Source organism: Melanostigma gelatinosum (genome assembly GCF_949748355.1).
Source record: "Melanostigma gelatinosum genome assembly, chromosome: 16".
NCBI classification, from domain to species: Eukaryota; Metazoa; Chordata; class Actinopteri; order Perciformes; family Zoarcidae; genus Melanostigma; species Melanostigma gelatinosum.
In genome coordinates this window covers 16,649,142-16,790,409 of record NC_136649.1, presented here as the reverse complement: position 1 = coordinate 16,790,409, position 141,268 = coordinate 16,649,142, and the positions used below count along the sequence as shown (strand labels likewise).

General features: G+C 42.7%; 13 protein-coding genes across 15 annotated transcripts; 7 read left to right on the top strand and 6 right to left on the bottom strand.

Annotated features, from left to right (window-relative positions):
* Positions 1-24,209: 24,209 nt before the first annotated feature.
* Positions 24,210-29,427, top strand: cUnh14orf180 (chromosome Un C14orf180 homolog). The gene is made up of 6 exons (XM_079287332.1): positions 24,210-24,453; positions 26,258-26,288; positions 26,401-26,509; positions 27,742-27,905; positions 28,066-28,198; positions 29,183-29,427. The coding sequence occupies exons 1-6, from the start codon at positions 24,311-24,313 to the stop codon at positions 29,386-29,388; spliced, it is 786 nt and encodes a 261-aa protein (XP_079143458.1). The 5' UTR covers positions 24,210-24,310; the 3' UTR covers positions 29,389-29,427.
* A 2,321-nt stretch (positions 29,428-31,748) lies between these two features.
* Positions 31,749-33,059, bottom strand: tmem179ab (transmembrane protein 179a-B). The gene is made up of 4 exons (XM_079287333.1): positions 32,743-33,059; positions 32,199-32,336; positions 32,025-32,103; positions 31,749-31,937 (listed from the first exon to the last, which is right to left on the bottom strand). The coding sequence occupies exons 1-4, from the start codon at positions 33,042-33,044 to the stop codon at positions 31,764-31,766; spliced, it is 693 nt and encodes a 230-aa protein (XP_079143459.1). The 5' UTR covers positions 33,045-33,059; the 3' UTR covers positions 31,749-31,763.
* A 10,729-nt stretch (positions 33,060-43,788) lies between these two features.
* Positions 43,789-45,970, top strand: LOC306790501 (photoreceptor outer segment membrane glycoprotein 2-like; the record flags this gene model as incomplete). Its single annotated transcript, XM_079286824.1, has 3 exons — positions 43,789-44,369; positions 45,163-45,409; positions 45,698-45,970. 3 exons carry the CDS (start codon positions 43,789-43,791, stop codon positions 45,968-45,970), a joined length of 1,101 nt encoding a protein of 366 aa, XP_079142950.1.
* Positions 45,971-46,959: 989 nt separating this feature from the next.
* On the bottom strand, positions 46,960-63,739 carry ubr1 (ubiquitin protein ligase E3 component n-recognin 1; the record flags this gene model as incomplete). The annotated part of the gene is made up of 47 exons (XM_079286376.1): positions 46,960-48,623; positions 48,778-48,879; positions 48,981-49,151; positions 49,233-49,310; positions 49,400-49,456; positions 49,560-49,668; positions 49,751-49,887; positions 50,785-50,869; positions 50,971-51,118; positions 51,849-51,916; positions 52,018-52,114; positions 52,213-52,268; positions 52,357-52,505; positions 52,600-52,699; positions 53,174-53,274; positions 53,362-53,514; positions 53,654-53,753; positions 53,860-54,068; positions 54,186-54,367; positions 54,676-54,756; positions 55,084-55,187; positions 55,299-55,398; positions 55,512-55,666; positions 55,788-55,836; positions 55,928-56,030; positions 56,121-56,173; positions 56,268-56,392; positions 56,484-56,547; positions 56,635-56,733; positions 56,831-56,896; positions 57,018-57,128; positions 57,238-57,290; positions 57,382-57,562; positions 57,681-57,809; positions 57,930-58,029; positions 58,114-58,271; positions 58,354-58,452; positions 58,539-58,627; positions 58,722-58,829; positions 58,964-59,087; positions 59,183-59,245; positions 59,377-59,515; positions 59,606-59,733; positions 60,818-60,928; positions 61,315-61,393; positions 61,900-62,159; positions 63,695-63,739. 47 exons carry the CDS (start codon positions 63,737-63,739, stop codon positions 48,482-48,484), a joined length of 5,220 nt encoding a protein of 1,739 aa, XP_079142502.1. The 3' UTR covers positions 46,960-48,481.
* A 596-nt stretch (positions 63,740-64,335) lies between these two features.
* On the top strand, positions 64,336-68,891 carry atxn3 (ataxin 3). 3 transcript variants are annotated; one of them, XM_079285948.1, is made up of 11 exons: positions 64,336-64,388; positions 64,909-65,073; positions 65,171-65,215; positions 65,311-65,396; positions 65,494-65,560; positions 65,641-65,728; positions 65,808-65,937; positions 66,054-66,217; positions 66,519-66,663; positions 66,856-66,920; positions 67,035-68,891. In XM_079285948.1, exons 1-11 carry the CDS (start codon positions 64,365-64,367, stop codon positions 67,085-67,087), a joined length of 1,032 nt encoding a protein of 343 aa, XP_079142074.1. In that variant the 5' UTR covers positions 64,336-64,364; the 3' UTR covers positions 67,088-68,891. The 3 variants fall into 3 exon arrangements, with proteins under 3 accessions (XP_079142074.1, XP_079142073.1, XP_079142072.1); XM_079285947.1 differs by having other exon boundaries at positions 64,358-64,388; positions 66,573-66,663; XM_079285946.1 differs by having other exon boundaries at positions 64,358-64,388; positions 67,041-68,891.
* A 490-nt stretch (positions 68,892-69,381) lies between these two features.
* On the top strand, positions 69,382-71,062 carry serpina10b (serpin peptidase inhibitor, clade A (alpha-1 antiproteinase, antitrypsin), member 10b; the record flags this gene model as incomplete). The annotated part of the gene is made up of 4 exons (XM_079286438.1): positions 69,382-69,985; positions 70,099-70,372; positions 70,628-70,775; positions 70,871-71,062. The coding sequence occupies 4 exons, from the start codon at positions 69,382-69,384 to the stop codon at positions 71,060-71,062; spliced, it is 1,218 nt and encodes a 405-aa protein (XP_079142564.1).
* Positions 71,063-71,842: 780 nt separating this feature from the next.
* ddx24 (DEAD (Asp-Glu-Ala-Asp) box helicase 24) lies at positions 71,843-76,883 on the top strand. The gene is made up of 8 exons (XM_079287135.1): positions 71,843-73,003; positions 73,092-73,538; positions 73,641-73,794; positions 74,546-75,058; positions 75,519-75,594; positions 75,874-76,062; positions 76,141-76,270; positions 76,367-76,883. Exons 1-8 carry the CDS (start codon positions 72,145-72,147, stop codon positions 76,624-76,626), a joined length of 2,628 nt encoding a protein of 875 aa, XP_079143261.1. The 5' UTR covers positions 71,843-72,144; the 3' UTR covers positions 76,627-76,883.
* Positions 76,884-76,905: 22 nt separating this feature from the next.
* LOC306790692 (ubiquitin thioesterase OTUB2-like) lies at positions 76,906-78,593 on the bottom strand. The gene is made up of 6 exons (XM_079287136.1): positions 78,526-78,593; positions 78,320-78,400; positions 78,088-78,206; positions 77,916-78,000; positions 77,228-77,419; positions 76,906-77,116 (listed from the first exon to the last, which is right to left on the bottom strand). Exons 2-6 carry the CDS (start codon positions 78,398-78,400, stop codon positions 76,910-76,912), a joined length of 684 nt encoding a protein of 227 aa, XP_079143262.1. The 5' UTR covers positions 78,526-78,593; the 3' UTR covers positions 76,906-76,909.
* A 1,389-nt stretch (positions 78,594-79,982) lies between these two features.
* ccdc197 (coiled-coil domain containing 197) lies at positions 79,983-81,983 on the bottom strand (the record flags this gene model as incomplete). Its single annotated transcript, XM_079286146.1, has 9 exons — positions 79,983-80,165; positions 80,255-80,371; positions 80,462-80,572; positions 80,654-80,826; positions 80,954-81,036; positions 81,116-81,273; positions 81,384-81,560; positions 81,730-81,775; positions 81,880-81,983. The coding sequence occupies 9 exons, from the start codon at positions 81,981-81,983 to the stop codon at positions 79,983-79,985; spliced, it is 1,152 nt and encodes a 383-aa protein (XP_079142272.1).
* A 4,428-nt stretch (positions 81,984-86,411) lies between these two features.
* On the top strand, positions 86,412-89,533 carry LOC306790421 (ankyrin repeat and SOCS box protein 2-like; the record flags this gene model as incomplete). Its single annotated transcript, XM_079286675.1, has 8 exons — positions 86,412-86,545; positions 86,888-87,057; positions 87,253-87,408; positions 87,492-87,737; positions 87,822-87,993; positions 88,188-88,791; positions 88,875-89,028; positions 89,177-89,533. The coding sequence occupies 8 exons, from the start codon at positions 86,412-86,414 to the stop codon at positions 89,305-89,307; spliced, it is 1,767 nt and encodes a 588-aa protein (XP_079142801.1). The 3' UTR covers positions 89,308-89,533.
* A 374-nt stretch (positions 89,534-89,907) lies between these two features.
* Positions 89,908-90,684, bottom strand: LOC306790740 (protein FAM181A-like; the record flags this gene model as incomplete). The annotated part of the gene is made up of 1 exon (XM_079287221.1): positions 89,908-90,684. One exon carries the CDS (start codon positions 90,682-90,684, stop codon positions 89,908-89,910), a length of 777 nt encoding a protein of 258 aa, XP_079143347.1.
* A 4,680-nt stretch (positions 90,685-95,364) lies between these two features.
* On the top strand, positions 95,365-105,497 carry prima1 (proline rich membrane anchor 1). Its single transcript, XM_079286745.1, has 4 exons — positions 95,365-95,750; positions 96,623-96,764; positions 99,643-99,775; positions 105,362-105,497. The coding sequence occupies exons 1-4, from the start codon at positions 95,469-95,471 to the stop codon at positions 105,459-105,461; spliced, it is 657 nt and encodes a 218-aa protein (XP_079142871.1). The 5' UTR covers positions 95,365-95,468; the 3' UTR covers positions 105,462-105,497.
* A 4,640-nt stretch (positions 105,498-110,137) lies between these two features.
* On the bottom strand, positions 110,138-140,791 carry unc79 (unc-79 homolog, NALCN channel complex subunit; the record flags this gene model as incomplete). Its single annotated transcript, XM_079285992.1, is given in 52 exon segments — positions 110,138-110,685; positions 110,794-110,835; positions 110,929-111,006; positions 111,157-111,360; positions 111,466-111,649; positions 112,009-112,184; positions 112,313-112,402; positions 112,526-112,603; positions 112,683-112,787; positions 114,025-114,135; positions 114,225-114,293; positions 114,602-114,775; positions 115,174-115,259; positions 115,517-115,629; positions 115,748-115,786; positions 115,914-116,054; positions 116,149-116,251; positions 116,451-116,558; positions 117,056-117,157; positions 118,176-119,426; positions 119,521-119,670; positions 119,929-120,091; positions 120,236-120,418; positions 120,543-120,941; positions 120,943-120,956; positions 121,295-121,363; positions 122,040-122,222; positions 122,359-122,560; positions 122,665-122,846; positions 124,171-124,328; positions 124,445-124,593; positions 124,685-124,764; positions 125,536-125,677; positions 125,764-125,991; positions 126,293-126,508; positions 127,138-127,278; positions 127,953-128,076; positions 128,639-128,829; positions 129,092-129,322; positions 129,443-129,614; positions 129,799-130,028; positions 131,152-131,180; positions 131,533-131,573; positions 131,960-132,048; positions 133,212-133,276; positions 133,384-133,513; positions 134,253-134,308; positions 134,413-134,508; positions 134,689-134,859; positions 135,627-135,940; positions 139,168-139,288; positions 140,770-140,791. Coding segments are annotated over 52 exon segments (8,184 nt in total). The 3' UTR covers positions 110,138-110,496.
* Positions 140,792-141,268: the final 477 nt, after the last annotated feature.

The following is a 141,268-nucleotide window of genomic DNA, read 5'->3' as shown; positions in this document are numbered from 1 at the left end:
CTTTAAACAAGCTTTTAAAGAAAGTATTTTGCTGAATGTTGAGAGACACTTGCTGATCCTTGTTTTCCAGTTAGTAACTCTCAACAGAATCTCATTTGATAACATGCTGAGGTGAGCATTTCATCTTGATTTCATTTCATTGACGGAGGAAAGAAGGAGTCATTTCTGCACTATTAGCCCGGATAAGTCCTCGGGCATCGCGTTGTGCAGTTGACTGCTAAGCGCACAAGACAAGCTTTGATCCCGACGCTGCAGGTCCTTGTCGCCGACTCTCTTTCAGCAACAAGGTCAAATGAAAGAACAAAGAAATTGTAGGCTCATCCTGTTGGATCTTGATCATATCTTTCATCTTTTTGAAATCATGTCTTGGAGGCAGTAACGTATGTTGTGTTTTTGTGCATGTGAAAGGAAATGTGTTTCACCAACTGCTACGCAAGAAAATGAGATCAAAGCAGTGGTTGTAGTTCATTTTCTCTCTTTGTGCACGTGAAGTGTGGCGTCCCTGACCTTATCAGGATGCATTCATTGGTGAACCATTATTGACCTCCCTCTTGGCCCAGACTTTAATCAGCATGATTTCAGTAAGGATCAATAACTTCTTTTCATGTCTCACACTTTGAACTATGTTTTTTTTTTTTTTTTGTTCACAGATCAATACGGTGTGTGATGTGTTGTTCTGCTACCACCTCCCCATCCCCACACCAATGCAAGACCAACAACAGCTCCATGCAGCTTTTACTTGTTCCTGTCAAAATGTTGCATATACAAGTGGTAACAGCTTCTCTTTCTGCTGTTCCCTGTGAAGGTTTTCTTCCAAAGAAAACATATGAAGCACTGGCCAAGGAGATTACAATTGCATAAGGAACATTACCACTGAAATTTCTCTCAATCCATATTCTTCCACAAGGGCATTCCTTCAATGAAAAAGCTGATTCGGATCAATTCAAATCCATTTAAACATAAAACCACGTCTTCAGTATTCCAGATACATTTTGCCTGCAATAGAAGGGCAATGTGGTTTCTATGTAACGCATATCCAAACCCCAGATCAGTGGGGATTGCAGAGCCTTTGTTAGCGCTGAAGCTTTGTTTTCCTCTAGATTTATGATCGTTGTGGGGAGTTGGCAGGAGCTTGTGTGATTACTGCTTACACACTGATTTATACCTCACTTTTAATTATCTGAGGGGGTCTGCAGCTTGCTGATGCCAATATACTCCTTCTTTTGGGACCAGGATGGGGGAAAAGGAGCCGTCTCTGGTTTCCGTCCCACCCATTCTCCCGAAACAGGGATCCTCCGCACTTCTGGCAGCATCCCAGTCCTCCCCTGAGCCGAGCAGACGGATGTCTCTGACATTCATACACAGTGTGGGATCTGAAAGGAGGCTTTATGGAAATATGAAGCTGCTGTCCACTGGACATGTAACTCTCACTAACACTCCCCAACGACCTATAAATTATATGGTTGTGAGACTCGCACAAATCACTTCCCTAAGCCCAGCTTCTCTAGTTACGTTCTACTTTTTTTATTTTTCATGGAGTCCTCTACTGTGAAATTGCAATGGCCAGGTCTCATTTCAGCAACAAGCTACTGATTTTCCCAACTCATTTAATAATCCGTTTTCATACCTGCCGTGCAGGATTTGACAAATCTATTAGCGTCTTTACTGTGCTCTTCATTTTGAAAGCTAATTAGAATGCAACAAGTGAGGTAAAGTCAAACTATTCCCATGATTCATTGCATCGCTGTCATGTCATTTCAACGTCCTGAAAGTTTCGTTTATTGCAGTGAGTGGAAAGACGCCAGGGCCGTTAAACGTTTGGGAACAAGATGTGCATTATGACATTAGATTAAGAAAACCTACAGAGTCATGGTTAAAGATCTGTCTTTAATTTCATTAAATACCCTCCAGATAAAATCCACATGGAAAATTATTATGCAAAGTACTACTTCACACTTGTTGTAGTTGGACCCTTAAGCAAATTAAAGCCTCATTAACTCAGTGATTTAAGTTGTATAATTAATGGGTATTTAAGGATATATTCTGGGCTAAAACGGATAATGCACATGGTGATTCCACTATCATCATCTTTCCATTTTTAATCCCCAAGCACCTCTTTTCTTCACAAATCCATAAAGCTCCAAATCCATAAAAACTGATTTGTGCTATTTTGGCTGAAAAACAAAGGAATTACAAAACCACCGCGTTCAAAGAGCAAACTTACCTGACAGCTGTCCATTTCAGTCTAATTTCTGAAAACACTTCTCACGATAGCCATGCTGAATACTAATCAGCAAACACCACATCATGAAAACGGATTCATGGCGTTCAGAGAAACATATCTGTTATAATCATGAGGATTATAATTGAACAGCCCAAATGCTGCTCACAGAAGGACATGTCTTGGATTTAAGGAGGTTTAATTTCGAGCAGGACGGTTTTGTCTTTCCTAATTATTTTTAATGTTCGTCATTAAGCTGTCCCTTGGGGGGGGGAGTTGATCCAGTCCTCTGTCTGTTTGGACCTCATATCAGCAGCCAGGCCGACTCCTCATTAATCCTCCTATTGTTCCGTAGACCTGCTATGTGCCTTCCCCTCCAATGACCGACACAAGAGCAGCAACAGTGAGAGGGCATTAATGAGCTGGAGTTGAAGAGATACAACAAACAATGTAATGCTTATCATTCCTCTCTGTGCCATTATCCACAATTTAAATGTCTGTGGATCTGAAAGAGCACATGATGAATTAAATATCATAAAACTTTGAATTTCTGACCTCATATATGTCAGGAATAAATTATACAAGAAAAATGTCTCAATGCGTCATGCAGACTGTCATTTGTTTGAAGAAAAAAAAAGTATTTTAGGCTTAGCATTACATTAAAGGATTTGTAAAGATAAATACTTTTTAGGATTTCCCATGTCTGAGAGTCACTTTTCAATACTGCTGCTGTCTGAGCCCTGGGGATATGCAGATGACAGCAGACTGCAGTAAGTCGTGGATCTTCCATCACCACGCGCATCATTCTCATTTCCTTGTATTGTCTCTCCATCCCATTTATTTATTTTTCCTGGTCATTTCCCCTGTCTGTGTCTGTGTCCTCGCTTCTCTTCAAGCCTATTCAAAATTGTATAGCTGAAAATCAATGATGGGCATATCAGCTGATTAGATCAGTGCGCAGGGCTCTGATGTGTGAGCAGGTGTGGCGTCCGGGGGACTCCACTGCAGCTTCTCCACATGGGGGTTGTAATGAGATTAGTGAAGCCTGCAGGACCTCACGCAGGAGATGTGGTTATCTGATTAGAGGAAAAGGACACTGTAACTTTTAGAGGTCTGTGATTGTGAAAACTCCCAACTCCGCCACACTGAAGCTATAAGAAAACACAACCTAAGCAGAAATCTTTGTCATTTTGACCCTGGGTTTACAGTTTCACATCCTGGTGTCCCTTTTCCTCACTGTCCACACCCACGAAGAGAGACTCGGTGTGTGTGGTGAAGGAGGTGGGCATGGGGGGGGATTGGTGGTGTCACATTGATGGATTAGTCCGCTCATTGCTAGCTCCAGCGATTAGGTCAGCGGCCCAAGAGACAGCAACACGTCGTCTGTGAAACGCTGATGCTAGACTTACTTACCGATTAGAAGTCACTGCATCACTGCCAAGTGGCCACTGCCTCAGCGAGCTGCAGTGAATAATACAGCGGTTCCCCTCAGAGAGAAGGGTTATTTGGTCAAATCTGCCCTCTCTGAGGAAGGCCTAAAGCTCACCCGTCCTCTCCGGTCAAAGCCCACATCCTGTAAACACATGCTCGCCTCCTTTCTGTTCTCCCTCTAAGTGAGAAAGTGCACAGTCGCTACAAAGACACACACACACACATATTACCGCTCAGTTCTCGCTTTCACAATAATGCTATTCCCCTCTCCACAGCAGCCCACTTTCATTTGTTCAGTAGTGAATTCTCTGGCTGTTAAACTGAAGGATTGACTGTGGTGCTTGTCAAGCTTTTATCTTTTGCCCTGATTCATTTTCATTTCCACTATGAAAGGGAGGACAGAGCGGCATCCAGCGCCATTATTTTGTCCGAGACAAGCCGATCTCGCTACAGAATCCAAAGACATATCATCTTGTGTGAGTCATCCCATTGTTTCTCAAAGACATTGCAACATTACTGTGCTAAGAGAGATGATTGCAGTGGAATTTTATGGACTATTACAGTGAGAGCGATGGACCTGGTGACCACAAAGTAATAACGTCAATCTGCCCCTCACCAATGGCTTTAACAACACAGAAATGTGATTACAAAGGGAAAACTGTTTATTTATGTGTTATTACCGCTTCAGAAATTGCACCATTTTTTTTCGATATTAACCTCATTCTCTATGAAAGGACTATTTCGCAAGTTAAGTAGCTTGTCTCCTTCCGTTTAAAGGACAGTCATTTTCTGATGGCCCCATGTTCTGTTTTTGCTGTTTCCAGCACAATGATTTCCAGAGATGTCCGGTTGTTTTAATAGGCTCTTTATTATCAGCTAAATCTGTTGCAGTCCCTTCTTCTGTTTCCATAGCATGAAAATGATCAAACCATAGATCAGATTTTATTATTCTGGACATTAAATTCACGTAATTGTGTGAAGAGGATTCGTTTCTCTTCAGAAGTCAAGTCTAGCATCTCTATATCGATGTGTCCATAAATGGTAACTTCACAGTAGCAGACATGAACTCTCCTGGACAGAAAACAAAAGGATGTGAACGAGGTTAACTCCTGCTCTTGTAAAATACTCGGCCATGGAAAGCAGCAGCACCTCAGCACCATAAAGATAAGAAGACAGGTGTTTTCTATGCTCTCCAGCCCATGTGCCACCGTGTTGGATTTTGTCTGACAACACACACACACGGTTCTTTGGGTGGATGCCTTTTACGGCTCACGTCACAGAGAAATACATTCTATTTCACGTGATTGGTGTTGCCTGCCGGGCAGTTATCAGGCTATTGTCACTGTTACATTGGTGGAACTAATGGATCTGATAGAAGTGTGTTTGCTAAGCCCCGTGCATTCGAATACAATACTGTTATGTGTAGGATTATGTGGCTTTGATGTATAGCTGCATGCACTGATCAATGATACAGCTGTTGTAAAAAACAGACAAATAGTTTATAATAAGCTGAAATACCTGGTATGACATGAGCATATGTGATAAAGACTGCCACCTTCCAAGTTTAAAAGAAGTCTGCCCTCTTCAGGCTTGGAAAATATTATACAATTTAAACGTACCATGCTGCACAGCAGATGATCAGATATGTCAGAAAATCCAATTAACCCAACAGGTGTGGCAGGTGCAGTGTTGGGCGTATCTCAGTAGGTGTACTCCCCCACCACCACCCCACTCCCCCTTGTCTTTTTTTTTTCTTTCCTCCAATGCCCTGAAGGAGAATATCTCACTGAACTCACCAGGTAACTTATTTGCAATTAGATTTGTTTTATTTGCCCCATTTCTCCCCAGCAGCATCTGTAGCCAATTACTACCTCAGTAAAAGAGTGTGTGTGTGTGTGTGTGTGTGTGTGTGTGTGTGTGTGTGTGTGTGTGTGTGTGTGTGTGTGTGTGTGGGTGTGTGTGGGTGTGTGTGTGTGGGTGTGTGTGTGTGTGTGTGTCGACACAAAAGAGAATCAAGCAGTGTGTATGTGCAGCAGTGTATCTACAATTTGTGACAATTCCTATCCAGGAACGGGATTCTCTGGGGGACTTCCAGGAAATTACACCTTGCTCTCATATCACTCGATCATCTCCGAGCCTGTTGAGCTTCCCCCCCCCCCCCACCCCACCCCACCCCACCCCCCCGGTGCAACTGACATAGTTACTCCACCAACGTATGGGCACCGAAATGTTACAGCAGCCCAGTTTTTTTTAAAGCCATTTCATTTTTCACTCTTGTGTTGGACTTGCGGTAATGGGCTCCTCTCACTCCACGAGGTCCCATCTGTAATACACATTCAACCCAGGACTCGCTGACCTCAAACAGCGGATGCAATTATGACAGCCTCATGCCCTCCTGAACTGCTTTTAGCCAGGCAGAGCCCGGCGCTGTGCCCCAAATGCACCGTGAAGTTTTCCCTCTCCGATCCCTTCAGGATTGAATTTAAAATATGACATCATTGTAAGCCAGAAGGCAAAAATGAACCCCTTAATGGTTCTCAAATCACAAATACAGCCTCACACATAGAAACCGTACAATACCACCGTGATTTCTTACAAGCATGTGCAGCAAAACTGAAAATGTCTATTCTTTCATTGACAGGCCTCCGCACAGAATTAGAGGAGTTCAGGATTATACACAGACCTCCTCAATCTGTAGTCCAGGGCCACGTAAGGTCTGACAGTGAGCTGTGCGATTCTATACAGAGATCTTTACGCATTACAGTTGGATGGTTTCAGGAGGATGGAAGATGGGGATCAGGAATAAAGTCTTACAGTAGATTGCTCTCCATCGATGGTTTCAGTAAGTGCACTTAGTGCTGAGGTTTCCCTCCTATTGGGTCCATTCTCCTCTGACAAGAATCTAATCAGGCAAGAGGCATGGTGAACCCACAGATGTTGGCTGGTTAGCAGGAAGTGACTAGAAAGATGTATGTCAGGCTTTAGGGATTCCCCACTGCGATGCACCAACATCACAACACAAAGAATAAATCTCGGGAGTGACACTGAACATTGTGCACAAGGTGCTTCCATGCCGACAAATCATGTGTTAAAAGCCGCAGCTCGACCATTCCGAGGATCGGTGCACGGCTTTAAGTAGCTGTTGAAAGGGTTTTTGACAAGAGACTGCATCCAACATCCTGATGTTAAATTCCTTTCTCAAACTCCTGTTGTGTTAAAACCTGAATATTGTTAGCTATAGCACCGTGGCTCAATGGATGGCAATGTCAGTTTGTTATGCAGTCCACATTTACTTTGTCGACTCCGAGTCCTTGTTTTTAATTCTAGTGGACATTTTAAAATGTTTCACGAATTTGTCTGAATTTTAATAATTAATTGGTATAGGTACTTCCATCTTTTGCAATCAAAATACATGTATTGCTTTTGAATATTTCACTCAGCATCATCTACAGTGACTACATTTTAAAACATTTAGAGACAGCATGTACAGTATGCTTGTCTATAAGAAAGGCAGATGTAAACCTGTTTTAAACCCGGACAACAAGGTTAACCTACAACAGTGACTATAACAATACAACATTGTTGATTTTTCTTGAATACAATATGCCAAATTTACAGTAATGCAGTAATTGGAAAGCAGCTGGAAAGGAAAGTATGCCATGCATTGTTAGAAACATAATACCTCATCCACAATCACAAAGAAACGTAAGTTAATGTTTACATTTTTGACGTGAGTTCATGCCTCTTCAGTAGTGCCATAGATAGAGAGTAAGTCTGGACAGGTCTTTTGTTGGTTGTGTCTATTTGCTTTGTGGGTACAACCCTCCCCTCATGATTTGGCAGTGAAGCATTTACATTATTACAGAACGCAGCATGTGTTTGGGATACTTCCTTCAGTAATAAAACCAATATTGCAAGATAATTATCATGGATTTTACAATTTGCCCACTGCATTTCTCCTGGAGGGGAAACTGTCATGCGTTTGCAGATGGATTTTGCTTTTTATGAGCTCACAGTAAAACACTGCCTCACTATCGTAGATGTAATACAATCACCTGGCTTTATAGTCGAGGGAACCTGCAGTAAAAAAATCAACGCATCAGTGGTTGCATACAAATTTAGTGTGCAACATAATGCATATTATACATGATGTACTCATGTTGTTTTATGTTTTGGCTTTATATGTAATTAATGTCCAGATGGGCCCACAGTGTAGCTGCTGCTTTTTCATACAGTTTACTTCTGAGCAGGTCAGCCACATACAGAGCTCTACAGTGTATTCTTCTTCCTGAAGTGGTTATTCATAGTTTCATCTTCAAAATATCCTGTTACCTTGGTTTTTTGTTTGCTGTCAGAACTTGATCAAATATATATATAACTCTGTATCTTATTCTTGAAGATAAAGGCATGTTTGTTTTATTAACTGGAGAGTGACGGGGATGGGAGCGAACGAAGGATCGACATGTCAAGCATGAGCTGCATTGAAACCGAATTCCTCTTACGCATCATGGCTGCAGTCAACTGATTTAAGGGAATGGCTTCCCTTTTTATCATCTAGAATATCCCCATATGACATGTTAAACCAACTACAGGACATTCGTGGCTAATTATTTCAACCTTTATTGCAGACGCAAATCCACTGCCAACTCTTTCCAGCCAGCCCATGTATTTGCCTCAGTTTAATTTACTGCTTGGAAGGTAATTCTGCAGTTTTAGTACATTTTACGTCGGCCTTGTATGACAGAAAAGCACAAGTACATCCTAAGAATCACAGGAGCAGCAGGTTAGTCTCTCCGACTGTCTCTTTGCAGCCTGTCAGAATGAGCCATGGCAGAGCAGGTGGGCTTGTCCCACCACAGAGATGTATGCATCAGGAAGCTGTAAATCCTCCACCGCCTTCCATTTGTTTACGCCTCCTGTTTCCCGCCAAACAAACTACTAGATTTCCCATGAGAGATCCCGACCCACACACGACGTCCTCAGTGGACATGCTTTACGGGCGTCACAGCCAGATGGAAACAGTTAAAACACCATTTTTTTAAAAAGATGTGTTTGTGCGGAGGGGAGAGCAAGGTTTAGATTCAGCTCAATTATTACCACAAAATGAGAGGATGTGCTATAAATCGGCATGCCGATCATGCCTGTCATTCTTTTGAAAAAAGCCCTGATTTATTTCGCAGACGAGCAATTATGCTCAAATTTTATTTGAACCCATCTTCTGATTCATGCATCAAACACTATCAAACCATGTTAATTACATGGTGTAAAGCATACTTTTCATTTTCTTACCTTCGGATCATCTTCAGATTTGTTTTATTTGAATAGAATAATGTCTTTGATGTCAAGCTCATTAAAAAGTGTATTCACACTGAGATTTCCAGCTCTTTCTCTCTTAAAGGAAAACCAAATTATGTCAAACTGCCATCCCAGATGGATTCTGTTAATTAGGTGCACTGCAATGTCAGCGCAAGCTTCCCATTTTATTTTCTCTAACACTGATTTGAGATGGTTTAACCGAGGCGACATCTTGCCTAAACCTTGTGCGAGCGTGTGTGTGTGTGTGTGTGTGTGTGTGTGTGCGCACCTAATATTTGAGTTTTATGTCTCCATGCCAAAATGTTTTATTTACGCGGTGCCTCACAGACGAGTTGACATATTTCACCAGTGAAGGCCGTGACCCTGGTTGTTTATTTCCCATGATGAAATTGTCCAGAGGTTGATGACTCCGTAAATAAACAGTTCATGGAGCAGTAGCTCTTGGCTTCCGGTGACCAATGTAATTCTTAATGTGTAATCATCGTAGGGCAGATGTGGCTATACACGTGTCCTGCATCTTCTCTATTGTAACAATTCAAAGAGACTTATGAACACCACCAGCATCCTCTCAACGTCAGGGACAGCTTTGTCTCAGGGTGTCATTTCTACGGCAAAAAATCCTATTTTGTAAAAGTGCAACACTTCCCCCATCACTTTCACATGTGTTTCATTCCTGTTAGAAATGGTCTCAAATAAAAAAAACTGCCAAAATGAAAAAAAGTATAGAGGGCTTTTGATTTTTTTGTTTTTGTTTTTTTGTGGAAAAATAGTAGAGGGGACCATAGTTAATTATATCATTCTAAAAAAGATACTACAATTGGGAAGCTATCAAAGCTCAGGCAACAAAGGACAATATTCCTTCAACAAGAACAGATTTTCTGGTGTACAATCAGAAGCATTTATTTTGCTTTATTTTGTTAGTTATTTTTTGCTAAAAGATTTAAATACACCCTTAATTTCAGTCTGTTTCCCATCAATTCAACTAAATGCAATTATTGGGTTAGTGCACTCATAAGACCTTTTTATTTGGTAATTATACATTTTCTGTTACAGCCTGCTTATGGGAGGTGTGAAGATGAGCACCATTATAATGTGTTATTGAATATATTTATTCCATATAAATGTAGGCTATGTAAAGAAAGACGTTTGAATTGTATACCGCTTCACTGGTAACTTTGGCTTCTCTTGGTTCTGCACACAACATGGTGGTCTCACATATTAATCCTGACGCTACAAGACAGACAAACATTTCCTTGCAATGGAAGGGACACATCATCGGGGCCTCCCAAACCCAATTACACCCAATAAGCAGACCTGCTCATACAGAATTGGATCTAATTTACTGACAACGAATGGACATCATGTGGCAGGAGTTGTCTGTTAACACCAGAACAGCTGAAACCAGGGCTACAACACAGAAACAGGAAGTCTGGCAACTGCTGCAGCGGCTTTCATTAGTGATTTTTCTTCTTGTTTTTCCTTTTGATTTGGAAAATCTATTTTGTCACAATGACCTCAAACCATTATCTTCTGAAAATGTCGGGTTCAAGAGTGCAATAGCACTGTAGACGATCATTTACTTCCTAAGGTGCATTTAGTAAAATTACTTATTGTAATCCAATCTCATTGTACCGTCATAATTGAGCTATGCATGTTCTATAAGTCCCCATTCAATGTAGTTTTTTACCCGAGCCACCTCACCGTGCTTTGTCAGCACAATTTACTGCTTATAGATCCACTGCATGGACAATCTATAAAGTCCTCCCTCCTCATCACGCCCACGCAGCTGTTAGAAACTGTGTTGCAGAGGGAGAAATTAAAGGGCCAAGCAAACAGGAATCTATAAACATATTATGTCCTGTTGTTAATGGAAATGTCATCAGCAGAAATTCCACAGCTCTATTGAGCGATGAGCCAATTTCCCTTACTCTCTCTAAACCACTCGCATGTAAAACGATTGGAAATTCCCAGGATTAAGTGTGTACAGTAGTACCAGTTCACCGCAAAAATAAAACTACCAAACTTTCCAACCAATTAAATTTAAAAGCCTCTTATCCTGGTTTTAAATGGACCGTAACAAAAAGGAATTTGAGAGTAGAAGTGGGGAGCTTGTCTTGGAGGATAAATAATGACACATAAACATTTACTGTGTGTGGCCGGTCCCTGCGGGTCATTTCCCTTCTCTGCCTTTCCACAATAATCCCCATACCTATTGAGTTATCATCGTGTGTGTGTGTGTGTGTGTGTGTGTGTGTGTGTGTGTGTGTGTGTGTGTGTGTGTGTGTGTGTGTGTGTGTGCCTCTGAAGCCTGAATCAGTGGTTGATTGACCGTGCCGCCGCAGCAGCATCACACAGTCATGGTCATTCTGTGGGTCACTGAATAGGGAAAGAGACAACGCTTGACCTTTAATTTCATCATCGGCATCCCTTCAAACCTGGGTTGAATTCTACGGCTGGTTCAGATGAGTTTTATTGACTGCACAGTGGAGACAGAAGTTCACAACAAGACTGTCGAATTCTCTCTGACCAGAGTCAGTTCTGGCCACGATTATATACAAGATCACAGGAAATAAGCTTAACAAACGGAGAGGGCTGGGCTGAACTCATCTTCTCTGGAAAGAAAAGGGACATTTAAACTGTCTCCCAACATATGTATTCTGTGTTAGTCTCAGAGGGAGGAGGGCGTCTGGGTGGATTTACAAAAGCTTAATACCACTTTGTTTCACCGAGCGAAAGGGCTCTCACGGGGCTGTCCTGTGCTGTATCAAAGGTTTCACTCAATGTCAAATCTTTTCTCAGCACAGAGGTTACTGTTACAGAGAACTGGAAGGAACCACAAAGATAATGTGAAAGAATATTCAGAAAAGTAAAACTAAGTTGTATAATTTCTTCTTCTACACGTGTTCTTTTTGGGGTTTCTTACATGAAGTCATGCAGGGGGAACCAGATCAAATCAAAGCTTTCTCAGCGTTGCATTGAAAAGCAGGAGTTGATATCACAGGGCTGTTTTGCTCGACTAGAATATGCTTCTCTGATAAACAGTAATATCCAACAAAGTACCATTTTACCAGCATGTAATAAGAGCGACGATGAAATGGGCTCTGCAAAGAGCTTCAGTTTATCAGATTAGGAGCATGCAGTCGTCCCTGAGCTGTTTTAGGAAAGCTTTCACAGCAAAGACACATTTTAACAAGATGTTTCAAAGGTAGCAGTTCTATGTTTTGAGCAAAATGCTCAAATAAATAAATCAGTCTTCTGACATGCTCACATTACCAATGCTAGTAGGTACAATATTTCGCATGACATTTGCAAATAAGCACAATACAGGCGGGTAGGAATGTCATTAGCTTTGCAGCTTTGTGCTCATAAACCACCTTGTTGTAGCTGGAGGAAAAGTCTGGGAATTTATTACAAAGTTTCATGGGGGAAATATGAATATGTGTGTGTCAAATTGCTTGGCAATCCATCTAATTGCTGTTGAGACATTTCCCTAAAAACCAACATTTCCAACCTCATGGTGGCGTTTGGAGGAAAAATGAGAGGATCCCATCAGTAGATCCACGCAGCTGGCTTGGTTGAAAATAAAAGAAATGAACTTCAGGGAGCTAATACATTTATGTTTGTGCTGCAAGTGAACATTTTAGAAACAGGAATTTGACTGAAAAATACATTTGATCAGATTGTTGTTCAAGACACACGGGAAACACTCCCATTGCTTTGTTTGCAGTTGCTTTGATGCTTAATTGCAAAACTGTGTCATTATTTGCTCTTATTTTGGAAAACGGCATTAGTGGACTGTTATGAACATGAACAGTTGTCAGTAATGACACGGTAGTGACACACAGCTCTGCTGTTATGTGGTTCTTTGTGGCTCAGTTTAGACTCCTAGTGGTGGAAACTGAAAACAGCCTTCCCTCACAGCTGACTTTCTTTCTTCTCACGTCAGCTGGAGTCACTTGTCTGTCCGGTGACATCTGTTTGTATTCAGCTCATGAATCACTGAGCTTTGGTGTTCTTATGAAGACCTCCTAGATCTCATCATTATTCTTTCCACTCGGACACCTTGAACAGGAGAAAGCAGCCGAATGTAACAAGCTTGATGGATTGGCCCACACCTGCGTGATTGTGCAGGAAGAGGGGGAACACAGGTGAAGGAAAATGATGAAATGATGATCGGCAACAAGGCCGGTGTGGCTGCAGGTGTCTTGTTGACACTATGGCTTTATTGACAGGTGGCATATGCCTATTTGAATTTATCACAGATATTAACCTCGTGACCTATTGCTCATCTAGAAAAACCCTTCGGCTGATGCCAGTTGGCGCTGTGTAGACAAGACATTTACACCCTAAAAGCGTTCCATGAGTGTCGTGTTAGCTGAACTATGCGGCTGACACAGCTGTCTCCGTGGATTGTATTTTTTGCATTAATGTCTCAATTATTTATGATAAATTTCACTCGAATGCTCTAAAATGATTATTGCAGTATGGCCATGCAGTGTGAAAGAGGGTTATGTCGACCCTGCCAGAGATCCTGTGACTGTAAGCATCATGATCTCTGGTGGTGAGTAAGCTGTGTCACTGTTCCGATCTTACACGCTGACATCACGTCTCATACGCATTTAAAGGGTCTGAGACAACAGCAGGAATAGAAGAGAGAAGAATGGAAAGAGAGCATCTGAGGAGAGACGTATTAATAAACGTGATGGTTAAGTGAGGATCAGAGGACGAGTAGGAGTGGGTGACGGTCTCAAACAGACAGCAGTCACAGACAATTTAACAGTAAGAAGTCAATTATATTGTCTCTCAGTTAACCTCCCACACAGAGAAACGAAACCCTGATACAATGAGTACATTTTCTTTTTAATAAGTACATTTTGCTGGTAACTCTTATGTACTTTTACTCCGTATATTCAAGACTGTTGCTTCTACTTTAGGGTGTTTTTTTTACATTGTGGCATTGCTACTTTTCCTTAAAGGAGATGCCGATGCTCATTGTCAGGGCCATACTTGTATTTGGGGTTTATACTAGAACATGTTTACATGCATTAATGTTCAAAAAACAAGATTTTCTCCTTCTGTCAGTCTGAATATACGTGTATTCAACCTCTATCTGAAACGCTTCGTTTTAGTGAACGTCTCTTTAAGCCCCCTCCCGAAAAAAGCCTAATCTGCTCTGATTGATTTACGGTAAAAATATGGCTCATCTTTGCAAAGGTAGTTGTCAAGCTGTGTGTGGAGAAACTCAGATGGGGGGGGGGGTATATTCAAATGAGCCTGCATGTGACATAAGAACAGGAGGCAAATCTGAATGACTTATTGAAATCACGGTTTATGATGTAGGCCACACAAAACTGACTGGGTTGTCTTATTTCACAGTTTGTTGTCTGGTAGGCACTCCACATACCCAAATGTTTTTTTCATGATAAAACCCCTTTAAGTCATATTTCTTCCACCCCTGCTTATATCAGCAGCATCAGCATCGAAATACTGCAATATTCATCTTTTGCTACATATTCTCTTTTTTTTTTATTCTGTTTTGCAACAACCATCTATAAAAAACTGACTGACATTAAAATGTTTTGAGATGAGACTTTTCTTTAAATACAGAGATGCACAGTATTTCACCCTGTTTCACAAAGCTTTGTTGAAAAAGACTCTTTTCCATCCCCAAACTGTCCACTAGGGTGTGCAAGAGTGGCGCAAAAGAAAATGAGCCCAGTAAAGGTGCTGTATGAGGCGTTCCCTTTAATCAACAGTTCCAAATGAATTCATTTTTAACATACTGTGATGAATCATTATAAACCCAGTTAAGAGACTGTTTTCTTTAATAAAGCCTGTGATTCACAGTGTTAGTAATGCTGAGTGTGTAGTATGTGACCCTTTCACAATTAATCAGTAATGAGGATTCAAGTTGTAACGCCCCCAAAGCCGTAATTATACAGGAGCTATGATTCATAATAGAATGTTCTGCTCATAACTGAAGCACTGTTTGTATGAGAGCTGGTCAAAAATAAATCATAAAGAGTGCAAGATGATGTATAGATGTGTCATAATCCTAGCTGGGGGATTTGCATTACTGTTTACCTGAACAGTGTTTGTCAGTAAAAGTCACTGGGTCAGGTAATTGAGTAAAAAGAGACAGATGGCGGCAGCATTTACTGCTGATTACATGGAGGTCATAAACTGCCTTTCAGTAGCTGGTGGTGTCAGGTCCAAGACTATTAAACTGCCAGAGCCTGAATCTTAGGGGGAATGGGGAGTGGAAGGGTTTTAAACAGTTGGCCAAGGCTAGAGACTCGAACATCCAGAGTACAGGCACAGGATATGTATATCCTAGCGAGGATGCAAGGTATCATGTCTTTTTTTTCAACTTTTAGACTCAGAAGACTCAGCTCTGCAGGATCTCTGTGGTGCCTTATATCAAAAAGAGTACTTGATCTTCTTCTCACATCATTGGAGTTGGCGTACTGTCGAGGGACGTAGCTGCTGTCACTCATGCAGAGTAAAATATTCCATACCGGAGGCTTCTAGGCTACAGAAGAATTGCATAGAGTGGCTGCATGTGCACAATGCAGGAAATATAAATAGTATATGCTGATGTAGGGCCATGCGCAGTGTCATGAGATGCCACGAGGACACAAGAGAGGCAATGTTCCTCTGCAAACCTGCTGGACCATGCAAAATGTATTCTATCCAAAATGGTTCATGGAAATCATCGAAGATTAATGACCTCATGGTAAGTCAGAAGAAGAGGAACGCAAATATCCACAGCAAGAGGAGATTTTCAGAACAAAAGAGAATGCCACATTTGATTTTCACCCTCTGATAAAGTTTTGTAGTCATTCACTGGGTGCATACTGCGATATGTTTACACCAGCTGAATATGTACTCATTGCACCGTGTAGATTTATAGTAAACAAAGCATTAAAACAAATTGAATATATTGAGGGTGACTGCGTTGCAACCTGCTGACGATTTATATCTGTTGCTAGGTCACTGTTTCATCCTGCTCACCATTCATTTGCATTAGTCTGCTGTATTGGCTTTCCTGGGATCGGGGGCCGTAGAGAGTGTTTACTGATCACACTGATGTATTTGTCCACCAACTCCGTAAGACAGACAATCAATATTCCAATTACAGGTAGGTTTCCTTTCTTGCGCTGTAGAGGAGCAAACATCAGTCAATATCTTTGTCAAAATGACTGTCAGTACATGTACGGAAAGGTGTTTGGAGCACGGTGTGAATACATGAGCTGCAGCCTTGTGGTGCCACTAAATCAAATTAGTCAATCTTCCAAGAAACTATTTTATATTTACGTGTTAGAAAAGCACAGGGCGGTTGGTCAAATGTAAATCATCACGAGCCAACGTAGAATACTACAGGCACTTCCCAAACAGTATTGAAACACAGTGTGAAATATGCTATAAAATAGCTGAGAATGTGAAGTTGACACATGGTGACAATAGTCAAAAGTGGGCCAAGAGTTACATTAATGCTAACATTTTGAAAGTCTACGACATACGCTATAGACAGTGGACAGCTTTGACATGTTGATCTGCATGATGTATTGTCAATCTGTATGAAAGCAGTAGTGTGTTACATAGTATATACGTAGTTTTACATTTTACATACCCAATAAATGTTCATTTTTAGAAAGTGACATCCGAAAAATAATCCCAAAACCGATTCCCTGACAGTATCTGCTTTAAAGTATAGACGCCTGAATGAACCAATGTATGGACAAACTGTGTACCACCAGTCATTATTTACACATTTACACATTTTGATTTCCTCCTCCTTTTTTGCTGGATGTATTTCATTTAATTTAGTCTTTGGTTTTTGTGTTTGTGTCTGATGCTACATATTAACATCAATACAATTAATACATACATTTAAAAAAAGAGAGTGATTTCCAAAGATTCTGTATCATTGCAGGCTACCTCTCTCAAAGTAACTCGATCTGTACTTAACCGCCCAACATAACGAGCTTCTTGAAATACATGTTGCTATTTTGTTGTGGTGTCAGAAATGATGCGTCGTCACGCTTTTTCAGCTTGAACGGGTCACAATCCTGCCTGGCTGGGTTTCCTGTTGCATGCTTGTTGTCAAATGTTGTTAACATGACGGCGAGATCGTCCCGCGCCGCCTCATCTCAGCTGATGTGCTTCTGTTCAGCTTGACTGGCCTGTAATGAGGAGATGGAGCCCACTCTTTTTCAATTAGGACTGAACACTGAGAGTCAGCCAGTGGCCTTCTAACTCGATCACATCAGAAGCTTTGCTTACTTTCTCGCTGCATTCCACTTCAACTCTATTGACGGCACAGTGAAGTGAACACAATCACCTGTCTGTGTTCCCCGCTACTCCAGTTGGAGAGGGTCAAGCAACCCTGAATCAGCATAATCAAGTCCCCCACACTTCTCAAGGTGCTGTTCGTCCAAAGTTCCCTGAGTCTGACCTGCCAGTGCAAGTTTAATGCTCTCTGGTCCTGGTCCCCCCCCCCCGTCCACTGCCATTCACAACCATTAAAATCCCATCGAGCTTCGCTAGGTGCATCTGACACTAATGGAGACTGACTCTGCCCATTTGCTTTGTGTTTCCCCCATGCATTTCCTCCAGCTACTACGCTTGTGTTCAAGTGGAGCGATGGTGGGGAGGAGTGCTGCTCTCAAAGTCGAGACTCATTCACGATCCTCTGGATCATTCACGGGTCGTGTGATGTGGTCGTATCTCTTCTTCTCCGTTCCCTCTCTCTCTCTCTCTCTCTCTCCAGGCAAAGATTGGCCTCACTTTAATGTTGATTAGCAGAGTGTGAAGGGAAGTGAGCACACATCCAGAGGAAGCACTGCTTGTGAATACATATTTGTTTGGATGGTGAGGAGCGCTTTCCCTGTCTCTCATACAGTACAGTGGATGTTCCTAATGACCCTGTGTTTGGTCAGCTCTCTGGTGTTCTTTAAAGAATGTAGGAAAGCTTGCTTTCTCTGAGGTAATGTGAAACGCCCCTCACACAGCATTTATTGTAGTTGCTGCTTGTTGGCACAAACGTCTTATGCACTTCTCATTTATAAATCATAAGTAGGGCAGTAAGACATAAAAAGGTTCTCTCACACACTCTACTGTATCTATACACATAATGCACTGCTCTGTGAATTCACAGTAGCAGGGGAAATTAGGTCAAGCTGGATGAATGCAAGTCTTAATACAGACTACGTTTAGATATACATCACAGGACATGTGCACACTTGAATTGGTTTAATCATCAACATCTACAGTGTTACAATTTCAAAATGCAAGGACTGAAGAGAGATCCAGTGTGTTAAGCAGAGCTACTGTACATGAGGAAAGCAGGGATTGGTCAAACAGCTCTGCCACTCAAACAGCAAATACTCCCCGACTTCCTCTGTCCTCCTTTCCCGGTGCAGCCTGGGAGGAGGGAGGGGAATGGATCTTTCCTATGCGAGTCGCCGTAGCTCCCTCAGCCTGCTTCTTACCACCTGTCCTTGGCTTCCAGTGCTCAGACGAGACTGAGTGGAAGCTGTGCTGCTCACTCCTCCTGCTGGCTCCTCTCTGTCTGTGTTCATGTGAGCAGCTGCATCTTTCACTCTGTGTGTGGCTGTTTCTTCCTACCTGTGGTGCTTCAGTGGAGGGGCGAAGAGAGGAACGTCGGCTGGTTGAGCTGTGATGGGAGGCAGCGCTGGCTCTGGCTGGGACTGGGGATGCTGAACAGGGGGAGGGAGGGCCTGTTTGAGCTGGGACAGCAGCTCCAGCAGCAGGGGGAGTATCAGGCCGCCCTCCACTGCTTCCTCAGCTGCCTGTTGGGACTGACCCATGTGCAGAGCTTCACCTATTTGCCCAACTGCCTACACCAGGTGAGCCAGATGCCTGAAGACTGGGCACACGCACGCATACACAACATAACATTTCTTTGTCGTTCACCCACATGTTCATTCCATGCATCCACAAAATCTGCTGTGTCATGCATTTGCACAGCTGTGTTGACACAGTTGCATCACTTCTCCTTCAGATCATCATAAAGTGTCACATACCACAGGAGACATGCAACCTTGGTATCTCCAACACCAATTTTACAGCACAGTCAATCATGTGTGGCCGTGTTGACACTGTAAGATAATTTCATTCTGAGTGGGACTGATAGTGTGCCTGCTGCTAAATGAGGTGTCGGACGCATCACTTTCATACAGTAACAGTGTTATTCAACTTGTCACATTGTTAAAAATACTGTAGTATCCAGTCAAAGTCCGTCCCATTGTGTGTGGGCTATGATTTGCTATTTTTCGGGTCACAAAGTCTTAGCGGGTTACATACTGGGGTCCTTTTTCAAAGCTCTCCTACAAAGGCACGGCAACATTCTGTTTAGCAATGCCTGAAGGAATGTCCCTGATGTCCCTGATGTCAAAACAAAGCCTCGACACCAGAACTTTGGAACGTGTGGGACGATGTTGACCCGACCGATGGTGCTGCGAGGAGAGCAGAATTACTTGTTATGACAGCACGTGACATCATGCACGCACACAACCGGGAACTATGTTGGTAGTTGACTATTTCATGATTAACCATGTCCCTTGTCTGTGATTTACAGATTGCAGAACTCTTCATCACTGAAAAGAATTGTATCCTTTACTAACTAAGGGAAAGCTTCACTCCCCATTTCACATCCAGCGCTTTAACTTTCACCGTCCCTTCAAACCTGTAAGAGTTAGCACGCAGGCTAACTATAGCACGAGCATTCTCTTTCTGTGAGGTGAACATGATTGTCTGTGGTTGAGGGGGCGGCAAATTCCATCACAATGAAGGACGCAGACCCTGTCTAGGAAGCAGTGTACACTGAGGGGGATAAGTGGATGTCTGTGGGCGAGTCCACAACACATTTGTCCCACAATGCCATACGTTTACGTGTGTGCAGCTCAGGCTGTGTGTCTCTCTCTTAAGAGGATTTGCACGCCCGTATCTCTGCACAACAGAGTGGAAGAGCACTAATTAACCTGCATCTGCACTGACGAGCCTGCTCATCGCCACGTCACTGCTTCTATAAACTATAGGAGTGTAGGACATAGAGATAATGGAGAGGTGTTACGTTGCAGGATAAATTACCTCTGTGGCTCTTCTCACCGTTACTGAGACACACCAACACTTAACTTGCCAGCTCAGGTTATCTACCTCAGCAAGGCTGTACCCCTTACTGTCCATTTTCCAAAATAGGTCGATTTACTGAGCTTCACTTCATCATTAGCCATCAGTGGGCCACTTCTCAGCATGTAAAGGTATCTACTGGAGAGGGGCGTTTACCATGAAGGGGTTAACACTTTTAATGTGCAAATTACATCTCACATTGTTTAGTAGGTCAGCAGAAGAGAGAGGCAGTTCAAAATATTTTAAAGTGTTTTTGTATTCATAATTTAATCACAAACGTGATATTTTCAATAACATAACACAGTAAGAATTGCATCTGATGGTGCCTTCATGAATAATATCATTGTGTGCGGCGGACAAAAGCATGAGGTTGTTTTCAATAAAATGAGATGAAGAAAGAGTTGCATTGATTTTCGTAGTTCTCATGAGCATCATAGCAGCTGAAGTAGAGATGTTGTGGTTTTTGGTCCTCCAGGGAGGAAGGTGAAGGGTCAATGTGCTCTAACTGGAAGAGGATGTGGGAACTTTGGGGTTTCACACAAATGCTTACGACAACGGAATTGGCTGGGTCTCCTCACATTTATTCTATGGGGTCAAACTACAATCAACAATTGGGAAAGAAAGCTGAATATACATAGTCGAGGCTTGATGTATCGTTATCAGAGCTGGCAGTATCGACAAGTGGCCTTTGGCTGCTGAGTGTTTACTGATACGCGTTTCTTGGAAAGCATGCCGACCCAGACAATTTAACTTTGAACTCCAATAAACAGGGACATGAGATATAAATCCGTGCATATCCTAAATGTACATTCTTAAAGCGGACATGCAGTACATAGCTAGTAGTATTACATAGTCACAGTATAGCGTAACATGTAGTCATATTTGATCACACGATTTGTAATTCTACTGGCTAGAGTTGATGGTGTACTTCATCTCAGGACCCGCAGCAGAGTTGTGCTGCACGTGTGATCAGATGTGCCTTTTTCAAGGTGCCAGTGGTAATGCAAGTTCTTGTCGAGTTTAGAAGTGCAGTTCAGGGGCGATTGTGTGAGTGTGTTTGTTTGGATGTGCGTAGAGTGGGGCACACATTCCCTGGAGAGGATTGTGTGAGGTTGCTGTTGTGTTGTGGTTCAGCCGGGCTAAAAATAGCAGGCAGAAGTAGTAGACTGACCTTTGATGATGGCTGTTGCCTTAATCCTCCCTCCCAGATGGTCCACCACACACTCACCTTATTGCCTGCTGCCAGCTGACTCCCAGCAACTGGGGAAGGTATAATGCATATCTCAAAATGTGTCCAAAACACAAAATCTGTGGTATGCCATAGTAATATTATCACAGGAAATTCAACTTTATTATTAAAGTTGCTAGGTTTTCATGACCGGACCAGCTATGTCATCTTTTATTGTACTCTACAGAAACTTATTCAGATGTACATCCACTAATAGCTTTTCAACATCCAGCCCTCACCAGCCATCATCTTTTCTAGTATCTTGTGGTGCTCATCAGAAGTAGTGTCTTTCATCTTTCCGTTTAATAACTGCCCTTTATTTTAGTTGAGGATCATATGTACATAGGATTTTAACTGCATCGTGTCTCGTTTTTTCTGCTGGATCTGTGTCTCGCCTGTCCTGCAGTTGACAAAATGATGGAAACCAGCTGGTGTGGTTTTCAGTTCCATGCTTAACTGAAAGCGTATTGCCCATCTTTCCAGCCTCATTATAAAAGTTGTAGATATTTAGTTTTATGTGAGATATATTTAAGAATAATTGGCAAATAAAGTGAAAATGGAAATACCTGAAGTATAATTTATGGTGTTGTTCACATTGGTGATCTGGTGTTCAGTAGGGCGTTTAGAACGGCAGGGCTGTGTTTATTTTAAGCATTCTTCTTCCCATTGGTCTGTAAATGCACCTGACAAGCATCAATGGTGTCATTTTACAGTGGGACGGACTCTCAGCAGGAATGCTTCTGACAAAGTGAAGAGGTCTATTTTTAGCATGCTTTTTATGGCGAGTCTTTTCATGGAAACAAAAGTGACATTCAGCTCAATCGAGAGGATTCTGTACAGAACACTAAAGGTACTAAAGTAGGAATATGATTTGATACAATGGGGTGTAATCAGATCAACTACACTGTGTTTTATCCAGCATTTGAAACTTGTTGAAATGCTGAACAAACACCAAAAACTGTGGATAACAGCTGATAAGCAATGACACAGACACCAGCAGTTGAAATCTGTATTTGCAAAACCCAGACCTCAAGATCATCAATCCCCTTTGGATTACTACACAGTCTGTGTGCCTGGTGGGGTTATTCGACAGAGGGGTGGAAAAAAACAAAAAGCAAGGCTGTTTGTGACTTCAACAACTGACTAATCCTGAGACTGATCCTTCACCGATATAAACAGATGAGAAGGCCCTCCAGTTCATCCAGGCTGAGAAAATGTTCTATGAGGTGGCATTGATCGAGCTCACAACTCTTCACGGGAGCACAGGCAAGTACTTCTGACATTAATATATGGAAGAATACTTATATACAGTATGTACTGTACGTATATTATGCAGCCTTGGATATGCCATCTACTTTGACTTTGAATGTCTTTTGTTAATGCTTTATTTTTTGGTAAAATGGAGATAGTGTTCATTTTGTTTCATTCATTTTATTCGAATTAATTACGAAGCTACACCGAGTATTTTAGTCAGTGAAAATCAGATCGGTTGAAAGTGTAAAAATGTGAAACTTGTTAACAGGCAAGTACATGTGTAATTCAGTATATGAGAAGAATATGCATTTTAAAAAACGTATCTATTGTGAATTAATGTCCTTGAGTTCAACTGCACTTCTTTTTAGGACTTTCCTCTGAAAAAACAATTTGAGCTCAACACAGTTAAAGGTGACTACATTACCAGTCTCTAAACATTTTCTCTATTTCCCCTTTAAAAGGAACAAAATCCAAACTTTCCTAACTTTAAGGAAATTATAAAAAAAAAGAATAGACCTGTTAACTGTTTTTAGTTTCTTGACTCGCATCACTGGGAATGGAATCAAATTATATTTGTTATCTAATTTTGAGGCTATTAGCAAAGCACCAGATGCTCTGAAGCTGACAGACTGAGCTTGTAATGGGCAGCTCTCCAAAATGATTTCAGTGTAACCTGCATCTGCAAACTAATTACGACTACACAGTGTTTTCTGTAACACCTGAAACCCCTATTCTGCTAACTGATGAGGCCAATATGAAATGACATCCCATTTTACCCAAGTCCATCTTTGTGTACAATATACCTGGTGGAGCTTGAAGCGGGCATTCACAGCCAGGTTGCTCATTCATCACCTGCTGCTGCTGCTCCAGACGTCTGCCTCTTCCTCTGTGTCTGCTGCTGAGGCAGCAGCGCAGCGTAGCGCAGCGTGGGCACAGTGGAGGAGAACGGGGACAGACGTGGCAGAAGACAAATGGCCACACTTTGCACTTTCTCATTAGGAGAGCTGTGTGTCGCTGTAGAATACCAAAGCCCCTGATTCAGCACTCACTTGGATTGAATGCTGGACTCAAATGTACTCTTGTCAGTATTTCCCCACCGACAGCTCACATAATTGTCGTTTTGTGGTTTTTGTGATGCAAACAAAAGATTCAACCTGTTTAATACATCATTGCAACATACAATGATATATTTGCTCTTGCTAGTGGCATGGATTACAAGTCAAACTAATTACCACCTCCATTATTGTGTGTATGTGTGTGTGTGGTGTGTACAGTACAATCTGTATGTTCGTGGTGTGTACAGTACAATCTGTATGTTTGTGGTGTGTCCAGTACAATCTGTACACACTGTGCACACATCTGTATGTTCGTGGTGTGCCTGCGTGTGTCTCCGTGTCTCAGTGTGGGCGTGGTGACTGTGTTGTTTGACTCCCTTATCCGCTCTCTCCTGCTCTTATCGCTGCTCTCTTGTCTCTAGTCCTCAGTTGGCTCCACTGTGCTGTTCAAGCTTAAAGTCCGCAGCAGTGCCAGGCAGGCTGATATCTAAGATTTGTTTTTTTTGGGCTTTATTTTGTCAAACTCTGTGCAGTGGTAGAGAGGTTAAGAGATCAAAGGACAGTGAGGCAAGAGTGATCGATAGATCGATAGACAGACAGACAGACGAGCCAGAGGAGCGAGTGGTTTGCTGGCGGACTGACTGTGATTCCATGCCCTGTGTTTGTGTAACAGGGCCTCAGGAGGAGGCTACGCTGGGCTCTGCAGTATGGACAACCCCGGAGGAGCTTTCGGAGCAGGCCTCCCAGGCACAGCACCTCGAACGGCTGGCCCAGCTCTGCATCATGAGCAAACAGTAGGTAAAACTGTGTCCAGCAGTAGCTTCTGTTGTGGTGGAATTAATGAGGCGTTACATGTTCTGGGAGTTTAAAGGCTCAGTGGGCTCATCAGGAGTGAGTTTATAGTTTACTTTTATGGTGTGTGTGTGTGTATCTATATATATACTGTATGTGTCTATATATATACTGTATATATACATTCACAGAGCTGAAGTGGCAATGGTGCTGATTCAGTTGTAACAAAGCAAACAATATATTTACATTTCTTTCTGTTATCAGTTTTATTTCAAAAGCACCTGCTCAGAGGAATAAAATTCTCATTTGTTTAAAAAAGCCAAAGCCGGAGTTTTGTTTAATCTCAGACTGAAATAATCTTGAGATAAATAATTTACTACAAGATCACAGAAGTAAATATTTGGCTTGCTGGGGTAAATTTGTGTGAGAGTTTCAAAAGCCCACTTTAAGTAATTCATCACTTTTAGCTTTGCTTTTATAAACTATTTTACAGTTATTTGTCATGTTTATAAATATGTTGGACGTCTGTCATTGAGAAAATGAGAAATATGTGCTTACGGACAAAAGACGTATGCATATCCATGTCCACTTTCACGTACACAGAATTGTCTGGAATGGAAATTTTCCGAACGAGATGAACTCCGGCTTCAAGTCTTTTTAGCTCGAGTTGAATTTCTCTGTAGATATGGAGAAGAGAGACACCACACTCAACGTGAGTGTTGGAGAAGGAACACCTTAACTGGATCTGGTGTCTCCTGTTGCAGGGGTACTTTGTTAGGCCGTAGCATGCACGTATTTTCTGTGCCTCTGTTGTCATTGTTGGGATAAGGCCATTTAACCTGATTGCCGGAGAGGGTGCCAGAGGGTGGAAGGTTTGCTCCACTGAGGGCTGGTCACAGTGCTTTATTCATGCGAGCAGCATGCAGCAGTTCCACTTCAATGAGACGGTACTGATTGTGCTTTGGTTTCTTTCTGGATCTTTTGGGATCTTTTCTTGCAGACTTTCCCTGTGAGGACTATAAATGTGCAAAATGGGGAACAAACACAAATTACCTTTGGTTTCTCGAAGGGGGGGGGGGAGAGTCTTAATGTCTCAAAAGTTCTTACTACCCTAACTTAAGCCTCAGTCGCAGTCTTTCCTTCTATTCGACAGGAGGCTGTAATACTCCCTGAATCTTTCGGCGATGTCGTAACAAGTCCTTTGGACCGGCAAAGGGTTTTTCTGTCTTTGCCGATCAGATGTCCCCTGAAAAGGATGTTCTGAAGCAGAGCAAACTGACACCTGTCCATTACTAATTGAAGGGAAGTGTGGGTTTGGAACAACAAAGCTGACATCTGTCACACTAAACAGAGCTTGCTCTACATTTATAGGCACACGTGAGGGTGATGAATGTCTTTGGCTGACTTTCCAGGGCAGATATGAGCGGAACAGCTGGCAGATTCTCAATGTACCACATGTTCATCTAGCATAGCACTGAGCAAAAGAGCAGTGGAAGGGCACAAGTCAGTAAACCAACCTGTACGCGCCATGCCTTCTGTAATCCACCCTGGAGAACAGGAAAGGGGCAGTCAGTGCTGGCAGAAATAGGTTTCCACTTCCTCCATAATGCGCCTGAGCACCGTGTCTAATCACAGCACACGCATGTTTATATTTCTCAGGCTGCTGAAACCGATACGCTGGCCTGGCAATGCAGCACGGGCCACTACATTAGATTAAGATCAGGTGCTGCTGTTCTTGTCTTGCGTTTAGATGGAAAAATAAAGTATTGTATTTGTTTAACGGTGACATTTTCCTTTTTCTTTCAGACCTCATCTGGCTTTAGAATACAGCGGTAAGGTATGTACATCATTCTCTTTGCTTCTTTTCTGGATTTCTGAACAAATAAAAGTGTTTTTCGGCACTCTTGTGTCAACGTCAAATCTCTGCCCTCTGTTCATTCATCTTTCAGGCTGCAAAGATCCATCAGAGGGCCTTTGGTAACGACCACCCCGTCACTGCCAGAAGCCTGGAGCTTATGGCTACTGTCTATGCTGAGATCGGCAAGACTGAATATTCAGGTAAACCCTCACCAGGGATGATTGACTCAGTGTAGCACAGTAAACACTGCTGTCAGCCTGGCAGTGACCAGCAAACATGGTTGAATATGATTTAACATTTAGTCTGAAGCATGAGGGCGGAGGCCTCGCTGTCTCGTGAGAACATGACGATACCAGAGCAGTGATTTTAATCTGAAGAACGAGTTATCTCCTCTGTGCTTTAGAGACACACAGCACAGCGACGATGTGGTTAAAGCCATTCAGTTACCCTGTAAACCATGTCAAGCAGTGAACATGTTAAATTAATAAACACTTGCAGTCATGTCGGGCAAGAGTGCTTTTATGCAGAGGGAAAAAGAAAAGCAGTTTTGTGACAGTTTGAGGGCTCAGTTGTGTTGTACAGTATGCTTGGCTTGCATTAAGAGGGAGCAACACTCTGAACTCTGAAGACTGCTGCGGTGTAAAAAGCAATATTCACAAACCAGCCTCGTTGTCGAGTCAGCTTTCAGAGGCAGTAGTGCTGAAGTGGGCCGAGTGTACAGCATATAAAGACAGAGATTTACAACACCTCGTTTTTGGTGAAATGGCGAGAAGGTGCTGGGTCAGAGAGTGGTTGTATTTGCTGTTGCGGATCAGAATACTGTCTCTGTGCACCTTTTGCGACCCTTTATTTTGTATTGTGCACAGAAATCCTCTTTGACCCACAGTGAGATGCTTGAACAGAGGCGTGTTTAACTTGTTACAGCGCTCGTCTCTGAGACGCCGTGACTGTAAACTGGGTCAGCCGGTGGACAAACTATTTGTGTGTGTTTGCGAGTTGAATTGGTACGTCAAATGCTGTGTAGCAGCATGTGGTAACATTCAGAGACTGTAACTAACAAAATTGCTAACTACTTCAGGACTTAGGGAACTAAGTCACCATTTAAATGTGTGTGTATATATATAATATATATTATGTGTATAAAATGTATTTAGTTACATCATTTAACTTGGTAACCAGAACTTTTTCCTTTCTTCTTTTACTGCAAACATATTTACAAGTGATATGTGAACTAGATGTTCTTGACTTACTGTTCTTTACTTCGTAAGCAGTACTCTACCTGGCGCTGACAGAGTTAATGCTGGCGTCCTTTTTGAGACACATTTGTCTGTTTAGCTTTGTATGTTGAAGCCTCATTGTCTCTCTCTCTTCAGAGCAGGCTGTGTGAAGCAGCACTAGATCTCTACTCATGTATGGTCATGGTTCTCTCTAGACTCCCTGGGTCAGTGTGTGTCTGCACTGTCCAAACGCTTTACTGCTGCAGAGTCCATCAGAGACACCGTCAACTGTATCCCTCATTCCCACCGGGAGAAACGCTCAGAGGTCCGCCACAGAAAGGACACGCACCACCAACAGGAGGATGCACCGGAAACGAAGGTAGTGTCAACGACACCTGCACTTACCTTTGGCAATGTTACTCTGGATATGAGCAGTGTGTTTGTAGAAGATCTGTGCATTTCAGCTGTTTGTTGGCTGCCTTTGAAATTGATCAGGAGCTTGTTATGGGTATAGTCATCCTCAGCTGTATCTGATGCAGGTAACCAATGGCAAAGTCCCCACCTCCATTCTAAAGAGGCCGAGTCCCAACTACGGGGCAGACACAGAACCCAACCACAGACGGAAAGGCGAACGGAGGGTTCGATTCAGGGAGCCAGAGACCACAGTACATGGTGAGAAAACAGACAAGGAAAGTGTGTCACATGTCCACGTGTCCGGTTACACACATGCGTTTGTGTAACCGTAGAGAACATGCTGACCCAGCTAGTCCAGTGACTTCGTGTCACCCTTATTTTCTGCAGCATGTACATGTTCGCTCTGTTTACAGAAGCCTGAATAAAGGAATGCATTCATACAGTAACAAGATTAATGTCATTTTTATTGTTTATTAAAAAAAAAAAGTGTGCCATCCCAGCTTGCATATGTAGCAGCAGTGTGTGCCCTGCACTTAGCAGTAAAGAGAGAGGACAACATGCATTACAACATCCTGAGATAGCATCGTAAACTAGTGTCCTTTGGGGATTCTGTACTATTTAAAAAAGAATGTAATGCCGTGGGACTTCCAAACAGCAGCAAGTGATTTACTCTTCATAATTAATCATACATGCAAATGAGGCTCCATAGAGTCTGTTCCAGAGAGATAGTCGAGTCTTATGAGGGCTCAGCAGCTGGTTGGTAGCTGCTGTACATCAGAGGTTGGCTCTTGTTGACTGACTGGCCTCTTTTCTGTCGGCTTCACAGACATTCCTTACTGTGACTGTTTAGGTGGTAAGTCTGTCTGAAAGTGTTCCAATTTACTGTATTAATGTGCATGAGAAAATGAAAACACAACGCTTTTTGTTTGTTTTTAAGTCTATTGGCTGTAAATGTGTGGGTTAATTGTTAGGTCAAAGGTGTCACTTTATTGCCTGCCATGCAAGATGGAGCATTTCACTGTCACCCCCTTTTTAACAATGATTGAAACACCAGTTTGTGTGACAAGGCCTCCACTACACTGTGTATATATGTAGTCACATTCAATTTTCCATAACAAACTTGCCTCTTCAGGTCTTTACTTTGTAAGGTCAACAGGAAAGAGAGCTATCTGTGTGACAGTTCAAATGAGCATTTACAAATCAAAAGTGTTCAAATAAAATTGTTTGGTTTTCTGTTCGTAGCCTATGAGACGACACCGTCCCGCCCCCACCTCGCCCTGTTCACCTGCCTCTTCCTGCTGATGTCATTCCTGGGTGTGGCCATGTACTGCACAGACCGGCGGCGCCCACAGCGAGTGTGTGAGGAGCTGGAGGACGCTCTGTCTGTCCACGTGCTGCATATGAAGCAGCTCGTGTGGGGCTGCTGGACATGGCTGACCATGCAGTGACTGAGGCCGACCACAGGTGGAGACACGGAGCCTCCTTTCATTTTTTCACAGCCCTCTTTTTTCCCCCGTCTCTGAAGGAGCCGACAAACACCTCAGCCTTTTGGCAAGGCTCTGTGCACTGTCTGTGGCGTTGAACCCCTCTCGCAGTGAAAAGGGGAAACATGTTTAATCCCAGAAATATGTAGCTTCCATGTCTTTATGTACAAAATGTGCGATGGTGGTGGGCACGCCACTCCTTATTTAAGCTATGACTTTGCACATCTGCAATGCTGATGCTCACATATACCGCTCAGTGAATCACCACAACCATTCGATCTTTCATGTCACCGTCTATTGTGTGTGAGTGACTGTTTCCATGGAATGCAAATATTTAATTTGCTTCAATACATGGTGTGTGTACATCAGATATTACACATAACTGAATGTGTATATATGGTTCAATATAATAAGGACTATCAAAAATATTCAGCCTTGTATAATTGCACATAAATGAATGTAGAGAAGTTTGGAAACGGCTTTGATGGCCACAGTGCACAATGGAGGGGGAGGTGGACGGAAGCACACATGTGGAACAGTTGGATAATTATCCGCGAGATGGAAAACACAGGGCTGCATCACTTCACAGCACCAGGTCGAATGTCTAACAGATGAAAATCACGTCTTTCTTTACAGGCTGTCTGGTCTTCAGCTGATTCCTAGCTCCACTGAGGAGAAAATCTACAGCACAATGTTATGAACGTGGAAGAGAATATGCTCGTACTGAATGAATACTAATGCTTTTGACAGTGTTCCTCTTTATATCCGCTTGAATCCCACAAAATAACCTTGATCCTAAATGTTATTTATTCTTCTATACTGTGTATCTGCATCTACGAAAATATCCAACTGTCAATTATTTTCAATTTTTTTAACTTTTTGTTACCCGTTACATTTCTATTTAGAAACAATAATATTCAGGTTTTAACCGTGATGTAAAATGCTCATCAAGCTTTGGACAAAAATAATATATATCATTTGTATCAAGTTCATTGCCATTAATATGAGGCCAAATTGAAATATGACAGAATCAAACCACACAAATGGATTATAGGAATCAATGGACACATCCCAAAGACCTCTCATGATGAGCAATAACACACATGACATGGTTTCCAGTAAAACACAGTTCTTTATATAACAGGTTTCAGGGAACTCGGAAGGGAATCGTTGGATTGGAGGTTTTGCGTTTGAATGTCAAAGCAATATAAGGCTAATAGCGCCTGTATAGAAGAAACACTCTCTGCTCTGTACTGTCAAACTAAATTGTCATCAGCAATAAAACAATACCCAGTGAACTCACGTCCTGCATAGAAGCTGCATTTCACGGCTGTCCAAACGTTTATGGTCACTTTGTAAGAAGTGCCTTTCTGGAGGGTTTTCTTAGTTCCTACCGTTTTATGATTTCAGTTGTTTTGAATAAAACTGTCGTTCCCTATCAAAGTCAAGGAGCTGACTTGCTTTCTTCGTGTAATCTCTGGCAATAAGTGAGTGTGTGTGATGTATGTAACGGGGAGAGGTGCTAGGTACATTTATGTGCCTACTCACAGTAATACCGTATATTGGTTCGTAGCCTGTAAAGTGTGAAGGAGAAGCCTGAGTTACTATTTGGCACAAATAGGATTTTTTTTTTATTTTTTTATCTCACACAGGTTGCTAAAAGCATTTTTGGACCATCTGCCCTGATACATTATAGCTCTTAACTACAATTTGTCATTTTCATAAAACACTCTTTGTAACTGCTGAGTGTGAATGCACTGCAACAGCCATTATTTGACTTTGCAGCGGCATACAAAGAAGTCTCCCTTCATCAAGAAGAAGTGCACATACCACCAGAAAAACATTTAATGGAGTATAAAACTAAATATCATCCCTTTACATCTAAAAACCCTCACCCTATTCATTTGTCATGCATAATATCCATGCAGAAGTTTCACAAAGATAACATGATCCGTCAGCCAATCTCTGCTTTTGTTAATACTGTTAATAGAAATTGATGAGCAGAGAAAATCTGGGTGCACATTCCCCTTAAATGGTTTTAATACTGTTGGAGCTGAACTATGGTTGTGTGTGTGTTTAAGAGGTTTGCACACAGTGGATGAATAAACTCAATAAAGCAGGATTTTGGAAGGATTAACAACAATTGGGAGATTTTTTTCATTTTGAGGGAAAATCAATTGCCTTTGGAGAACAAATCTCAAACCTGTTTGACTCAATCCATAATCAACGGGAGCAAAAGCTACTTTGATTGTCTACAGAGGCAAACATGGGTGTGTCTCGTGGCAGGCGAGAGGACTGGACGAGTGAGGGCGAGTGTGTGTTTGTGTGTCCTTTGGTTTCTAGAGCAGGCCGATCTTGAGGCCAGAGTTACGTCGTGAGGAGCGGCCGAGCAGAAGGTCCTTCTCGTGGATCAGGCTGTCCAGCAGGTCCTCTTGTCTGTAGTTGTGATAGACCTTCAGGAAGGCCATCACTGCAATCCCAAGCCAAGTGAGCCATGCAGCCCACAGGCCGAACTGAAGGACGGAAGGCAATTATTGTAAATATGACTGAGGTTCAGGATTTTGTTTCACCGTCTTGAACAATATTAACCACGGTCTTACCTGAGCTATAGCAAACTGGTCGTAGAAAGCGGAGTTGTCCAGGCCGAGTTCTAGATCAGTGTCCTGCAGGTCCTCGCAGCTATAATATGACACATAGGCCGGTATGAAGAAACACAACTGGGCTGTCTGATGAAAATGTCAGAAAAGTTGCGCTTGCGTGCTGCTTTCTCTCACCTGCTCGGCATTGTCCCGCCCTCTGTGACGGACTCACACCACATGTTGAAACCCACGCTGACGATGGTGCTGGACAGGAAGACACTGAACACCATGAGGGAGCTGATCAGCAGGTTGAGGAAGGCGTTGAAGATGGAGCTGCAGACAGGTAAAACAGAAAGGATAAAAACGGTGAAATCTCTGCATAATTATGAAATAAATGTGGAGTGTTTAACATATTTAGGCCTATTACACAACATGATTTAATTATCTTTTACTTGAAAATAGTGACACAGGTTGGAAATACTGTCTGTATGCGAGTCACATTATGATTTCGATTTTTCAAAGGCAACACAAGTATCCCCTCCATCTTTGTAATGGAGGACCACAGTGACTCGTTGTTTTAATACCATTCTGTGGTTTGTATCTTCCTAGCATAGCCTCTATAACGCGCGGAATAGCGCGCATATAGGCGCGTGCAGACCGACAGCACATTGACTTTAAGCCGGTGGTGTGCTCAATGAGCTTGTTATGGTGCTGGTAATAGTGGTAAACGCTGACTCACTCGTCGTGTCCTTTGCACAGAAAGAACAGCAGCCTCCATGCCTGCACTGCGGACAGAATGAGGGACGATATCCCGACAAAAGTGATGAAGCTGCAGGAGGACTCGCTTCCCCACTCCTCCACGATGAAACGCTGCTTCGACACCGTGATGTTCTCGTTCTGCCACATACCCCGCGTGAACAGCAGGCATTTCCCCCCGAAGTCCTCCGTGTTTTCTGACAGAGGCACCACGGCGATGAAACCGAATACGAAGGCTAAAAAATAAAGGATGCACTGGGCAAAAATTAAATGATCGAGGGCCATTTTTCTGTCTCCCTCTTCGGCTCTCTGCGTCCTGGAAAAACTGCGGCTGCGCAGTGGAGGCTCAGCATCCGACGTTCTGCTGCAAATGAATGAGCAGCCTCGGGCCTTCAAGGCTCTCCATCTTATCTCCATCCAGGCTGTGGAGGTACATTTGGTTACATTGCTATTTGCTGTCATTGAAAATAAAATGATAAAATAACAATGTATGTATAGGCTACTTGTATTGTTTAAAATAATGTCAGCAGGGACTGTTGGCCCTTGGGCATTTTCACATTATCAAATTTGGCCCTCTTTGAAAAAAGTTTGGACACCCCTGCCTTAGAGGGACAATTCATCTGATACATACAGCATTACATGTTCTGTTTCAGCATGTGCAATCACTTCATTGAAGCTTTAAGATGTTTACAATGAGACATAGTCAAACATTTTACTCATGTTTTGTGCATTATTCAATTCCCCAAATTGCTTGCCATGTTTGCTATTTTTGGAAACCCTTTATTTATAATTTAAAATAAATTTCTGTCGATTTTGACTCAGTTTGGCTTCACAGTGTGAGTTTGTAGAGAGGTTGATGGTTTTGTTAACGTCGACTAGATACTGTGGGTGCAACTCTGTATTCAGAGGGTTCAATGCAGTCTTGCCCTTCTGCACACACCCACATTACACACACACACAAAAGTCAGTGCACTCACAAATTAGAGTAATGGGTTGTTTATACATGGTGCCAGTCCTTAAGGACGGGCAGGTAGCTGTCACAGCCATCTGACACACTTCACTGAGCCCATCTGGTGAGCCGGCCAAGGTGTCTTTCAACCTTCCTCGGCCACCCAGCCTCAGTGCCGCTCACAGTGCCCTCCAGTGGGCAAGGCATCTGCGTACTCAGACAATCCGTGCCTTGATGCAGTCTAAAGATGCAGGATGCTGCAAAATCTTGGGATAAAAAGACCATCTAATACACTAAAATCTAAAATACAGTTTTGATACGGATGTAAAAACTTTCATTTTTAGATGGCAAATGTGAAACAGCAAAGGGAACAGCTCCTTTAAGAGGCTGGCATTGAATCATTTTGTGTCTGAAAATATGAATCGTACAGCCGTTTCCTGGGAAATATCCCATGCACCACAGACAAGTATTTATACGGGAGCTTTCCAAACATCAGGCGGCTATTTGTATCCATCATACCAACTGCAGCATTTTGCATCCTCTCCCTTGCACATGATTTATGTGTCATTTTGCTGCATCGCAGCACTCTGATTTCCATGATGTTATCAGCGCTCAGGTTAGTCATTGTGTGTGTGCTTATGTGCTTGGTTTGCTTGAAAGCATCATTGTTACTTATGTGTCATGCTCCTTGGGCATTTGGTTTGCTTTGGCAGATCTTTCTTATCTGGTGTATGATAAATTGTCCAGATGACTACTTCCTGTCATGAATCACTTTGCAGTTTAGACCTTTCCGTTGATATATTATCACTGGAGTATTGTACTTCTTGCAGTTTTTGAAACATTTTTTCAAATAGAAACAGCAGGGAAAAAAGTAGGACAAAATGAGGAGGGAACCATACTGTATGATGCCATGCTCATGTTGTCTCTGGCTCGACAACATGAGCAGACATCATCAGGAATCAGAGGTGCTGCCACACCTGCAAGGTCACAGGGAAAGGCCTAATAAATCCACAAGGCACTCCTTTCTTACACAAACAGGAGATTACATGCACATCCACACCCACAGAACTCCAAACCACACTTTTAAATAATACAGCATGTGTGGGCTGGTGAATAGGCACCCAGTGGAGACTGAGTACAGAAGTGTGTCAAGCTGAAATATGTGTTAAGTTATTCACCCCCAGAACAAGCCACTGAGGGAGGGAGGGAGGAGGAGAACGCTAACTCAAATGTAGTCCCTTGGCTCTGTGCAAATATGGGGAGCGACGGGCAGCAGAAAGCATTGGGAGGTCATCCATTTTTCATGAGATCCAATGGCAGCAAAGCAAACATCCTTTTTTTCAAGAGATAAAAAAACAGTGAAGAATCTTATGTGCAGAATCATTTTCAAGGACATCACTGCATTTAAAATGTAGTGCATTTATGTTTGAAATGGACCAACATGCATCCTTTTGACCAGACAATACAAATACACAATGCAAGCCCACTTTTTTATATTCTTCTGGAGTTTTAATTGGCGATTTATTCAATAATTTAAGTTTATCAATAATTCCTGAGAAATTCATTATTGAGTGTTTCCGACACGTGGTATGACAGTGGGAGACAAAAGGGTGTGGCAGGACAACATCACCGGGTAGGAGAGGTTTCTGATAGAAGAAGCCGTCAGAACAATCTGACCAGTTGATTGATGAGGAGACGGATAACTTCAAGGTGAAAACTCTATGTTGTGATCAAGCCTGTCGTATGGTCAGTAAATTAATTTGGGTGTGAGTTAATTCTTACAATATTGCTTTCGGTTAATGTATCAAATTCAGATTTTGACTCAAAATATATTTCTAAATCAAAAGAAAAGATGCATCATGTTAAAAGACAGAGAATATATTACATTCAGTTCAGTTCTTCACTGTCCTGTGTCATAGATGTGCTGAATCTTTATGCTCTCTTCCCTCATTTCCCTCTCCTTAATAGTGTTCTTCCACTTCTTATGGCACCTTGGCAACCTGCAGGCTCCTCTTTGTCTGTCTGTAACACAAAACAACAGCAGAAACAGACACAATTAGATCCTCATATCCTGGGCAGTGATGTGGAGGGCCTGATGAAATATCCTGTACCCATTAATCTTTCCCCAGGGGGGCGCAGGAGACTGGAAGCCCTGATTAAATGCTCCTAATAGAGGCCATTCGTCTCCCCTCGAATCTTGAATGTTTCAACATGCAACATCACCCAACAATATACTATGCCCTGCCTCTCTGTGCAAATATTGGTTATTTTCATGAATTTTATTTTGTAATATCTTTTTTTAAGCAAGCGTGATCTTTGTGATTTGCTTCTATGCTTTTTGTTTTCACCATGGTGAATATCTGATTGACAACTCAGCCACAAAAATCATCAGAAACAGTCATGCTTGAGTTATGGAACGAGATCAAAATTTGTAGTTGACAATAACTTTGTTTAATTTCCTGATTTTCTTATCTTTGGTCACTCTGGCGTTAAAAAGATGAGGCCGGTTAGGGATTGTCTTCAACTCATTTTCACACATTAGTCATTAATATCTCTCTATCTGCCAATTAAGCAAATCCTGTTCAGCGTCATTTATGGCCTGGATGGACGATTAGATAACAATAACAGCACTTCTTTCAAAACAAGCCCCTGGAAACACACTCTGAGACTGCAAGTTAATGGATGTAATGCATTGACTTCAAACATCCACTATACATCCCAAATAGATTGGCTGCGATAGACACACACTGCTTGTACAGTGTAGGGTACTCAGGCCTGAAGTATGATCATCATAAATTGACATGGCCTAATCACGTTTCACCTGCCAAGCTCCATATGGTCTCTAATTCTGAACAAAATAATTAGGTGACTGCACCCCAATCAAACAATTATCCAATGAAACCTCAGTAAAACAATTACCTAATCATATCTGTGCAATGATATAATCGTGCTGAGCAGTATAATGTCCAGGTTGATGCCCAACAGTGAAATTAGGCAACATAAAAATGTGACCACATCAGTGTGAGGTGTTGTATTTTTGACAAATGAATAATAGCTACATTCTGGGCTGTTTCATCCACATGTGACTCTGTACTTCAAGACACAAAACAATTGATGCAAATCCCCAGAAAACACTGCCTTCATGTTTGGAAAATGACATAATTGTAGGCGGATCTCTTAAAAGCAAGAGTGCTTATGCTGAAGGACAGGAGAAAGAGGGATGAAGGGTAGTAAAGAGGGCACCTGCTGGGTTGTGATGAAGCAAAATCCCCAGGGACAAGAAATGAGATCATCCAAATAAGAAGAAGCTGTTAAGCTTCTTGACTGGAACAATAGTGACCCCTACTGGCCCGACTGGCTTTTTATCTCCTTGTGTTGAATGTTGCACAGCTCACCAGTTGTAATGATCTATTGCTGGAAACATCACTGGCAATAGAAACGAGGAAACAGCCTGACACTATCTTTTTAAAATTGTATGCAACATTGCTCCACTGTTGTGTCTTTAACCCTTGTCCCAGTCACAAGGTTGGGACATCGGTGTGGGGCAATAGGCCGTAGATCCCAAAGGCCCAGTAGTGATCAGTACAATTCAGCAGATGGAGGGAGGTCTGCTTGCACTGGTAGACAGTACACCCCCCCCCCCCCCCGCCCATAGAAAGTGTGGGGGAGGGGGTAGAAGGGGTTGTTCTACGGATGACTGACTGCAGCAAGGTTAACGGAACCAATCACTGATACTTTACTTCCTCGACAGTCTCCTTTCTCCGAGCAGCCAAGACCCCCCGCCGTTGGTACATGTGCCGGTGTCCTGCACCCTGCAGTGAACAGCAGCACCTCTGACATACGTTTATGTCCAGCCCTAATACAAACACAATTTATTCATCCTTAGACCCGTGCTAGCAATGACATAAATTGCGTTTCCAATTAGAATATTACTAATGACCTTTTGCAATCTTTTGGGAGCTCTAAATGTCAACGGGTAGCACACATTTCAGTATCTTTAAGAACCAGGGTACATGGTTGCATAGGTTTGAATATGGTTTGTTATGTATGGTATCATTTTTGTTATTTTTCAAATATAAACTCGAATAACTATCATGGTTCTATGCCTCCAGTCAAATTGCAGTTTTCATCCATGTCCGTCTAAAATGTAATACTTTTATCCTATTGGACTTTAGTTCTCATATACAGCAAATTAATTGTTGAGTTATGGCCCAAAATATGTTTTGCCAGACGACAAATTTTCTGCCAAATTTGAAGAAATTCTATCAAGACGTGACTGAGATATCATGTTCGTGAGACTGGGACAGACATGAGGTCTCAGTAACCTTAACCCTTGACCACCAAAATGTTCTCAGTGTATCCTTTAGTCCAAGTGGATGTTTGTGCCAAATTTGAAGAAATCCCTTCAAGGCGTTCCTGAAGTATCTACTTCACGAGAATGGGATGGATGTGAGGTCACAGTGGCGTAGAGCTTTGACCTAAAACCACCAAAGTCTAATCAGTTCATCTTTGAGTCCAGTTGGACATGTTTGCCAAATTTGAAGACATTCCCTCCAGGCGTTCCTGATGTTGCATTGACGTGAGTGTATTGGATGTAGGGACGGACGGACAACGCAAAATTATGTCATTCGATAATATGACGTGAAAAAAAATTTCAAAAAATGTCCATAGTATAGTATGCCCTATAAAAATGTCATGAGTACAGTATATCATATAAGTCAGAGTATGCAATGCAATAAAAAAAAGTCATGGTACAGTATGAGAAAAAAACATGTCATAGTGTAGTATGCCATAAAAATATGATGAAAACGTCTTAGTATACTATGCCATTAAAAAAATCATCGTATAGTATGTCATAAAAAAGTCATAGTATATTATGCCATCCAAATGCCAGTAAAATGTATTTTTGTTGTATTTATGATGTTAATACGTTTCATAAAATGTAATTAAAAAAACAATTTCGAAAAAAGTGTCATGAAAAAAGACAGTGTAGTATTTTGTGAAAAAAGTCATAACATTGTTGTAAAAATGTCATATGATGGAAGGAAATACGACAACCTAAAAACATTTCCGCCGGCGCGGACGCATAAAAACATCAAAGGCTTCACCTGATGTGATAGTTGCTCCTGGCTCTAGCAGGTAGAAGGCCAGCGGAAGCTCTGCAGGTTTCCAGGTCCTGTTTCCACCATCCGTTCATTTTGCAATGATCCAGCAAGGTAGAGGAGCTCTCAGCACAATGTTCAGGAGCTCTCAGCACAATGGTCATCCATCTTTAATCGGGCTTTGGGGGAGTTTTCATTGGTGGTGCCAGAAGGAGCAGAGGTGGTAATGATGCTGCAGGTTAGGCTAGGGGTCAGAGAGCTACCAGAGATCTCAAGCTGTGTGGGAAAAATAGAGCTGCACACTGTGGTGAGAAGGGATATGTCCTGCTGACCATTCCCTGCTGAGACCGTTGAGCGACTGGCAGCAGGATCCTCTGACAGAGGGCTCTGGTAAAGGTCAGTCGGATGGTCCTGAGCGGTTTCAGACGGGGCACAGGAGAGGCTGAAACTGAAAATATGTGAGGCGATGCAGTCTGATTGTTCTTCTTGGTTGAGTGACAATGCAGAGCTCCTCAGATCAGTGACATCTGGGGGACCGTGAGTGATTTCTTCTCTTTTACAGCAGGCCAATTTCTCTGCAGAAAGCACCAGCTCTACCACAATGTCTTTGTTCAAGTTGCCGACAACAATAGGGTCTGTGGCGCCATCTAGTGTCAAGGTGTCAACGGATGAAGGGGTCCTGCTCTCTTCTTCTACCTCCTCCTCTTCCCCACTTTGGTTCTCTCCATCAGTGAGGACAGAGGAGATCCTCTGCAGAGTCAATGTACGTTCATACACATACGGATGGTCCTGTCCGTTTTCTCGCTCTGTTGTTCTGGCCACACCACCTCACTGGAATAAAGAACACAGAGATATGTTGAGTTCTTTGGGATACTGAACATATATGAACATAATTCAATCTCTGTTGTATGTGCTTTGTTTATAGGTGTGCATGTGTGGATGTAGGCTATCTGTAGGCTATATGTCTTTCATGTACCACATGTGGTGGTGCAGAATGTGTTTATGTGAGGCTCTGTACAGACTGCAGAAATCAATATACTTGAAAAAGGACGATTAAGAATGTATCTGTTGTCCACATGCCATCTACAAACGCAGTACCTTATCTTAGGATGTGGCTTTCTCACTTCTATCACAGCCGGGCTGACTAGCGGAACCAGTTCCTCCGGGGACACTGTGTTGTCTCTGTAGGCCTGATACAGTTTGGCAGACAGCGGGCAGGGTGGTCTTCCTGCTGAGGGTTAAATATTACACATTTTAATTTGTTCTGATACCATCTGATATCAATCTGCCTCACCTTTCTTAATCAGTGGCAACTGTGACCTTGTAGTCCCATTTTCGATGTCTCCATCCTGAACAAGAGTAATTTCACAGCTCAGTATGTTTGGTGCATATGTTTTTGCTGTATTACAAGACATTCACTTACATTGTATCCTACAGGGATGCACTTTAACGCCTCTGCACACAGACCAAATCCATTACAAGTCACGAGGAAGTGCACGACCATGTTGTCACTTTCTGCGTGGCTCCTCTTCAGCAGAGCCCAGGCTTCAGATACACAGCTGGAGACCAGAGACATCGTCAACGACACACAATAAGACAATTAGCGATGATTTAACACATGACAAGCCAGCCATTAGTGTCCCAGAGTGTACCTGTTTTGAAGTAGCACATCTGTACAGAGCTTAGCATCCTCAATGCTCTCTATTGCGGGTCTGGTCCAGTGGAGGTACCTTAACGCCAACTGAGGCTGCTTCCTTGTTCGCAAACAGTGGATGATGCAACGATGCTGCCAGGAGAGACAGGGAGCAGCAGCCCTGGGGCTCAGCAACAACTCCATGGAGGCCTGGGTAGGATGTGACATGACAAAGAGCAGCATTGAAAGGTTTCCGAACATCCATGGCTTAAAAAAAACCTATTTGTTGTTGTCAAGAAATAAACTGGCAATTGTTTCATCGTTCATGAAAGCATGAAAGAGAAGTACACTGTAAATTCATCACTGAGTGGCAGTGGAGCGTTATTCAATCATCAATCATACGCGCTATACTCAAGTGGCCAATTAGTGTCACCTGCAGACCCTTATGGCTGCTGAAACAAGGAAACTAATGTAATCAACAGGCTGGTGAACCGGCTCTTGAGTCGCACTCGTCAGGTTGCACGTGCTCATTTGAATGACTTCAAAGTCAGCAGCTGTCACTCACTTTAGTGTATAAAATAAAGTTTGCTTCTTGGTTATTTACCTTGATGTGTCCGTGATCGAGCATCCACAAGGCCCTGATTTGTTGGGAAAAGCTGGAAGAAATAGTAAAAGTGTGGCAGAAAGACCGGAGGAGGTCATCTTTGCACTGCAGGACGTTCGCCATATCCAGGACAAAGTACATGAGCTGTGATACATATAGGTTAAGAACTAATAACCTGAATCACATATACAGTATGTATCTAGAACAAAGCACAATAGAAGAAAAAGGGATGTACAGTGTGTTCCACAGAACGTGGGCAGAAGTCCCATGATGCCCCACCACTGAACCAGCCGCCCCAGCCAGATGTGTTGCTTTAGGGCCCTGTGCTCTCGGTTCCAGCAGCCACGTCTGTCTGAGGAGCCGAATGCATCCCTGCAGACCACACATGGGACCCCCATCCCTAAAAAAAGAAAGAAAGTTGGAATTCTATCAATTTGTAGTTGACATGTCAAACAGTTAGGACAACAAGGGTTGTGACAAATATCAACCAAACCATCATGCTGTTTAGGTTGTGTGCATTCGGTGTACCGTGCCAGAGGTGGGCTGAACACAAGCTGCCTTCTTGCCCACTGGGCCAGGATGAGCAAGTTCCTCAGTCTCTGCAGCAGCAGAAAGAGCTACGATCCAGAAACATCCACAGGCCCTGGCAGCAGCTGAAACCTGGGAGAAGAAACAATAAATAATGTAAGAAAACAATCCTGAGTGTGTGCTTTGGAATTAAACATTTAAACATAATTGGTAAAGGAACATGTTCTTACAGTGTTAATAACTCCTTTTTAGTAAACTCTGATGTCCTCTGTACCCAGCAGATGAAAGTCAGGAGGATTTGTTCCACATCAGCCTCCCCTGAAGCAATGTATTCATGGAGATGAGATGTTAATGAAACACACTGAATTAATAAAAGAGGGTTTTTGCAAATCGTGTACAGAATTCTAATTGGATGGTAGTGAAATGCTCCTGATGCACCTTCAGCTGTAAGCTCCCGCAGCCAGCGGATGACGGCTCTTATGTTGTTGCTGGCTAACGCCTCGGACCACTGGCCCTCTGTATCCAGCATGATGCCCTCAGAAAAGGAAGTTCACATGGTGGGATCAAAGGACCGTATCTGAAAAGAAAAACAAACGCTGATACCGATGGTTCATCACAGCAAAATACAGAAAGGTTAATCATGAAAACATCCTTAGTACTGTCAGCGTTTTAACCATAACTCATATGTTCTTGTGTGCTGACATAACTTGTGCACTTATGCCTGGAAAACCTCTCTGACATGTTTCCGTAATTATATTAAATTGTGCATGAACATATTAAATTGTGAATGTGGTAGTTATTATTTTGAGAAGCCTCCATAAAGATTTGTTGGATTCTCAATACTTACGTGGTCTGGTGTTCCGGTAGCTCCGTTACGCTTCACTCTTCAGCACAGCGGTCAGTCTTGTGTGTTCGGTCTGCCTTGTGGATTAGCTGACCGGCCCGGTGGTTACGGTAACGTTCTCTTCTTACACAAGCCAATTTGGTACATGTTAATCCACTAATCTCACTCTCAGTTAACTCTCATTGGCTGATTTGCATTCTGGCTGTGAGTGTACCGTATATTATTGTGTGTGTGTGTTGAAATTAAAATTGCCAAACAGAATAGCTAAGACCAGCAGGGATGACAGGATAGCAGGAAATGGACTTCTTAAATGACAGAGGGAGGAAAAGTACTCGGCTCTCTACAGCGTGAATCTTTCAGGCGTTTTGCACTTTTTGGCCACACCCCAGTCAATCTAATAGCAATTTTTTTTTCTCTCACCATTTTCCAAATGTAGTGTTGCATTGTGGACAAAAAACATACTTGGAAAGTAGAGCGATTTACTGTCAAATATCACTTTCCAGAATGTCCAGATGGATGTCTGTCCTCTTTATTTCCTACCACTATGAAAACACACACAAACACAACGGTCATCAACAATTGCTTTCACAGTGCTGGGACAGTCAGATTTGCGTAGGTGGCAGAAGGTGGGTCCAAATCCCTCTCGGACCCAGAGGGTTGATTAATGATTAAGGGGGATTAGGATGAGGTTCAGGACTTCACTACCAGTCTCACTAATGCTGCCGTGGCTGCCTTCATACTATCCGTGTCACTACAACCACTCGCCTTTCTCAGGAATAAATCTGAGGATGTCTGAAGAAAAACAAACTGAAAATGAGGAAAATAATGCCAGATGTTCAGCGGGAATACTGTCCTTGATAAGGTAGGTGCAGTGCACTTCTTGGATTCCGTTTCATTATGCCAGTTATTTATTACATTTTGTTCTGAGCAGCTTTGTTCAGAGAGACATGCCAGGACAACTCTACCTAAAAGAAGAATGGTTTTTTTAAACCAAATTACATCTTGTTAAACATTTCTCAGTTTGTCTCACATGTAGATTGCTTCCAGTTTGCGTACAACTGATCAAATGACAGTGTTTTCCATTCAAAGAAATTGTGCTGTCGTGTGAGAATATCGATTTTTTCCACTCTCTTTTCATAGGTCTGCTGCATCTACAGTGTAACCATAATGCAGCGTAAACAAGATATCGATCATGACTACCAGGCTAAGCTGCTTATGAGAGGACCTTCAGAGAAGTGTACAACCAATCCCCCTCCCCTTGGTCCCCCACACCCCCTGGAGGATAACCAGTTCCTCTCCCCTGCTCTACCTGTGTCCCACCGTTAATCCCCCTTTAGGCTGAAAAGAAAACCTACAGGAGATTTGCACGATGGCGGTCTTGAGACTGAAGTTCACCAAGAACAAGCGAGACAAGCTGGCTCAGGTGCTGTGGATCCTGAACTGGATCTCAGTGTTGACCGGGATCCTCCTGTTCAGTCTGGGGCTCTTCCTCAAGGTGGAGATCAACAAGCAAGGAGAGCTGATGGCTGAGAGGAACGTCCAGCACGTGCCCAACATGCTGATTTCTGTGGGCCTCATCGCCTGTGCCATAAACTTCCTGGGTGGGAAGATCTGCTACGACTGCGTGGACACCACTAAGTTCTTGCGCTGGAAGCTGATCATGCTACCCTACATAATATGCACCTTCTTCTTCACCTTCTGCATGCTAGTAGGGGCTCTGATGTGTTACAGCATGCGTGGGGAGCTGGAGGAGTCTCTGAACCTGGGGCTGACAGACGCCATCAAGTTCTATAAGGACACAGACACACCAGGACGATGCTTCCTGAAGCGAACGGTGGACATGCTGCAGATGGAGTTCCACTGCTGTGGGAACAATGGCTACAAGGACTGGTTTCAAATACAGTGGATCAGCAACCGTTACCTGGATATGTCCCAAAAAGAAGTGGTGGAGTAAGTGCAAACTACAGAATGAGGACACTGAATTAAGAGTATATTCACACTTAAGATGAAGTGGGAAAAAAAGGACAGTATAAACAAAACCTTCCCCTTAATATCGCAACATATGTGTTGGTATAACTTGTTTCATCCTTGATAACTAAAAGAGGCAAAACATTACAAAGAATATACATATTGTAATATAATTTAAACCATAACCATTAACCACAAATTCAACAATAGGTGTCACAATTAACCCGGGAATTAAAAATTTCCAAATGTATACCAAACAGAACAAAATCATGAATATTGCAGCAATCTCTGTTAGAGAGAATAACATACTAAAAAAACTGGTTGAACTTGAGTATCTTTATTTTAAATGTTCTGTTTTGATGCAGACTCAAGTGAAGGAGGAGCAACTATTGGTGGAGATAAAAACTCACCACTAATATGCATAAGAATCCATGTGTATTATGACCTAACATTAGGTATTTAACTGAAAAATGAAGCCCTGAAACACTGACAAAATTGATGTCATAGTGACCCACCGCACACACTAAAACCATAATTTGTGACAATTACTTTTTTTTAAATTCACATAAAGCATAAAGAAATATACATTTGGGATAAGTACAAGTTATAGGGTACTTCACTGCTCTTCTAAAAAGTCAAATCGCCTCTTTTCAGCTATTTTAACGACAAATCCCCTCCCAAGAAATAATCACAGTCCCAAACAATGACACAAGTCCAATCTTTCACACACGGATGCATAAACACGGACCCTGAGCTTCTTTTTCCTGCTTTCTAGCCGACTGAGGAGTAACGTAGAGGGGAAGTACCTGATGAACGGAGTCCCCTTCAGCTGCTGTAACATCGACTCCCCTCGGCCCTGCATCCAGCAGCAGATCACCAACAACTCCGCTCACTTCAACTACGAGCACCAGACGGAGGCGCTGAACCTGTGGATGAAAGGGTGTCGCCAGGCGCTGCTGGAGTACTACACCGACATCATGCAGTCCATCGGCCTCACGGTCCTCATCATCTGGCTGTTTGAGGTGAGGAGAGACAAGTTGATAACAAACAAATGCCCCAATGGTGAAGTTAAAAATTAATTTGTATTACTTCATACTACATTATTATGACTTCTTTTAAGACATCTTGTTGATAAAATAGTATGGCACACTAGTTTTAATGACATTTTTGTAACCTACCATGTTGTGAAAGTTTTTTGAAGTGGACTCTCCTATTGTCCTGTACTCAGATACACATAAAGTACAAATAAGCTACAAAATGTCATCATTTAGTGTGATGTCAGTAAAACGTACCTGCGCGTCTTGTTTTAGCTGTCGGTGTTGACAGGCGTTCGTTACCTCCAGACCTCTCTGGAGAACGTGCTGAGACAGGGCGACCTCAACTTAGAGTCTGACGGCTGGCTGCTGGAAAACAGCTTTATGGAAACTGCCCGCATCAACCTGAACATCATCAAGTGCCTCGGCAAGGGCAACCAGATAGACACCGGCAACAATGGAGACCCCAACATTAACGTTCCCTCCACCTCTAACGCGCACTACGGGCCGGACAATAGGGAACCGAAGGAGATACCTGAAGCCAGTTGACCTCTCGCCGGCCTCAGTGAACAGCATCCCCGAAAGCCCAAGTAAGGGCCTTTAAAAAAACCTTTTGTTCTTACTTGTCAAGAATAACAAATACCTATACAAAGGTGTTTGTGTGTGGGGAAACTAAGGTATATTGTGGATAATATCACACATTTTCTAGTATGATGGGGTAAGATGAAGATAATGCCTTGTTGACCTTTTACAACCATTGTTGAATCAAATGTTTTCCAGACACACGTTCCTGTTTTGATGATGCAAATATCCAAACACCCACCACACATGTACATCATTTGTACATCTGTACTGTAATCGGTTGTTTACAATTCATATATTGTTGCTTGTGTATCACGGCTTTGCCCAAAACAGTTTCTTACACCAGTCAGTTGCAACACTGGAGTGAAAATTTACTTGAAATGTATTTTTTGTTTGACGGAGACAAATTAGCAATGTGGAACAGAAGTTTAAGACCACGTTCTCTGCACGATGTTCTCAAAGTGTGATAGAAAATGCAGTCAAGAGTTTAAAATGACGATAGCAAGAATGGAGGATATTTTTATTAAATTCCACAAATCTAGATGCAGGGTGCTTTGGCCTCAAGTTAATTATTGCAGTATAAGACCTGGAAGAGCAGGAGCTTTACATTAGTTCTGGGTGTTCAGATTACTTTAAGAAACAAAATAGTATCAATGTGATAAATACGTATGTTAAAGCTTTTACATTAGTTAAAATGTTTAAACACAACCAGACAGGAATCTAATTGATTACTCATAACAAGCCATCAGTACAATGGCTCATGTGCCTCAGCAATGCCACCATGGTCTTATCAAAACACCTCAGCCACCTTCGCTAGGATGACCTGACAAAAATGTGACAATAAACCTTCTGTGCTGGTGATGGTCAGCTTTTAGTTTGTGAAGGACTCAAAACCAGTACATTGCAAACGAGGCTACCGTGTCCGTGTTTCAATGATGATCATATTGGCAGGATGTTGTCTGTGGGTCAAAGGAAGTCTGCTTTTTCTGACTTTCTCTTCAGAACGTACAGCGCATATGGCAGCTGAGAAGTCAAATTACAGCTTAAAATATTTGGGGAAATACAGAAACTTGGAGGTTGCTACATTAAAACGTGTGGGTTGATTTAGTTTAAATTCTCGCTGTGAGACATGGAGTTAAAATGCAGGATCGAACATGTGAAATAAAATAATCCTGCTATCTGTAGGTCACCCGGGGCTCTCACTTGATGGATGACGAAATATTGATGATGGAAAATAGAATATTATTTCATTCTATGGGTAGGCAACGAGGAGTCTTATTCCATTACAATGAAACTAATCTAATCCCATAAGACATTACACTGGACTCTGATGGATAGAGGGCACAGGAGCAGTTCATCTGTATAGAGGCTAGTGTCTTTATTTCTATAGCCTGGAAGTCATGTAGTACTGTCAACACATTACATATTCATACTTTTTCCTGAAAAGGAGTAATAACCGAAAAAGATACGATATAGTACATTTCCCTTTCAAATAGAATATTGAAAGGCTTTTTTGGAAATGTAAATTGAATTTGTGTAAAGTGGATTTACCAGCAGATGGTGAAATATGACTAATCTGTCGAGCAACGGTCCCCTTCATAGATTTTATTCATTATAAACATACAGTGGACATCTGATACTCATAATCACTTTGGCCTAATAGGGTTCATTAGTTACAGGGCATATCATAATGCTATATAGTACGGTAGAGATGTTTTATATAACTCACTCAATGATTCTTTCAGGTCAGTGAGGACTTATAACCATGAATGTCAAAAAGTGGATGAACATGATAGCGTCAAAATGTCTGCGTATCCTAAAAAGTATTTATGAATGAAAGCAGGTTACTGTATACTCTTCACAGAATACCATGTTTGTTTTAATACAACTTTGAAAATAATGTATCTTCTATAAATGTGTTATCCATTACATACGCCTCTATATGTGGCTCCATCGTCTGGAGCGTCTACATAGTTAATGGTAAAAAATCAACAATGTGTGAGATCTTTCTAAATGAATGTAACCCTCCAAAACATCATAATAACTTATGACAAATCATATTTTATAAAACCAAAAGAGAATGCAGAAAATTCACAGCATTACTGAGAGAAATCAAATGTATAAACTGATCACTAAAACATGTTGTTGTGTATCTGATGTTTGTCTATATTTGAATAAGACTCTTTGCAAATAACATTACCGTACTCCAGCAGAAACTCCCGACAGCAGACAATCAAATTAAAACAAGGCGACTTGGTTTTGCTCAATACTCTACCCTCCACTATTCATCTCTTGAGTGGCCCACCTCTCTTGACCCCAGCGGGGGTTTCATCAGGGAGGGATTGGCTGCTCAGGCCTCCTTTGATTGTAGGAGGGTGCTTTGTGTGCGTGTGTGTGTGTCTGCCTAAGGAGCACTGGAGCAGGTTACGCTCTATGGCTGTGCTCTTTACTTCCCGTCCACGACAGCTGGCGCAATCATCACAACATCTGCCACTCAAAGGCAAACATAACGTTGACCACCTCCAGACTGCGGGCGATTTCTTCCAGGATGCAATGCTGCTGCCACAGCTGGTTCAGCTTCCTGTAGCGCTCTGGGCAAAGGTGCAATGGATTGCCCCTTCTACAAATTAAAAAGACAGAAGGCCTGACTCATTCAAGGTTTGTCCAAGAAACACACAATACATAGGATATGAGAAATGTCTACATTTGCAATTCCAGGCAGAAGGTTCTTTTTTTTTCAGTTCAGCAGCTGGAAGAGAAGCTATGATTCTTACCCAAGGTGAGGATCAGTCTCCCCATAATCGTCCAGGTAAGGAGCAGGGTATGTGCTTCCTCGAGTCTTACTGGCCATCAGTACAATTTCACACTCTCTTATCCTGTCAACATGAGAACAAACTTCAGTTATGCAGCACGTTTCAAAACAAGACAACATGCGATTCAAAGTCAAAAAATGCTTTAAGGCCCAGAATTCCCCCACCTGAGGAACATGCCCACTCCAGCCCCACAGGTAGCAGCGTGGGCAGTGCAAGCTCCCACATCTTCTCCATCCAGCTGGCTGAGACAGCAGGAGCTCTGAGAGCACAACATGGCCCCACAAAACAGGCACAAGGTCGGGTGCTTCCGGTCATCATCCGTAGATTTGGGACACCTGAGGAAAAGTAGAGTGGACAAGTGGCGTGAACATCTCGAGCAGACTTTCCACTGAAAGAACTTTAATCTCCCCACTTACTGGAAATGGCTGGCTTGATTGAGGAGAGCGCTGTAATCCTCAGGAAGATCAATCAAACGATTCCGTCTCCTGGGGTATCTGTAGAAAGAGGATATCGATCAATAATTAGGAGCTGATTTATTACAAGATAAAAGTGGGACTGAAGTAATACGAAGGCCAAAGTCTACCTGACGGTCTGACTTTTGCCTTTCAGTGCTTTGGTTACAGCTGGACTCCCACACCACCTAAGGAAGAAAAAGCATAGTCATGAAACTGCCCACCTCACCAGTAAATATGAAAAGACCACCGATCAAATGCTTTGACCGTGCCTCAGTGTTTATCACTTACCTTTTCAGCAGTGGAGTAACAGTGTCTCTGTGCTCCTGGAAGAGCTGGAACACATTGGAGGGCAGTGCCAAGTAGCTGCATAGCGCCTCCATCTGGCCTTGTGAGCCAACTGCAAGAAACCGAAAATGTTTATCTTGAATTCATTAAATCATCATATGTAGTATGTTACAATGATAGAATACTTCACCTACCAGTAGTACTACAGAGCTCCTCTGGAGGATGTACCCCTGTAAGGCAATTAAAGAAGAGAGCGGCGCAGCGCAGGAAAGGTTCAATTCCTCTCTTCACTCTTTCTGCCACAGAGATGCCGGACACATCTGGAATCGGCCTGATGAGCAAACCACAGAACAATCTGTCAAACAAGCTGTTACATTACCGAGTACATCTCTGAGAAGGCAGCATGGAAAACAAGAAGCCTCGACAACAAGCAGTAATGTTTGCCTCTACTGAGAGGACTTACAAACAGGCGAGGTCGATTCCTGTCAAGTTTGATTATGAAGCAGGCTAATAAAAAATAACCCAACTCTGCTCCCAGCACTCGGTGAAAACATCTGCAGACTGTGGTCAAGGAGAACACCGACGGTGGAGCTTCAACCCCAGTGGGACAGCTTTTAGCAATGGCTTCTATATTTAATTGTTGTTTATTTGTCGAGAGCTGCCATTTAAAGTCCAAATCACAAATGTATATTTGGCCATCATTTGGTTTCAGGTCTGATATGAACCTAGGTTTTCAGAAGGGGAGGCCAGGGAAGAGGAACAGTCAGAAACACCTGACAAATCAGAATGGGTGGATAGAAATGCAGATTTCAAACAAAACAAAGCCATGTGCCACCATGCAGCTTACATTACACACACACTCTTTCAGCAGCAGCATGATGACTTAATGGACATTTAACAAGATGAATTCTGAGCTTAGTAGTGTGACCTTTATACAAACATGAAGCTTCCCTCCAATAAGGAAAAGAGAAATCCATCAATGTCTTTTAAATTCCACAATCAAGGCATCAGAACACATGACCTCTTCATCTAGTTAATATTATGTTCATGAGTTTTGAGCTCAAAAGAATTACATATCTACTTGAATGATTGTACTGCCAGAGAATCCAGTCCACACTACACGCAACTGAACTAATCCACAGATGTTATACTTGATATTTTAACCATATAAGCATTCTGCTAATGTATTTCACCTGATAAACAATAGGATGATGAGAAACACTTGTACCTTTCAGTGTGTTGTGACACTGAAGTGTAGAGCTCTGCTGCTGCTTTCGACTCTTCCGTCTCCTCTCCAGCTACTGCAGGAAAATCTAGGTAGGAATGACGCCGTGATTTAATCCTCCTCGATACTGCACAGCTTTCTGCAGTAGTTCAGTCAATGAACCAGAAGGTATGGTGTTGTGGTTCATACCTGTAGAGGAAAGGAGGACCTGCAGCATGTGAGCCATGGTGACCAGATGAAGGATGTGCAGGTGGTTGTAGGCAGAGCTGACAGCAGACGGCTGTAAGTCGACAGCCTCCTCCTGATATAGTGCCGGTATAGACAACACCAAGCCCACCTGACAAAACACGCAACACATACACCATTAACAAACAATAACTATCATAACCACTAATCCTCAACAGTTATATTTAACAGAACGTGTTGAGAGATGAGGACAAGAAGTGTTTATAGTGAATGAATTTGTTAATATTCTGGTGGAACGTTCATATTGGGCTCTTAAATCGTTTATTTTCGGTGCCCTCAGTTCGGATTGGAGTGGGTATGTTTGGTCGAAAGATTTGTGTTTGGTCTCGTAGTGGCGTTTCACATTGGCGCTTTTAATAATGGCCACGGTCTCTGAACATATGAGACAGAGAGGTTTTATAGCGCCAGCAGGAAGAATGAACAAATACGAGTCTGTCCATTCTTTGTTAAAAGCCGTTTTCGAGGTCCACTTTTCTCTTTTTAGAGCACGCCATGTTAACTTGCTTCTCCGACTTACTTACTTCTCTCACTGCGTCTCCCACCTGTCTGCGTAATCTCACTCGACTCACCATGCATTTTGGAATAAACATTACCTGTAGATTGGCTGAGTAGCGTCACGTGATATTATTTACAATGCATGTAATTGGTCAGTGTGTTTCCTGAACGAGTGCCGTAAAGGCCAGAAAAGCTGCGCAGGTTAAAACGGAAGCGCTCCGCCAAAATGTATAATTCTCAATTATACATCTGGGTCCGGATAGGACAGCGTCCGGATCCGGACCGCGGCCCGCATATTGGCGACCCCTGCTTTAGGGGGAACCTACCAGAAGATGGAAGAAGTCCACCTCCAGAAGAGAAGGGGTGTTCTTTCTGCCCATGGCCGGTAGCAACACTGGCGAAAGAAATTGCAGTTATGACCACAAGGCAAATGGACAGCAAGCTGTACAATAATATCCAATAAATAAATGTATGTATTCCTAAATGACCACTTACCCCCCAACATGTCGTTAAAGTGCCTCTGAATGACGGCCTGGGAGCTCTTAATTCTCTGAGCTGCTGAAAACTGAACAATTGCCTTCAGACCTGCAAGCTAAAAAAAGAATCATTTGAATAACTGATGTCTGAGCAAGTCAAACCAAAACAATTACACATTACATGCATTATGTTAACTTTTCATGTTTGTCCTACCTGTCTGTTTTGTAAGGACCCGAAGAGTGACTTGCCCTCTTCCTGCAATATGTTTTCTGTAAAGACATGCAAACATATTTAGAGAATTGCAAAAGCATGACAAGGGGCAGATTGACAGAACAAGCCTCATAACGCTGACTGTACCTATGGCCTGAATAGTGAAGGCACATGTGTTCCAAACCATGAGGGGCACGCGTGGGCACAGCTCATTGGGTGCCGTCTGCATCCCCACCCTGTGAACTGTGGTGGCACAAACAACCAGCATCTCCACCACGCTGTCGGAGAACTTCCTCCTAAAAACAACCAGACGCAGAGAATTCAAACTGCTGTATCATGGGAAACAGAGACCCGAGGAGCAGTGTAGGAGGAGCTGACAGTTCCACTCACGGCTCTTGTACTCCATAGCTCAGAATGGATCTGAAGTCCGTCTGGCCCTCTCCACACAGCCCCGTGTCCCCATCGACACTACTGCTCTCGGTGTTGCAGTCTGCACAAGAGAGAGAAAATCATCATTTATCTCATGTCACACATGTCAACAACGAGGCATTTAATGGTACTCGTTAGTAACTATAGAAGCAAAAGAGCTGATATCACACTGAGGTAAGCCGCTGTCAGCCTCCATACGCTCTCTGCACACAGTCTGTTTTCAAAGACGGTTTGCTGCTAAATAAATCTCTTTCTCTGCAGCTACTTTACAGTAAAAACCTGTCATCAAATAAAGCTAATTATAGCTTTTTATTGTGAAGTAACTGCAGGGTTGAGTTCACATTAAAGGCATACTAAGATATCAAAAAGCATTCACATACGAGTCTGCGAGGTTTGATGATGCTCCGCATCTATATTTGGACATTTTGTGCAGGTTTTCCACTATTTCAGTTAAACAGTTCCTGTGCCACTGCTGTTCACCCAACCAAAGATGTGCAATCATTGTATGAGTATGTAATCGAGTATGTCTTCTTACCATTTTCCTGAGTGACTGACTTGAGTCCTCTAATCCTGGCGGCGAGGATCTGGATCCAGCGAGGCAGGGTCAAATGCTGTCCAATTATCTCTGCATTCTCACTGTATAGAAGGAAAACATATTCACATAACTTCTATACAATTAATGATCCATTGCAGATTGGCCTGAAGACAGTGAACTGGACTTACTAGTTAAACATCAACCTTTCAAACGGGATGAGAGGGACAACAGTGTTGCACAGAGACTTGCACAGGGGACACAAGTACTCTCCATTCTCCAGGTCGATGATCAGCTCAACATGGAGCCGGTTCCTGGTCATATTCTGAACAGCCTCAAAATATCTGAAAAATACAGAGAACACCACCTTAATGGCAAATTACCTGTCAACTGTACCTGCAAGTGGACCACACACACACACACACACACAGGGGGAGAACTGACAGAATAATAGTTAGCAAATGTGTTCTTGTAATAACTCACTTTTGCCAACATGTGGCATGCATGACATGTCCACAGCTGCCAGTGTGGGTTCCAACAGCCAGTTCAGGAGGCATGAAGAGGGGATATAACGTCCCTGTCCCTTTAAGGGATAAATACAATGCACATATGACTCAGATGAGTCCCCCCCCCCCATCAAATTACAGTTGTTAACGATGCAATGGATTGATTCGTGGATGAAGACTGACCATCTGCTCTATTGGTCGGTATCCTCCCTCTGCACTGTGTCAGCACTGTGGACCTCTGGACACACGCAGTCAGTACCATGGCTGCAGCCTGGGCCGCAACCTCCTGTTCTTCCTGGCAAAGAATGCAGGTGAGCACCTCCCTCTCTGCCGGAGAGGACCCTCGGTGGGGCCCGATGGCTACACGCAGCTCCGTGTGCTCCATGGCACAGCTGGAAGAATAAACATAACCCAAACTAGAATTTGTCAAATGAATTTGGCTTGGATTTTTATCGCAAGCCAGCTAAGCACACCCATGGATATGTTGTTTGTTTTTTTTGAATGGTCACCTCTCAGTAGTTGCAACAGGCTCTCCCTGTGTCCCGCTCTCTGGCATGTTGTCATACAGCATCTTGTTTGACTCAATGAAGTTTTTCTGCATTGCAGACATCTGGGCCATAATCTTCTGCCGGTGGAGTTTGGCTGCCTCGGCCTTCCTTTTGCGCTCGGCTTTCTCTTTGTCCTGAGCACTCTGGAATAACAACAAGTCAGACCGTGAAGACACACAATGCAACTAAGTTTTTGTTATTTCCTAAAATTTCATGACGGACAGCTACATTGCTATTCATCAGATCCTTTAAGGAAACCGAATAATTGTATATTTGATACTTTTGTAAATGTATTTATTTTTTGAGACAATGACATGAGGCTCTTTCTTTCTGTTATTTCATCTGCACCCATTCAACTGCCAAAATGGCACAAGCAAAAGTTAAGTAGAGTCAATTATATCAGATAAATGCTCTTTTTTTTTTTTTTATCCATCATTCATGGTTCTTTTACCTCTTCTGGCTTGGTTGTATCCACACTCATGGAGGTCGTTGGACTGGACTTCTCTCTAAGGCACTTGACAATCTCAAACATCTAGCCGAAAAACAGTCATACAAGATAGTGTCGTTAACTGGAAAATAAATGTATCACTCTCACACGCACACACCCCCACACACATCTTCTTTTGTTGTTGTTGATAATGTATTGTTATATATCATATATTGTTAAAATACTTTCCCATCAATATTACATAATCATATCTTATGTAAATTACTTTTGTGTTCTCTATAATAATGTGAAATTTTAATTATACAGGTGAAGGCTTTAAATAAGCCCAGTGGGTTTAAACTAAACTAAAATCAGTCTAGATAAATGATATAAACTGTTATGTGATGCACATTGTATATTTGAATATTCTACCTGTAGAACCCATTTAACCATGTCCTTTTGAGCCTCCAGGGAAGGAACAGTCTTAATCTTGGACAACAGGAGGAAGACTGACTTGCCGTGTTCTGAACCAATTCCTGGAAGAACAGAAGAGACATTTATTTCCCAAAATCAAACCAATTTATAGCTTTGAGAATTATGATAAATAATAAGTAAGCTGTACACAAAACAATGAAGGTTTCACTCACTGCGGGCCTTGAGGCTGAAATCAAAGGCCACTTCCTCCATCGTGCTCTCCTCAAGCTGCGTTTTCTCTTCAAGCAATGCCTGACCCATCAAGTGCAGGGCCTGTGTGGTAAATGCATGCACTTAGTTACCGCAAGGGGTTTGAGTCATGAAAGTCAAAGGCCGAGCAAGGTAGACTCTGTAAAGGAAGCAAAAGAAATAGATGTGTCGTCTACCCTCTGGATCATAGCTTCTGTCCAGTGAGTCGCCCGGTCCTCTGCAGCTCTCTGCAGGGTGTGTCTCAGGATGTGGATGATAATGTCACAGCTGAGCAGACGCACTATGCTGGAGAAAGCTGGGCAGAAGGCCGGGGGCATCGGAGGACGCAGAGCTGAGGGTAAAATAAGAACGCAGGGGGAATGTTAGTCGAGCTGATTCATTAGCAGTTGGAGTACAGATCAGTACATCTTGGAGCTGTGCAGCGGGCTGTGCAGAGCAAAGACATTGATCACCTTTATCATGGCCTTCGTGAGTCCTCCTCTTCTTCTGAGACTCTTCTGCCTGCAAAGAGTAAAACATGAGAATGAAATGAGGAACGTTCAACATAAGCGTGTCACATTAATGGAAAAGTGGTGTTGAGACATTGCATTACCTTGCTGTGCTGTGATCGTGAATAATGGTAGAAGAACGGGTTGAAGTCTACCAGACGCTCTTTTTTTACTCCGTACAGTCCATGCCCGGAAACTCCCGGTTTTCTAAAAACAGAAGTAGAATAAACGGATTAAATTCGCTCTGAAAAGATGATCAAGATAAAACTCAATCGCTCTTTCACAGTATTTACATACTTGAAGGTGGCAACTTTGGTAATAACAGTCTCCAGGCCTGTTTCATGGCTCTCCTACAAAGAAAACATTTTGAACTCGTTTTCCAATGATTATTCCCTCATAAAAGCTAAGAAATGAACTCGTTAATTTAGACCGTGTGTCGCTTACGTTCTCCGGCAGACCCTTGACCAGGCTACTATGAGCCATGGGATCAATGCACAGCAGGTGGATAACCTCCCTCATGGTCACATCCTCTTTGGTCACCTGACTGATACCGGGGACGTAGCGCTCACCTGGAAACACAACACTAGTCAGACACTACAGTATGGTTCCTATTCAACCAACTCAATTCCTAAGCTTGATCAGTAGAATGTGACACTGTACCAATGACGACGATAAGGAGGTACAGCATCTCTTCTGTCAAGCGGTTCCACTGTATCAGTTCATCCTGCAAATTGTGTTGCATTTCATCACTAAGTAGATCATTTAAATGACAACTTTTTTAATTCTGAATGATTATTGGGGTGTTACTTGCCTGGTCTTTGTTTGTACTTCCTTTAAAATAATCAAAGAGCTCAAATCTCAACAAGACCAGCATGAGGAAGTGGTTGGGGTCCATTTTGGAAGCAGCTATCTGTAAACAATTTGTATAGAGAGCCATATATCACCACATTATGTGTATATATATTAACAAATCGCGAAGACTTTCTTTATGTCTGATTGCCACCAACCTGGAGCATGAGAATGTCCTTATCATACATCTCGTCCCTGCATTTTACATCCTGATAGTAGTAGACCTGATCATGTGAAGAAAACAATTAATTTACTTGTCATTTGTTAACAGAGCATAGCACGTAACAAAACAGAGAGCATACAGAAGAAAAACAAAGCCTTGAACAGCCAAATAATGCGGTATACCTGGCTGACCAATGAAATCCCGTTTCTCCGCCACATTTCAGCCGAGACCTGTGCAGCCAGCACCACACAGCGCAGAGGATGCTCTGCCAGGAAGGTGTGGTCAAAGAGCTCCTGCAACAGACAGATAATAACTCTGTAACGCCTGCAGTGGAAGTTAAGACGGCACACACTGAATACTTAAAGCTTAGGAAACATATAGAAGAGTTTTCATGTCACTTACAGGATCATCCAGACGTTCAACTGCCCCCGTTCTGCACAGGAGTACATACAAACCTACGGATCACAACGTACAGAGTAGTAAGTTCACACAGTGACAGAAGAATACCAATAAATCACTAAGCTCCTCAAATATGAGCTCTCCTACCAGCCAGTAGCCTGGAGATGGGCAGATGTATGCTGACTGGCTCGTGAGACACTTTGTAGGGACGGACATGGAGGACGTGCTTCGACATGAAGTAGTTAGTGGGCTCCTTATGGAAGGGCTGGTTATTGCACTGCATCAGGACTCTGTGGCACTCTTCAAATGCCAGCAGCAAGATCTCATCCTGAAGGGGCAAACAAGCAATAATTGAGGGAGGGGGGGGGGGGGGGGAGTTATAGTTATACTCTCTCTGTTTGTGGGAGAACTCCATTGTTTGACAGACAAATTGCATGACAACTCACATCAGAGGAACACCAGTCTTGAAACATAGCAAGAATGTGGCGAAGCTGGATCTGAAGAGAGAAGCCGGCCTCCCACTCTGGCTCTACCGCAATGTGTTGACCAAACTGGCGCTTCACTTCCTCCATTCCCTAATATCAGAAGTCAAAGAAGAAATAAGGTCAGGGTGTCAAGTTACCATAAGCTGACGTAACGGCCCTGGTATTGCACACTACCCAAGAATTAACCAGGGTTGAGAAAATTAAAATGACCTGCATGCATCTGAGAAGCCCAAGAAAGACTTTGAATCCCTCCAAGAACTCTCTCCGCAGCTCTTCAGTCCATATTGAGGGTTTACTGATCAGAATATACCTGAGAGACACAAGTCACACCTTAGATAAAGACACAAAAAGTGAAGAAATAAGAGTTAATTCAAGTTGTTGCCAGTTTACTGACCTGAGGTCGTGGAAGATGATCTGGATGCGTGAGAACTTGTCGGAGTTGTAGCCGAGGAAGAAGAAGCGATTGTTGTTATCCAGATGTTCACGCAGCAATTCCATGACTGTACCGACTATCACTTTAATAACATTGCCCTCTTCGATGAGTTGTCTGGCCTAGAAGAGGAAGAGGAATGTGAGGCCATAGATAGATGTTAAGGCACTGATGTACACGGCTCGAACAACAAACAGCCCTTACCAATGTGGGTACAGTGAATATCTGAACAGACAGAGCAGTGATGGATATGCTCCTCTCATGGTCATCAACAATGAAGTCCTTTTGCAGCTGCGTATAGTACTGAAAACACAAAGATGGAGGATTAGCATTAGTTTAAGCAGGTGAAAGACTTGCAAAAAAATGTAAAACATTCCCTCCTTTTTTACCTTTGTAAACTCAATTGCAAAAAGCCTCTTGAACTCGGTCTCCATTAGCATGCTACAGAAGATCAGTTCGTGTACTATCTTGCGAGCTCCTTGAGGAAATCAGAGAAACACCTTCATGTTAGTGACATTTGGAATCAAGTTGAAATTAAGCGTGTACTGAAAATCAAGCTCAGGCGTACGTGCCTTTGTACATCCTGCCATCGTGCAGCATGAGTCTGCTGATGAGGCACGGCCGGTCTCCGTCTGCATTGGCCTCTAGGGCCACCTGACAGAAGGCCTGTCTGAAGCCCACTGCACAAGACACACACATATAGGTTCCCCAGTCACATGACATGTTTTCTAAAGATGGCACACATGGAAGGTGCACAATCAATAAATAAAGCTAAGTTTGTGTGGTGCAAGTATGGCGACAACAATGGCCGCACCTGAGTAACCGATGACCTTTTGGAACCAGGGGCCGAGGCGCAGAACAAAGGTTTGATGAGCCATGACTGCTGCGTGAAGGATCTCCACGCGTAGTGGCTGCAGGGAAATGTGCTCGGAGTTGGACTGCAACACAGCAGTGAAGTGTTTAGATTTAGAGCTCACTCAACAATTTAAGACTAAACCTTATTCTAAATGTCTGGTATCCCACTGCTGTTTACCCTGATGAGATCTCTTGCTTGCTGACAGGAACGAAGGGTCCCTCTCTTTACTGCCCGCCGACCCTGTGCGACAGTCCACAAAAAAAATCACAAAATAGCATAACCTGCAATGGATATGATGACTGCAATTATGGAATTCAAATCATGACAGTGTTGTAAAGGAAACGTGACAAGCAAACACAGCCATAAAATACCTCTTTGTCAATAAGTGCTGTGTGTGTCTGAGCTTCAGCCTGATCACAGTTAACAGAACGCTGCAGGGTGTAGATCACATGGTCGTACGAGTGGTGCTCATCATTGTACAGTACACAGTAGTATGCGTTGTCTTTTGCCCTGCACAGATAGGTGAATACAATGTCACGGTTAAAATTGTGTCCTTTGCATATGAATTTATGTATATGCATGCGATTAGACGGGCCATACCGGGGCTGGAGCTCCGCTGACAGCTCGAGGTTCTCCTCCCACACCAAGAAATCTGTGGCGTAGTGCAGCAGTATCCGGAACAGCCTTTCAGCGCGGCTATATATGTCTGGCTCCAACACACACTCATCCTGTACAAAATGAGACAAACACACAGGACTCACATTTCTGAGGACACAACTATAACTCTCAGGAAGTCTCTTGCTCCGTAAGGAACATTCTGGAAACACTTTACAGAAACTATTATTTAGTGACACCTAATTTGAACCTGGATTGATCAAAGTGAAAAAGTGTTCCAAGATTAAATGTGTTGCAATCACCTTTACTAATTCCCTATTTCCTGTGTCACCAGCACTAACTCTACGACATGACAAGAAGTGGACTAAATGTTTTCCTGACTATGAGCTTAACAGGCAGCTGACCCTGTGAAGTTTATACATCAAATCCCCCGAGAGCAAACATTCCACATAGCAGCTAAGTATTTCATACAAATGTCTGACATTTAACACACAAACCAAAGATACATTGTGTCGGTGTATGTGTCACACGGCTGTGTGAGAACAAGCACTGGAATCTACCACAATCTAACCAAGAAGAAGTCTGAAACGGCATGATGGCTTTTCATGTTCAGTGTGGAGATGCGTTCATGGTCCTCTGATGCTTGTAAAGCACAGGTTCAGATCTGGTGTCGAAAACACAAAGCAGCAATCCAGACTGGTGCTAGTGACGGCTCTGTTAATAGGAACACCTGCTGTTTACGGAAAGTGCCACAGAGCCGTCAAGCTGTACATCTGCTCAAAGCCCCTGAGCAGGATCTTATCAGAGAAAAGCCCTGATCAGCAAAGAAAGGCCTGACAAACACTTGCTGAGCAGTACAATCAACCACCATGTGTCCAGCTGTAAACTGAATACTGCACAGTTATAAGTAATTGTGGAAATGCTGCTTTCAACCAGTCAGTTCGACAACTGTTTTCCACCAGCTCTTAGTCGCCCTCCCAATCTCTGAAGCTGGTTAAAATGTGTTATATGTTCTCAGTTGCTACAGGTCAACAAACTGCTTTTCTTTCTCATTTCCGGATCCAAAACCACAGCCAAGAGAGCAGCTTCCAGGACTAAGATAGGAAAATAAGCAGTCTGGGGTTCAGTGACATAGAATGGGACAAGTACGCCCCCCACCCTCCAACGTCCCTCTTTCCACTCTATTATGTAACTCACCGTTACCATGGCAGTGGCTGCCCCAGGGTCATGTTTGGAGCAACAGGGGCCGATCTTCCAGGCTTCTACATCCCCACAATCACAGAAGCCCCCGCCTGATGACGCGTGCATCTGGAAACAATGTACATATGGTTTATCACTAATGGAGAGTAATGTGTACACACAACAGTAATCAAGTTGTTCAAGTTGTGGGAGTTTGAACATGAAAGGCCAAAAATAAGGCCAATAATAATGGATGAATTAATCGTAGATTTGAATGGATCTGTTGTGTTTTTCTCCCAAATCTTAAAGGGCACACAGAATAGTCCAAGTTGACATTACAGCTCACTGTGCACAGGAGGGAATCATAGTAACCAGTGAGCCCATTTTGAAATCTCAGAACATAAATCCAATGGAGGACGGATTTTCTATTATTCACAATTATCAAAAGGAGGAAGAAGCTGACAGCGAGCCCTCAAAATCCCCCCAAAAAACATGAAGATTATATTGACACCAACCTTGTAACGATGGCCTTTGTGCACGCTGTCCTGGAAGCAGTCCATGCACAGGACACAAGTGGGATCTATTGCACAATCCCTGCAATACATTGTACATGATTTGTTACCTGGTGTCGCAAATGAAAATAAACATGATCTGAATTATAAAGGAAAGTGTTCTTTAAGTCTGTAGAACATGATGTGTAGGTCAGGGCATCTCTGCAGCACAAGAATATTCACTTACAAATGGTATTTTGACACGTTTTGCCGTAAAACAAAAACTGCTAGAATGCGTTTTTGATTTAAAAAAAATCTCTGCAAAACTAAAACCTATTGAGGCCAAACTATTCCTTAAAAATACCACGTATCCACGTATATATATTGCTGTCTTTGCACTCTGTGGGTTTATACTCGGGGCAGAGTACTGTGGAAATACCATTTGATATCTACATTTCATGCTTCAATGTCAGCAACAACCAAAACAAGTATTCTTTGATGTAGATATTGATATGAATCATCCAGTATTTAAAATGACTTTTAGGAGCAAATACATATCTAGTATTTTATCATAACTACTACTATTAAGACCAGAGGATCTATTCAGACCTGCAGGAGTAGACCGTCTCTCCCTCTTTGAAGACGCGGCCACAGAGCTGGGAGGAGGCGCTGCCCTGCTTGAGCTTCTCCAGACCCTCCTGAGGATCCTCTCCGAACAGGAAGAACTCCAGAGGGTGGAAGAGTCGGCTCTGCATCAGCTCCTCTTCCTCTTGAGGGCTGGACTCCTTCTTCAGGCAGAAGATCTGCGGCACCTGCTCCTTCAGGTAGCGGAACAGCTCCGCCCTGCTGTCTGCAGCCTCCAGCCATTCCTGCAAGGTAACCGATGAGGGCATGACTGTTTTTCAGTGACTCACATCTGTCCCCGCCCAGTGATTCATAACCACATTTATAAGTCACAGTGATACATATTAACTTCAGCAAAGAATCATCTTTAATAATCAATTAAAACTTAAAATCGTTGTTTAAGCGCAATTGAGTAAAATTAAGGAGATGAAATCGTTTGCAATAAAGGCAGAAATATGTTATTTGAATGACTGCTGATGCTCCCATCAAGCAGCGCTTTCAATTAGTTTTGTCTTTAGAAATCGGTAGTGAGGAAACGTGCACCACAACCAGCCTGGCATCAAAGTGGAAAATATTAGGTAAGAAAGAAAATGACCAACCGATTTATAAACAACTTCTCAATAACTTACGTCATCATTCAGGAATTAGTCACCCTACTTCCTCCTGATGTCTGCCAAATTACTGAAGCTCACTTCCACACTTACTGTACCGGCTGGCAGCTGGATGAAAAGCACCATGTACACAGGGTATCGTTTACTGTTGGAATTGTCATACCTAACTAACTAATATTGGTACCATATATAAATATACTATATTATACAGCATAGAGCACAAGTCCAAAAGAGTGGAACTTTGGATGCCATTAATAAAATATTGAATAAATGTCTGGAAGGTGATCTTTGACAATTCATTGTTTTTAGGCCTAAATGAGGAAGCGTGAATGGCACATGGAGGGACTTCTTTACCTATAAAAAGGGTAGAACCAGCAGACCTAGACAATACCTTCTTCTTTGAACCCCCTGAGGAAAGGGTAAACTGAAACATGTAGTAGTTTAACATGATATAAATAGTTTTACAGTACTCAAAGCATGAATTGTCTACCCTAAAGTTGAAACGGGTGGGTGAAACACGCATTCATACTGGCAGCTGTAGTCGCATATGCACATTATACATACCTGGAGGCTAGAGTTACACTAGATATCAAAACGTTTTATAATGCTGGTTCTGCGAGACAAGACACGTGTCACACTGTAAAATACCTAACGTTAACGTAATAATAACATATTTCACTGTCACGCTGCAACAACGTATTGGTCAGTAGCTTACGATTGACAAAACGTTGCAGGCGTTTGAGGTGGGAAAGCAGCCAACAATGGTGTTCAGAGTGTTCAAACTCGTGAAAAACTCATGCTGAAGCGCTATGGACAAAGCGACAATCAAAATACCACAGGTTGGAGATTAAGACACTACGAACAAACACCTCCATGGCATACTTCCCCGACTGTGTTGAGAACTCTTAACGAGTACTGACAACTAAACCAGCTAAACACACTCACTGTTGATAGTCACTAAATATCGTAGCCTCTGCAGGGACATTTTAAACGTTTAACGCTAGGTAGCTAGCACAGGAGCTAACCGCGGATGCTAGCCTGGGAAGTAGATGCCCTTTAACGGCCCGGTCAGACTATTTGTTCATATAAACTAACACATTTTACGACTGCGTTTTGTCCCCGAGTCTCAATAACCACTGAGAGACATGTTCGCTGTGTGAAAATCATACCTTGCTGAGCTCCAGTCCGTCTGGGGATTTCTCACCCTCCGCCATATTCCATTTGCCGTAAAGGAGGAGGTGTCACTAGGAAACTGTTCCACTTGAAATCGAAGCCTTTTGCGACATTATTTGACAGAATACACCCGAAATATGCAGGTGTAGTTAAGCACTCACGAGTCCTCTCATATTTCAGTTTATATGTCAAATAGGAGACTTGTTCTTTTTTTAAATGAACGTTTTTGTCTTTCATTAACAATATGCCTCCGGTCAAAACAAACATTTTGTAAACAAAAATATCTGCCACACTCGCCCTCTTAAGTTATAAGTCTTAAATTGATACATAATTTCACTTGACAATTATTAGGTTACGTTTCGGGTCAATCTATATATTTTGAGTCAAATAAATTATGTCACGGACACATGTTGTAATTAATAAAAATACTTAGTGGATCAGTGTCTCTATGAAGCGACGTGACGTTAGTTGACAGTTGTTCTGTGCCGCACACAGACATTGATTTCAATGACGTCGCTGATATAAATGTATAAAGCAGTTATGATGACGGTGGTCGTATGGGCTCCAGGCCTCTCGGGGGCGCTGCTCGAGACTGTCCTTTCTTTCCGTGGTGATCAATGGAGCGGGGCCAGAGGTCAGAGTTCACTGTTTGACAGAAAGCTGAATATGGAGTCCATATTTCATGAGAAAGTAAGTTAAAACGTTGAAATTAAAACATGAAGCCCGAAGTAATTCGTTGTGTTTTTTTCGGAAAGCTTTGGATATTCTAGCGGCGATGTGTTTACCGGCGCTATCTGGCCGGTGTTGAGAGATGTGTGGTCTTGTTTGTCAGTATTGTTGTCCAGACAGCTAAAGATGCTAACTGCACCTGCTAGTCAGAGATCATGAAGTTTCAGCTTGTAGTAACGACGCAGAAAGCTTTCCAACAGTCGCAACCATGTTATTTTTGTCATGTTAGAAAACGAACTAGCTATCTGGTCTTTATAAACGAGTAACGTTATTAACTGTGTTGTTTGCGTAAGCTAGCTGTATGTAGCTCTACCAGTGTATAACTGTTGGGGACATACCAACTCCATTTTAGTACTTACGTTAGCTATTTCCATGTCCATAAGGCTGACAACGTTGTTAAGAAAACTCTGTCATCGTGCTGTCATGTTAGAATAGTAATATGCGCTGGTGTCTTATCAATGTCTAAACCTTTATTTTTCAGCAAGAGGGCTCTCTTTGCGCCCAACACTGTCTCAACAACCTCCTGCAGGGTGAGTACTTCACTCCTGTGGATCTGTCCTCCATTGCTCATCAGCTCGATGAAGAGGAAAGAATGAGGATGGCTGAAGGCGGTATGGCCAGTGAGGAGTATAGGACCTTCTTACAGGTGAGGAGACATAGAAGTGAATGCTAGTGCAGCAGCCGATTTATTGTCTGTGTATTCAAACAGTCTCTAACTTTATGTTCTGTGAATGTGATTCCAGCAACCATCTGGCAACATGGATGACAGCGGGTTCTTTTCAATACAAGTGAGAGATTCACATTTTCTTGTTGTTAATAACGGATCAATAACCATTATGAGTTAGTGATATAAATTCCCTATTCTGTCATCTAATTCCTCTAGGTAATTAGCAATGCACTGAGAGTGTGGGGTTTGGAGTTGATCCTCTTCAACAGCCGGGAGTACCAGAGCCTGATGATTAATCCAATGTAAAAGACTTTATTGTGTAATATCTTGATCTGTAATCCCATTACTACTCTACAGTTTAAGTTGAAGGTGACCGCTATTCCTACTTTCGTGTTTCAGAAATGAGAAAGCCTTTATTTGCAACTACAAGGAGCACTGGTTTACTATACGGAAACTTGGACAACAGGTATGAGGCACTTGTAAATGAACAATAAACAATGTTAACACAACTTTAAATTACTAAAAATATTTTTATTTTCATTGCAGTGGTTTAATTTGAATTCACTGTTGACTGGACCAGAGTTGATATCAGACACCTATCTAGCACTTTTCCTTGCACAGTTACAACAAGAAGGTATCGTAAGATTGACTTTTGTTATACAACGTTTAGTTGTTGCAAAGTAGAAACCAGGCTAAAAGTGGACTTTGTGCAGGTTATTCCATATTTGTGATCCGAGGAAACCTCCCAGAGTGTGAAGCAGAGCAGATTCTTGGGATCATGAGGGTGCAGCAGCACCAGCGACCAAGGCTTATTGGAGAGGATGAAGCCCAGACAAGTGCAGGGTATGTACTGTATGTGCAGAGAGCACAATATGGAGAAGTATCTTAGTTACAAGTTGCTCAAAATAGGCTTTTTCTGCTTCCTTGCGGCATCTGATTAAGTCTTGTACTGTGAGCAGGAGGTCAGCAGCTCTGAGCCAGTCAGAGGTGGTCTTTGGTGTGGAGGATGAGGTTGTTGATGAAGATGACGAGCTGAAGAAAGCTCTGGCACTCAGCAGACAGGACATAGATGTGGAAGATGAAGAAGCTGATCTTCGCAGGGCCATACAGCTTAGCATGCAAGGTAAATGATGAGTTATCCAAAGGTTTGGAAATATTTTATTGTTTCTTTGTCCAGATGAATTGCAAATCAACGAAACAGTTGATTTTATAAACTCACGATTCTATATGTGTGTGTGTATGTATATATATATATATATATATATATATATATATATATATATATATATAGATTGCACTGTTAATTAGGCCTTTTCCATTGATCATATCAATGATTTCAGTCTTATTTTTGCACATTTTGCCCCTAGGTCACATTACCATTATTATTATTATTATTATTATTATTATTATTATTATTATTATAGGTGCAGTGATGAGCAACAAGTCCTCAGAGTCTGAAATGGGAAATGTGAAATCAGGGAGCCAGGCTGCAGGAGGACAACGAGCCGGCCAGAATGAGGCTCTCACAGCCGAGGAACTGCGGAAGAGGAGACAAGCCTATTTTGATCGGTAGATTTAACAAACTTCTATCAACACCTGTTTATGTAAACATTCTTTTGGTGGTGTTGTTTTTAGGCCATAATATTTCTTGTTGTAATTCATTTATATTGAAGTATTCATGATATTGTGTCAACCCCCTTTTGAGTGAATGGAAAATGAATGCATGGATTCTGATGCAAACCCTCACTGTTGACTCCTCAGGCAGCAGCAACAAGCTCAGCCGAACATTCCTCAACAACCAGACACGAAATCATCAGGTGGCTCAGGTAAGTAGTTTTGATATATTTTTGTGAACGTGTGTGTGTGTGTGTGTATCTATATAATGTACATAGAGTGCAGATTATTATGACTTTGATAAAAAAGCCTCTCCCCTCTTTAAGGATCAGTAAACATTGGCTCTGAAGAGGACCAACAACAAAAGCCCAGCCAGTGAAGGTGTGCAAGGTTTGCCTATGCTGTTTACCACCTGCCAGGATTGGCGACCCAACACGGGGGTAGCTTTGCTCCTTCCTCTAACCTTTTTGCACATGCGAACATAAGGAAAGTCAGAAGGCTGACCCGTTTCCCCTGATTAGTTCGCTGACAGGCTACAGAGAAGAGAACAACGACAAAGAAAAGGCATCAGTTAGTCCAATCTAACTCGGTGAGACACTGACGCTGGGAAAAGAGTGACTACAGAACTCATGATGCAGTTAATCCAAGTTTGCAATTGCCTTTGTACCGTGTCGCCTTCTATTTCTATTGTAAACTGTTCTTTATTCTCGTTTTTTTTCTCTGCAAGAGATAGAAAGGAGTCTTCAGCATACAGGGTGTGTTTACTTGTTCGGGGTGATTACACTGAGATGATTGTTCTGTGAAAGCCATGAGAGGCCAATGTTAGGACCACAGATAAAAGTGTGATGGATAATGACAGAGCCCCCTACCTTTCCATTGGACTTTAGATGTGAATCCAACGCACGCCCCACCAGAACACCAGTGTAGTTTTGGAATCATTTCTTGTATTGAAATATCTTTTAGCCAGCAGCACTAAAAGGTGTGGGTCATTAATTCCTGACTTCATCAATCATTTTACTTGTTGACGATGTGAGTGAACTTCCAAGATATTTAGACAACATATTGTTGCTGTTGTGATTTGGTTATCACCTTAAGTGTATAAGTAGGCATAATGAAATGTGAGATTACACCGCTCATCACTTATTAACACACACACAATATTAAGGGTGTTCTGTCCACTTTTGATGGATGCTGAACAACAGAATTCTATAGAACTATTGGTTGAGTCTAAGATGCGTTTGACTGATGCATATGTTTCATGTCTCGTCCAGAATAAGTTAACATGTAATGGGGAACAAAGGAGCAATCTGTAAACGGCATGAAACTGCAGCTGATAAATAAATGCATAGTTCCTTTTTCCAGCACAGTAAAATCACTTAAAACCAAATAAAAGTCTGACATGTCCAACAGACTTCATCTGTCATCAGTATTTATAAAGAAAAGATTGTTAAAATGATCATTCTCTCTTTTATGTACCGCCACAAACGGTCAATAGGTTTACCCTAAAATACTTATTTTTTTAATTGCACTGATTTGACTGATCCTGTATTCCAAAAACACTTTGAGCGATGTTCTACACAGTGGTTGTGCAGATACATCGATTATTACTGAGGTTGCCTTGGCTTAACGCTATGAAAGCCGTCAGCTGATTGATGATCTTCCAAAATGTCGGTCAAATAGTGAGAATGAATGGCAACTGTTGTTTAACCTCATTATTTGTGTAATTTAAAATCCAAAGATGGAACGGAACATCGCTTTGAGGAGTTTTTCTCTTGGGTTTTTTTATTTCATAAAAGCCAATATCATGTTGCAACACACATCGTTGATCACATCACAGCATTACAACTGTTGAGTTTGTTTACAGTTATTACGTTTTCTGGAACCAATGACGTGCTCAGCATGGATATATCTTGATGCCTCCACAAAAGTATTGGATGTCATGCAAAGTGTTGCTTCTTGTGCTGGATGACTTCCAATAAACTGTCATATTGTTTTCTTTGGTTTGGCTTTGTCTATTTAAAATGCACCTGCGAGAGGGTATAAAATGTTGGTTGTTGGGGTTTTTTCTTTTATCTTCGCATTATTATCACTCACTTCATTCTCACAATAAGTACTCATGTTACCATAGCACGCTCTTTCATTTAATGTATTAGTTCTTGGATTAAAGTGACATTCACTCCTCCTGAAGTTTCTCATGTCTCAGTTTTTGTGTGTCAATGTTTATCTGCAATTATTGACAGTTCCTGTGGCATCGCCTCTGGAAAATAAACTCTGAACGTTCCAAAAACAACTCGGACTTCATTTGGAACAACAGCCGGCGGTGAGTCATGGTTAATATGTAACGCTCAAAGCACACTTGCACTTTGTTTCCCCAAATAATAGATGTAGCTTTCAGAAGTAGACTCCCACTATAGCTGAATGGTACGTATGATAGTTAGTCAATCGTGGAAAATTATATTTAGTCAGAACAATCTATTGCAATTCAAAACTGAATTAAATGAAGTGCTTTTGGTGGTAATAGAAAGGAAACAAAAGTTATTTATGGGATCAGATCTGTTTTCTAATTTTTAGCAGATGGGACATTTATTGTGTCACTGTTCAATTGTGCTTTTTTTTAAATGATCTTTCGACATCTACATGTCTGTTTCAGGTTGTGCAACCAAACCTCAATATATGGTGGTACACAAAATGAAGATGGGATTTATTTTAATTGTAGCCTGCATGGGCTTCCTCACTCCTGTCCACCAAGCGCACATTCCGAGCACCACCATCTCAGATCTTTCCTTAAAAAATATGGACTTTGCCATGAACCTATACAGAAAAATATCCAGCTATCACGACAACAATATCTTTTTCTCACCTCTGAGCATCTCCACCAGCTTTGCTGCTCTTTTAATGGCTTCTGATGGCATCACACACAAGGAAATACTGAAGGGACTCAACCTGGAGCAGCTGGAGCGGGCTGACCAGCCTGAACTTATCCCAACACTCTTTCAACTCCTTCATGAGTACATCACACAGAATGGATCACTGAAACTGGACCACGGCATGGCCCTCTTCACGGGCCAGCAGTTTGTGGTGGAGAAAGTATTTGAAGATCAAATCAAGACATTTTTTGAAGCTGACATCAGAAGTGTAAACTTTGCGGACACAGAAGGGAGTATCAGGTTCATCAATGAGTATATCAAGAACAAGACTCAGGAGAAAGTGACAGACATGATGTCCACCCTGGATCCACTGACCCAACTCATGTTAATCAACACAATTTTCTTCCAGGGTAAGTTGAATCACCCTATAAGGTTGTTATTAACCGTGCTTTGACACCCGTTTGTGTTTCGATCTTCGACCATTAGTGTCACAATTAAACTAACAGTATAATTTCCTCTACAGGATCCTGGCAGAAGCCTTTCAACCCCAATTTTACTGAAAGTGCACCGTTCTACATTGACAACTACAACATTGTGCAAGTACCGATGATGTTTTTAGCGGATAAGTTCTACTCAATGGAGGATGTTGCTCTTGGTGCTAAAGTGTTGAAGCTACCATATGAGGAAGGTGTGTCCATGCTTATCCTCCTACCAAACAAAGGCATGGACTACACTGTAATTGATGATGGTATCACTGCAAAGAAGTTCCTCAGCTGGATCGAAAATCTGCGAAAAATGTAAGTGCATAGAAAGTAATTACGTGGGAAATGTTTTACACTGACCTGAAAAACTCATCTTTCCATAGTTTGTCTACTATTGCATCGTCTGTGTTCTGTTGTATTTGAGCCATGAAGCACTTTGTGACATTTTCTCTAGAAAGGTTTTTCAAAAAGCACTTCAACAAACATGCAAATATATAATATCAAACACCTACAGCAACCGATAACAAGTGAGTCTACTCAACATTGAGGGCCATATCTTTATGTTCACAGCAAACTGGACGTCAAGTTCCCCAAATTCAAGATGGAGGAGTCGTATTCCCTGCAAAATCTTCTACCAGATATGGGCATGGCCAGCATCTTCAGTACTTCAGCCAATTTGACAAAGCTGAGTAAAGAAAAAGGCCTCAAAATGTCAGAGGTTAGTTTTCCATTCCACAATGCTGTAACCGCATACTATTATTCAAACCACTGCAGATGTTAAATTTGTTCTCAATCTCTACTGTAAAATCACAGGTGCTGCACAAGGCAGTGATCGAAGTGGACGAGACAGGAACCATTGCAGCAGCTGCCACAACAACTGGCATTATTGCATATTCCTTACCCAGTACCTTCATTGTCAACAGGCCGTTTTTCTTCTTCATATACCATGAAGCCACAAACTGTCTGCTGTTCATGGGCAGGGTGATTGACCCTACCAAAAACTAGCAGTAGTGACTGGGTTGTTTACTGAGGCTTTTAAATGGCTGTTTTCATGCATCTTAAAGCTTGTGCTGTGCTGTTCTATCATAAAGAATGAACATTCTTGTGCCTTTCTTTTGGATTTAATGAAATCATTTCGGCTCTCGGACTAAGATGTGTGCAAAACACAAACTAAATGAGCAGGGCTGGTGCTGGTGCATGTGAGCGCCATCACCAGGGCACTTTGGCTTTTCGTCTCTTTACATCTGGATATCAACTTTTAAATATGTATTAACATTTAAAAACCTGCAGACTTAGCTAATTATTGGAAAAATCCTTATCCCATGATTTATTTACATTTATAAATGTGTACAGATGATTTACTAACTTTTTATGATGGCTTACTAAAACATGAGAAACATTACCTTTTAATGACTTTATACCTGCAAATGTGACGGCGCGCCAGCAAGACATATTTCACTGGCATTAGTGTTAAAAATTAATAGATGGTTATAAATTATGAATTTAGTCATTACTTACAATGTATAAACCTTTTATGAAAGGCGCCTTATAAGAATGTGTTTACAACACACCCAGTCTTAATAATTTAAACGTGTGAAAGTATTACTTTCTCTGAAATGTATCAACAACTGATTGTATGAATATGATCACTATATCTAGAGACAACACGCTCCTGATCACTTCGCTTCAAATATATCACATGAATAGTTTTTTCTCTCCCACAGAAAACTCTGTAACCGTTTGTTGGACAAATAAAGTTTTTTCAAACCACGTGATCAACACTGTCATGGCTGCGCCCTCATGTCATGCGTGGTTGTCATCATTTGTAACAATATTTTGACATAGAAAAACAACACAGCCAGTCAAGGTAGTACTTTGTGTTCACTGCTTTTACTTATAGTTGTAGTATTGTTGTTTATGGCTTACCGAGCCAATCGGGTCTGACGTTTTTACGGGTATTTGCTACATAGTAGTTGGAGTTCACCTAGCTGCGAGCTAACTTCACACATACCGCCACGCGTTTAACTGCTCCGTCAGAGGGAGGCAATTCAACGTACTCGCGTGACTCGGTATATATTTGTAGGAAAATGAAGATAATGAAGATGAAGCCCAGATACAAGCGCATGTCCTCCGGGCTGATAAAGCCAGCCAAACGGAGCATCCATATGAAAGGCAAATGGAAAGCGTTGGAGCTCGATCCCAGTATCTTCTCCGAGGAGGGACTGGAGGGTCTGGTGTGTTTTGAAGAGCTGACAGATTACCGGTTGGTAGACTCTGAGAAGGCTGCAGCTGAAGTAGCAAATGAATTCAAGAAGGAGAAGAAGAAGAAGAAAACGAAGAAGAGAAAAGCCGGCGAGGGAGAGAAGGTAGCTGTGGAGCGCAAAGAGGGAGAGAAAACAGCTGAACCAGTTCAGAAGAAAGCCAAAAAGAGGAAAAATCAGAAAGTGGTTGCACAGGAATCGGACCAGCCAGATAACACTGCTGAAGAAGTGATAGAGAAGGATGTAGCTGCAGGTGAGGAGGGAGGAGAGGAGGCAAGGCCCGCAGAAGACGCCTGTAAAGATACAGCAATCAGTTCAGAACCTGATGCCCCAAAACTCACAAAGAAGAGTAACAAAAAGAAGAAAAAGAAACCGAAGCGGCGGATAAGAAAAGATAAAAAACAGGAGACAGAACTTCAGGGTCTGGAAATAGAAAAATCCACTCAAGATAAAGTCACAAAGCTTCCCAAAATCAAAAAGCAGATCAAGAACTGGACGAACGCGGCACAATCTGGCCCCGATGACAAAAAAGCAGATGTGAGTGCCTGGAAGGACCTGTTTGTCCCCTCCCCTGTGCTAAAGGCACTGAGCAGTCTTGGATTTAGCGCACCGAGTCCCATACAAGCCCTGACTTTGCCTCCAGCTATCAGGGATCGTATGGATATACTGGGGGCGGCTGAGACAGGTAAGATAAAACACCCTTTGTTTTTGTCCCATAATAGTATGTCCTCATGTGTCCATCAGTGAAGCTAATGTGAGCGCTGTCATTACAGGAAGTGGGAAGACACTGGCTTTTGGTATTCCCATGATCCACGCCATCTTAGAGTGGAAGAAAAGTCCAGAAAAGCCAACTGACGACAACACCGAATCAACCGCAAAGGTTGAGAGTTTGTATTTGCCAGCTGTAGATGAGACCGCGACAGAAGACGAGGAGGACATTGACGCCGAGGGAGAAGAGGGTGAAGGCATCACAGAGCAGGATGAAGGTGACACAGACGAACATGACAGCGAAGATGACGGTGAAGAAAAAGATGACGACCAGAGGCTCGGGTGTGTTAAAGTAATCGAAAATGCAGAGTTTGACTTTGAGCCCACCGCTGAAGCAGGAGACGAACCTGCCGGTGGCGGCAGTCAGCCTCTGCTCGGACTGGTGCTCACTCCCACCAGGGAGCTGGCTGTTCAGGTCAAGCACCACATTGATGCTGTCGCCAAATTTACAGGTAAGTTATTCAAGTTTTATGATGACCAGGGTTTTTTTTTCTTTTTGATAATTAAAACGTAATTATGAATGTCAAGATGCTCAATGTGTTACTCTTGTGTAGACATCAAAACGGCAATATTGGTGGGTGGAATGGCACAACAGAAACAGCGACGGATGCTAAAGCGAAGACCAGAAATCGTTATTGCCACTCCAGGACGTCTGTGGGACTTTATCCAGGAGGGGCATCCACATCTGCAGAATTTGAGACGGCTCAGGTAAGTCACAATTCACACCTCTTTCTTATATGGTTTGGCAATATATTTCAGATGTCAATATTATCTTTATCAAGACATGGCAATTATGTGCAAAATCACAGATAAATAAAATAATAAAGACATCAAATTCATTACAATATACTGTGTCCCACTGTACTGCGTTACAACAGACAAAGGTCATCAGACATAAAACAATTGCAATAATTCAATATAACTTTTAATATTCATTTCTAATTTGTTTATCTGCATTTGGTAGAAGTGTTGAGGCTTTTGTGTGTTCTGTGAGAGGTTTCCATATTGTGTAAAGAGCACTTTGAGTATTTCATTTTCTCAAGATTGATGTGTTTCAGTACAACATATTTAGTTTTAGATAACAATATACTTAATAAATGATCATGTTATCACAATACAACGCCATTGAAAGCCAATAAACTGTAACACTGAATTATCATCGAGCCCTACTTCCTTATTTATTCATCAGATTTTGATCAAAGGCGTTACTGGTTTGGGTTCCTGGAGGGTAGACGGATCTTCATAAATGCTATTTACCCGGTAATGTCCGGTTTACATTTACACTGAAAAAGAAATATGGAATGCGGTTCGAGTTTTATTGGCCGGTAAGGAGGGACCACATTAGCTCATTTTCAAATGTGGGGAACCATATAGGGTGTCACATAAAGATTAAATATAGAGTGGTGTTTTTTGTTCATGCTACTTTTTATTAAGTTCTCTTGGTTGCGTTATTCTGCAGGTGCCTGGTCATTGATGAAGCAGATCGCATGGTAGAGAGAGGCCACTTTGCGGAGCTGGAGAGTCTGCTGGAGATGCTGAACACCGTTCACTTTAATCCCAAGAGGCAGACTTTTGTGTTCTCTGCCACGCTGACCATGGATCGCAGCCTGCCCACCCGCGTTCTGAAGAAGAAGAAGAAGAATCTGGACCAGAGGAGCAAGCTGGAAGCTCTCATGCTCAAAGTGGGGATCAGGTCCAAACCCAAAATCGTTGACCTGACCCGGAAGGAGGCAACTGTGGAGACCCTGACTGAGACCCGAATCCATTGTCAGAAGGAAGAGAAGGACTTCTACCTTTATTACTTCCTGCTCCAGTATCCTGGCCGCACCATGGTATTTGCCAACAGTATAGACTGCATCAAGAGACTGAACTCTCTGCTGGTTATCTTGGACTGTACTCCACTGCCCCTTCATGCCAACATGCACCAGAAGCAACGCCTCAAAAACCTGGAAAGGTTTGCAGAGAGGGATAGGTGAGGTTTGCACACACTTGCACGAGCAGTCTGAAGGGTTTGCCTCAGGTTAGGTTTGTCTTAACTGTCTCAAGTCTTAACTGCAACTAAGGACTTCAGGGTTCCATCTGGTATGCCTAAAAAGTCCAGGGTTATGTTCCCATGACTTGTTCCATCGTTTAATCATAATGCATATTTACAGAATATGCTCTGTAGTTTGCACTCCTCAAAGTGGAAGGTGGAGAAACAACTCGAGTGCGCTTTGAATAGTCTGTACATGTGGTTGTGCTGCTGCCATCTTTCCCCAGTTTTTGAAATAAGCTCCGTCTTTAAAGTGATACTTACATACCGGTAGTTACTGTTAATCATTATCTAGCATCTCTTCAGTGTCACTTCCCTAAACATGTAGTCAACTCAACACTTCACCATTCTCTCATTACTGAATTGACACTTATACACAATGTCAAAATGTCATTCCCAGTTGTGTTCTGCTGACTACTGATGTGGCAGCTAGAGGACTGGATATCCCGAATGTTGAGCATGTCATTCACTACCAGGTAAGCTTTGTCCACGACATTTATCATTTCAGAAAGCCATTTGCTTATGTTTAACTGACATGAGTATCGTCCTGTATATACAAGGTACTAATATACTGTAACACCAACCACTATGAGCCTTGGTGCAGGAATTTCTTTACTGTCGAGTTCAATTTTGGTTACAGTTGTTTGGTTTTACATGTTTGATTTTAAATAATACAGCTGCATAGCTCTGTTAGCTGAAATATTGTATTAGAGGCTGTTCTAATATGTTCAATCATGTCGTCCTGTGAACATCAGGTTCCCAGGACGTCTGAGACGTACGTCCATCGCAGTGGCAGAACAGCGAGAGCCACCAAAGAGGGTCTGAGTTTGCTGCTGATCGGCCCCGACGACGTGATGAACTTCAAAAAGATCTACAGGGCTCTGGGGAAGGACGAGGACCTTCCCATGTTCCCCATAGAGAGCAAATGCATGGATGCCATCAAGGTGAGATCCAGCATTAGATCAAGCCTTTATGTGACATTAAAGAGATCATATCTGATTGTTGAGTGCGTTTCGCCACAGGAGCGGGTGAACTTGGCCAGACAGATCGAGAAGATCGAGTTCCACAACAGCAAGGAGAAGCAGCACAACTCCTGGTTCAGACAGGCAGCAGAGGCCATGGAGGTGGACCTGGATGATGATCTTTTAATGGGTGAGACCAACATAACACAACATGTTCGCACACCAGGTTCCCTTTATTTAAAAATGTTAAAATACAGACAACTGAATATACCATCTATGTCCACAGGCAGGGGAAAGGATGAAGACGATGACAGAGAGCAGCAGAGGGCGGTAAAGGGGATGAAGAAGCATTTGAAGCATCTGATCTCCCAGCCGGTATTCAACAATGGGAATAGGACCAAGTTCCCCACTCAAATGGGAAAGCTGTCCGTTCCTCACATGCCTGTACCCGGGAGGGGCAATGCCCTCACCAGGGTTTCATTACAGGAGAAGAAACAGAAGTTAAAGAAAGGTGTTGCACAACAGCAGAAGAAAGAGCAGCGGTGAAATGTTAAAGGAATGTGTATTTAGAGAGGCCATCTTTGACACGGTTTATGTAATTGTTGATCTATGTAAATGGTTTTACATGAATTCATTTCAATTTGTTTAAATACTTATTGCACAATGTGCAAAAAAACCAAAAAAATGTATTTCCAAATGTTGTTGAATCGCTGTACACTGCAAGACTTTATAAAAATCTGTTTTCATAAGTGTCTTAAAGCCCAGTACGGATTTTTATTCCACCAAAGTCAATATTCCTGAGTTGAGCCGAGTCCTCGTGGGTCTCTGGTCAGTGTTGAGGTCGCGGGTAGAGAATGTTATAGTGTGACGTTTGGTAGAGGAGGTGCAGGGAGGGTTCGGCACCTTCTGGAATGACGTGGTGAGCCAACTGCTGTTCATCGCCCTCCATAGAGACGATGTGGATGCCGATATCCAGGGCCTGTGACAGAGCTAAGATGTCCACGTGATCACACTCCATCGCCATGGTCTCCACCTCCTGAATGAAGAGAGCGAAGACATTACCAAACCTGGCAGTTATATCTCCTTGATTAAAACCTCGGAGCTACTATTTGTTTTCACTAGATGGCAGCGGCACTTTGTTACAAACTTGGTGACAGTAGACTAGTAGATTTGGGGCCTCCACAAAGTTGCAGAAGAACTCCGCCTGGTTTTGCAGGTGCGCTGAAGTGAGCAGCCGCAGATACTGCACCACGCTGTCGGACGTCATCTGCTCATTGAAGAGCCTGAGCAGTGTGTCTTCCTGCTCGTCAGCCTGGCACTGCTCCACTACGTTAACAACCTGCACGAGAACGAGGTATTTACACGCATTGGGTTAAGCTAGTTCTACAAGTGTGCCTCCAATTCTTTTATTTTAATTCCCTGAGATCCATTAGCAGTTCCAATGATGAACTGATGGATGCGTATCCAAAGAACTTCACGATGTCAACAAGTACAATTGGTTTTGACCTGCACTACTTTTACCAAATTAGTCATTACGTGTATAACAGAACCTTCATAGGTAAGGTGACATGTTGCCAGAAGATGGCTTGTGAATGGAATTTAGTTCTGCAGCTGACTCGGGTGTCAGAGATTGACGTCACCATAAAAACATGCCCGAACTAGTAATCTGATTGTATTACTGCTTCTGTAATTTCTGAAGGGTTCGTTCCCAACAATAAATTCCCCTTGTTGCTCACTTGAATGAAGACTTATTTTCTTTTCCAGGCGTATTCAAACTTGGGCTGTACTAACCTTGTACATGATGGTAAGTCTGTAAAAAGAAATGCATTATTTACTGTGTTCAGGTGGTGTTTGAAGGACCTCTCATCAAATCCCGCAGAAGACAAGTCTTCATCGGTTTGAACAATTTTCTCCTTAAACCTGAAAGTCAAACCAATAAGATGTCACCACCTTAAATTTGAGGTGACTTCCGTTTTTTGAGAAATGGCTGTAATGACGTTAACGGACCTCTGCAAAGCCCTGGCATTGTGCAGCACTGACTCCAAGTGTGCGAAGCAGAGGGCTCTGTAGAAGCAGTTTCCATCTCCGCGCACTTGTCTGACGGTGGAAAACTGACCGCTTAAATCCTAACAAAGGACAATAGGTGTGATTATTATGCGACAGTTTGAAGCCTTTAAAAGGGGCGACTGCGCACCTGAAGTAGCCTCTATACGAACCCCACCCCAACTGAATGTCCTACTTTGTATTTGGCACCCGGCGTTTGCTCTGGGAACAGCGAAGAGATGTCCTCTCGGCATGAGACGAGGCTGCCTGCCTCCATCTGTCGAGAAACAAACGGCTTTACCATTTAGTGACCAAACAGCAGTTTTAGGGGTCGACTACCAGCACGACATCCCTTTGTATTTCAACAACATGGAAACAATGTTCGAGAGAAAACGTAATTACAGTGTAGCAAGAATCTGTGCGTCAAAGCTGTGTGTCAAAACATTGTTGCAATCGTATTTCCATTTTCTGGAAACCGGATGTTTGCAGATACCACGTGCTCGTGTTAAAGGGACAGTACAGTGTTTGAGTCAGACCTTCGTAGGAGACTTCATGCAACCGAAAAATGGCAACCCACTATTAACCTCTGCTGCTACAAGTAGAAAGCCTATGTTCAAGATCGTACTTTAGTAAAAGTAGGAGTATAATCAGCATTTATTTTTTCAAATGCTCAAGGTAAAGGTAACGTTACTGCATCACGATCTATGTGATCGATGTCAACCCTGATTTTAATAACTTTATCTGGCCTACAATAACGCCTATTTCTCTGTAGAAACGTTTTGAATCTCTGACGTAACAAGTAGCCTAATTATGGCGGTCACAACATTGTAGTGGAGTAAAAGGTTTAATATGTACCTCTTAAGTGAAGTAGTAGCATAAAATGGAAATACTCAAGTAAAGTACAAGTACGGTATTTAAAAATGATCCTTATATCCTTATATGCTCCTTGGGTAAACATACTCACAGCCTAACAACCCAGATTATTACTGAACATGTGTTGCTACTTTAACCGCATTACCCGGAGGAGTGGCATTGCAACCTGTGATCACTGTCTGCACTAAAGGGCTTTATGAAAACCTGTAGGGCAGGCAGTGTCTGACAACATGGAGCAGGCCAGATTCAGGAATTTGCTTTGCTGCAAATGTTTGGCGTGTTGAGCAAAAACACAAACTATGTGGAACAGAAAATGTAAATGATTGCAGCATTTGTTCCTCGATGATGTGTAGGATTTATAACAGGAAAGTCAGATTCTCTCTGCTGAAATATATTATTTAGTAAAATAACAGGATTTAATCATAGAAAATACAGAATATCACAAAGAATAATTTATTCTACGTAATTTCAAATACTCATTAAATCACAGATCTTTTCTCTGTCGTTTGTATAATCTAAATGTGATAGAAATTGCATACGTACCATTGCATAGGCCGTTTTGATGGGTACTAATTGTTACTTCTTGTCTGACAGCATCATTTGATTGTAAACACATTTTATTTTAAAATGCAACAATGATTACATTCCAAAGACATTTTCTAAATCGTTATGAAATGTTAAATGCAAAACGTGGTGCATCGCATTTTTCACTAAGAGTTTTGAACACTGAAACTCTGTTACACAAACCCCAAAAATCAAACCACTTTTAGATGATGAGAAAAATATCTTAACACAAGGTTTGCTCATATGCTTTTCCCAGAGTTTTAATTTCCATGCATCTCCATTCCTCATCAGCGGACGTAGTTGTCATACTTGTCATGTTGTACTTGTTCTTGTCAAACTACTGCTTCAAAATGAATGTTCACACTCAACAAACTTAGATTACTGGAAGCAGTGACACCATGTTCAATTGTTAAAGTTCCCCATCAACTCATTGTCTCACTCTTTCTACTGACTTTACTTGAACTTTTAATTTGTGTTTTACTGCCGATGCCTTTCATTGACCCCCTCTCTCTTTTGTCGGTCGGAGCTGTCCTACTCGTCATGGCAGAAGACTCCATCAGTCTCCTCGCTCTCCTCTCCGTGTCCGCCTTGTCCAGGATGTACTCCTGAAATCGTACTCTTTGTTCGTTAAAAAGTAGGTAAAGTAACGTTTATTACTACCATATAACAAGCGACTATTTTCTGAAGATATTACCTTCACCATGTCCATCATTGTCAGTATGTTCATGTTTTCCAGAGGTCCATATGTTGATAGATAACACTGCTCTGCAAGATTGTTGATTGCCATAATCAAACGACCCACTTCTTCAACCTGAGTGACAATGGCACATTTAAAAACATTTCTATCCCCAACTCCAATCTGCAAACTAGTCCTTTCCAATTTAGAATCTGGAAAGCATACCTTCTGTCTGTTCAGGCCTTGTTTCATCAGCAGGTCAACCTCTGCCTGCTTGTTTTTCTCTTTGAGGGTTTCTAACTCACTCTGGAGTTCAGACAGTTCCTTATTGGCCATCTACAACACACATGCAAACTCCAATAGGTCGTTCATTCAAGCATTGACAATTGAATGTGTGTGTGTGTGTGTGTGTCTGACCATTGTTTTAATACTGTGCTCCTGCTTCATGATCAGCAGTTGTTGCTGGCCCTGCTCCACCTCCTCCTCCAGACGCCACAAACGCTGCAGCAGCTGCCGGTGGGTGATGGACAGGATCTCGTGGCGCCGAATGAAGGGCGTCACCAAAGATTCAGCCCCATGATCAAGGTAAGCTGAAAGACATTGTGCAGTTTGGTCCAGCTTACTGCCAGTGTGTAATTAACTCATTAGGATAAGCAGAACAGATTCATGTAAGTTTTGTTATGGATCTTATGGCCAATAAGAGTCCGTTTAACTTACTGCTGGGGAAATGATCTATTGTTTTCATCAAGTAGTCCTCATAGATTTTGTATTTTGACATTCTCTCCTTTAAAACTTGCTTTCTGTGAATTGAGATATGAAAACTGAGGTTAAAAGTGACGGCGTGATGGTTGCATTAAGGCGTCGGTTGAGAGTTCTCACCTTGCTCTAAGTTGTTTCAGGTGATCTGTCAGATCTTCTATCTCTCTCTGTTTAGAAATGTTCAGCTCAAGTGCAGCCTCATAATTCTTCAGCGCTCTGCGTCGCTTCACTTCATTTTCAGCCACAAACTTCTCAAACTTCATCACCCTCTCTTTAGTCTGGGTGAAAATACAGATCCCAAAGGTATTTATATTGGCCAGTGTCATCAGTGGATCTCTAGAGCATAATCATTCATGCTTTCAAGTAGTTTCAGGGGGTTTAAATTCACCTGCTGCTGTTTTAGTTCCAGGTCAGACCTTCTCTGAGCTAGAGCCTCCACGCGGTTCTTAAACTCCTGTCGTTTGAGTGCGAGTTGCTGGTTCACTTTGTCCAACTCAGCCTGTTTCTTCAGAACCAGGGTCTTTTGCAAAGTGTTCACTCCTGCCTCAAGGATTCTGCTGGAAGTCTAAACATCGAATAAACACTCAAACTCTGTCCATGCAAACTATCTTTAAAAAAAGAGTGTCATCACAGCCCACGAAACCTAATTTTCTGTGTCATTATTTTAATATTCTATTTCCTAAAGTTTCCTAGGTCATCATTTTTTAACAGCATGCTTACTTATTCTGTCTCACCTCTGTCACAACAGGTAGGTAGTTGACATTTTCCTCCTTTCTGTGTCTGATGAGAAATTGATTTTCAGAACAATTCAATCGACACATTTATAAATGGGTTTAAGAGGAACAAAGTTGGCCTCCGATTGTATTCTACAAGCACCGGCCTACCTGGTGTCGTGCAGTTGTGTTACAAAAATGTTTCTTCTTCTTTTTTCCACCGTCAGTCTCAGTCGGGGGTTGCTGTCATTTAGGATAGGCAGGGAGGACGTCATCATGTTTGTTTGTTGTTGTTGTTTTTTGCAAATATATTGTCCAGTAATCCTGGTGAGTAAACAAGTGCTGCAGTTATTCCACGTTCGGGTGAGACCAGAAAGTCTGTACCGGATGTTTTCCTGGATTTGTGTTGCAGTTTCCTTGGAACCGCGTGCGAGGCAACAGAGAATGTGCAGGGATCGTTTCTCCGTTGTCATGGCAACTGCCAGATGGGAGGTTTCTGTTTCAGTGAGTTGAATGAGAGCAACGTGTGCATAGAAACGAAATCGTTACAGGTCCGGCACGAGGAGAACGTGAAGAGCGCTCACTCCGTTCCAATTTCAGAGAACCGAGTCCCCAGACTCTGCTGAAGTCCAGAGAGGGTTTGGGATGCACCCCATTATCAACTCTGTGAAAAGCTCACATGATACACTACTCTGCAGACTTTACCAGCGAAATACGTTCCAGTTGACCAGGTATTGACATTGAAATAATAATAAAAGCATAATTAAGAAAATAAAGTCTGCTGCTTTGGCAACTTTGTGTTAAAGATCCCATTCAGACATGTTCTAGACATACAGTATGCACATACTCTGCTTTGAATTGTAATTTCTGTCTGATACATTATTTTGACAAAAAAGTAGAACCAGAATACCGTAGCAAATTATTCTCCTTATCCCTCGCTGAAAAGTCCAGATTTGTTGAATATAGATAGATAGATAGATAGATAGAGAGATAGATAGATAGATAGATAGATAGATAGATAGATAGATAGATAGATAGATAGATAGATAGATAGATAGATAGATATTCATCCCGCAAGGGGAGATTTGTTTGTTTAAAGTATAAAAAAGTAAAAATAATAAATGTAAAAAATGCACAGTATATACAATGAAATAGTATAGTATTAGATTAACTAACTAAACAGTAGTTTAGTTTCCCAAATAATATGCTAATTCAATTTCAAAAGTTGAACTGGTGGATGCAAAATGTCTATATCACTGACCGGTCCGTTCTCAATCTAAGTTGCATGTTGAACCATGATTTGCAAACAAACTTCACCAAATCATGCTCAATGTGCGTGTCTTAAATCCAGATTTGAGGTCAGCACAGAGAAACCTTCTCCCTTCAGGGGATGAATATGGAAACAGCCTCCTGGTGTTCAACTCTGCATGTACATCATTCTGACGGTCAAACATCAAAGGGAAGTCACAATGAGAATTTTAAGCACACATTCTCAAGTGGAGGGACTTATAGTTTTATCGAGCTTTTTTCATATATAGTGGACATTGACATATGAAACATCATTACATGAAAGGCAAAGGGTAAATTAATAAAATGCACGATGGTTACATCTGCATTAGTTTTACCAATAGACCATTTTCCTAAAAGACAATTTGACTTGAGAAAGCAGGAAAACCGCAGGTGTAATCACTGACGAGACTTGCTGACGCACTTAAACGAGACAGAGGCAATGTTAACGATGCTGACTACACCTTTAAAGTGTTGCAATTAAACACCACCTCTCAGTATCAGCACTATCTCCTCTCTTCTCAAACAACTAATCCTTCCTTAAGTGCTTATTCAACTTCCATTTATATTAATAAGGGTAGAAGGATCAATATGGATTTTATATCTTCTAGTTTGTATATAAAAGTACATGTACATCTTATCTATACACATTTATTGATGTATGTGATGATCGCTTAGAGATAACTGCCATAAACGTATTAGGTTTATTTTTATGGATGTACGGCAGGAACTAGTGTATCTGTAGTTCCTGTCACATTTAATGTGAACATAAAAGCAACCGGCAGTAAACCACAATTCGTTTTGTGGGTACTGGCTGTTCTTTTTGCATAACCTGGAATCAGAGAATGAGACCATATAGTTGAAAACAAGTTTGTATTCATCGGCCAAAACAATGTGAGATTCCTCAGAAATGTGGAAACAGCCTCAGAGTAGTCTGGTTCCTCCAGCTGTAAATAGACTTGCTGATAGACGCGTCAGTGTAAACCAGAGGCAACTTCCAGTTTTGTTGCAGGAAGCATTCTTCACAAACACTTCCGAAGAAGGGATGGTGAAACAAAAATCAGCTGTCATTGTGTGCACACTTCATCATGTCAAGCCAGTAAGAGCGAATACAGCAGAAGGATACTCATCTCTCTTGTTATGCAGGTAGATCAACATGTTTGTAATGTTAAAGCAACTTCTTTGAATGAGGACGAGGAACACTGACACGTGGTGAGATGCAGTCTTTGAATTATAAGCTTTAAAGGTACATTTGATACACTTGGTCTTCAAAATCTCTCCTCTTTCTGTGTGTGTTTTATCTTTGTTTAAAAATAAACAGTGTTTTCTTAAACCATTAAGAAACCACTTGCTCATAGTTGAGCAAATAAACGCTAACTCCAACGTTATGTGTTGTTCTTGTGCCAACTTTCCGCTGCATAACTCACTGTAACACCACACACGACCTCACCTCAGCGTTGCCTCTAGAGCTGCAGAATCAAGTGGAATCAAACACAGTTGAACATGCCCTTAAAAGGCATCTATCCTCATTGCCTGAGCTGCTGCTCGCTGATGTCTACAAGTGCAGATTTCAGCTCTGTCAAAGGATCTTGGTCTTTAATTCACACAGTGTGACTGTAGAGTATGTGTGTTGACGCAGGTTTGTGCATTTGCTTATGTAATTGTTCAGACTCTGTTGGTCTGGATCATCAGGCTCATCTCTGGTCTATGAAGAAGACAGCAGCACGCTGTTGGATGTCTCAGTCCTCAGACTGGACAACACATCTCCTCCTGTGATGATCGCAGTCAGCAGATCCAGGTCTCTTTACCAGAGACTAAACAACGATATCAAGGACAGGCTGGCTGTCTACTCCCTGAGTCGCCACACTTCCGCCAACTCAACAGTAAACCTGCCCAGGTGAGGAAAGATCATATTACTTTATGACTCACCTTTTTTAAGACAAGTACTGTATAGTATGCAAATGTCTTGTAATAAAACAACCCTGAATAATCCATTTGAAATCTTGAAATCAGTCTTTTTGTGTGGTTAGTAACGGCATGTGTTTATAATTTTCTATATGAATTGTAGTATTTTATAAATGGCATGGTTATAAGTTGTCACAACAATGGATCAGCATAATTAGTCTTCAAAACAAAAAAAACAAAGAACACTACTATGTCTGCGCTGAATATTTGAAGTACAAACTTTGGTGTTTGTGAACTTGTTTAAATAAATGTGGCTCAGTACAGGTGACTGTTATCTCTGGTTCAAGGGAAGGGAAATAACTACTCATGTCTAAACAAACTAAATAGCTCCACAGTATTTGAGTGGTTAACATAATCTGGAAGTAAATTGTTACAAAAAGATGTTCAATTGTTAAAAAAATGTTCAGCTAACTTTGAGAATACACACACAAAGAAAAGTATTTAAAAGAAAAACCACTGCTCAATTCCTTATTGCCTGCAGGAGGCCTGTGAGTGTGCAGCAGCCATCATTTTCTACAAGCAGACATTGAAGTACATCTGCAGGCAGAAACTGCTTCTGCTATTACTTTAATTGATGCCATAGATCAGCATGTGGTCTGTCAATGAAAAAAAAACTCCCTCTTGTGGAGAAACTGCAGCCCCCTCAAAGTGGTATAGTGCGGAAAGTACAAGCAGTGCTTCACATTTAAAAAAATGTCATGAACATGAATAATTATGTAACTGTGCCCAACTGACTCAAACAGAACCTGATGTTTTTTACCGGAGTTATAGTTTTGCCTGAACTATGCAGCCACATTTTCAAAAGTTGGGAAACAATTCAAATATAATTGCACAATTAAATCAATAAAATGTCAAAACAAAAAGTCAAAAAGGTTGTGTGTATAAGGATCAGTGGGGGAATTCAGACTCGTGGTCCCAGTATTTCTAAAGTCTTACAGCCCTGATTGTACAGTCCATTTGATTATAGCAGCTATATACCTCCTCTCTTCACAACAATGAAGGACATAACAGCAATATTTATTAAATAGCATTCTCTGTGGATACAGTCCAGGACTGCAATGTCTGTGGCGTCCTGTCTGTGTCTCTAATCTTCCGTAGTACTCATTGGTATCCCACGCTGTGTTTTTCCTCTTGTACGAGCCTATTCTTCCAAAAGTACGCTTTAAGATGACTGTTTTTATGAACTGATTGTTTAATGTGGAAACCAGCCAATTAAATAAAGGCTTCGTGTGCAAAGAAAGACATCTCGGCCTCATTATCTTCAGTGCTGTCCGCCTTATCTCTGGATGTCCGAGTCTCTTGACATATATGGATAAAGCCGTCACTCTGCCGCCTGACAATGTCCCAAAATAATCTGAGACGGCACAGCTGAGCCCCGCTTGGCGCTGCTGCGCCGCTCCGCCGCCACGTTGTGAGAGGAAACACTGCAGTGAAATCTCTCATCATCAGCAATGACGAAATTCATCTATTCCGAATACTTATCTCAGTTCCGTAATGCTGGAGGCAAATGCAATAATGTCATGTCGCGACTGCGAGGAGATAGGAGGAGAGGAGACAGACAGAGCGACGCAGCGTCAGAGGCGGAGTGAGTCTTTTGTTGACTGCGCGTGTGTGTGTGTGTGTGTGTGTGTGTGTGTGTGTGTGCGCGCGCGCGCGTGTGTGTGTGTTGGGGGACCTTCTGCTCAACTGAGGACTCCTGTGTAACTGTTGTAGAATATGAGTAGGAAATATTCGATTTTGATGAAATGAATAACATATTATACCAGTTAGAATTGTTTATTGTATTGTAGTATATTATTATTTTTATCACCTAAATATAAATATTGGCGATCTCATGGTTGCATCAAAACTGCAGCGCTCACACCGTGATGTTGTCTGATTGTGTTGAGGTGTATGTCAATTCAAGTGTTTTTTCTCTCCTTTTAAGGGATGTTGAGCCAGTGGTCTTTGCCATCAGGAGAGGGGAAGTGAAGGCTGTTCATGATCTGGCAACATCCGCTCCTATCAGCCTGCTGAAGGAGAACAAAGATGGCTGGATACCTCTGCATGATGCTGCCTTCTCGGGACAGACAGAGTGCTTGAAGATCATACTGAGGGGTACGACATTAAAAGCGGTATTAAGGGCATGTACATTTGTTCTGTTTGAATAGCATGCGCTCAGAGTGACAATATGGGAACGATACCATAGACATATCTGTTCAAACAGGCGTTTTGATGCTCTGTTTGTACACTCTCAAAAAACAAAACGAGTCACCAAACTGGTTTGTGTGATATGAATATTTTCTGCACCAGCCCATCCAGGATCGGTAGACAAACGTACCTTGCAGGAGCAGACGGCCCTGCTGCTCGCTGTGTCTTGTGAACACTTGTCATGTGTGCAGTGCCTTCTGGAGACGGGCGCCGACCCCGACATCAGCAGCAAGAACAAAGAAACCCCTCTGTTCAAAGGTACAGCAGGGTTCTACACAACAGAACTATTCAGAAACTATAGATAACCGTATAACAGCCAAATGACTTGTCTGTTTCTGTAGCTTGCGAGCTGGAGGATATGGACATGGTGAGCCTCCTTCTTACCCATGGGGCCACTGTGAACCAGCGGTGTGGTCAGGGTTGGACAGCCCTCCATGAGGCCGTGTCCAGGAACAACACAGAGATCTGTGAGATACTAATAAGAGCCGGGGCCGCAATCAATCCACCTAATACTTACAGCATCACACCACTCATTGTAGCAGCTCAGCGAGGACAGATGAGGGCGCTCTGCTACCTTATTGGAAAAGGTATCTTTCTGCACAAAAATATGACTCCTTTTAATGTTTCTAATCACCATTTCAAGGTTATAAAAGACCCATGCTTCTCTGTAGGTGCAGATGTGAACATGCAGACGTGTGATGGGGGCACAGCTCTGCATGAGGCTAGTAAAAATGGCCACAAGGAAAGCGTTGCAGTGCTGTTGACTAAAAATGCAGATGCCAACAAACCCACCAACTCAGGACTGCTGCCGCTGCATATTGCTGCCCAATTCGGACACCATGAGTAAGTAACTTGTTGATGAGGTATTACTACAACAGAAAACACTGCCGAAGTTGCAATATTTGTATTCAGCTACAAAATGTGTTGTTATAATGTACAATAGAGTGGTTATTATGAATAAGGCCATGACGAGAGTTTTAGAAAACGGCTTAGTATTTGTTGTCTTCATGTATTTTGTGTCCTCACTCTGTGTGCAGGATCGTGTCCCTGCTTGTCTCAGTGACAAGTCGAGCCAGGCTCCGGCACAGTTGCATCAGCCCCCTCCACCTAGCAGCAGAGCACAACAGACACACCGTGGCAGCTGTGCTGCTCAAGACAGGCGCAGATGTAAACGCCACACTGGCCGACAGTCGCTCCATCCAGTACGCTGATCGACGAGCAACAGCTCTCTACTTTGCAATTGCCAACGGCAGCACCGAGACGGCAGAGGTGTTACTGAACGCTGGCGCTAATCTTAGTCTGGACCCAGTCAGTCCTCTACTGATGGCTGTGCGGCAGGGCTGTGTCAGCACTGTGTCTTTACTGCTGGAGAGAGGGGCCGATGTCAACGCCAGAATACCCTCCTACGCCCCGATGTTTCCCGCTGTTGTTGCCCTTTGCATGAATAATTTGCCTCTACTCAAGTGTCTTTTGGACAATGGCTGTGATGCCCTCTCCTGTTTTACCTGTGCATACGGCTGTGCCCCTCACCCAACATCAGGAGGATCCCACATAAGAACAGTTGGCAGCAACAGAATTGTTTTGCAGAATGACAATATGCTTCCTTTAAACTGCAGTGAGCCACCAGAAAGAGCAACACAGGTGTGGAAAATAGGCAAAAGCAGTGTCTGGGATTTTACAAGAACTGAAATGTTCTTTCTAAGTGTATTTTTTTCCCTTTTCAGTTCTGTGAGTGGATCTCAACAGCCGTCATGTGTAAATGGGCAGGACCGATCATCGACTTGCTGCTGGAGCATGTCGGTCATGTTCAGCTTTGCAGCAAGCTCACTGAACAGCTGGACAGCCGAGAAGAATGGCTCGCTGTTAAGAGGAAGTCATGTAAGCATCTGACAAAATCGTATCATCCTGACATGCAAACGTGTCTCTTTCTGTCTTTCACTTCCTCACACATGCATACAACGTAAATGTGGTCTACAATTATGCAAGCGACAATCCTCTTGATCTTTTCTCTTTGTCCTGTCCACAGCGTCACCTCGTCCACTGCTGCACCTTTGCAGATTTAGGATTCGGACCCAAATGGGGAGACACAGACTGAAATCTCTCACAAGTCTACCTCTGCCAGACAGACTGATCAGATACCTGAGCCTGGCTGACTGACTTTAATCTGAACTTCAAGCAATGTAGGCATCATAGCTGTGACTAAATTTATCAATTTGTTTCTTTTTTTAGCTTCATCGCATATATTTTATCTCTGGATGCATTTCTCTATGTGTAAAACATCTATTTATAACATATGTAAAATGTGCATAATAAATTTCTTTAATCTGTCCGTCATAGTGTTTTGCAGTTTCACAGAAACACTCAATGAAAGCAAAAATAATCTAATGCCCAAAGGAGTTCTCCAGGGAAGTTGAATCATTTATTTAAAAATAAAAGTCACTGTTTCAAATGGGCCTATCTATCATACATTACTTTGACAAAGAAAAAAGCAATCCATGTCCCACATTCTATTCTCATAGTTGAAAGACAAAAGTAAAACAGGATGTGCTCATTCATTCGCTGACTTTTCTATTCTGCAAGTGCAACTTAGCCCTTTAGATTTAAACAATAAAAATAGATTACGTTTCCAATAAGTGCTCGAGGAAGTGTCTCATGTACAAATGTTGAAAAATGAAGAGTTGTCTTTGTAGAATGCAACAAGAACATAATTAGTCCTATTTACACATTTTGGGTGTGACTGCTCCATTAGTAGGGTAATTAAATGAATCCAAACACACTGAAGATCGGTGACTGGACGGTGGGTTTGGTCGGTATGGGTTTGACCACAACGTGCGTGTGGATTTTCTGTCCATAAGGATGCTCAGGTCTCTCTGTCTCTGCAGCTTTAGTCCACAGTCCCAGCGGCGGATGTGGGACAACAATGTGACTGTGGAGGACCTGGTGTCCGTGGTACTGGAAGGGGCAGCAGCCGCACACATTTACGCAGTGGTGAGAGGTCAGGTCCAATTTCAGCGTCTCTTTATCCGCAGAGCTGCGCCGACTGGACGCCGAGAGAGCGGCCTTTGTATCATCCTTATCGCAACTCCTTTTCCTCTTGTCATTCTCACTGCCCTCGGAAGTGCCTGCATGGTTCCTTTTTAATCCTAAATATGAGTGCTCCCTCTTAGTTGGGGTCAATTTAGGTTCCTCCCAAAACGAGGCTGGTAGTTGGCGTTTCCTCATGGGCACCTGCTCCACGGCGCTCCCCACATTCTCCGCACATTGCGCATCCGAACCGGCCTTCTCCGTGACCTTCACACTCTGGTGACCAGTCCCCACTGGTTTGGCGCACCCATACTCAGCAGACCTGTGCGTGTGGCATCTCGGGACTCTGGAGTACTTTTGGGAGAATCGCTTCAGTTGTTTCTGCAGATACTTCCTGTGATCCACGGAGCGTCTGCACGGAGCTGACTTGTCCAAGGCCGCTTTGATATCGCTGGATGCCAAATTCACAAAATTTAGCAACGTCTTTACTTCACTGTCTGCGTTTGCCATATTTGCAAAGGTTTTGATTAAATCAGTCCATGTTGGATATTGTAGTCCACCATCAAGATCTAAAGGGAAATCAGAAAAACAATTTAGGATTTGCGCAATTGCACATTTTTCTTTTTAAAGGAATTCTGCAACCAAACCTAAACTGAATGTGATGGTTCTCAGTTGATATTTGTTCAGAGTAATAATAACCCATTGCTCACCACTGCTGGATGGCTCCAGACTCACTCCAAGCCACAGTCCAAGCACAGACTTCCCTCCAGGCTGAGCACTTCAACAAGTTGAATGAATATAAACTCCTTGTAGTTGTGGTGCTTCCCTTGAACCAATCAGCGACCCCAGGCCCCTCACAATGCACCCAATCAGCCTCCAAGCGCCCTGGTATCGAGTTCTTCACCATTGCAAATTGTTGTCATGGATACCTGGAAAAAAGCCGCTGAGGGGATGCGATATTTCTCCTGCACGGTGATTTCCGCGCGTTGGCCAAACATCTCCTAAAAGCCGGAGTGCGCATGAATAAAAATGAGCGCAAGTTTTGCTGAAATAGGCATGCATTCTAACTTTATCTTGGAGCGGTTAAAGTTTAGTCTTAAATATAGATAACCCCCCCCCCCCCCTACCCTCCCCAAGAGTGATGTCAGCTGTAGGATTTGGTGAGGGGAGCATCTAAAGAGTGCATAACCATGGAAAGGGGCTTGAACGCTCAAGAATCTTGTCTTTCTGTTTGCCCCCTCAATCGAGCGACACAAAGGCTGAATTACTCATTCAAACCTCGCGGGACAAAGGAAAGGAGCTGGATAGCACTCCTGCATTTGTAGTCAAACATTTAGAGACTCAAATCGAGTCGTCATGAAGGAGAAAGAGTCGGACAAAGCCCATAGAATTGCCATCAGCAAACATTTTCCTGTGTCATATTATGGGGTCTCCATGGCTCCCTCTGGCCCGCGGACAATAGCACAAGTTTGCACACTCGAATACTGTCACCCTGCCAACGGCAACAAGGGCCCAAAACAGGACAATCCCCAGAGAAAGCATGGGCTCCGCGGGGAAGGTTGCAATGGAGGAGGAAAAGGGGACTTGTGAAATGCTAATTGAGCTTCATCCCCTTATTGAAGTGAAAAAGAGTACCTATCGTCCCATTGAACCGCAGCAGCAGAGGACTGAAATGCGAGGAAACTGTTTGTCTGGTAAGTAACACCTCATGCTTGTGCACTGCTACCCTGAAATCATTATCTGAACCACTCCAGCACCAGATCATTTTTGAAAAACATTCTGCAGTCTACATCGAGGCTACAGGCCATTTATTCCGAGGGAGCTGCAGCCAACATGATTGATTGCCTCATTCACTCCGTTTGGGGTTGTCTGAGGAGAGCCCCGCAGGTCTATATGTGCTCTGACTGGTCTATCTTTTTAGGCAGTGCATCCCTCTTGTTCTGGAGAGGCAATGGGACCCTATTGTCCTCCTCTCTTCTTCTTCCTTTCACCTCTCTGTTCAGCTGAAAAGGCCAATTAACAATGGGGCTCCCCTCCCCTGGCCTGTCACCCCACTCCGGTGCTTTTGAAGTGAGGGAGAAAGAGGAAGCATAGTGGCATCCTTAAATCCCACAATGTGACGCTGTCCTGGTGCCAAGACAGGTGGACGAAATGTTTGTCGAGGATTGAGCTGATTTATGGGACTTCTGAAAAACACTGAGCCAAATGACAATATTCACGAATTTCTTTATTTACCTTTATACTTTAATCCAATTGTAGAGGGTCATGGGAGTCTGCACAGGGAAAGCAACATACAAGTTGAAGTGTCACTTTAACTGCTGCATGTGCACCCAAGATATGGACCTGACTTGCATATCTTGGGAGCGCAAGCTGCCACTGAGAAAAGGTTGCAGTCAGGGAGTGTTTTGGGTCTCCAATGATGCAGTTGTGTTTTCTCTCTATTTTACTTTTGTAAAAAACATATTTGAATTGTGATAGAAATGACAGATGAAATCTGCAGATACAAAATAAGAACAGATGAGTTTGCAATTAATAGAAACCTCTAGAAGAACAAAAATCCAGCAATGTAAAATATCCAACTTCAGACAAAAATGCACTTTCTGTCCTTTCCACTGTACTGTATCCACTTGTTCCAATGATCTGTTAATATGTTTACAGAGCACCTAAATCGCGTGTTGCCAGACTTTCCCACTAGATGGCAATCTACCGCCACAATGATACAGCCAAGCTGTGCTTATACAATGAAGGAGAAACACACATAAATGCAGTTCATTTGCTCTCAACATTGTTATCCCTTGAATGACAAACGGTTTTCAAATCTCTTTTTGTTTGGTGCAAATCATATGTCTGTGCTCTGTTTGTTTTCCAGAGATGCTGATTAAATATCGCAGCAAGAATAATAACGCTGAAAGACCACAGTCATTTTATTAAGAGGTTTTCTTATCTGAGTTTAAAAGGGCAGTGATGTATGTTGTGGCAGATTGCTGTTGGAAGGAGGTGAGGCAGCAGGAAGGAACCAGGAGGATGTAGTGCTTTCCTCTTCTCAGATAATCGATACTGGGACAGAGAGGATGGACAAGCTGAACCTCCAGGCACACTATACGTCAAATCCAGGCCTGCTCTATACTTCAGAAACTCTGAGAAATCCCTTCATTGTAAGCACAAATGCAGTTCAGCATCATATGTGGATTTTCCACTCCAAAAGTCATCTGCTCTTGTGCATCAGCTCGCCCCATTACTGTCGGTGAAGAGCTTTTATAGGCAAGAGATGTGATAAATGCTCAGCTGACCAAAAGGCTGTCGGGCTAGATGCTTATTCCATTGATCTTAATCCAAAGTAGTTTGAATATTGGCTCGGATGCTGTTTGTGTTATTTGGAAAAAGCAGACTGTGACACAATTGGCTGTCACTTCTGTTATTTAAACCACAAGCAATACTTTCAAACATAAGGCATGTGGGTAAAGCAAATTATTGTGGATTCATGAAACATGAGTAAGCAATGAAAATGTCATACAGGCCAGGCAGCATGTTGGTGTACTGAGCAGAGAAACCTGCAAACAAATGCTTTCAATGGATGGTTAACAGTTGAAGGGACAGTGCTGCCGCAGTGGATGCTGAAGGGAAAGTATTGAAACGGAGTAGGGCTGCAACTAACCATTCTTTTCAGAATTGATGAAAGTCTATAAAATATGAAAAAAATCCCCAGTTTCTCAATCCCAAAGTAACATCTCCAAATGTTTGTCCAATTAACAGTCCGAAACCCAAAGATATTCAAATCACAATTATATAAGACTGAAAAAACAGCAATTCTCACATTTGAACTTGGTATAATTTGCAGCTTTTTCTTAGAATGACAATCAACAATTATAAAAACAATAGTTACTGATTCATTTTCTGCAATCCCATAATCAACAATCAATAAAGTAACCCATTGTCAGCATTAGGAGTAGTTAGTGCGAGGACTTTATTATAAAAGTGATGTAAAATAAAGTGGTGTTTGCAAATAATTATCAAAATAACTATTCTTCCTTATTGCTTCCCTTATTAATGACACTAAGATGAGCATCAAGGTTTTATTCCCACTGACAGTTCTCTGTTTAAGTACATTCAGTCGACTGTGAATGTCACGTTGGCTCTCTGGTACCATGGCTAGGGGCTGTGGGGTAATTTCATAACTGTGCCTTGTGAAGACCACCAACAACATTATGCAACTCTGCTCTTAAAAATACTATACTGATTCTTTGCACTCTGGCCTGTAGCATCACCTCTTATAAAACATATTAATATGGTGGCAAAACAAAAGTCAAAAGCTGCCCTTTTTTTAAATAAATAAACATCTGATAAATATCTTAAAGATGTCTTTGCAGTTGAGCTTTCGCAGTAAATGCCAGGTTACATCAGTATTGTTTAGCCTATCTCAGCCTACTTTGGGAAAGTGGACCACAGAGTGCTCTAGCAGGCACACAGCACATCAAACATGGGTACGGCAGTGTTTTCAGTAGGTAGGCGTCTCGCTCTCTCCCTCTCCCTCTCTCTCTCTCTCTCTCTCTCTCTCTCTCTCTCCACTTCACTTTAATTCGGTCTAGTACGCGTCATCCTTACGGACTCGCCTCCACGCATTGAGGGCTACACTTTCTGCCTGGACCACTATAAAAAACAATAACACAAATACAAACAAGCAAACACAAACACAAACACAAACAAAGCGCTGCCATTAACGACGCCTACGTTACCGCGTGTGTGTGTGGTTTTTTTTGTGTGTGTGTGTGTGTGTGTGTGGGGGGGGGGGGGGCAGGAGGAGGGGGGGACTTTTTGAGAAGCGGAGGGTGAATTTGTTTGAGCACACTGTCAGGATGAGCTGATGTGAGCGCTGCATCAAGTGCGCGGTGGTGATGCTCCCGTATAAAACAGCCCGCTGTATTTTGGCACAGAGGGGGATGCATCAGTTTAACCCTCGGCTCTGCCCTCCGGACTCGCCCATACAGTCTTCAGCCGAGATAACTTGAGGGGATGTGTGATCCTATTGTGAGGAATCCTGCCGCACGATATTACTGAGGATCTCTCTCTGTTCGTTTTTTTTTTTCTCTCTCTTCAACTTCGATGGCTTGAGTGGCCCATTTGCACTCATGCTTGCAACCGAGGAGGGATGTAAGGTACGGGCCATCCACCGCCCTCACATTGCACGGAGTAGCGGCGTGATTCAGGTCGCTATCTGAGTGCCAATAAGAAAAAAAACTACTTTCGAGATGTGAATTATCGAGATTTGCTACTCACTCCACCGGCTCGCCTGTCCTATGCTATCGACAACGGGATCTCAAGAGGAAAATGATTGTGGCATAAACTATTTCTGGAGACGCTTGTCACAGATATCGCCGCTGAACTGGACAAGGTGGATGGTTATTTCCCAAACAGTTCAAGCTTATGTATACTGCATTCGTTTGTTGGAATCGCTGCCTAGTATCTTCGAGAACAGCGCAAGAGGAATGCTGGTCCAAGATCTAATGCCATTTACTTTAAGTTGTTGGCCTTTTTTCTTCGGTCATTGCCTTCTCTCACTGTTTTTACTCTCATGCCAGGTAAGGATCGTGTTCATGCGCGCCACTTGTCAATTTACGCATGAGAAGATGTTGCACTAATGTAACAGGAGTTTGATTTTCTGAAGGATAAAAAAAAAACGGTGAAACTGTTTTCAAGTAACTTATGCACTCATTATGTCACAATTAATATGCAAAGCATTGCTTCGTGTGTTTTCACCAGATGTTGGGATCACAAGTCCAGGGTACACTTGTGTTCCAGAAATACTGACTGGCATGCATATGTAGAGTTTTTAGTAAGACATGAGAAATATAGCTTTGCACACACACACACACACACACACACTCAGCTCTCTGGTAGTGGTAACATGGAGTGGCCAACTGTGTTTTTATGATAACAATATGCAGTTATCCCACCAGGATCCCTGCAGCAGGCATATGTTCGTGATGCGTATGCTAACCTCTGCCCTGTGCTGCTGCCTACAGATAGTGGTGAGCTGTTGTTCACACGCACGCAGTGTTGCCAGGGTTCATGTGTAATGTGATCTGCTTGAGTTTCCAAGTCCACCCACGCACACTCCTCGGGGCAGCCTGCTGCCCACTCTGTTGGTGGGTGGTTTCTTACAGGGAGCGGGGCTGCAGCCATCGACGTGATACTATTCTGCATGTACTACATACACAGCAGCCCCGGTGACAACAACACTGGAGCTGCGATTACGAAAAGAATGCAGAGAGGATATCCACGGTGCTGCTAACTAAGAGGCTGCTGAGTGTTCAAGCATCTCCATTTGTGCTGCACAGTGTTGTGCTGATGGCACTTGTGAGTAATGCACTGAAGGACCGTGCATCAGTCATTTCAATGTCTCTCTCTCTCTCTCTCTCGCTCTCTCTCTCTCTCTCTCCTTCACCATAAGGGAGAACTCCAGAGGTCATGCTCACGGACTGTGGCGGAGAAAGTTAGCGAACAGTGCCAGCTGGCATGCCACTGTAGAAGATACGCTCCCCTTCCTCCTCCACCACCTCCACCGCCTCCCCCACGGCTACTGGGCACCACAGGTAAGACTCCCAGCTCGCACTCCCAGCTTTCTCACCCGTCTCACTCTCAGTTTGCTCTCGCTCCACAGTTGGATCTCATTCCCAGCCGAGCGCAGGTGTCAAGCAACTGGCTGGTCTGAATAAACTGTTTTGACGTGGAGTGTTTTTTTTAATGCTCAAAAGAAAAATGTACTATCAACCCCCTGAGATTACTGTGTGAGAGGCCGTGCATGGGCACTGTTTTGCAAGAGTGCGTCTGTGCGTGTGATAGAGCCAGCAGGATGTTGACAGCTGAACACAGGACTAATTTATGCCGGGCCTGACCTTGGGGAGTACCCAGCTGCTTGTGAAATCTGTGCCTGCTGGGCTGCCAAGCTCAATGGTTCAGTGGTAGGGTTTCCCCCGGAGGACCCCTGATTAAAACACAGATAAGTTAATTAAATTAGCTTTAATTTGATCGCGATAAGGAGCTGATGAAGCAGCCCAGTAGTTTTAGCTTCGTTTTGCAGTTGAGCTGGCGGCAACCAGGATGTGTGTGTCAGTGTTCTGTGTGTTAGTGCTTGTATACAACAAGCGTGTATATCTGATCCGCTGCCTGTTGCAGCAGTTTTTCCTCCGACACTCCCTCTGAGATGGTAAATCCATTGACAGATCGGCAAACATATTTCACCAGCCTGCTCGCTGGAAGTTGATATGATTTGTATGACGTCTCAAGCACCTTAATGAACAGTGCACTGAAATATGGGACAGGCGTTTCTGATGATGCAGCCGTTCTGAGCTATTACTGTGACTCTTTAGAATCACTCACCCTGAGCCCTTAATATTGTGAGTAGGGAGGCGCACTAAATCATCAAAGTCTCAACAGGCAGCAGTGTAAAGGTTTTAATCAATCACTTCCAATGATTTCTTTCTCTCTGGTCAATTTAAATGGACCTTATTTCCCCACTGAATCACTGTAGGAGCTACCTATCGAGAGTTATTCTGTAAATGTTGGGCACTGCATGCTGTCAGGACCATCTGACTGTAAGCTGAGGTGGGGGTTTGAATGCCCAATTACAGCCAACGCATGAGTGGAGCTCTGAACTCATCCATAAACAGTAGTGTGTCACGATAAACATTGATAAGCAGGCCAATTTTTATTCCTTTTCAACTTTACACAGAAATGTTGCAGAGGGTGGAGACACCATGAATAATTCATTTAAAGGAAGTTTTTTTTCTTCAGTTCTCAATTGAATCCATACAGGCGCATAATTATCTTCATATTCCTTCAGTAGCCCAATTTGCAAAACGATTAGAGCTGAAATTTTGCTTTAAACTGTAGTCTATAAAATGCAATGAATATGCATAGCTAACATGAAAAACTGGGACAATGTCTGAGACCTTATCTATCTGCTGAACGTTTATGAAAAAGGGAGGGAAATTGGCACTGTTAGGTAAGTCTGTATGTGCTAAAAATGGCTTCCGAAGTCTTTCAAAGGAGTGTGCTTTATCACAATGAAGTACATTCTTACCACTGACTGAATTAAATCCTACAGCCGTTGACAAAAACGCAGGATTAAAATGGAAGTTTGGCTGAGAGGAGCTTTTAAATTCATCGTGACTTATGACGTGGTCTGCTGTACCGGGGAGAGCCGTGTCTTGGTATTTGCTCCGTAGAAATGTGCTGTGTTGGAAAATGGTCCACAGCATTACTAAGGAGTATGTGTTGCTATGGTGTAAACCCTTCCTCTCATTCACAACTAAATAACTGTAAACGCAGGAGCTTTGAGTTTAAGATATATACAGCACAGTGTATTTTCTCAGGCGCACAAAACTAGAACAAACCAGCATTCATGGATAGATAATAGATAGATAGATGGATGGATAGATGGATATGCACATGACTAAACTGATTAATAGATGCTGGTACAGCATCAACCGCTGCAGAAAGAGAAGAGATAAGTTCTGCATTACAGACACAAAGTTGCTGATGCACACAATGTTATACAACATTCCTGGTGAGTGGTCTTACACCACAGATCTAATGTGGAAAGAGCAGGAGGTTCCTGCAACAGTAATTGGTGTGGACAAGAGTGCTGGTGTAAGGAAGGCTGACGGGACCTTAAATGATTCATTGTGTCGGGTTGGATATCTTTGAACGTTGAACCTAAGACCTACAGAACAGGCGAGGACACAGCTACTTACCAACTCAGGACAGGGAAGAAAATCACTTCCATGCTGCTGTGTTATCATGTCGTATGATACAACCACCAAGGAACTAGGGGTGTAACGGTACGCGTATTCGTATTGAACCGTTCGGTACGAGGCTCACGGTTCGGTTCACGTGACGAACCGAATACGTTTGAATAAAATAAAAAAATATATTTTTTTCTTTTTTTTTAAACCTTTATTTAACCAGGTAGTCCCATTGAGATGAAACATCTCTTTTGCAAGATGTAAGTAACAATACAAGATGTAAGTAACAATACTACATAACATTAAGGAGCAGCTTTTGTTTTTTATGCTTATGTGTTGCTAAGAAGACACCCCAGAAGATGGGTCACTCAGGTATAGTTCCATCATTGTTCAAAGTCAAAGAATAACTTCATGATGTTAGTTGTAATGAATAAATATATTTTAAAATCAAGTACATTTCTCTGGCATTTATAGTTTTCTACTGTACCGAACCGTACCGAACCGTGGCTCCACTGTATCGTACCGAACCCAACCGTGAGTTTTGTGAACCGTTACACCCCTACAAGGAACTAATAACTCAAGTTAGTTTTGTGTCCAAAGGGATGAGCACTGTAATAAAAATAAAAAAATTGGATTTATTTAGTAAAATAGGTTGTACTCATTCTCTACTTCTGTATCCAAATTTCTTTCCTCCTGTCCCCTCTTCTTCTCTTTTCTTTCTCAGTGGCGGTGCCCGAGCTGCCGTTGTTGAGGCCGTGGTGGATGGAGATGGACATTGTGGTGCTTGGAACGGTGGGCTGTGCCTCAGTTGTCTTCCTGCTCTCAGCCATCATGATCTGCTACAAGGCCATCAAGAGGTTGGATGTCACTTTACTCTTTTCTGTTCTTGTATTATTCCAGTTTGATCGTATTCGCACGTATCTCTGAAATATTCTTAGGTGATGACTAATTGAAATAGGAGCTGTCACAGACAGGCTGCTCAACATGTCACATGTAATTTGACCCATGGGAGACCGTACCATCTCTTTTGCCTTTGTGTGCGAAGCAACGACAGCCCCGTTATCACCCTGCTGGGTCACACTGAGGTCAGAGGTTAGATAATGGAATGGGTTATAAATGTCACTGAGAAAGACCCACTACACTGAGTCACCAAGAAACATCCCATAAATTAATTTATTGACGTGCATAATGACCCGACCATACAATGCTGTGTTGATTTTAATTTGCACAAGTGTCTAAAGCTTCCTAAAGCGGCAGCTGGATTCATGAAAGTGAAAGCAAGAGGCGAGCAGAGGAATCCAAAGACGCCGCTATTTGCTGCGGGAACTGTTTCCCCCATTTGGCTTGTTAGAGAAAAGGCTGCGTGAGGTTTTAGCCCGCAGCACAACCCAGACCCAATTCTCCGTGTGACATTCCGGCAGCACGGTGGTGTCACACATGCACTCTGACATCCATGTTAATGTTGCCAGACATTTAACAAACACACACACACATACACATCGTGCAAAGCAGCACACATGCACAGAGAGAGGCATGCGGAGGAGGCGATTTGTGTGCACCCATCCATATACTCACAACATCTTTACATGTACATCATCTTGGCATATTTACACACTCTATAAAATATGGCATAAACATTGACTCTCACACACCCGTGAGCGAGTAGCCACAGATGTGTGTGCTAAATCAGCGAGCTTCTTCTATGTTTTATTTATGTGTATTTAAATTGATTTAGCATCATACCTTATTATATTTATGGAATTACATTAAACCTGCATGCCAGACATGGCTTTCCTCATTAGAGCTCTATTTCTCCTTTCTTTAAACAACAAATAGGCAAAGTCAGGCAGCGGAAGTAATGTGTGGTTGGCTCAGAAATTCATTATGGCAATTCTCCAGCCCCCTGTGTAGCCAAGGGGCACCTTTTTTAATGCAGCAGTGGTAAGAAAGTGGTGTTGCAATACCAAACCCAAGTCATTATTTATGAATTAATTTGCGCAGTCATTCAGTCGCAGGCCACATCTTTTATACATGCAAGCGGGTCGTGTCCTGAAGCTCTGTGGACTCTAGACTGCAGACATTGTGCCACGCCAAGCTGGCCTCCACTCTGATGAGAAGGGAAAAATACACAGGGCCAGCCAGACTGGCCTCATTCGACATTCATTAGTCACCAGCCAATAGGAGAGCCGTCCAGGGGGAAAAAAAATGTGGTTCCTTAACATTTATCACAGCTGCTCTAATCGTCCATTGCTCCTGAGTAGAAGGATGAGGAAACAACACAGCGAAAAGGACAGAAAAAATGTTGTCTACGAAAGCAAGCAAAGGCTGTAATTGAGCTTCTTAGTCAATAACAGTGTGAGACAGGGTTTGTCAGTGAGAATAACACAGCCAGTTATATATAGCCCTTCCAGCCCCTCAGTGCTCCGGGCTTTCCCAATGAAAATCAGCTGGCCGAGGGCCAAGGCCTGAGCACCACAGACAGCAGAGGAGCTAGCTCTGCGGGTCCCAGCCCTCCTGGCCTTTTGTTATTTTGTTATGATCTTTGTCTGCCAGTCATGTGTCAGAAGCGAAGGGGCTGGAGAGGAAAAACACTTCCATACAATTCTATTCAGAGGCCGCTGCACCAGGGAGGCTGGTGTGTGCAAGCACAGAGAAGAGGATTCAGACACACGCTGCGTTTCAGTGTTGCTGTGCCATCTGAAGCAAAATACATGACGCTGCAGTCCAGGCTGTCAGCCATCCAAGAAGCCAAAACAAACAAAACTCGAACCAACTGACTCATGAAGCTAGATGCTTTTTCCAATCACTTACCGCTCTAGGAGGCTTGTCCAAAGACAGATAATACATCACAGCTGCTCCTGTCCAAGGGCAATAAAGTATATCCAAAATGCTCAGCCAGAGATACAATAAAAGGAAATTACTTGTCAGGCAAAGTGGTTTAAAATCCAATATTTACTAATACATAATTAATCTCTGTTTTATTTTCAAAATGACTGAACCAGCACCATCAAAACCGGTGACAGATTCTTACAGTCAGTTTTTTAATGTGTCGTCTTTGAACCATAGCATGTTACTCTAATTTCCAGATGGCTGGAGTAATTGTAAACAGCTCAACACATGTCCCAATTTCACCATGATCCATTCCCCAAACTTCAAACAGGAATGTGCACTGTGATTGCACAGCTTTGATATGAAATATTCATCTAACCTGTGAAATGTTGTGTTGCCACCTGCCATGTGTCAACAGCATGGCATCTATTATTGAAGGCCTGGGTAGAGGTCGGTTTGAGGCCCCATTGCTCTGCCCTGTGTGGTGGCCAAAGGCGACATGGTCAGTCTGAGCAGAGATTACGTCCTGGGAGAAATAAACAGGGCCGAAGCACCTTCCAGCAGGCGATAGATCAACAGTGTCAGACGGCCTTTTTGCGACATAACAGATAAATATCCGTCAAAAACATTAAAAATTAAAATAAACAGTTAGCTGCAAGAATGTTGCACAACGACAAACGAAATCAACCGTGCTAACTTTTTGTTCCAAGTAGAAGAATTCCCAGACTGGCTGTAAACCCTGCCGTGAACCTTGGAGAACACGTTGGTCTATCCCAACTCCCCTAGCTGTAGCTGCATCAGCCAATCTTCTCCCCCGCGGCACAATGTGTTTCCACCCTGGGGCTGGACAGTTTCCATTTTGAGTCTTTCCCATGGGTCCCACAAGGGACACAGCAAGCAGAATCTGTCCTACATGGCCGGCATGGATCCCTTGTGTCCTGAGACTTATGACGTCTCCCAGCTGACAGAGTCCCACAGGAAGTCTTAGTCATTGCCTCACGTGTGTATAACTTTGTTCAAGAGCCACTTGCTTGCATCCCCAAAACAACCCCAACAACTATGGACTAAATGCAGTGTGTGAAGTTCACAAAAGATCTGTCGTTCATTGTTTGTCGTTCAAAAGTTATTCATAATCACATGAATATAAAAACGAATATCTAAATCAATCTGAGACTTTATAAGAGAAAAGAAAGCTCAATGTACAAAGTTAAGCGTCAAATAAAAGTAAGAGCTTGTATTATTTATGTAACTTGTATACCTTTTGATACCTTTATAACAAGACGAAGAGTCTACAGACATGCTAGCAGCTCTGTGAGGCCTCACTTAGAGACAACGGTGGTTTGAGCTAAAGCTAACATGCTCACTGTGGCAAGGCTAACTCTGATGTTTTCTTATATACAGTCTTTGTTCTGATGTTAAGCAGGTGTAAGGACAGCAAAGTACAGTCCAGGTAGAGTGGCAATGTCATTAGTTTTGCAGGTATTTTATTGGTCATTCATAATAAATAAATAAGTTATTGCAATTCATCCTGAGGTGAACATAAAGGTCTGCGCAAAATTCCATGGCAATCCATCCAATCGTATTTCATTAAAAACAACAAACAAATGGTGGCACAAGAGGAAAAGTCAGGGGATCAGTCAGTAGGAGTCATCCTCTGGGGACCATGAATGTGTGCAAAGTTTCATCAGTTGTTGATATATTTCAGTCTGGACCAAAGTTGTAGACTGACAGACAGATTGTGAATGCCATCCTTCGAGCCATGTTGCTACCGTAGCTAAACATGACAGAGGAGGCATATTGCGAGTGTTTATTATGTCGACCCCATTGTGATGTATTTTTCAGTCGAACGCTTTAAAGCCTGGTGAAGACTCTGACAGTGACTTTTTTGACAGGTGAAAGTATGTGGAGGTGGAGGGGTTGACGTGGTTCACAGCGCTGAAATGACAGCTGAAAAACAGCCAAGACAGGAACGGTTTTAAAACCTGACAGCAACAAGATGGTTGAATAACAGGCGTGGCAGAATCAGATTGGCTAATGTTTAAGGGAGCAAGGAAAAAAGAAAGTCGACAAATTGAGTTGACAGCCGAGGAAATTAGCAAATTTAGCATATGCATGAAAAATACACATTTACTAGACTATCAATTGTATTATATCCTCCAGGAAATGTCACCAAAACACATTTTACATCACGGAAATTGAAAGACATTACTTCAGCTGTCGTTTTGTGAATACACAAGGGGGCAAGAACTTTAATGCAATCCAAAGTGTGAAGCACAATAAATGCTACAATTATGAAGCTCACGATGCATGGTGCATTTTTACTGAGATCAAAGGTATTGACTCAACTCAGTGGTAAAGTTTTGAGTCCATGGATATAATATCAGAGAGAATATAACTTAATATCATAATACAGCAGCACAACAAGCTGTCTGAACGACAGTCTATGTATTTTGTATTTAAGTGGCAATCATAGTATAAGGGCATAATGGCAACATGTTAAAATGTTGTGTACAGAAGTGCTAAAGAGTACTAACTCAGTACTTTCAGTTACACATATATCCAAAGTTAGCTAACATAAGCTACGAGTCATATCAGACCAGAAAGGGCTGAAACAGCAAAAACCTGTGAGTGTATTGAAATGAGCGACAGTGAATTTTATTGTTTATGTTTATTCAACTTTTCATTTGAGAGAGGAAGATTGCGTTATTTGTTTTTTTGCAAAAGTAACATAGTCTCTTTGACTTTCTCTCATTACAAACTTAGCAAACGTAGTTTTTCTTGCAGGGTTGTTAGATTTGATTGCATTATGTCGAGTATGAGCTCATTTCACCCTGTAAGGATTCCCCCAGTTGCACGATGGCCGACAAGGGAAAAAGACTGGACTGGGAATGACTGTTTGTCAAAGTTGGACTGGCCAGTCAGGGCTTTCAGAGGAGAGAAGGAGAGAGGAGACGCTGAGCTAAGATGTCGCTCAAGGGTCCTCTGTGGCAATGGAAGGCATAGTACAGTGTTGAGTGGAACAATGACTGTACTAACTGTATTCAGATCTGTCTCCGGGTTACATAAGCCCACGCAGGAGAGAGCAGCTGAGGGGGTCGGTGCAGAAGCGACAGTACACTGGACAAATATAATAACCACAAAGGCACAAGGCACAAAGGCATGCAAAGGGCTGCATTGAATGATGCTGCTCTTCACAGGCCAGTAGCAGCAAGGGGATCATGTGTTGCAGCTTTATTTTGCACCAGAACGTCCTCATAGAAAGGACAGAGTACTGCAGCGCAAGAGGAGGTCATGTATTGATGGTATTCCAACGTTTTTTTTAACATCCACACACACACTCATTACTTCGAGGGAAGATTGTGTCTGCCAGTCAGAGTAGGTAATTGCCATATCCCTTGTTTTGCAATGTGTCTTTCCCCCGCCTCTTTGCAAAAGTGACCTTTGAACATTGAACTTATTAGAAAGGATCGCTGAGACCAGCGAGTCCATCTAGAGCAGCCCGAGAAATCAAATCAGCCAGAAGGTTAACAGTCTAGAAACTCTGTTTAATGAAGACAAATGTAACTCTCTTGTCAAGGAATTTGAATTTACTTTATGAAAATTTTTATTCGCAGGAAACCACTACGAAAAGAAGAGAACGGGACAAGTCGTGGGGAATATGCCATGAGCATCCGTAAGAAGAAGGCCATGGGTACGAACAACACTGTGGTATAGACTGTCTCCTGGTGGGCGTAAGAAGTGACATCACCATTACCGTCTCTCACCGTAACCCCAAATACAACAATCCCTTCTCACCCAGAATGCAACAGGGTTTTTATCCAAGGTTTGCAAATAGGTAAACCTTCCCTCTTTGCTTGGCATGTTGCCTGGACCGAAGACACCATTCAGCTCAAGAGGAGCTGCAAAAGATGGAAGGTATAAAAAAAAAAAGGAAGCCAGAAAGGACGGAGAGAGAAATCCACAAACCCCCATGGTGTCGAAAGTGGCACAGCAGGCTGAACATTATGCTCTTAGTAACAGCAAGTGTTGCTGACAGGCTGGTTGGCTGCTGGCTGGAGAGGGACCGTCTGCCAGTCTGCCGCAGATCCAGACCTCACACACTGTTGACATCTGCAATGGAACAACAGACGATACAGCAGACAGGACAAGCCCGTCATACAAAATAAATAACGTGCATGCAGTTTTTACAGAGAATGCAACATTTTTTATATTCCAATCCCCACACTGTCCATCTTTTGTTCTGCATTTTTGAGACAGATGCTTTGCGAGAGGCATTATGTTCCTGTCGGCTCTGAGATGTGGATTCATTTGACTATGCAATTTAAAGAAATCCATATGAAAAAAAAAAAGAGGAGCAACAACATCAACATGGGACATACCGGTACTGGTTATTTTACCATGCCAAAAATGCCACCGAAGACTTAGACTCAATGTAATATACTCCAGTCATTCATTGAATTATTTGCTCAATTTCTTTACTTATTTATCTACCTTTTGAATTTATTTTTCTACTTAAAAGAAAAAATAAACTCTCTTGTAAGTTACTCACATCTTTACAAATCTTGAACATCTTGATGAACTAATTTTATTTCTTAATAGCTATGTTTTTTTAAGTGAATCATTTATAAACCGTATTATCCATTTGTGACGCTCCGATGCTTTAAGCCTGCTGTCAGTTTGTTGAGACGCTGATGCAGAAAACACGCTTGAGTTTTGGTATCAGCTGTTTTGTCTCTGGGTGTTTGATATGCTTTTCACTGTTTCCCTGAGACTTCTGCTGAAACGTCAGGGGTCTCTACGATGTTATGTGAATGTGTGTTTTCCAAACATTATTAATGTGCTGCATCATAATCCAGTCCCCGTTTTTGCCTCCCCTACAACTTAAACCTGTTATCTCAAGCCTTTTGGTTCAATCTCGTTGTTTCAGAGTCTTGGGGTCAGTTAGATGCCTTCAGTCATGCTTTGTTTGGATTTGACAATCTTCATTTTTCTATCTGTCAAGAGGGGCTTAGCCCATCGCTATAGAAACTGGGGACATGAGCCCAGGCCTGACCTTGTGACTGGTGAGAGACAGGAGACTTAGCCAATAGCTAGAGATCAGGTTGCACAGAGGATGGCCTCAGCAGGGATGTGTGTGTGTGACTCTGTGTCTGTGCTGTCACAGGCCTCCTCCACATCCCCGCTGGAAAAAAAGCGGAGCATCACTCAACGCTGCTCTGCTTTTATACATTAAAGCTGTGTGTGTCTGTGTATTTGTGTGTGTGTGTGTGTGTGAGAGAGAGAGAGAGTGAGTGTAAGTGACTGACTGTGTGTGTGTCTGTGAGTGTGCTTGCAGATGAGTGTACTCAGTGAGAGTGGGCTGTACTCTGTGGCTGTCAGTTAAGTATAGATATTGGCTAAACTGTGGAAATTTGGAAAAACACATGCTTGCATCGAAACATGCACAGATATTAGCTAACAGTATACCCCACCATGTACCTATATGAGAGAAATGAAGGCTGCATGAATGTAAATATTGATATTTGAATATCTGCCTTCTGGCCTGTTAATTAATGTACAGTGTAACAGAACATATGTTAATACATAGTAAAACTTAAACAATGTGCTACCATTTAGAATTATGTCAATGTTGTCATGTTGCTGGAGCAAGCCATTCATGTATATATGGCAATCAATAGTACATCCACAATTTATGCATTATACCAAACCGAAAGATGTGCATAAGTTGATTTCATTTGAGTTTTTCAGTTGTAAATAAAACTGTACATAACAACAGACCCACAGCCTATTGTGTTTAAAGAGGCATATGATATAAATCTGGTGTTATGTTATGGCAGACAAACTGGACTGTGTGTGGCCAAGGTGATACAAGTGAGCTTGTTATATTGTGCCCCTGCCCATCCTGTCTGCAATGTGCTGTGTTGCGCCGTTCATGTCTTGGGCAGAGAGCTGTGCTGGCCGTGTCTCCTGGGCCCCCCACAGTGGAGGACATGCTCTCAGTCTGTCTCACACAGTGCATCTTTAATGAACTGCAATTATCAAGCATATTGCTCTCCGTGGGGCTTAATGACGCAAACAAGAAAACGTATACGTTGCATATTGTGCTCGCTCTGGGCTCGATAAATAATCACGTGACAAAACCTCGTGGATGTGTGTGAGGGATTTCTGCTGCTCAAGCAAGAATGAAATTGGGGTTTAGAAGAAAGCTAAAAGAAGGAAGTAGATTCAAAAACACTTCTGTTAAATTGTCTTAAATTCAATCGTATAGACATTTCTCTATTTCTATTTGAATTTGCACATTATACATTAACTGTAGTTAATGATGTGAAACAAACAAGGGGGACAAACCTGTACAATACAGGCTGATGCACAGGAGCACTGAAGAGGAATGTCAATGAATTATAATGTGAATGAGGGACCATCGAGTGTTTTGCCTGCCCTGCTTTGGATGTGCCACTTGATGGTAATGCCAATGGACACTCTATGAGCAATTTAAACATTCATGCGTTGTCCAGCCAGGGCGCTGTGGATTTCACTGTAATAAAAGCAATGTGACAGCACTAGGCGGGGGGACCAGAGACAAGTTTTGTGAGCCTCTCAGAAGGTATTTCCATGGAGCAAAAGCGCGCTGATACACAGGTTCTTTTAAATGTGGGTTCTTAAAAATTGGTTCCGGACAAAAAATAGTGCTGCACCCTGTATGAGACTACCTCGCTCAACCTGCTCTTTAATCAAGAAATGTCACCAATGCACACACCTGGTGATACACCACGCTGGTGCATGCAAGTCTGTGTGTATGAAAGTCCTTTCAAAGCTGACCTTCACAATCTTTGAGGACCCACTCACACCCTCTCTGTCCGAGAGGCCTTTGGTCATCTTTAATTACCCTCACTACCTCCAGCTGCCTGCTCATCAGGTCAGCGCTTCCATATGGTCCTCCAGGAGGCAGCAGGCAGGGGCGGGGGAAGTGCTGGATACCTGTGGGACACTGATTACATAAGCTGCTGCTAATGAGAGAGGTTCTTTCGTAAAGGGCTGCGAGTTCAAACGATCACAACGGTGGCAGTGGCTGACAGATGCAACCCAAGAGCAAGGGGGACTTGATTAAATACACACACACACACACACACACCTGTACACATGATGGAATACATGCACATACACACCTGCATCCAGCATCACTTTAATACACACTCACACACACAGAGGCCCACAGCAGGAGAGCGGCTCTTTGATGAGCCAAGACTAGAGGTTGATGAGAAGGGGCACTGCAGCCTGATTCAGCTGTGGGGTCACCGGGGAGCGTGTGTGAGTGTGTTTGTGTGTGCGTGTGTGTGTGTGTGTGTGTGTGTTTGTGTGTGAGTGTGTTTGTGTGTGCCTGTGTGCATGTATGTGTGTGCGTGTGTCTTCATTAGTCAGAATGTGTGATATCATTACACTAGTGACTCATTTGGCATACACCTCTCAACATGGGTCCTCTTACACATGCAGTGACTAAAAGCACATTTTTATATAAAATATATGCTAATCAAATTTGCCTTATTTTTGTCCAATAAACGAATTTCTTCTTGCAGAATACATTTACATCATCAGATCTAATTCATTTTAAAGCTTGACAATGAAACCCTTGCAGCAGTCAAGATCAAAACAAAGATTAATGTGCTGTTCGACTTTCTGGCCCTGCTGTCATGTCATCTGTTATTCTCAGACAAGGGCTTCGTGGTAATGCGGTTAGACCTCACAACAATGCTTAATCACAACAAAACCACATTAGGCCAAAGGTAATTGTGTTTTCTTGGTATACGCATGGGCCAATCTGTTTCGCTGCTGCCAATGAAGAGGGGCATCGAGACGTGGGGTGGGCTTTCCATTTTTGGGGGCGGGGAGGGGGGCACAACAAAAATAGTCTTGTTTACTTCCAATGTCTGGCTCCACCTTATCGAGTTACAAAGCTGCTGCTGCGACTCAGATTGGCCACTGATTGATCGGCGCTCTGATGGCGAGAGGCAGCATGACTGACAGTCTGACAAGGATCTCAGACGGGAGCTGAGTAATGCATGTCATGTCATTTTCCCGGACACACCTGAGGTTCAGCTTCTCGTCCGGGAGGAAAAACAACAGAGCCGACTGTATCGCCCTGCCATCTGCATTATGGTAAACTGGACATTTTCCACATCAGCCGGGACATCAAAGGGCAGTAAATGTCACATTTGAATTTTGAATGTGTTGGCAATTGATATGAAATGACAAAGTGTTCTCAATGTTTAGAAAAAATCATACTTTTATTATCCAGCTTGCAACCAAGCAACTTAAAAAGTGATAGAATATATATATATATATATATATATATATATATATATATATATATATATATAATAGTGTGAGCGTATGTACTGTAAGATTCAACAAGCATTTGCTTTCACACCCTCACTAATACTAACATGGGTCGATAGAAATTCTCAGACTCTTCAAATCTGTTGAAAACAACAGTTAGGCACCTGATGCAAATATCTCCCACAAGCATGCCAAACCTTTAATTATTAGCTCCAGTGATAGCACTTTAAAATAGCATAGATTTACTGTACATATACAAGTATTACACGAACGATGCTGAAAATGATCCAGTCCAAATGAATCCCACAGCATCAGTTGACAGAAGAGTCCTTTTTTTTTGGTCAGAGGGTTCGTCCAGAGAGGATGCATGCAGGTCTAAGGACCCAGGCTGGACCCAAGGCGACAGCAGAGCAGGTCACATGGGGTAGAATTGCGAGGCAGCCTCGGACGACTGGATTTCCACCTGAGCCATCTTGAACTGGGTGCACTGCAGCCATTTGCGCAGAGCAAACGGAGGGGCTCCGGATGCCTGGCCCTGCAGACACTGGTGGTTCACACGGTTCTGGATGGCCTGGAGACGCAACTGCAGCCCCGCAGACAGATGCTGACGAAGGAAGGAACGGAAGATGACAACGTTTTAGACATCACACAATGAGTCAATAGTAAATTGCATTTTATTAATCTGCATCAAAGTTTTTTCTTAAAGCCTTACCTTAAGGTTTGACTGAATCATGGGTAGCCACATAGGGATTAACTATAGGAAAGAGTGAGAATGGATACATATTATGTTATCTGTTTAGGTGATCATATATTAACCATGTAGCAAAATACCAGAATTATAGCAAACCTTGACAAAGATGGTTGAGTTGCACTCCTGCAGGGCTTCCATCAAACTAATGACATGAAGACACACCATTTCTACCATCTAAGAAAGAAAAAAATCAATCAAAACTGTGATTTTCTCAAACATAGTTAAAGTTTCTTCATCACATATGGAATATAAATAAATCCACACCACATTTCCATGCACATTTCTTCTACCATAGCTGCCTTAAATCATTGTCAGAGCACTCACCACTTTATTGTGAGCCATGAGCTGCAGGATGCTGGGTGTAACCCGACTCCAGAACTCCAGGCCAGTGAGGATGGCGTTGGACGAAAATTCTGTCTGGTTCTGGTTCTGCAGGGACGGAGCAGCGGCCCCCTGCTCGCAGTAGATGGTCCACAGCTGGGCAAACATGAAGGCGTGGAAAAGAGAGCACATGTGCAACACCGACGTCTGGGGACAGAGATCAAGACCGAAACAGAAAAGGCCAGTGAGGAGGTTATAGATTATATTAACCAAACCTGGGGAAAATGTTGAAGGGATTTGTTTCTGCCACACCTTTGACTGTTCCGGGAAACCAATGAGGATGACTATTAAATGATCTGCGATGTGGGAGCCAGCATCCAGAGGGATGGGCATACAGGAGGTGGAGCCCTGGTGCAGGGCACAGTGCGTCAGGGAGCCCAAGAGTAGCCACGACAGCTGACGAATGTGGGACACACACTCGATGAATTCTTTTGGCCTTCAGAGAAAAAAACATTGAAATTCAGTTTCACAAATCAGCCCACAGTATATTCGATTCATTTTTACTGTCATACCTCTCACGATTATACGTAATCTTTCACCATCAGTTGGCCTTCCTAACATGCGTGTTCACCCAAGTTACATACAAACATATGTTGTCACTTATATCGATTTTATTTTCCAGGTTTTGAGATTTCTGCCCGCACACCAAAACACTGTGAAGCGTTTTTTCTTTTGCCTCATGGACGGATATCTCACAACCTGGGCGATTGATGGTAAATATTGCGAGAGCTATGTGAGGAAATATGTTTTCATGTAATTTGGGTCGACTGACGTCTGTCGTTTGTTCATTCTTACCCTTGTTGCATGGTGGATGGCGGATGATAAAGCCAAGGAAGATAACGGACCACAGCTTTGTTATCACGGTGATTGCCTTTGCTGATCTCCATGGCGGCGACTTGTGCCAAGCCCACTTTCAGGTTCCCCCCGAAAGTGTCCTCATGCAGCGGCTGACAGCAAGCCTTCATATGGCTCTGAGTGACACATTATGGGTCAGGAAAAGATAAGGCTGAATAATAAGCAAAACATGAAAAAAAAACTCAAACTACTGCTACTAAAACACTTTGAGAGTTGTGGCACTCACTCGGAGAACAAGACTTACTTTTAGTTTGGTTAGCGTGTGCATATCTGCAATGAAGTCCAGGAGTTCACTTATGTATTGTCTCATGCATTCCATGGCTGCTGTTGTGCACTGTGGTGAACAAAACACGGTTTATCCTTTAGGAGGAATCCCAGTGGGCAACTATCATTAGTTCACGCTGTTTTATGAGGCTGATTCTAATACGATGCAAACACACATCTCATGAAGTCTTACCCCCGGCAGCGTGAAGATCATGTGCTTTTGGATGATGGTGGATTCTGCCAGCCGTGTACCAATATCTGCACAAACAAACTGAGAAATTCCACAGCAGGTTTTAGATTTGTATTCAGGATGAAACACTTTGATTTATTTGGTTCTTGTCAACTTTTACCTGGACCAGCAGTAACAAGTTCGTGTCAGGCAGCGGAGACTTGAACTTGAGAGCCTGCAGGAGCTCTAACACCACAATGCGGGACATGTAGAACTTATCTCTTTCCTGGATGCGAGGAGATAGAGAGTGGAGTAAATGTACTGATGCAGCAAGGCTGCCTTTTTCTATTATCACTCTCCCTTACTCATGCTGCGAGGAGAGCATAAACTCTGTAGCCTGAATAGAGGGGGAAGGACAGGCAGCGAGAGGGGAGGGAGGCTAGGCCGGGAGACAGAGAATAGACAGAGAATTGTGAAGCTGAGGAGTAGATTTAGGCCAGTCCAGATCTCTCCTCCCAGAGTCCCAGGCAGCTCAGATGAGGCTGTCAGGCTGCCTTCTCCCTCCCTGAGGACAGGCTGCTCTCTTTGTTCATCCCTTCCACACAAAGCCCAGCTGCCTGTTTACAAACCACACTGTCATCTTCTGGCTTCCACTTTGCCTCTCTCTTTCTCTATGCAGTCGTGTTTGCTTATGTTAGGCGCAGGACACATGCTCTTCCGCTCTTACAGAATGCAGAGCTGCCTCCGACTCTCACTGTGTGGCTTGTTAATGTGCATACCTGTGCTCTCGTAATTAAAAGTTAGTGGAGCATGTCCGTTTGGTGAACAGCAAATTATAGGCTGTTCTTAAGCTTGAGGGCCCAGTAGCATTTGGCGTGTGACAAATGGTGCATGGTGTGACAAACTTCAGTAGGACTAGAGAACCTGACTTTGTGTCCTCAAAAAACCTGACCTCCAAAGACAACTGAGCGGCGCTTCCCAGACACCTCTCCAACTGCAACTGCACAGGACAGGTTCCAAAAGCAATTGCTCACAGTGACTCTGGGTTTTGAAAAGCGGATATTAGACGGTGAGGAATTAAAGCGGGTGTAGAAAATCAATACTGCAGGAGACATAAAGCATGCAGCGCTGACAGTGGTGGAGGACTGAGGATCCATCTGGCCCAACAGTGCAGACAGCCCTGGCTCCATCTCTGTCTGAGACAGCCACTCAGAAACACACGGTCGGCCCTCGCACATCAACTAATCATGGTAATCAATACTAGCTGACTGCCTACTGAATCATCTTTGACACATGGCCACATTTCTGGCTGACTGGAGAGTCAGGGAAGTAGGTAGAGCACCAAAAGAGTGATGAGCGAGAGGCCTGCGAACAGGAGCTCAACATTCTTAACACTGCAGATGAGTTTAAAAGGTTTAACTCTTTCAACACTGCATACACGCTGGATATTAACACAGGCTTCGTTCCTACATACTAAACTCTCCCTACACAGAAAGATTATATGTAAATACACTCAAGAGTACCTTGTTGAAGGCTTTGTAACACAGTCCACACAGCTCTACGAGGTAGGAGAGGCTGAACATGCCATACTGGATGACAAAACTCAGCAGCTTGGAGAAAGACTCCAGGAGGCTCTGTAGTGTGGAAGAAGAAGAGAGAGGGTTAGACATTTACTCAAATTTGGACATATCAGTAAATTTAATTCTGATCTGGGGTGGCTTACCCGGGTTGCGTTTGTCGTTGGGATTTTCAGTAGACAAATTATTATCCTCAAACTGGAATCCATGGGGCACTAATGAGACACACATGTTGCAAAAAAAACGTTGACGAAATCTTGACTATCGGCAGGTTTTAAAATGCAAAAGTCGAAAAGTACTGCATGGTGCACAGCCATATTCCCGGACTTTAGATTTGTGTGCAGCGATAAATTGATTAGCGTACATTAATTTGACCTCCGAGGTCAAAATTGCCAGAGTCAAATCAATTAAATCGATCCTATTGAACCCGACAAGGGCACTGCTAGATGCTTTTTCCTCCGGCCCATAATCACATTAGACCATATCAGACCATGACTAAGTGAACGGGAGAGTCGATATATACTTTTAGAGGAAGCACAGAGGGCAGTTTTGTGAGGAAGGTCTGGAACTGGTTGCAGATGGTTGTCCACAAGTTGCTGGGAGAGTCCATGGGAAGAGCCTCCATGAAGGTGGCAATGTTGTCCAGGCAGTGCAGCATTGTGCCCCCTGCTGGTAGACTCTTCTTGTTGTTCAAACCCTGGAGGGCACAGAGGCATAAACCATAGCAGGGTTATATAATGAAATTCTACGAGCGTAGATATTTCCATTTAACTGATCATTCAGTCCTGATCAATCACAATGCTCATGATGAGAGTGGGGGATTTAGGACACTGAAGCACAAATGATTGCTTGGATGAGCTCATGCATCAATGGGTTCTTATCTGTGTTATTTGTTTAACTTTAACGGTAACAATTAACTGATACACTGGTGGAGAGTAAGGCAGGTTTTCTTGAATGACCTCATGATTTTGTTGTTTTAGATGGGTTTATGCTGTTACATGTAGCTGTAACCACAAAAGATGTTGCTTTGACAAGAGCTCCTCCTGCTGGTTAAATGACTTAGCACAAATGCATGAAGAAAAAAGAAAATCCCACCTCGAGCAGCATGTTGAGGGCAGCAACAGAACTCAATTCATTAAAATCGATCAGGGAAGATGCAAGTGTTCGCAAAAAACTTCCATCTGCAAAAGAGGAAAGATTGAATTTATCGAATGGATGTGACAGAAAGACCAGTGGGAAACTATTAAGTTCGTCTTATCATTCTGGAAAATTCGATAATAAACATGTAAAGTGAAGTATTTAAATATAAATCTACTATAGGCTATAAAACGTTGTGCAACAAGGTCAAAACACACAGCAATGAGCAGCTAAGACATGCTGTAAGTCTTTATAGAAATAGTGCAGGATTTTGAGTCAGTGGTCAGTGGTGTGAGCAGACCTTTGATGTTACTCTGGAAGAGCTGGGGCAAGATGCCATTAGGGGCCAGCTGGTGACACATACAGCGGAGGAACTGCTTTGCTACACCTGCTACATTCCCTGGGATCAACATACTGCAAAATATCACAGGGAGAAAGGCTGTGTTGGACATGCGGTCACACTTTCACATTTATTATTAAACCCAGCCATAAGCACAGTCAACACTGTTATGACAATTTCAATGTATCATACCTCTCAGCTTGTCCAGAGAAATTGGCACTAGATGCCAACCTGAAAGAAGTTAAAGCAGTGGATTAGGGCTTTGGGGATGAATTATGCATGAGTTCTGAGTGTGAGTTATGAAACTTCATTTAAAGGTGAAGTGCTGTGTGGATGTAGATTGCAGCAGCAGCTGTACCTGCCCACAGACTGCATGATGTCAAGGAGCATTGGCGCAGCCAAATCAGGGCTGAGGTGGATGAACATGGAGAGAACCACCACTGCTAGGCCGAGAGTCTCCTCGTCGTACTCCTCCAGCACGGCTGCACAGTCCCGACACCTGGGGCATCGCATGGAAAGGACCCAGGCCAGTCTAAGCATTATGATAACCTGTTTTAAGACATGTACAGCTGCTGATTGATTGATTGATTCACCTGTCAGACATCGTGGTAGGCTGCTCATCAATGAACTCTTCAGGCGCAGGGACAAACATGCTGACTGTGCTTGGTGCAGAGAGCAGACTGGTCTTTGTTGGCCCTGCAGAAAATGAAGAATATCAGTGATTAAAACGAAGAACACAAGGCTTTTGGTAAGAGTCAGTTATTAGATGCTGAATGAGGTCAATTAGGAATATTTACTTTATTTGATTTCTGTAGATACAATATGTTACTACTGTATGTCCATATGTCTGCTCAAGGGGTCATTACGGGATAAAGAAAAGTCTTAAGTGACTGACCCGTGTCCCAGATGCTGATGTTGTGTGGCGCACTGGATTGGTGTTCCAGCTGTCTCTTCATTAGCTGGCTCATGGTCAGAGCTCCCAGAGAGCCTCGCTTCACTTGAGCTAAAGGTCAGACACAAAAACGATACCCGGGGTGAAGTACCTACTTCCACCGTTTCAGCTCGACATCAAGCGTGTGTGGTTACAAAGAAATAGGTAAGACACACATGAAAAGAGACTATCAATGTGATTTTTAAATGTCATGAGGACTAAATTAAGTCAAGCACTTCGTGTGCTTCAGGGACTACAACATTAAAAAAATACTTCTGAGTGAAGTTATTTTGAAAAAAAGAATTTCTAAAACATATTTTTCTGCATTTATCTCAGGGATTTGAATGGCTTTATGATAAGATGTCTAACAATATTATGTGATTTTATTGGATATTTCCGGCTCCAATATGAAGATAATTTGCAAAACGATTGTTGTCTGTACAGGCTATATAAGAGATGGCACTTAAACAATCTAAATATGGACAATTATGGCCCTCATAATGATGCCACAGCAGTCAAATTGAATGAGGTTTATTTGGGGACTAAGAAGCAAAGTATTCGGATCCTACTTGACACTGAAGAGCGGTGGCTTGTTTCAGGCATAGCAGCTTCGAGCGTTGGGGCTGAGGCAGATTCTCGTGGCTTTTCCAATGTAGACAGAACTTTGTGATCTGCAAGGCAATATGGGTAAATAATGGGCGGGGCGTTGGCATCAGAGTTTATGCCATTTTCTACCAATAAGCTACTAAGATATGGACATTCAGTAGTAATAAGCACTACTTTTGCAACGATTAGGAGATTAAAGTTAAAGTTGATTCAGTAGCAATTTAATAACGGTCTCTTATGTGAAGTTTAGTGTTTGGTTTCCCGCACCACCAGTTTCAAATTTAGAAAATCACAGTTTGCAGTTTGGTCTTTGGTTTTGCTCTAAAGCTCTGAAGCTTTAGGATGAAAGGAAAGGAGGAGCGAACACATGCATAGAAACAAACAACAGGACACTGCACAGCTGGAGTGGATGGTTAAATACAGATATGATAGCTTACAGATGTTCAGAGTACACATATATTAGAAAAGATTCAAGAAGCATACCCATGTCTCGGCAATATTCATCTCGATGCAAAATTCATGTATCCTTTACGTATAAACTGTCCATTGTGGGATGCTTACTATCACTGCCATTGGCTTCCATTTTATTTGGAATATGGTGTGACAATCTATCAGTAGTCTTTGGCTGAATTGTGCTATCCATCACAGCGAACATTAAGCCTGTATTCATTTTAGTCAACATTGTCATTATGTGGCAATGAAAATGAAGTGCAGATTGATGGGGAAATCAGTTCGGAACATGAGCTGTGAGTCAGTGATGAAGTCTGGAGTGAGGCCCTGATGTGATCTGTAAGTGATGTTTTCAGAGTCTCTAGTTGATCATTTTATTGTAATGAAATATGTAACCACAGGCTGCCTGTAACCATGGAAGAAATCAATTCTAAAAGACATCAGCATTGTTTGTAAAAGGGTTAACTCTGACCTAAAGTCCAGATGATTTGTAGTAAACAGGCTTAAACTTGAAGAAAACATCGCTGGTATGGTCCTTTAAGTTTAGTTTAAACTATTTCAGGTTAAATGGTTGCCGTTACGAAAAGTGATGATTGAAAATAACAATTATCTTTATCCAACCTTCCTTCTTACCGGTTTCTGTGGTCTGCTCACCACCCAGCTTGTCGAACATGTTGAACGTGATGTCCAGGTATTCCCTCTGGATGGCACTAACCGCGATCTTCCTCTGCTTCCGTTGTCGAGGAACAATCTGGATTTTAAACTCTGTCTCATCATTGTCGTCTGCATTGTCAGGTTTTTGGTCACTGTCCACTTCATCACCCATGTTGTCGTCCTCTTCATCATCCCCGTCCTCTTCTTCATCGTTGCTACCACTCTTGCTTTTTTCTGGCGAGGACAGAGGCTCCGCCTTGTCTTCTGGGATGTCCAAGAAGGTTGTCCGACGAGAGGGACTGGTGCCTGGTACAATCCCGGTCTTTACCTCATCGCACATGTCGTCAAGGGAGGTGTCAGGGACATGTGCTGTCTTTCTCAGCAGGTCTCTCTTCTGCTTCAGGGTCATCGGGCTGTCATGGCAGACATTTTCCACTCGGTCAGGAAGATCCATAGAGGCGCTGGGAGTCATGCGGTTTGGCTTCTTTGCTTCAAATGGTTGCTCTGAGCCTCCCAATCCCACCAGCAGGTCTGCGGTCTTAACGTCACTCGAGCAATCCTCTACGCTCACCTGCACCACAGGAGACAGTCGCAAAGTCTTGCTGGTAGCAGGGGACGCAGAGAACTTCGGACTCCCGTTGAACTTGGAGGCTATGATGGCGGTAAGGTCAAACTCCTCATCGCTCTCTACGATCCTCAGAGGAGGCAACTGTTCAAACACCAAGGAGTCGTTGTCGGACATGGAGAGCAGTGAGTGTTTTTCTGGAATGGAGGTGCAGTCAGAGGAGAGGTCAATGAGGTCTTCGTCCTCCTTCCCCTGAGCTGATCCTCCAAGCGAGCTCAGGTCCAACTTGTCCTCAAAGGTTTCCATGCAGCTGAGGCGAACCTCTGGGATGACAGGCTTGGAACCCCGCCGGTCCACGGCATCACCGCCCTCCACCCGAACCGAAGAGCCATCGGATGATCCTTTGCCATGATGCTTGCCATGCGTCGTGGCTGAGGATGGAGGCAGGTCCACCGTGGGCGCCTGCATGTTACAGCGATCAATGCAGGATTTACGTCTGTGTTCGTCCAGATTGAAGAGGATGGAGTCAGTGTTGGACATGTCCAGAGACTTCTGTTTGTGCATGGCCTGCAGCCGCTTCTTCCTGGTGCTTTCCTCCCTCACACAGTGCAGAATGCTGTCCTGAAGGGCGCTGGCTTCACGATACTCTGACAGCTCAATTTCACCTGATACACAAAAATAAAACTCAGATAAAGTGAGACTCTCCTCTCGGAAACATGTTCTGCTATATGTTTGACTCTGAAAGCCTCTGCTTCTTACTTTTCTTGGCATTGAGCTCTACCGGCTGGTACTTCACAGACTTGCCACCGCCAATCCTCTTCAGGCGGGCAAAGAAGGTCTGTGACTCCTTGTTAGCAGCACCAGTCGGCGTGTCATGGACGTCTGACTCATCGAATACACTGTCCTCTTCTAAGATGGAGAAAAGATTTTTTTTACATCAGTGCTGTATTTTAGAGGCAAACAAACAGGGAAGACTGTCATTTAATCCCATTATAACCTGCACAGAAGTGTTTTCTTTTAAATTGTTCCCCTAATTTGCAGTCATAAATAATATCCTTCGTAAGAAGAGCGTTCCACCTCAAATCAACAATTCCAAAAAATGTTCAGCAGACTATGTGTTTTAGAAGTCTGGTGTTGATATAAAAAACATACTTTCATTTGATTCACCTTTTTCTTTCTCGCTGTAGCGGCTCATGTTGGAGTTGTCGCTGTAGAGTGGTCCTGCTGTAGCGTGGGGACGGCAGCTGTGATACTGGGCATTCAGTGTGTTGATGGTGATGTGGATCAGATGGAGGACCACTTTACTCCCGTCCATGTCTCTGTAAGGGTACTTAGATGGATAGAAATATATTATAAGCTGGTAAGCAAGAAAATATGTAACAGCAAGAGGCTTAGACGTGAAAAAAACATATCAACGAGTAAACTGAAAGAATAATCCATTCACGTAAATCCCATTAACATGCAGTAATAATACCTTATAGAGGATAACTAGCAGGGCTTTGAGCCACATCTGTCTGATGTTTGGCCTCAAGGCCCAGAGAGAGCATCGAGGCGGCTGCTGAAAATAGTGTCTCAGCTGGGGACACGTGCAGTACTTCAACACCTGGACCACCAGGGGGAGCAGCTGCTTCCCCAAACCAATATTGTAGTCCATCACCTGAAAGAGACACCAGTTAAATTCCTCAGCATTCATGTTATACTGTCATATTCTTCACAAAAGTAATCTCTAGCTGCAGTTACAGAATACCAAAACAAATGATAAAAGGTTTTATGTCAATCACTTGTGCGATGCCAGCGATGAAGGCGTTGAAGCAGGTAGAGGTGCGCATCTTCTGAGGCGCAATCATGAAGCAGCCCTCCTGTTGGTCGTAGCCCAGCAGCACGTACAGGTGACGCTTCACTGTGTTGAAGGCCTTGGCACTGCCGATGTCGGCCTCGGCGCTGCTCTGGTCCTTAGCCATGAATTTCATGAGCACCATGATGAGCTGGTGAACCGTCTGGTGGTCGATGCCCGCGTCCTCAGGAAGCAGGTCTCTGATGACGGTGTCGTCCTCGGGAGACGGGGTCTGGCCTACGAGAGGGGCTGAAGTGTCAGGGTTAAACGTGCTGCAGACAGAGGAAAAGATGGGCAGAGGGAAGGGTGCAGGAGCGGCGGGGTAACAACACAGAGGAGTCAACTCATCCTGTCCACTTCTCTGTCAAGACAGGCAGAGACATCATCATGCAATACACATGCATCAGTGCAATGTGTTTATGGAATATGTAAACAGGGTAAACACAAACAAGACCAGCTAACTGTTAGCAAGAGTGTTGCAACTTTATGATATCTCAAGTCAATTTAATTTATATGCACCCCGTGTCAAAATGTGTGTGAACAGAATGAAAAAACAGTGACTGTCCCCATAGAGCAAACGTTGCTTTTTCATATGTTCTGTCATAATTTCACAGCTGCGTTATTGATAATCATTCGGCATTCTCCTCCAATATAATGTGATTATGAAAACTAATGTTTCAGATTTAGGTTGTTATTTACCTGGCAGGACTTTCTCTATCATATCTCCCAGTGTCGGGGCAGAGTGCTCTTGCCTCGTAAGCCTTAGAGCTAAAAACCACATACGAAGAACACAATTCAGGAGAATGTACAGGGGAGGTAGTACAGGACACATGTGTGAGCTTCATGGTCACCCAACACATGTGCACACACAAACACATAAAAAAAAAAACACAAAGAAAAACACACTGTATGGCCTCGGAACAGTGTGAAATCCGAGTGTTTTGAAGAATCAGGTCAAATCACAAATGTGAAATCTCAGCCAACACAAGTAGAATCTCCCAAAGACTCCAAAAGAGAGCTTTCTGTGCAGAGCCAAAGAGAAAATGAATGACATGGGTGGGAGTTCCTCCTTTATTAAACAAAGCAATATTTAGATATTGAAGTGTGATGAACATTGGGAACAAAGAAGTGAGCAGAGAAATATTAAGAAAATGGGTCAAATTTGGTCAAATAGTATTTGCAATTAAGCATTTAATTTCACCCACAAAGAATAGGAAATGTGCCGTGATCACATTAGGACGATGCCGACAGCGTCAGGTGCGTCTTTTCATACTAAGCGATAATGAATTGACTTTAGATAAAGTCACGGATTGAACCTGTAATTTCAAGTCGAACAAAGCACCTGTGAGGCACTTAAGGCAGTTGCAAACACTGTTCGACCACAGACTGAATGAAAGTGACAAAGGTTCAGATTCAACTTGATAGACTGATCTGTGCTACTCACGAATTCGGTTGCTCAGTGACTCAGGGAGTGAAAATGCCCGTTTAGACTCTGTTGGGCCTCCCTTCACACTGTCACGGAGGGAACGCACACTCTTCTGCTGGTTCCTGGCAAAGCGGGCGCGTCGTATTTTCCACATTGCTGCATCACTGAGGTTGGCTACATTGGTTCGCACCGCTGTGATGGCTGTCAAAACAAAGATTATAATATGAAGCACTATTAGGCTGTCATGTTTATGTTACAATAAATAGGCTGTCAAGAAAAGTGCAGAGCAGGTGGAGCAGCTGTAAAAAGTCTGAATGAGGACATAGCAGCTACGTACTAGTCGGGAAAGGGAACTCCTTGTTGCAGTCCAGGTGTAATTGAGCCTCCAGAGATAATGTTTCAAAACGGTTGACAAAGAACTCCCAGCTCAGCGCAGGAATGTCTTTCTTCAGGAAGTGCAGCAGCAGGAGCTTGCTGAGGATAATAGGCCGATCCCTCACAACAGTGTCAAACTGGAAATCCAGGCACAGGCATAACCCCTGTATAATAAACAACACACACATGTAAATGTACAGCGGGACATACACATATGATGCAGCATTTAAATCCAATAAGCATCTGGCTTTAATTGGGGCCTAACAACCTGCAGGGCTGGCCTCTTGATGGTGTCCAGCAGCAGTCTGGCTCGGGTGGCCACGGCTGGGTTGACGTCCTCCACAGAGGCCAGGAAGCAGCAGAAAGCGTGGGCCAGGGAATACTTCAGCAAGTGGTTTTTCGTCACCGCTCCGATGTCCAGGAACCGACACAGCACCGCTACCTTCTCCACTGGGAATTTTCATGAGAATATAAAGTGGACAGGAACCATAATTACATAAGCCATAATTACCTATGAGAATCAGCAATTAGCTCATTGATGAAGTTAAGTTAATGTATTACTGAGCTACTATTTCAAAGTCATATTTTGCTTTACATAATGCATGGATGTATCAAAATGAATTGTTTGTTAACTAACTGAGAAATGTCGTAATAAATTATATTAATATAAAATCTGCAATCTGTTTGAATAACATAATATCTGTATCTGCATGTTTGACATGCAAAATGTATAAAAATAGGTAAAAAGTCAAATTTTCCAATTTCTCTATGGGTGCAAGTGTAAAAATGGAATAGAATATATTTCTATATTATAATGCTCATAAATTCAGATCATAATCTCCTGCATCCCGTGTGTAGAATTAATTTTTCAATCAGTAAAAAATGATCCTTCCAGTAATCATTGGTGTTACTTATCATGACTCACTTAGATTGAAATCACAAAACAGACGCTACATATATATTTATTCTGAAATCCATAAATTTCCCCCTACTCTGGGCTGATGGATAGTACCCAGTGTTGACCACTAGGTGTCAGTGTGGAAGTTAAGACAAATCCCAGAGCTGCACCACATTGCCTGTTGGTCATTAAAGGTTTTATATAAATATATATATATATTTATATATATATATATGTATGACTTATGGCAACAGTTATATCTGTTTCAACACTGCTAATAAGAGGGTGTAACAATGTTAGAGCATGTGGTCATGATATATAGACCATCAGCATTTGAACCCGTCATGATGCATAATTTGACCAGTTGATGAATGACTGAATTTATTTGACTATTTTCTTGGATATTTATATACAAATATATAAGCGAATTACACCTTCTCATGTCTCCCGTATGTTTGGGGCTATTGTCAATTCAATTGTTCTCCTGTTTCCCTGTATTCATGCATTGAGTCCTCTGCCTCTGTCTCAAGGTCTTACAGCTCCTCTCTGCCAATCACGAGGAGACAAAAAACCTTCAATCAATCCCACAAGTCCTCTGTCCCGCCTGTTTGAGCCACACGGTAACCATGACAACAGAAGGAGGAGATGTGGGCAGGCAGTGGTTTTGGCAGCACATTATATAAGCAGACTGGGGGTATTCATCTAATGGTTCATAAACCACTTTGCTTACAAAATAATTAAATAAAACCAAATATGACCGGTTTAGTCACATCATGATGAGGCGGTGTGATACTCTCAAACCATCTTGAGAAGCAACGGCAGAGATCAGATACACTACATGTGTGATTTTACACCATAAGCCGATATATCACCCACCTGCTTCAAATCGTATTTTCCAGTCTTTGCTGTTAAAGTTTGTGTTGATGAGGTTCCAAAAGATGTCCGCCCCATGCGACAGAGACAGGGCGTGGAGAAGCTGAGGCACAGCCAGGGAGGCCAGCTGGCAGAACTCTGACTTCAACATGGACCACAGACTGAAACAAAGAACACCAATTTAGACCCACAACCACACACACACATTGCTGTCAAGGAGTTGGTTAAATACAACAATTTCATAAGAAAGTTGATTGAAGTAACTGTCAGCACACACCGCGGTATGAGCATCTTTTCCTGGATGTGGGCCAGAAACAGGGGGTGGTCCTTGCGGGCAAGGTACAAACACTCTCCATGGAGACACAGGATCTTCAGACAGTTCAGCATGTTGAACAAGATGTCAGGCTCCTCAAACTTGGACATTTCCTGAATACGGAAGAGATGTGTGACTCAAAGTGTTCCACACTAAAATAAATCACAGAAAAACTCTTGATGCCAGCCTTAAATATACAAGTACCTGCAGAACGGTGTATATGAGCTTCAAAGACACAGGGAGCTGCTGGTAGGAGAACTTCTTATCAGAGTTATTCTTCATGGCTGGAGGGAAGAGGGTAGTGTTAGAAACAACTAAACTTTCTCATTACTTACATGCACTATAACAGAGCAGACGTGGTTGAAGTCAGTTGGCTTAGCTTAGCATAATGAATGGAAACAGGAGGAAACGGCTATTTCTTGGCCGGGGGAGGTACGTTTCCATTGTTCCATTGTTTCAAGATTCTCACTCCACCTGGCCGAGAAAGAGTCAGGTAGAAAAACCCCTGTGAATGCTTTTTACTTCAGTTTCTATACAGCTTAAACAAACAAGATATATGGTGTTAATGAGTGATAGTTTTATAGGTGGAGCCTGGCTAGCTATTCCCTGCTAGCTACTAGAGGTAGCTTCATATTTACAGTGCAAACATTACATTACAGTCATTTAGCACACGCTTTTATCCGAAGCGACTTACAATTCAGTATCTATCTATACACCATAGGCACAGCTACGGGAGCAATTTGGGGTTAAGTGTTTTGCTCAAGGACACATTGACATGCGACGAGTGGAGATAGCCACGGTCACCCTAAACATGAGTTTGGCATCTATCTTCTCATCTAACGCTCAATAAATAAACATGTGTTGAACTATTCCTTTAAATACAAAGCTACAGCTAGCAGCTTAGCTACGACAAATAAGTATATTTCTCAAAATGGTAAATGATTCCTTTAAATATTAATGGCAATCTTCTGGCAGTTAACAATTAATACAATGATATTTAGTTATGACTGACACATTTAATGATTTTCAACATTGCGCACAGAACTGATACACACTTGGGTTATCAGGAGAATGGTTCGTAGGGTTGTCAGTGTGCGCGCCGCTTGGGTTGTCTCCTTCCACGTTTCCATTCCCTGCACCAAGGGAGAAATCTGGCTGACCCAGGAGCAAGGTTTCCTCCAAAGTGTCTGTAGGTTCCTGCAGAGGAAATCAAACACTTAGCATAGCATTCATTTCGAAGGTTCATTTATGTTAGATGCAAACTAATTCATGCTGTGTCTCACCACAAGGTGAATTTCCTCTCGGGGGGTCAGCCTCTCCAGGAGCTCACAGCCCAGCTGGTAGCACAGGATACTGGATTGACACAGGCTGCACTCCAGGGCCTTCTCATCCTTCTGGCAGGTGTGTGAGCCCCCCCATGGCGCCTGGAAGACGTTGTTGACGATGCCCACGATGTCCTTCCCCAGGCTGCTGTCTAGACCCAGCATCACACCGTCATCCTGGAGCTCCATCTGGGACAGCAGGGAATACGACCGTAAAAACAGGGGAAGAAAAAGTAGAGCACCGCACACAAATCTCAAGATCCCACCTGTGGGCATTGTTGTCATTATTCTCTGTATGAATGAACAAGAAGACAAATTGTTTTTAGACTGTACACTTGGGTGTTCATCCTCGGCAGATATTTAGTAATACAATAAGATACTGCTTGTAAAAAGACGTTTTACTCCCATTCAAATATTAACAATAAATAATGATCATATTTTTAGAGTAGTCCCTCTAGGAATATGATTATTCTTATTTCTGTGTGGTTACCTGCTTTAGGATGAGGTCGAACATGAGGATGAAGCAGCCGAGGTTCATGTCATCATCGTCACAGTCCAGATCCAGAGCGCAGTGGCCGGTGGCGTGACCCAGGTTTTTAAAGGGGCTGCAGCGCAGGGGGCTGCGGAACGGGCTCCTGAAGGGGCTGGGGAACGGACTGAGGATGTTGTGCTGCCCACGGCGTCCTGGATCTGACACCACGCTCACCTACAGGCAAAGAGCACATCGCTAAAGTAAAGTTGTATGTGTTTCACTTGAAACTCAAACCATTTATGCCTCTGACAGTCTTTTAATCTCCAACGTTCCCCCAGTCATTCATAAGCCATAAATTTCAATGATAGATCTGCATCACAGTCAAGTTCAATTAAGCCCTTTAAGGAAGCTATATTTAGACATTGGCAGTTACCATGGCAACACACAGTCCAACCCAATGAATGGTATAAAATAGAAGCAAAGAAGAATAGAAATGTGTCACAATCCTAAAGAGGTATCTGACACAAAAATAGCCCAAAACAAAGCTCTCACACACGTGATGTTTCTCGTGATGTTTTGAGTTGAGTGAAGTGTTTTTTTTAAATATACTATAAATCCTGGCTTATAACTGAGTCTGCAGCTAAACTAACTAAAATAAATGAAAATGAGTTTGAACCCTCACAGGGTTCAGGGCCTTCTCTATTGCTGCCCCCTCCCTCTGTAAATCTCTCCCCCAGCACTTAAAACTCACCTATTTAAATCAGATTTTAATCTGCCATGCTGCTTATGTATGTTTTTGTTTCTTATTATTATTATATCTTTTATTTTTTACGGAATAGTTTCGGCCCAGCTGTCTCCCTCACCCTGCGAGCCCCAGTGTTGCCAGTCAGATCTGAGGTGCGTGCCTTCCTCTGATTGGCCAGCTCTTTCAAAGAGTTCACACCATCAGAGAACATACCGATCAGCAGCTGAAGAGGCACCACAATGTCCAGCTCTGACAGCACCTGCGTCCAATCAAGACACACACAAAAAAGTAAAGGGTCCGTTCACACTGGTTGCAAATAAATATTTTTACATATATTATGCGGACAGTTTTGATATTATTTCCAGTGCTAAAATATCTGCCGTGGTGTAAGACGTGTTCAGATCCTTTCCTTAAGTTTTATAAACTGAATACACTTTTCATGAGCTCAGAAAAACGGCTGTTTTCCGCTTTTCAACAATACATTTTCCACCTGAACCAAGAAGATTTCGAAATCGTTTATTTAGCTTAAGAAGAATTCTTAAGGGTATAAAAACTATAATCTGTAAAGTTACTAAAGCAGAGATATGGATCTAAGATTTACAGAGTCAAATTTTTCATCACTTCTTGAATGTGACCTATTGAATGAGGGTAAATCAAAGCATCTCTTGATCACGGTTGCGACAGAAGACTTGAAATTGATCCATGTGTACAGGGCAGCAAGCTGTGAGTGCATATGGGATGAAAAGCAAAATCCCTCCGATCTCTCTCAGTCTCATTCGGTGACCCAGATCCATATTCAGCAGGGCCCCTGCCTAGACTCTCACTCTATGATAACCTGTTCAATTCACACGCACTGTTGACAGAACCGTAGGCTGTGAACTGGACATGATGCAGTGTGTGTGTGTGTGTGTGTGTGTGTTTATGCTTGCTTACATGCAGCCACAGCAGAGCCTGCTCTTGCACAGATGCTGGGTAGCCAGAGAATCTGCAGCTGATGAAGCCAAACATTTCTTCCATGGAGAAGGGCAGGGGGCACAGCTCAATATCAAACATCTTACTGTAAGCAGAAGGCAGAGCACAATGTTATCTTCCTTGGATATACTGTTTCACAATCAGTGAGTTTCAGTTCAGTTCAGCTTCATTTTTAAAGCTGTATGGTCCACACGCTGCCTGTGTTTTAGCTCTCCGTCAGCGAGTGATTCCCTTTATGCAGACATTTTCTAGAATGATGCATAGGTGGAAGACACCGCCTCTTTAGTCAGAGATTTCCCGCGCTGTTAAAGCCAGTAATGGGCTTTATAGACCATTGAGGTCGAAAGTAGCATTTTTGGATAAGGGACTTCTTTCTCTGATTCTGTGGAATGACACCAATCATTCATCTTTCATGTTTGGACAACGAAAAAAACATATCCGCTATCAGAGTGTATTATATAGCTGCACTGCAAATATCTTGACGGCATGTCATGTTGTGTGCATTTGGCCAGTCATATCCAGGAATAAGAAAAATACAAGTAACTCATGAGGAAATATTGTATCACCCTCACCCATGCTTATTTGAAATAACAAATGTCTTTAAGAATAACAGCTACAATTTGCAAACACTGAGGTTGAGGATGTACCTGAGCACTTCCCGGAACTCTTTGAGCTGGTGGTCGGGCACCTCGGTGCGGATGGACTCCAGCCACTCAGGCATAAAGCACTCCCACAGTGGCTGACTGATGACATTGTAAGGTATCAGACACAGGATGCGGTTCAGGCCCTCCTTCAGCTGGGTCACTGTGTTACATGACTTGTCCCAGTAACCTCCCACCTGGGAAGAAGCGTGAACGGACGGGCTTAGATCAGACATAGCCAAGAGATGATGATCTTCCCCTTCATCATTTTAATAAATCTCAGCTCTCGGTGACATGATGATTGAATGAAATTCATTAAAAATGGCTGAGATAAACAGAAGTTTGGATGTGCATTGGCTGGATATTTGCAGTTGTAATGTTCATGTTAGTTGTGCTTTCTGAATATAACCTTTTTCCACCCTCATCAGCACCCTGCACATCCTCTATAATCGATCTTACCCTGGCAAACTCAACAGGCTTGGGCAGCAGACACATGACCATGACGTCAAATCGCACTTCACACACTGTCTTTAGCCACTTGGTGACAAACTGAGGCTTTAGCTTCTCCACCAGGCTTCCGACCTCATCGTCCATCATGTAGGCGGTGGAGTGAAACCACTGGAAGATCATGCTGACCAGCCGAGCCAGACTCTCTGTCGGTGTGTTTTCATTAGGTGTGCACAGGCTCACCTGCAGATGTCAGAGATGTAAACTAATCAGTCAGATAACCATAAATTTAGCGAGGTAGTGATAACAGGCCGTGCACTGTACACATCGTTATCTCACGACTCCCTGTTATTGATTACACACCAGGAACCAGATGCCAAACTGACTGAGGAGCCGCTGGTCGTGCTGGTCGTCCTCCTTGTTGTCAAACTCGATGTTGTCCAGAGAGTGGTGGGAGGCGGACAGGCCCATCTGACGACGTCTGTTCATCTCAAACTCACGCTGTTCTGCGTGAATTTCGGCCTCCTTGAGAAGGCTGGATGGATATGGAGAGGATTACATAAGATTCAGAGAGGAGGAGAGAAGACATAAGAGAGTCATGTTGATGGAGAAGAAGCTGAAAACACAAACATCCTGACATGGCATAGACATTTATAATCTCATTTCATATGCCCTGTGACTGTGGCTGTGACATGTGAGTGTAAACACTGTGGCTGTACCTTATAACGGCTTCCACGGTGCACACCAGCTCCTCCGCGCCGCACTCCCGGGTGTTGATGGGGGGGGGCGAGGTCTGGTACAGATGGGTCTCCGCCGCAGCCCCCACCTCGCTGCTGTGGTGGTTGACATGGCAACGCTTGCAGTAGCGGACAGGCCGGTTGCCATGGCGCCCACAGCAGCCAGCCGAGAAGCAGGTGACCACGGCCCTCCTGACATGAGAGCTGCAGTTCTACAAAGACATGAAAGAGAGGAGGAGGAGATCAGTAGGCAATGAAATAAAAATATGCCACCATCACAGCAAATCAGCCAATAATGCATCATGACAAGCCTCGAAAAATAAACATATTTCCAGGCCCTTCAAAAGCAACTAACGGCTCTGACTTTGAATATCGTCCTCTCTCTCCGATGTGTGTTTGTTTAGGGATGTTAATCTGTCCACATCTAGAGTGATAGAAAAAGTCTTTATGTATCCCAACGGTGTCTCAGGTTTCTAAAAATAAAAGGCATGGCCCTGGAGAGCCATCCTAATCTGATCAGCCTCTAATCTTGTGCCATTAGAGGGATGCAGTGCACCCTATCAAATTAACATAGCTGTCCTCTGATGATGACTTCTCTCACCCACCCTGCTTTCAACAACAACAAAAACACCTCGCTAATATTACTGACGCTGTTGCTGTTTGCAGTATGTTCTATCTTGGGTCTCATGGTGTATTTATAAGTAGCTATTCTCAGATGAAGATGACTGAGCTGGTGTAAATCCAGTTGGGAGTTGAAAGGGCTTTTTAACATGAGTGTGACAAAGCCTGATCAGAAAGGGAGGCTGTGGATTATAAACTGCTGGACAAACCAGGATGGAGGCCAGCTGTTTCCACTGACAACGCGGCGGCGGCAGCGGCTGCCCAGCCTGACGGGGATATACCTGAGATCATCTCACACAGTTTTACTTCTGTCTCCCTGGAAACCCTCAGGGAGCACTTGCCCTCAGCAGTGCGTTCAACAACAGCAAACAAACATCACGCCCCAGCAGCTTCATTTGAAATGATGTGGTCTTTACCGAGCGGCTCGGACTTCTCAATGAAGAGAACATGTCAGGTTCATGAATAAATGACCTTGCTGTGTATCACAACTAACAATGGATTCCATGATTTGTTTCTGTTTTGAGTGATAAAAACCATTTAAAGCACGTGTTTGATTTGTGTTTGTATGTGAAGCTGAAGGTGAGTGAGGGTAATCAGCAACAACAAATCACTGCAACGGTTTATTTTTCCTAAATATGGAGAAGCATTGGATAATGTTCAAGATGACATCATGCTGTCATGCAGAATAAAAATGAGCAAATGAGAGAGTCTTACCTTCTTTTGACAAATGGCAGATATCTCTGCTGCAAAGACAAATTAAGTTTGAATTAATAGTTATTATTCGTATTAGTTTGCAACAGAAGTAGCTTTTTAAATGAATCACGTTTCAATAGAAACCTCTTTTTAAGTATATCCTCAGACGACTAGACTGTGCGTATCAGATTTAACTACAGCTATAAACATAATCAAAGTACAGGAACAAATATGGGTACCGATATTAACCTTCTGTCCCATATATGTATGCTAAAAACCTGTATATTGTAGATTATACTGAATATATTCCATGTATGTCCCATTTACTGTATGTCTCATTGTCTGTGGGGAGCAAGACAGACTGAGAGACAATCAAACACCTCTTTGTTTGTGAACGCTCACCTTGGGGCAGGAGTACGTCAACAAGCCATTGAGCGTGGTCTCTGAAAAGGTGAAAGAAATGTATGAACAACGCATGATGTAGCCTACAGGCAAACTGCTCCTCTGAGCCGGTATATAATTCCACCTAGTGTAAACACAGCAGTCTTAACTTCCTAACAGAGCTGGGGCACAAATACACCTTCGCTCAATATCAAGTGACACTGCAGGGTCACGCAATTATTACATGCGAAACACTGGAGAAAAGACAAACAAGTGGCTGCTTGGTTTCGTGATGACAATCTCATTATCAGCGCAAGGGAAGTACGTAACCATGGCGATGCATTTCCCCTGGGTTAAAGATGAATAATGAGGCACGGAGTATAGGTGTTGAATGGCATTGTATTTGAGGAGGGGGAGGATGGTGAAAAGAGGTGAAACAGATGCATACCCTGCTATCCTCTGGCTGCACTCCTCGCATATATAAAGAGGGGGGGGCTTGTCTCCCAGGGCAACGGAAAGAGTAGGATCTATACACATCTGCAAAGTAAGACAGGTAGTGTTAGAATATGGATGAACATACTGGTATTTTGATGTTTTATTTTCATACAAACAAGAGGGAAAGAAAACCATTTAGGGACTGTACAAGAACCATCCGGGTGTGGAGGGTGACTGAACATCATGCATTACTTTTAAATAAGTAATATAACTCTTTGGAATTGGTACAAATCCCTTTGCCAATGTTAACCAAAGACTCATGACAAAGTTTAAGATGGTATATTCGAAGCTAAACCTCGTTAATGGTTTGGTCATTTTCACACAGCCACCAATTGAAGTGGAATAAAACATAATCATACATTACCTGTACATTCCAATACCCATACTACCATACTATTATACCAGAAAAAAAGTAGTATGTCCCAATACATAGTATGTCAAATGCAGTATGCCAACAATATTAGAATGTCCTAAGAGAAATGCAAGCCTTTTCCATTTGTCCCTCTCACATAGTACTCTCCAACGGTACTCTATCATGGTATTGCCCAAGAAGTCATGTGACAGCTATACCTGTCTCCCCACGCCTCTGCGTGGATGGCTGCGTGCATATGTTGCACTCTGTTCTCCTGCAACCTGTGCCTGGACCTGTGCTAAACCTCAATGCTCATGGCCTCAATGTTCAGATGGAGCACAGTGATTTACTGTGCTCACTTGATGCCACCAGAGCTGCACAGGGTCACGGCTTCCAATTAAGCTCCCCTCCCTCTGTACCCCCTCCCTGCTCCTGGTAATTGAAATCTGGCAATGCCCCTGTTCCTCTATATGTCGGTTTTGAGCACAGTTGAATAAAAGCAGGCGGAGCTGATAAAGCAGAGCAGCAACAGCAGAGGCTGTTGTAAAGTAGCATAGAAGCTGATATCATTACCCCACTCCCACAGCTGCCCAGGCATGCACTGATTTATTTACCACGGGGGCAAACACACTGACACGGGCGGTTGAACTCGGCGAAGCAATGTGGCACATGCTCCGTGCCTTCCCAAAGATATTCTCAAGGGAAGCAGCTTTTTGAAAGCAGAGTGTGATGCTAATCTAACTTCTGACAGTAATAATGTAATAAAGGGTTGTGGGATCCAACAACCATGTACCTGTGATGCAATAGTTAATGTTTAAGGGTTGTTTAACAGGTTTGTTAAGACTGAAGTCACCTTGACAGCAGGTTTATTGATAGCATTGTGGCATTCGATATGTTGGCAGTGGATGGGGTTCCAGGCTGAAGAGTTGCAGTAGGGGAGGAGAAAAGAAGAATGGGGATGTGTTAGAGCTTTCTTCAGTTCAAGGGCAGATCAAGCAGCAGATGTGACACTAAGAGAACCTTACCTGTGTACTGAAGCCCTCGATATTCACAAATGGCTCCTGGTGGCTTCAGGTTGGGCCAGTAATGAAACAGCATCTGCACAGCTGGAGGCTTTACTTGGGATGGGCCATAAGATATGACATACAGAAGGTCCTGCACACAGTTTAAACAGTACCAACAGTTATTACATATTTGAAGGTATTTGCATGCTAACGAATGCCAACTAGTTGAAGGTTTTCATTCTAATATGCTATTTATACCCATTTTGTAAAGACTAAATGTTGCCCAATGTCCATTGTTCAAGATTTAGAATAATCTAACCGTCCTCTTGCTCTAACTAGCCAAGTGGCACTGATCTTCTCTCTCAGCAAGAAAGCTAATGAGCATAGTTCCACTAATGTCAAAGTATTTTTCCCCTAAAAAGGATTCAAGAGAGTAATACAGCATTTTGAAAATAGTATTTTTAGGCATACAGTGCATGTTTCCAAAGTGAAATACATGAACACATTGAAGCTGAAGGAAGGTTTTAATTTATAATAACAACTGGTGGTTGCTTATTTGTCTAGTTTTATTTCTGTTTGAAGATTGTGATCTAACAGACATTCACCACAAATCTAGCACAATTCCAGTTTATAAAAAATTGATGACAATAAAATTAAATATGAAAAGTAAATAAATTAGATTAAATGTAAAAAAGGTAACATTATAAATAAACCACGACATAAAAAAAGTCAATATAGTTTTAATAAGGGGCTACAGACAATAATCTTTAAAACATGGTAAGTATATGTTGTTATAGTGTCAACACGTTGTAAATGTTTGACTTACATAAAACTATAAAAAAAATCTTTCATTGTTTTTTACACAAAAGACCTCATTATCTGTAGCCTACCTTCCACACTTCCTGTTTGTGCTTCATGAGACACTCCAACAATTGACATTGATACACTAGAAAGAAGAAGAAGCCATCTTAAAAAGAGAGCCATACACAACACCACAGTGTTATTTATATGTGAGCGTATGCTGTGAAAGCAGCCAATATGGTGGTTTACCTGGATTTGTGGTGTACTGCATTGCAATCATTAGCATAGAGGAGGCAGACAGATTGACATAGGCAGGGACTCCCCCCTCCCTCCGAGTGGAGCCCACTACAGCAAGCAAGCAAGAGAAAGAATGACTTCACTTTTTTATTTATAAATGAAATACCATTTAATAAATGAAATGACTTTTGTACATAAATCACCAATTATTCCAACACAAAGGTACGGTTTTGTTATAACGAAAAGTGAATTAGTTGTGAAGATTGTCTTATGATAGGTCATACTCACATATAGCCATGGGGAGGAAAGAGGTGCTCAGGTACTCAATGATGTCTTTATGGAGGAAAGGGGGAAATGTGGCTAAAGTGGAGATCATAGTATAGGGCAAAGTGCTGAGAATATCATCACTGAGAAAGGGCAGGAGGCATGTTGTTGTGTAAAATATGGACTGTCCCAGATCTGATGAAAAAGGGAAAAGGCAAAAAAAAAAGACAAAGAGAGATACACAGACACTCATTCAATTAACAGTACATACAGTACTCACATACTGTATGCAGCCACAGATGGCAAATTTACATGAAATTTCAGACATTTCATATTTTATATATTATAACAGCAATAACAGTAAAAAAAAGAGAACATTTAGAATATGAACTTTAGCTGAGGGCAGTGAGCTTTCGTTAAAAGCCACTGAGGTACAAGTTGCCTTCAGGAAAAGTAGAGCATTCTCGTCAAGAAGATGGGTTTTCATGCTTTTGAGCTTTTTTTAACAGTGGTAAAATATTCATGAAAAACAAGAGCACTGACTGTGATGCAGCCTTTAGCCCGTGAAAACAACAGTGTGGAAATAAGTCATTCTCAGATGTATTCTAAATGTATTGAAAAAAATAAAACATTACATTTGCCAACGTGCGTTTTCCATTTAACTTGTATCTTTGCACATGACATCATCAGTAAAACATTTCTCCCACTTTACATAACAAACATGCAGTCAAATATGATACGCAGAAGAGAAGGCCTATGTCTGGTATATCCAATGGCTTATGAACGATTAAGTTGACAGGATCCAGCGTGCTCCCAATCACCCCATGCATCCCTCAAGATCCTCAGCAGGACTTCTCTCCTCCAGTTACAAAAGAGGCCAAAAAAGCAGCAGTGGCTTCATGCAGGCCAGACGGCTCGGGGGATGATGATGACAAACAGTGGTGCACTGGGCCTTGACTCACCATGCTGACCGTGCTGCAGCAGGGGCACCAGGTCAAGCAGGGTCACGAGGGTCACATAGAGGCCCTGATAGTCCAGAGAGGGGTACTCTGAGAGCTGAGCGTCCCGACTCTGCTGCCCCTGCCCCCCGCGGTCTGACGGGGCATCGCGCAGAACGCTGTAAAGGAGGGAGCGAGTAACTGAAGGGTTGATGGAACTGACTTGTGGTCTTAGAGATGGGGTGAGTGGGAATGGCACAGGAAAAAGACACATGGTCATGGGCACGGCCAAATTGGAAGCTTCCTGGTTCTCCTTCCTGCCTGTGCGGGACAGAATGCTGCTCCGGGGCGGGAGGAGAGGGGAGGGAGGGTAGGGGAGGGGAACAAGGGAAAAAAAGAGACAACAAAGACACAAAAAAACAGCACATTACATTGAAATGGCACTACAGAGACAGCGTAAATAGAAAAAAACAAACCCAGATAAACCCCACATAGGATGCAGTGTCTCACTATTTGACTGTATCACTGAAGGCACGGGCAATTTTTCCCTGCTTTGTCTGTTCAGAGTGACTTTGATTCAATTTATCTCGTTTTGTCTATCTTTGCACTTGGAAAACAAAAAAAAACATGAGCACAAACTGCAATGATCACTGCATCTCATGCGTATCTGGTGACAAGGAGCAAAAATATAAAAAATGGCATGTTTTCAGTGGCAACCCCATACTTCTCCAAAAAGGCACAGTGCAAACGACTGTCCCTCGATGGCTGCCATCTTCCAATCAGCAAGGTCAGAGGCTACCATGCAAAAAGGCCAATGAGCCGTGGAATAAAAGAAATGAAAAAAAAGAAATTTCCTTGTCTTTAGTGGGGCTGTCAAGGATGGGAGTGACACCAAATTGGTTCGGGAAAATACAGAGGTGACACTTTTGAAACATGCTTCAGCCAGTAATAAACATGTGTGTGAGGTTAGATCAAGTGCTCCGAGGTCACAGCACATGTTTATTGCACCAGAGAAATAATGTCCGTGTGCATACGTTATGATACTGTACCAGTATCATCAGGAGAAATAATGAGATCCAACAGGCATATGGATTCAGGTTTCTAAAATAAATGTAACAACTAATCTACGGTAGAGGAGAAACTATAATGACAAAGGAATAGGTTGTTTCAGGGGGAGATGACTGGTAGCATTATGTTTGTGAGCTAATGCAGGATGGACAATTGTGTTTGCTGTCCCCTGGGGAAGGTGGTGGACATGTTCAAATTTAAGAGAGGAAAAACAAAAGGAAAAACCAGTTGGGTTGAGTGTGGAGCGTCTAGGGTGAGGATGGGGGAAGGGGGGGGGCCAGAGAGCGTTGCTCTTTTTACTGCACATTATTAAAGAGCTAAGCTGTTCTATCAGGCCAATGATTGGGGTTTATCAAGAGAGCCCAGATTATAACTGCTGATGTATTGTTTATTTATTTCTTTTATTTTGAAAGGTCACTCAAAAAGTAGAGTTACAGCATTCTCGGCAAGTGAGAAAGGGGATTTCAAAAGTGGTTAACATAACATTAGATACATAATGTTGAGCATGTCGCTTAACAGTTCATACTGTCAACAGCAGAATGTAACATTTTCGGAATGATCCCCTCAAAGTTATACTCTGTAAGATTGTAGTCAGCGTAGATTCATTCATAAAGCTGCGTATTGCACAGCGTAAACTCAAACAGGACTGATTCAAAACAACAGACTGTATCTCAGAGTATGACTTTTTCACTGCCAATTTCTCATATAGAAAACATCATTATTTTGAACAATGAACATAGAGATCAACAGACACGCTCACACGCATACACTGAACATTTACACACAAAGAGACACACGTATGTGCATACATACACACGTACGTACAAACAACACGAAAAGTTACAAACATGTACGACACATAAAACACATGTAGAAATGCACTGATACAGACACATGACATACATTGACTGTCAAACCCTGCGCTGTCAATACAAAATCATTGACTATGTAGCAGTAATCCAAAGAACAATCAGACTTCATGAATGTGCAGAATTAGAGAATATCATGACTAAACAATAGTAAATGTGATTTCTGCTCCCTGCAGTCATTCTTCTCAGAGACACACAGTTTGGCATGAAGCCAGCATGGCTCACTGATGCAGAGAGCTCAGTCTGACTTGCAGAAATATGAAAAGACTATGCCTCATTTTATAGGACGCATATGTAATTGTCAGTAAACAGAAGATGTTAACCTTTCTTTGTTTTCTGTTCTACATCTGACCTGAACCTAAAATTGGTGTATGAATCAGCAACCACCTCCTTTAGCCATTTCAGATTTTCTTCCCAGGAACATGACACATCCCTGCTCCACTTTTCAAGGCTCACTACTCCCACTTTCTCCCTCTCTTTCTTTTTAATTCTTCTCTCTTTTTTCACCCCGGGCTTCAGAAGGCAAAGGTGTATGGATAATCCTGCAGTCCCCGCTGAGGAAACCAGACCCCTCTAATAGTGGGGGGAATTACTTGTTCTGCATATCTGAGACTAAGAGGCTCTGCTTCGGGAAAATATCATGCAACTGTTAACAGTGGCATCGTAGCGAATCGCTGCCCCTCAGAGACAAAATCGTCACTTGAATCAAAGTGATTCCCACAGTTGCAGCCCCCGTCATTATCCATCTGTGCGAAAGACATACGAGAGGCCATGTTTAAAACAGCACAGTGGCTGCTGGTGACGGACAGCCCTTCAGCAAAGGCTAAGCACAAAGTAACCACTCTGTGAGCATCTCTCAACAGAGGAATAATCCTTATGGGGCTGAGGTATAAAGTGTAGAATTGAGGCCGGCTGCCAATCTCAAATAGATTGCACCCTGAGCTGAAAATAATGATACAAGTGGGACATACAACTTCAATCTTTAGTAATCCCATCCTTTTTCTAAATTAGCCAATACATTTGGACAGCAGTAATATTGTCTGTGATGCCAGCAGGGAGTAAGATTAAACCAACCATAAGACTATCACTGCAGTTTACTTTCCTATGTTAAGAAGCTCCAGCTGGAAAAACAGGGACGTGACACATTGTGAAATAAGATGTGTCCAAAATGGCTGCCTACTTGACCCATGTTGGAGGAGGAAATCACATGCTGTTCCTTCCTCTGGCTTTTACAGCACCCAAGGGAGCAGGCTGACCCTGCAACTGCAGAGCCCGAGGAGCTGCCCTCCAACAGCCCCCTTCTGGGAAGGACACAACAGGCCGTCCCAAGGAAGCGTTCATTTAGCAGGCGACCACTGAATCAATAAATCTGCAGCTGCTTCAAAACAACACGATGATATCTGCTCCATCTGCTTCTATCTTTCAAAGCAGTGCAGGCAAGGCAGTCAGTGTTGGCCACTTCCCTCACATACTAAATTCATATTAGCCATGTAATGATATGACTGTCATCCCTCTCAGGGAGCGTGTCAACCTGCTGTCAGTTAACCTGTCTGATCCAGAAGGAAGCTAGATGTCACACAGTCTACAGTCTGTTACTTCACCTGTTGGCTCCAGAGCAGGGTACTTACCTGAGCAGAGTTTGGGAAAAGTATTTCAGTGTGTTTGCAATGTCTGTTCCGGAGGGCACAGGATAAATATTGTGCTGCACACGGTTGTGATACTCTTGCAAGTATCGTATCTTAGAGGCAACTAGACAAAATAAAGAGCAGAGTAACAAGCAAATCAACACGAGACTGTCATTTGAATCTGAGTACAGAGATAAGGCAACTGGTAGAAGAGGCATAAAGCTGTGTTTCTGTTGTTGTTTCTGGGTTAAGATGCATGTACTGTAAAGCAGATGCTCCAATTATCAAGTGAAACAAAGACTCTGTGTTCTCATGGCTCTCTGGCCTTCAGCAGGTGACCTTTTTGGTACAGCAGTGAGGTCACGGGAAACCCTTGAGGGCGCAGCAACCTATTGCTTACAGAAACACGCTCATGTACAAAAGGTTGCCGGTTCAAGTCCCAAGACAAGCAGGGAAAATGCAGTCAGCATGAGACACGAGAGAGGGCTTACTCGTCTCTTAGCAGATGATACTGACAGACATTTCAGCAGCGACCCCTTCAGTTTAACATCGTCCTCACGTTACTGTTAAAGATATGACTGTGTTTTTTTTTTTGCCTGGTTAAATAAGAGTCCAATGAAGTTGGAGTGGGTGACTGCTGACCCATTTTCTGTGACTCTGGGCAGTGGTGCTTAGCTCCCTCCCTGACCTGTAATGACAGACCCCAAAATAAAAATAACAGCCGCAGGCTTTGAGCATGTGTGGTCAAAGCCTGTGTTGCAAAACATACAGTCGTACACCAGCTTCTCTCTTCTTAAATGTTGAGGGACATTTTCATGAATAAACACAGTAATGCATTTATATATATATATATATATATATATATATATATATATATATATATATATATATATATAGGTAACAGCTGCCAATGTGTTGTTTTCAGTTTGTTTGTTTTTTGATACTAGCCTGATTAATTCTTCCATATATTTACCACTAAACAACATCAGCCACACACACCTTGAAGCTAATTATAAATGAAGCCTCAAACACCAAGTTTGAAACCCATATTGTATGCCTGTTACATACTTAAATCGAGCAGAATCTGATTAAAACTGTGCAGAGATCAGTCAGTAACATGGAATAGAGTCTGGAGGCAGAGGCTGCTTTCCACCTGTTCAAAAGCAATCGGAGGAACGAGGAGAAAATTAAGAACCGCCATCAGGACGGTGTGATCAAACCCCATTATCGATCAATCTTACACCACCATATTGTGCAGTAAATAATCTGTCAGGTCGACCTTGAGACCAGCAGCACACCTCGTTTTTTTTGCACGCGCCTCATCCAGCCACGTCAATCAAAAAAAGAAATCGATAATATGACGATGTAGCCATTCAATTGTTTTTCCCTTAACATGCAGAGAAATACACAGCGGACCCCCGTGTATACGCGGAGCCCTCCAGCCATACTCTGCAGTGAGAGGACGTGTTGCAACCTGCCATGGCAACCGCGGTTTCATCACCAAAGACAGCTCTCCTCATTCGCTTTCTTAAATCAAAAATCACATTCCCAGTGCTCAAACCCCCATGACAAGACAGGAAAACACACACACACAGCCGTACTTACACTGCTCTGCCTTCGTAGACATTTCGTAGACACTTGAGGAGACATAAAACCCAGACTGTCAATTGTTTTAGTGTTTTTTTTCCCTCCCCGACGTTGTGTTTCCCTCAGTCGTGAAAAAGTGAATATACCCCCCTTACAGCCCAGGCTCGGATGATTGTACCACTCTGCGCGATGGATTAATACACTGTGGCTTTTTAGCGGTGGTGCGGTCGCTTTTAGCCGAAATAAAACGAAGAGTCAATTTTGTGAGTGTGATTTTAATTTTAAGAATGTTATTATTTCGTGTCGGAGAGGAATGTTGATATACATCCGCCACGGCACACCTTTCTAAATGGACTGATCCACCTTTGACAAATTGTCATTCAGGATTTCCAACAACCGTATCAGTCCTGTATTTGAACTGATTAGCCTATAGGAGGGAAATACCAAGGAAATCAGTGAATTTGCCTCGATATGCACGCGCACTTTTGTATATGCTGCATTTAAAATAAAATAAAAC

What these genes read in the sequence shown, in the direction of transcription:
- LOC306790692 (XM_079287136.1), bottom strand. Translation starts at nt 78,400, where the DNA reads ATGGAGGCAGGCAGCCTCGTCTCATGCCGAGAGGACATCTCTTCGCTG. An exon ending in CGCCGGGTGCCAAATACAAA is followed by an intron (nt 78,207 to 78,319) that starts GTAGGACATTCA and finishes GTCCTTTGTTAG; the next exon opens with GATTTAAGCGGTCAGTTTTC. An exon ending in TCAAACACCACCTGAACACA is followed by an intron (nt 77,420 to 77,915) that starts GTAAATAATGCA and finishes GTTCTCGTGCAG; the next exon opens with GTTGTTAACGTAGTGGAGCA.
- atxn3 (XM_079285948.1), top strand. Translation starts at nt 64,365, where the DNA reads ATGGAGTCCATATTTCATGAGAAA. An exon ending in CATACAGCTTAGCATGCAAG is followed by an intron (nt 66,218 to 66,518) that starts GTAAATGATGAG and finishes TTATTATTATAG; the next exon opens with GTGCAGTGATGAGCAACAAG. An exon ending in GAAATCATCAGGTGGCTCAG is followed by an intron (nt 66,921 to 67,034) that starts GTAAGTAGTTTT and finishes CCCCTCTTTAAG; the next exon opens with GATCAGTAAACATTGGCTCT.
- ddx24 (XM_079287135.1), top strand. Translation starts at nt 72,145, where the DNA reads ATGAAGATAATGAAGATGAAGCCCAGATACAAGCGCATGTCCTCCGGG. An exon ending in AGGTTTGCAGAGAGGGATAG is followed by an intron (nt 75,059 to 75,518) that starts GTGAGGTTTGCA and finishes TGTCATTCCCAG; the next exon opens with TTGTGTTCTGCTGACTACTG. An exon ending in AATGCATGGATGCCATCAAG is followed by an intron (nt 76,063 to 76,140) that starts GTGAGATCCAGC and finishes GTTTCGCCACAG; the next exon opens with GAGCGGGTGAACTTGGCCAG.
- prima1 (XM_079286745.1), top strand. Translation starts at nt 95,469, where the DNA reads ATGCTATCGACAACGGGATCTCAAGAGGAAAATGATTGTGGCATAAAC. An exon ending in TGTTTTTACTCTCATGCCAG is followed by an intron (nt 95,751 to 96,622) that starts GTAAGGATCGTG and finishes CTTCACCATAAG; the next exon opens with GGAGAACTCCAGAGGTCATG. An exon ending in ACGGCTACTGGGCACCACAG is followed by an intron (nt 96,765 to 99,642) that starts GTAAGACTCCCA and finishes TTTCTTTCTCAG; the next exon opens with TGGCGGTGCCCGAGCTGCCG.
- cUnh14orf180 (XM_079287332.1), top strand. Translation starts at nt 24,311, where the DNA reads ATGCCCTGTGTTTGTGTAACAGGGCCTCAGGAGGAGGCTACGCTGGGC. An exon ending in CTTTAGAATACAGCGGTAAG is followed by an intron (nt 26,289 to 26,400) that starts GTATGTACATCA and finishes TTCATCTTTCAG; the next exon opens with GCTGCAAAGATCCATCAGAG. An exon ending in CGGCAAGACTGAATATTCAG is followed by an intron (nt 26,510 to 27,741) that starts GTAAACCCTCAC and finishes GGTTCTCTCTAG; the next exon opens with ACTCCCTGGGTCAGTGTGTG.
- tmem179ab (XM_079287333.1), bottom strand. Translation starts at nt 33,044, where the DNA reads ATGGCCCTCGATCATTTAATTTTTGCCCAGTGCATCCTTTATTTTTTA. An exon ending in CTGTGCAAAGGACACGACGA is followed by an intron (nt 32,337 to 32,742) that starts GTGAGTCAGCGT and finishes ACCTGTCTGCAG; the next exon opens with CTCCATCTTCAACGCCTTCC. An exon ending in GGCGGGACAATGCCGAGCAG is followed by an intron (nt 32,104 to 32,198) that starts GTGAGAGAAAGC and finishes GTCATATTATAG; the next exon opens with CTGCGAGGACCTGCAGGACA.